General features: G+C 44.3%; 1 protein-coding gene and 1 non-coding gene across 2 annotated transcripts; one reads left to right on the top strand and one right to left on the bottom strand.

Moving 5' to 3' along the window:
* Window positions 1-22373: 22373 nt before the first annotated feature.
* On the bottom strand, window positions 22374-22481 carry LOC134365368 (U6 spliceosomal RNA). The gene has a single exon (XR_010022073.1). It is a non-coding gene; the product is annotated as a U6 spliceosomal RNA (small nuclear RNA).
* Window positions 22482-56140: 33659 nt separating this feature from the next.
* KCNJ6 (potassium inwardly rectifying channel subfamily J member 6) lies at window positions 56141-140979 on the top strand. Its single transcript, XM_063075823.1, has 2 exons — window positions 56141-57053; window positions 140654-140979. Exons 1-2 carry the CDS (start codon window positions 56156-56158, stop codon window positions 140977-140979), a joined length of 1224 nt encoding a protein of 407 aa, XP_062931893.1. The 5' UTR covers window positions 56141-56155.
* The last annotated feature ends 3200 nt before the right edge of the window (window positions 140980-144179 follow it).

Below are 144179 nucleotides of genomic sequence, written 5' to 3'. Positions count from 1 at the left end.
CCATGGTGAGATGGACCTGTGCTAAAACTCCCTTGGTCACCTGACCTCCATAAGCCCCTGCTCTGACTGGTGGGCCACCATAATGTTCTGAGTCTCTTGGAATTAGTGTCAATTCAGAGCAGGTATCTAGTAAGCCCCAAAATGCCTGATTATTTCCCTTTCCCCAATGCATAGTAACCCTGACAAATGGCTGTGGGTTTTTCTGTGAAGACTGTGAGAAAGATTAACAGTATAAAATTTTGGCAATCTAGTGGGGTCCAGGGGACCTAGCCTCCTCTTCATTCAAAGGATCCTCAGTCTACAAACTGGCCAAAGTGTGAGAACTGACAGAGAGGCCATGCCTCTCCGTTTGGTGAGTCAAGTTAGATCTGCTCACTAGACCTAGAACTCTTCCCCTTACACAGATGAAATAAGAATGTGGTAGGCTACTCATCTGTTTCTTTTCTAGGGACATGATGATCAATTAGCCAGTGCCATAGGTCTTTATGAGTCAGACTATAATGATTACTGCTTTGGCTCCACTGTACTTAACAGTTACTATATCCATTTGTATTTTGCAATTAAGTGCCAACTCTTGGCTCCTGCCACCCCAGGATCCAATTATCCTATTTGCATGTAGGGTCCCAGTTCAATGGCCGTAGTTTCCTCTGTAATTTCTGGCCTACAGAGAAAAGCAACCACAGAACACATCAAGGTTGTTGGGGCTTCCCTCCCAAGTCTATTTCTCACACTCATGGTGAGAGATGTGTCCAATGAACCCTCCCAGAGTGGGTGAGCAGGTCTTACATGATAATTCTAGTCTCTCTACCTTTGGATACCCTCCTCTACAACATACGGAGGTGGTTCTGGCATTTCAACTTTAATTGAAATTAAATAAAGTTGAAATGCCACCTTTGGGTTCATGTTTCAACCAAACAAACCTGTAGGGCCCTTTTTATAACCCCCCAAGACAAAATATTGAATCCAGAATTTCTGCCTCATAGGCCGGTATGATTCTACTTCATGTTTCTCCCCTAATGAATCCATGCCCTTAAGATCCATTTCCACACATTCCCTGGATTTCCATCTCTATAAGTTAGAGAAACCACGTAGTCCTTTTGGCACCTCCTCACGGGTTCCGCTTTGCACCTCACCCTTTGGAACCAGCTGTGACTTAGGTCTAGTTACCGGAATCAGAGTGGAGGGGGTGAGCCCTGAGGACAGTCAGCAGTGTCTCCCAAGGCCACTACCACAGGAGGCTGTTGCGGGTTCTTCAGGCAAAGCAGGGTAAAGCTCCACACACAGGGGTGGAAGTGCTGCTTCTACAAGCAAAGACACAGGGGCAGAATTTAGGAGTGCAATATCCCCAGCTTCCTAAGGATCTGTCCAAATGTCCATTCGGGCTGCTGTAACAGAACATAGTCATGAGTTGCTTAATGAGGGAACATGTTCTGAGAAATGTGTGTTGGGCGATTCCATCATTTGGCGAGCCTCTTAGAGAGGACTCGCACAGACCTAGATGGTACAGCCTCCTACACACCGGGGCTGCATGGTATGGCCCGTGGCTCCTAGGCTGCAAACCTGTATGGCCACTGCTGTACTGAATACTGTAGGCAATTGCAACACAATGGTAAATATTTGCCTATCTAAACGCACCTAAACATAGAAAAGGTACAGTCAAAATCCGGTATTATGATCTTACGGGACCACTGTGTATGCGCACTCTGACATTGACTAAAATGTCATTAAGTGGCACATGACTGTACCTGAGACTGGGTAATTTATAAAGAACTGAAATTTATTTTCTCACTGCTTGGAAACTGGGAAGTACAAGATCAAGACACCAGCCGTTTCAGTTTCCTGGTGAGGGGTTCTCTCCACTTCTAAGATGTTTCCTCCGAAGGGGAGGAACACTGTGTCCTCACGTGGCAGAAGGCAGAAGAGCAAGAGAAAAAGGGCCTAACGCTGCAGGAAGCCTCTTTTATAGGGGCCTTAATCCCATACAGGATGGGGAGCCCTTTCAACCTTATAGCACCTCCTAAAGGCCCCACATCTTAATACCATCACATTGGCTACTAAGTTTCAACATCTGAATTTTGGTGAGGACACATTCCAACCATAGCAGTCCCCATTCCAATTTTCAGGATCCCATTTCTTCCCAATCAATTCCCTAACTTGCAGCAATTTCTCAACTCTGTTCTCTGGATGCTGAGATTTCTCAGAGTTGTCTCAGGGGGTAAAAAAAAAAAAAGTAAAATATTAGGCTCTCAGTCCTAGCTGCCATTTCGTCTGGAGCTGCGTGGCTTTTATCTATTGCATATGGTGAGTTTCTGTGTAAAATTGTATTTGAAAAAAATCTTCTGCTACTAAAAAAATTGAAGGCTACAGGACCAGATGAAGTCTTAAGTCATTTTCAACTAGGAAAGTCTATGGTGTGTGAAACTGAAGAGTCAGTATGTCTGAGCAGGGTACACTAATGATCAGAGGCTGGAATTAGCCACCTTTTGCCCATGACCTTACATTTTCAGGAGGAGTAGGGAGTTCAGTTTTCATCTCTAATATCACCTGAGCTCTCAGGGGAAACAGCCTGTCCACTCTGACATAGGCCAATGCAGCTTAACCACAGCCCAGTGCCTGCCTCCAGCCCACATTGCCCCGCACCCTTTGGAACCATATTGCCCGTCTGTGAGTCAGCTAGTCGGCACTGGTCTGACCTTGGGACAACCCAACCGTTGTACACCATGTCTTGGCCTGATGACTCCAGGCTCCCACAGATGAGGTAACTATATTAACTGTGCTAAAAAAGAAAAAAAAGAAACAGTGTCCTGGTGGGCATGAAGAGCTCAACAATATCTCTAACCAGAATGAGGTGGAATCAGTTCCTTGCACACAACCTTTACAATCACTTCCTAGGTTGGGGTTCCTTAGGCTGATTCACCAAGTCTGCTATTTCCTCCTAAACACTACACCTGCATAAAAGTAAACTTTCACCTGAGTTGTGGATCCACCTTCAAATAGGTGAGCTCCCCCAAAACATGTTGCTACCCTAGCTCAAAAGATAAGTTCCCCTTTCCTTTCAGTTTGTTTTGCCATTTCCTCGTGTTATTTCATCTTGCACTAAGGGACAGCTGAAGGACAAAGCACAGAGAAAAGCCCTGTGTGTGAATTTCAGGCCATCTTCAGACTAGAAGCACAGGGACAGTTTCCCTCTGAGCCTGTCACCTCTTGTGCTTATTGGAGATAGCAATACCTACGTCTAAGAGAGTATGAAATAAATCAAGTGTCACAAATTCATAACATAGTGCCTCTGGCACAGAATAAAGGTCTGTTGCCACCTTTTACAAGGTGGAGAACACCAAACAGCAGGGAAAATTGAGAAGGTTCATGAAGCTATGTGTTATGTAGCTCTAATGTCACCCTCCCTCTTATAAGCTCAACAGTTTTATTTTAGTTGCTCAGTTTTTCATTTTTCTTCTTCCCTATTTTTTCCTTTAGCTGGATAATTTGGTAAGAAAAAGGGACTGCCATAAATTTTAGAGATGCACATGCAGTAACCCCTGACCTAGATTGGATGTAATTCTATTGTGTTATTATTTGTGTGAAAATTCAGAAGCCAAAAATAAAAGCACATGCTCCCTCAGAGGGGTCCATGAATGCTCCAGATGTCCCTGACCACTATACTACACAGCAGTGCCCTGACTTCTATGTCATATGGTATGGACTGCCATAACACAGGGACCTGAATGGTACGGCCTCAGAGAACCAACTCTGTCCACCAAGCAGCTCAGGAAGGACAAATGGGCTGACATATGGCAGAGAAGAAAAAGTCAGACAACTCAAGATGACTCACACATACGCTCGAAAATAAAAATCTATACACAGCCACCTACAGTATTTTAATTTAAAAATTTTACCCAAGTCCCTTGGAGATACAATTTGCATGAAAGCCCACATGTCTAAAAAGGTTTTCGGTTCTCACATATGATTTCGCAGACCTCCAGACTTCTGTGTCTGCCTATAAGTACAGATAATTTTCTAAGCTTTGGTGTATAGAATACAAACACCAGTTTAAGCTGAAATCTAATCAATATAGTCTCTTAGTGGAAACATGAAAATTTAAGTTCTCATCTCAGAATGTTTAAGAAGGCAACCTTAGCATTTTGGAGGGAGAAGAAACACAAACCTTTGACCACCATTTCTTTCTCCTGGGTTTCTGACTTTCCTGCCTTCTCCCGTTCCTTCTCATATTGCAGCTGGCGTATAGTGAGAGTTCAGGGTGGGCTGCTGAGACTCCCCAGTGTGGCCCAGGCCCTCTGTGGAACAAGTCACTTAAGTTCTCTGGTTGCTTCCCTCCTTGTGAAGGATGGGATTTGAACTAAGGGGTTCTAAGGTCCCTTGCAGATCTTATATACCACAATTCTACTGTCTTTTGGATGCTCCTATCCCCTTCTGTGTTGTAATTCATAGATTTGAAAGCCAAACTGTGAATACAAATGATGGCATGCCTAAAATTTCTCTGGAGTGGGGACAAGGCAACTGGAATCCCTCCATCTTCCATCTTTCTCACCCGGACAAAGATGTGTGTTCCCCAGTTCTCAAATCTGTCAGATACGAGATTCAGAATGATTCTGATCCCATATACAGTGCCCAGCACTAAGATGTGGTATATTGGGGCCGGAGAGACCCTCAGAATGTCAAAATTGGCTTTTTGAGAGCTGTATACTATTTGTCTAGATTCAGCCTTCATTTCCTTTGGTGCAACTGAAAAGCAGATAAATCTTGCCTCAGAGCCATGTGCTCTTTTGGTGGCTTCTGCTGCCCAGGGTCCCGTCAGAGTGCCCCATACTGACTTACAACACCCAGGGTTTTCCCATTGCATTCCTGCTATCAAAGTGTACTGGTTCTGTTGGCCATTTCTTCTGACTTCAGCTCTACATGGACTATAATGGGGTCTAATAGATTAAATGCATGAACAAAACCCTGCCAAAACTCTCGGCAGTTACTGTGTTACCCACCCTCTCCCCTTCTGTCATTGCACCCATCCCTTTTTAGTCTAGTGACAACCAGCCTATCTCCAAAAGGACCCATGTCAAAACTGAAGACAGGCCTCTAGATATTTAGGGGGTGGATATTTAGAGGGTGGTATATCGCCTTTCAGCGTGTCCAAATCACATCACAGAAGAGGCGTCCCACTCCACCCACCCACGCAGCCTATGCATGCATTCACATTTAGCCCTGCCCCAATTCTTCCCAGAAAACAGTTGCCTGGAACCATACTGTGCTTTCTCTAGATGTAAAATTCAGGAACATATCGTGTAGGTTGCAGAATGAGAGTGTTACATTTAAAATCAGACAACTCTGCAGCTTCTAACTACTCATGTGCTGGTAAATTTATCAACAGGCTCTTCAGGAAAAATAATGCACACACACACACACACTCACACACACACATTCACACACACACATACTTCACTGATCTAAAGGATGTATAATCATGAGCCACAATAACATTTTAGTCAACAATGGACCACATCTATGACAGGGGTCCCTTTACGATTACAATGGCTGTACCATAAAGCCTGGGTGTGTAGTAGGCTCTACCATCTAGGTTTGTGTAAGTGCACTCTGTGATGTTCCCACAATGACGAAGTCGCCTAACTTCATATTTCTCAGAATGTATCCCCATCGTCAAGTGACATATGACTGTATATCACACAATTTACAAATAATCATATACATAATAATGTTATTGTAAATTCCACATAGCCAATTGATTCTTACAGAATGCTTTTGTCCACGTTTGCTGATCTTTTGTTTCTGCAGCCCACCTGCGGTTGCCATTGATGAATGAGCGTAGTTGCATCGTGAATGTTGGTTGACATCTTCACTGAATGCAGCAAAGAGGAGGGTGGGGTGGGGACTTCACTCATCACCAACGACATGAGCAACTTCCTTGCTGAATCAAATAATAGTTCTCAAATACTGGAGGAATACTTCCTAGGTTTTTTTCGTGGTATTCACAATGTAACAGGTATAGCCAATACACACTCTTAAGTTTATTAATAATTCCCTGTCACTTTCTTAAATCTAGACCAGGATTTCTCAGCTTCAGCACCATGGAATTTTGAACCAGAGAATATAAGATAATTATTTGTTTGGGGAGCGGAAGCAGAGGAGTCTGTCCTGCGAATCGTGGGATGTTTAACAGCATCTCTGGCCTCCACCTGCTAGATGCCAATAGCATCCCGGCCCTCCGTTCATGACCATCAAAATTGTCTCCAGATAATGCCACATGTCCCCTGGAGGCAAAATCTCCCCAACTCAGAACCACTGATCTCGACAAAAAGCGAAACAATAAACCAAACCTCGACTGGTTGTGTTTGACAATCCCCCTGGTATACATCCTCCCACCACGGCCAATTTCCAGCTATCAAAGTGATGTCACAAACACAAAATTGTGCCATGTTTCCACCACATGGCTACAGTAGATGAAAATAGCCTCAGGGACACAGACACAGCACAATGTAGTAGAATAAGTAGGAAAGTGATGAGTTTTTTGGATTGATTACCTTTGCTTTTAATATAATTAATTTAATCATAAGTTGGCATCATTTAGTTTTTAACAAGAACTGCATTTAACAACTAGCTCATAAAATTCCTGAATGTTTAACAATCAGCTTTCGTAAGCCAGTCCCGCTAACGCCAGCACGCCACCAAGTCCACCCTATGAGAAGCCTGAGTTTGGAATGCGGCGTTGCTCTTGGCCCACACCTGGGAGCAGAGCTGGTTTGTGTGCATGACTTTCTTCTTCCCCATACCTGTCCCCAACTCTCCCCTCAGTGGAGGTCTGTCCTGAAAGCACTTGCAAAGTACTAGACAATGACCGGAGGCCCAAGCACACATGCACCCTTAGAAATGCAACTGGCTGCAGGCAGCCTGGAAACTCATTTTGGAAAGTACCATCAAGTAACAGATCTGTCTACATTTTCCTTCTGATCGTCCCAGACTAAAGTCTTCTCTTACTCTGTCCCCTCCTCCATCTGTCATGCTTCCCAAATACTCTGCCAGTGGCTCCCACATTTCCATTTTCTCAGCCTGTTACCTTGGGAGGAGAAAGTCCCCTAAAACCAACTGCTTCTCTTCCCCTTTCTGTGACAAGAGACCTCTTGCAATACCAGGCCCTCAACCTCTCTCACCTTAGTCTCAGAAAGGGAGAGTGTCAATTGTCAGTTTCCATGGGTGGCATGTGACCTGTGACGCACCCTCTTTTCAAACACAAGTATGTTATAATAATCCACCTTGTTGATGAGGGACCTGGTTCTGCTTCTAGACAAATATGACCTTTGAGGATGTGGACATATGGCATGAATCAGGAGGTGAAACAAAGGTCATTAAACAAGCAAGACTGGTCACTGACTTAAAACGTGTGGATTAAACCCTTCCCATTGGGGGAGGCATTTCCAGGTACCAGAGGTAAAGTCACAGACACAGTCTCTCCTCCTCCACTGGGAGAGAAAGTTGTCACTCAAATAATCCCTCAAAAATATCACCACAAATAATCAAGAGGGTTATGAGTAAGAGATAGCCTCAGAAAGCACTTGGAAAGACCCCCAGTGTCGTATCTGCTAACAGAGACTTTAAATAAAGCAACTCACAGGAAAAGCATGATTTAGTCGGGAGGTTCTAAGGCTGAATTTAGAGCCTTCCCTATGCTGCCTTGGAGAATCTCAGGGAGGTCTCAGCAACCTGGATTTGACTCTGTGGGCCTTGATTACACCCTACCCATGTAGAAAGGAGGGAGGCCTGGTACTGAGAGAAAATATGTCATGTAAGCTGGTCTGTCCCAGACTACAGGAACAATTTTCTCGCCTCGTGAAGTCAGAGGAGAAATGAAACGCTGGACAGTGGCCACTGTCTCACATGGCACAGGGTAAGCTGGGGCTCTGCTTGGCTCTTGCAGATTTGACTGGTAAAAGGGACACCTCCCCCATGGGTGGAGTTTACTGCCACTTGCCAGTCCCCACTAGGAGGCCAAGTCAAAGGTTCAGCCCTTGGAAAACCCCTCTTCCAGGCAAGGACCCAGAAACCCTTCCCCTTTCAAGATGCAAAGTTGGGCATGGCTCATCTGAGGGGTTTGGTTGTCCCTGTTCACTGTGGGGATGCCTTGTTGACTCTGTGTAGACAGCCTGGCTGGGCAGGACAGGACTCAGCCTGGGAACCAACCTTAATACCTTAGGCCATGAACGGATCTGGGACAGATGGCCCACGGTTGTGAGGTTAGTCCATGACCACCAGGCCTGGGCTCTGTGTGGATTCCAGAGGTCCCTAAATGAAAGCCCGCCTCTCCGTCCAGGAGGTTGTCGGTTCCTGGGGTGGCTTGGGTGTTGGCTCTGAGAAATAGCATCCGCACATGTTAGAATGTTTGCCTGGTGGGGCCCCTTGAGGCTTTCCTGGAAACAGCTCAGTCTGCCTCCATTCCTGCAGAGGTGGTGGTGTAGATGGGTCTAATGTGAAGGTGCCCTGGGATGTTCAAGGATGGGAAGGCGAGCAGTTCCATGAGTCACCTGGCCTCTCTTCACCTGAGGACAGGCATCACAGCTAGGGACATCCTGGAAGATCTTATCAGACATGGGCTTCTAAGAATCTCTATGAGTCAGGCTCAAGTCTGTGAAGGGACCATAGGACAGGGGCATCCCTGGGCAGACACGTCCACTGGGTCCTGCCCTCCCGATGCTTAGTCCCCCCTCCACCTCCGTCTGCCAGGGCCCCTGAATCTCAGCCAGCTGCTCCCATACACAGGCCTCTGCTCACTCCCCTTACCAGTCCTGGGAGCTGCAGGGGCTGGCAGGGGCAGTGGTCATCCTGGGGGCAGACCAATGGCCCACCCTGAGGAATCTGGCTTCTGAGAAAGGGCGGCATGGGCTGGGGCTGTAGCAGAACTCTGCCATAAAAGGAGGAGGGAGGATCTCCTGAAACCCAGGGGGCTGGTGGGCCTCACGCCAGGACTCACCCAAGGTGTGGGCAGCAGTGACAGCTCACACAATGACCCAGCCCCCCCTGGCCCAGAAGTCACTCCTCTCTGCAATGTTCTCCAGGAGAAGGAACCCAGGATGTCAGGGTCAGGGGGCTCGGTGGCCTAGATGTGCTAGGACTTAGTCACAGGGGCTACCCGATACTTCGGGCTCCACCATCCCCCAGTCGGGACCCAGTGTAGTATGGTAGGGAGGAGAGACTTAGTCCTTCCTCTGCCAGTGGACAGAGAAGGTCCCAGGAGTGGGCCCAGCAAGGACCTCATGACACACTGCCCTGCTGGCATGCCCAAGCCGCACAGGGTGCGGGGGCAGGCAAGCTCCATGGCGCTCTGGGATTAGGAAAGGGAAGTGGGACAGGAGAATGGACAAGGCAGCTGTGATATTTTCCCAGCTGGTCAGAGAATCACCTCCTTATCACATGAAAACAGTTAAGTCGCACCCCTCTCCCCAAATCCCACCCTTGCCTTCAAGTCCTGGGGGGCACCAAGAAAGGGTCTGCAAGCCCCTCCTGCAGGCAGGCTGCCCAGCCAGTGCCAGGGCAGGGTGGAAGCAGCAGGGTCGACCCTCGGGAATGGCATGCAACCAGGGATGCTGACCCAGAAACTTCAGAGGATTCCTCTTCTCATGGTTCAGATCCATCACAGGATGCAGCAAATCAGTGGTTTTCCGTGAATCTGGGCTTCTCAGTCTAGGCAGTCACAGGAGGCTGCGCGTCATTTAGAGCAGCCCTGTTTTCATCTGCCCGTGTTTATTCCTCCAGCAGAGTCTGTTTGAAGAAAGAGTCCGCTGCTGAAAGGAGATTGGAATGTCATTATTCTCGGTGGCTGGCTCTCACCCCCGACTGCCATTAGAAACAGCTGGGGAGTTCTGCAGATGGGCCCACGCAGCTCCACCCCCAGAAGCTAGGGGTTTATTGACTTGGATTGGGGCTTGGGCACTAGAATTTTTAAAACCTCCTCTTGTGCAAGCATGGCTGGGAGCCACTGCTGATTGGTACTAGTCATAAAACGCAGCCCAGTGGGTCACTGCGCAGTCAGGCCTTGCCAGGGACCACCCACATCTTTGTGGTGAACCCTGTCAGATGTCACCAGTGGGTGCACACAGCCATGGGCATCAATCTCAAGGGGTCCTTGGGGCCTTTTATTCAGGGCACCCCAGAGAGAAACATCTCTGCTTCCAGCATTGCTGCAGGCAGCCCCCGCGTGGCCAGCGCCTGGAGGACCAGTTCTGGATTCTTCCCTCTTGCTCTGACTCAGCTGGCCCATCAATGCAGGTCCCGAGACTGTGGCCAGCATGTTCTTGGTTGTCAATTTCTAGTCCCCAGAGGGACCTGGCCAGTCTACTGATGGGAAAGGAAGAGGGTATCTGATGTTCTTATCGGGAAAAACCCAGCTTCAGGTACCTCAGACAACAGGTCAAATCCCATACGTGCATTTGAGAAAAATTGGCAAACAACAGACAAGCATCCCTGCCCACACAGAGCCCAAAGGTTCCAGGCCAGCCTGAAACCACCTTAGCTACCCCTCTCTGTTCCTAATGAAACCAGTCAGGTAAGGAAACCACCCCTGTACTTTACTGAGCTACAGGGCAAAATGGGTGAGAAGTTTAGCACAGTGAGCATGTGTACATGTGCACACACACACAGACACCACATATGCACACATATCACACACACCACACCACATATGCACACATATCACACACACCACACCTATGCACACCACATATACAAGAAACAAATGCACACTACACGCATACCACACATCAAACAACATACAACACACACCACACACCACACATGTCACACAACACACAGAGAACACATCACACACACAACACACACTATCACATACATACAACACACATCTCACACATCACACATACTACACACACCACACACCACACAACATACACACACGACACATAAAACACATATCACACACACAATGCATGCATGCACACACAACACACCACATACATCATGCATGTGCATAGCACACACACGCACACCACTCACACCATGCACACACCACACCACACATACACACACTACATACACATACTATGTACCACACACACATGCACACACACAACACATATAGCATACATACCACATGCACACACATCACACAGACACTGCACACATGCACACACCACACACAACACATACACACATATCACACACAGCACATATACCACATTCACACACACAGTACACACACACCACATACGCACACAGCACATACACATACCATGTACCACACACATACACACACAGCATATACATGCATCACACAGACATCATACATACCACACATCCACACCACACACACATGACACACACATCACACACACACCACTGCTCACCCTGCTCTGAGGGGCGTCTGGCTACAACACCCACTTACCCATGCACCTGTCCCACTGGAGGACAGTTAACGAGTCTGGAACCCAGATCCCTAGGACCCCCAAGGTGTGTCTTTCTTCTGGCCCTGACCTGCCTGGCTTTGTCTAAGCCAGGTGTGCCTTGTGCCCAGCACACTCAGCCCATGGCCGTCTGGCCACCCCTTCCTGCTCCAGGCCTGAGACAGGGCCCCTGCCCACCTCCAGAAAGGGACATTGAAGAGAAGGGGAAGGCCATTCCCACACAGGGAAGAGAGAAAAAGGGGGGTGAGCCCCTCTTTTCCATTCTAGGTGAGAGGTGAGGCTGACCGCGCCAAGCCTGGGTTTTCTTACCTCCCAAAAGGCTAGAGACAGGGAAGAAAGGAGAGGGCCAGTGGCTGAGCATGAAGCGCTTGCCCAAAGTTGCAGCCAGACACAGCAGGAGGCGCTGCACGTGACAGCTGGCAGCTGGTAGTCACGAGGCAGGACTCTGAGTCCCTGCCCTGGTGTGCAACGCCAAACTGCTTGCAGGACCTGGACTTGTACCTGGCTGGGGAGGGGAGGGTCCTGTGCCTACCACCACCCAGTCAGTTCCAGTATTTGGGATACACCGTCCACAAGTAAAAAGGGTTTGAGAACAGTGACTTTTTGGAGGGAGATAGTATAGTGTAGTGGTTAGTGGCATGGGCTGCGGAATCAGACTGCCTCTGTCCACATTGTGCTGTGTGACCTTAGGGGAACTATTTAACTTCTCTGTGCCTCAGTTTGCTCACCCATAAGATGAGGATAATAACAGCACTTTAATGTGTATATTAATTATTGCTGTACAACAAATATCCCATACTTAGGGGCTAAGAAAGTCAGGAAACATTACTCTGGCAGTTTCTGTGGTTCAGCAATTTGGGACCAGCTTGGTTGGGCAGGTCAGACTTAGGGTTTCTTTTTTAGATTCCATCTGATGATGACTGGGGCTGCAGTCATCTGAAGGCTCAACTGGGCTGGAGGGTCTGCTTCCAAAGGGGCTCACGCACACGGCTGGCAGGTTGGTGCTGGCCGTGGTGGGAGGCACCGGTTCCTGCTGACATGGGCCTCCCCACTGGGCTGCTAGAGTGTCAACAACATAGCTTTGAACTGTCCCAGAGAGAGCAATCCAAAGGAGAGTGAGCCAGGCTGCAGCCATCCTTTTATGACTCAGCCTAGAGATTCTAACAGCATCCCTCCTGCCACACTCTGTTCATCGACAGAGCATCACTATGTCTGGCCCACATTGGAAAGGAGAAGAATTAGGTTCTGCCTTTGACAGTCAGGGAGGAGTTTCCAAGCATTAAGGAGATATTTAAAAACCATCGCCATGTGGTTGGTAAGGTGAACACACAAATAAAATTGTTCCGGGACGACATAGATGCCAGGAAGGGAAGAAAGGGACACGATCAGGAGAGCTACTTAGATGGGGTGATTTGGGAAGTTTTCTGAAGGACGAGATTTGCAGGACAAGCTGAAGCCAGGGCCGAGCATTGCAGGGAGATGGAACAGCGAGCTCAAGGGCACAGAGAAGAGAAAGCCCTCGGGGAGTTGAGAGCATCTTTGAGGTCAAGGGCACTGGAGTCCAGTGAGCAAGGGTGTTGCTGGAACAGGGATAGAGACGCAGCATTCAACTCTCTTCCTGGTGGCATTCTTCCCTCTGACTTCACTTCCAAGTCCTCAAATACTCAGTTTCAGTGCTTGTTACAGAGTGGCAAGTTCACGAACAATGAGAGGACGGAGACGTCAACCCACTGAGGAGAAGACAGAGGCACCAGCAGCCTCGATTTCCTCACCAGAAAATCTCCCTCACCCCACTAGGTGCTGGAGCCAGCTCCTTGGCTCATGAGAGCCGATAGGTGAATGTTCAGTAATTCGGTAAACTGGTTGTGAAACTGTCGATAAGCTTGAAATCAGCAGTGGTGGGAGCATTTACACCGTGAAATGCGTGATCACTACACATCGGGGATTTTTTCTTCCTGGAGAGTTGATTTACCAGCCTACCACTGTGCATACTCTTGACTGCAGAACTAAAGGAGGAGGAAATTTTTACAGCACCTGGCACATGCGAACCTCTCTCCAAACAGGTGCTATTATTCTACACACAATCTCACCAACACGAACATGATGATCTCAGAACACCTTGTGATTTGAAAGATAATGCAGTTACAGGACCCCAGAGAATGCCCATATCATCAGTCTCACCACAAACGCCTCCATGGTGACTCTGCCTTCTTAATCTCACGCTCTTGGTCTGTCACAGATTCACGCCCAGGAGCACTAAGAGGAAAAACAGTGGGACCAGCCTCCCTCCGCCGCTGCCAAGGGAGGCATGCCCCCAGCAGGCCCAGGGGCCTCTCCCACCCCACCCCCCAACCTGTCCATGGAGACCCTGGCACCTGGAACCTAATACTGGGGAGTCATTAACAGGGGTAAGCAAATGCAGGGATGTTCGATCAAAACCTGCCCTGATTCTAAGATTTGAGATTCTAAGACCTTCCTGTTTTTGTTGGATTGAAGAGGAATCCTTTGCTAAGCAAAGCATTTTGTGGCAATTGGATTTCAAGTCGGACAACCTACGCTCAGCCAGCCAGCTACTAGATGTGTGGCCTCATATAAGTCAAAGTCATTTTTCTCTTTTCTGTAATACGGAATGACTGTGTTGACATAAATGAGGTCACCAGCCCATTAGCACGTGCTCACTCTGGGCCAGATGCTCCACTTGGAGCTTTTGCACTGTGCACAGTGATGTCAGTGCAGCTCTGAGGACTGGACCCCTCCCCTCAGCCCAGACTGTCTCTGTCTCCTCCCAGGGACCCCACATCAGCCCTGATCCCACCACCCATTCTCTGAGTATGGGTCTGTGGCCCGTGACCTCTCAAGGGCTGTTTCTCCAGCTTTATTATAAAACAGTATCCAGGCTTTCACTTCTGACATGGAATGAATAATTATCTATGGAATTGTTTATTTTCCTTGAGTTCCTTTTTCTACTTCTGTTCATTTTTAATGATGGTTCTGCCCAGCTCAGAAGGAAGCCAGCAGACACTGAGCTGAGAACTAGGAGCTAAACAAGCACATCCCACAAAACCCTCCTGTGAGCTCCAGATGGATGCCCCCAGCCCTGGTTCACAACAGGGGAGCTGTGATGGTGTCCATCTGTCCATAGGCCCCAAAAGAGCTTCACTCCAAAAGTGTCTCAATACCCTTTGGGTATTTCTTTTCGCTCTCAAGCTCTACCGGGTGACCATTTAGAGCCACTGAGTAGAGACTTCACACAGTGCACATGTTCAACAGAAGAAACTGCCTGACACGGGGGTCTCCAGAAGTTGAGGCTCCCCCAAGAGCCAAAGTTGCAGTGGGAGGCGAGCTCGGTATAGAGGCAGTCTCTGCTCAGCTGGACACCGCACCCATCGCCTGCACCTACAGCATCTCTTCTCCATCCCTGTCATTCCCAGGCTGGCCCCTTGCTAGCACCCACATCACCCTTCATGATGTCCCATGATATGGCCAGGAACTCCAGGACACAGCTCAGCCACCTTGCTGGCAAACGGCAGGCAGAGGACACTGAACACTAAATGTCTAAATTGTGGAGAGTTCAGGGTCCTTCTTTCCTCTACTTGCCCCTCCTGGCCAAGTGCACACAGCTTTGCTTCCCAAAAGCCAGTCTGCGATCAAGAAAACCCAGCCTCTTCCTCCTTTTTCTGGCGTTAGCTTTATTTTATTTTATTTTATTTTTAAGAATTTCAACTTCAGATGAAAAGCTTTTGGGTAGCATTTGAAGATTTTCAGGACTTAAGATAACACAGAAAAAAGTTTCAGAAAAGAGCCTTCTGTCCCTGGGGCACTGCTTTTTCTTGCCTTCTTTGGAAGCCTTCGCATGTGTGTGTGTTTTCTTTCTTATCCTTCCACTCAGCGTAGATGTCCTAGAAATAGAGAAACAGGGGCTGCAAAAGTCGGCCAACTTCCTTTTGATTCTATCCCTTCTTTATTGTAATTTCTGTTCCATGGCATTAGAAAATTTTGTTCATCTTGACTCTTAATCAACTAAGACCATTACAAACTTCTTTTCTTAGATTTAAAAGTGGTCTCACTTGGGTCCCCGAGGAATGAAGACTTCTTTCTCAGGCCAGCTTTCAGTATGTGTTCTATCATTGAACACATCTTAGAATAGCTAGAGTTTGTCATTTCATTACTGATTGAGAAGTCTCAACCCTTCAGGAAACTTTAGAAACCCTGTGATACCCCAGCTGCTCCCTGTCCAACTGCACTGTTGCTCAGCTCTGCTGATAGGTGCCCAGCCTGGAGTGGCAACTCTGTAAGCCCTAAGCACTGAGACTGTGGTGTAAGTCCTAGGAACGGCCCTCCGAAGGGGATCCAGCCACTCCCAATCCTGAAGGAAGAAATCTAAGCCTTTCCTCCACCATCACAAACATCTTAGGCAGGAAATTTGCAAAAATTAAGGGTAAAACAAACACAGCCAGGACATCTCACCCCACAGCAACATACCACCTCCCATCTGTGCTGGGATTCCTGTTTGCAAAGCTCTCTCGTGTGCGTCGTCATTGGAATCTCACACCACCCATTGCATAGGTAAGTAAACAGAGGCTCGTGATCTGCTACAGCACAGCCTTAAAACAGATAAGCCAGAGCCACAGGGGATAAAGACCTGGTGTGTTTTTTCTTTCATTTTAAACTTTCAGGCATTTATTTAAAGTGACATTCATAGGGTGCCTACTAAGTGTCAAACACTAGCAAGAGAAATCAGTCCCTACCACAGGCTTCAAGCTACTGTGACCAATTCTATGTTCTGCTAACAAACTATGGAGCTAGAAAAATCCTGATAAAATGCCTTTTACTTACTCAGAAACCTTATGGATTCTTAAAAAGCCAGTTGCATTTTGCTCAGGCAAGCAGCACCTGAGAGTTCAAATGTTTTGCCTTCTTGGAGTCCCAGAAGCCCTCTTTCTAGGGAAGATTCACCATTCTTGAAAAAAACAGGAACACAGCCTCAGTAACCGCCTGGCACGGAGTTCCTTCTCTGAGAGATTTCCTTCCTCTAATAATGTCTGTTTCATTTGCAAAACCTGGGGAAGGAGCTTGCATGTGACATCCGTGTTTAATTCTCAGCTGGTTGCAGTATCTTTTATATTACTCAGGCCCCAGAAGTCTCCAAACATTCGTGAAAACTATCCACAGGTGTGGTACCTTGAATCTCAGAGCTCACAGTAGAGCCGCCCTGTGCTCGGAAGAGGCATTCAGCACTTGCTCCAGGTGCTAGCCTTGTTCTCAATGGAATAACACAGACAAGGAAGATGAGAGACCCCAGAGGGAGGGTAGTGGTATCAATTGCCTCAGAGGCCAGGGAGAGTGAGGACTGAGACCAGCCACTGCTTTGACCATCAGGAAGACCCTGGTGATTCCTTGGGGCGTGGTCTCTTACTCTGCAAAGGCTCTCCTGTAAAACAAAACACAGTGACAGTGTTCCCCCATTCTGAAGGTAACAGGTACTGGAAATGATGAAAAGAAAAAGGAGAGCAGGGAAGAAAAGGCCCTCCAAATGTATCCTTCTTTAACCCTGTCCATTCCAAGGAGGACTTGACTTGCTGTCGCTCCAGGTTTCCCCATGAGCAGAGCCTGGCAGAGCTGTGGTTAGCAGGCAGCCCACTGTCTGTCTCTCCTGGCTTGGCCCATCGTTTCTGTTTTGTCTATAAGGCTGGGACATGTCCTCACTGTGCGAACAGAACACTCTGCTGCCCTTTGCAATTTACGCCTGGCTGAAGTTTCTCACATCATGGTCTATCTCCATCAGAGAGCTGTGGTTCCCAGGAAGAAACACAGATGTGCCCTCAAATGCTCTGATCGCAGGGCACTAGGGAACATCCAAGATCACAGCTGTCTCCCAAGCCAGGAAGTACCATCTGGGGCCCTGAATGCTCACTCCAGTGGTTTGAAAAGTTCACAGCGTCCTGCTTCTGGCCACCTCTGCACATCAGGAAGCCCCCACAGATTTGCAGAGGCCCCGGCTGCCTTCTTCTCCCCAGCTACACACAGTGCCTGCATTTGTGCTCACGTGCACATGTTTGCAAGGAACTTACTACTCTGCCATCCAACCCACACTCAGTGCTCAGCCCCCAGCCCAGGGTCACCTCCTCAGAGGCCTCCCTGTGTTCCCTGCGCTGCTTCTGAAACATGGCAGCCCTCATCTTTCCTCCCACGTTGACCACTTAATATATACCACCTTGCACCCCTGAATGTGGATTTTTCTGGAATCCTCAACTCAAGTTTAAATTCCTTCCAGGGCAGGGGCAGAGCCTTAGAGTGCACAGACTCCTACAGTTACAGATCTCAGTGCTGCCTCATCAAGACCAGCTAGCTCTGAGGCCCAGAGAAGGGAAATTCGGGAAGGAGGCCCTTGAAGTTGCAGGAAGCCCTATGGGCTGCCTTGGGTCATGGGGTTTGTTGGAATGTTCCAGTGGCCACATGGCCAGCCTTCTGGGAACTGAAGCCTCACGTGCCATCAGGATTTATCAACACAGTCACGTTATGGTAGCTCTGGTGACCCAATAGTGCTGTGTCACCACGTTTGGGGCCCAGCATCCCCATCTCTACTCCTGCCCTGACCACATCTCTTCTTGCTTTCCTCTCCCCTCCTTCCTTCCCCCTCAGAGCTTCTGTGCATCGCCTTCTCTGTGCATCCTCTCAGCGTCTGCTGCTACTGTGACTTCTCTGTTTAGCTCGCGCTCAGACTTCCAGGAAGAGGGTTTGGCCGGGTGATCCAGCCACATCCGTATGGAAATCTCCTTCTGGACAGAGCTCTATGTCGGGCCACCTCCTGGGATGATGGCCAACCTACTGCAGCTGCCTTTTTGGTTAGTTGTTCATCTCTGGTCCAGCTAGCTGTGATCAAAGCCATCAGGCAACTTGGAATGAATCAGAGCAACTTGTCCTGGGAAATCCCTCTGAAGGGAGCTGCAGGCATGAGGGGCACCAGTGCCCAAGGTCTCGTGAGGACGCAGAGTGGCCTTTCTTACCTCTCCACTTTCCACTGGATGAGCGACACAGATCCTTGAGATTCCTGAAGGGCTCTTCGCTAAGAAACGTAGCCTTCCACAGTCACCAAAGGCTGACTTGAATCTGCAAAGGAACAAGATTTCTGCACACTGTAGGCAGCTTTCCATTGCCTTCCATTCTTTAAGTATCTCTAATGCCCTCTTTGAACTTAATGCATTCTGTTAACACCATGGAAATGTCTTCCTTCCTTCCTCCCTTCCTTCATTGACCAAGAATGCATCAAGGAATGACCATATGTCAAGCATTGTGCTAGGGCCTGAAACACAAACCAAGAAAACCAGTCCCTGTCTTCAAAGACCTTACAATAAATAGGGCGGACGAGTTTATGATGCCTTGGTTTGGTGCCCTGATCATTTTTCCACATCATTCTCCCATCTGGTGAGGATTTGGAAGTGTTTTAAAAGGTGCCACAACCACATTTATAAACTAAGTACTCAATGCCTGAATCACTTTTAGGCAGGACCCTCCCATGACACTAACTGTTACATATAAAGGGAGCCCACGCTCTGCATTGGAGCATCCTAGGACAGCCGGATTCCCTACGACTCCCCCGCAGCTGAGCCTGCTCAGCAAAGAAGCTTCTCGCACTTCTCACAGCACTCCACAAGTGCAAACTCACTCCAGACGTAGGAATATCCAACCTTGCACTGCATTCCCAAGGTGCTCTTATGTGTCAGTGTGAAAACATGCACATAATAATATAACAATAAACATCCCACTTCCCTCCCACTCTCCCTGGGCCCAACATTACCCCGGGGAGAGATGGGAACAAGCCCCAGCTCCTTAGCAGTTCAGCAGGTAGCACTTTCCACATTTTGCTAATAAAATGCCCAGCAGTCCAGGACAGTACACACTACAGCCACATCATAAATTATTTTAAGTGTAAAGAATTGGGCAGTTAGCTAATTCTCATGAGATTGAAGGCAAAGGCTATTGCATTCTCTGTGTGTGTGTGTGTGTGTGTGTGTGTGTGTGTGTGTGTGTGTGTGTGTGTGTGTGTGTGTGTCTCGCTTGCTTTTTCTTGGTCTTGCTTAAGCAATTCCCCTCCAAAAAAAGACTTTTCCTTCAGAACCCTCAAAGATGTTCTCTCCTCCACTGTCTAGTGGTTTCTTCAAAAGGACATCATAAAACCCAAGTACAAGCAGGAGTCTCTTGTTTCAGAGGCTTTCTAGTTAGTTTGGTAAATTTTGTTAACCCTAAACACATAAGGCCTTTTTAAAATTTATTTTTAATTGATACATAATAATTGTACATATTTGTGGGGCACATGTGATATTTGGATACATGTATACAATGTATAATGATCAAATCAGGATAATTGGGATAGACTAAAAAAATTGATCTCATAGAAGTAGAAAATAGAACAGTGCTTACCAGAGGCTGGGAAGAGTAGGGGGGAGGGGAGTAGGGAGAGGTTGGTTAATGGGTACAAAAAACACAGATGGGGGGATAATTCCTAGTGTTCGATAGCAGAGTGGGGTGACTATATAGTTAACAATAACTTATGGTGTATTCCAAAACAGCTAGAAGAGAAGATTTGGAAAATTCCCAACATAAAGATAACAAGAGTGTTTTTGAGTGTTAACAAGATAGTACCTTTAGACAGGCTACCATTCTTACCAAGTTTTAGTTTCTAATAAAAATACTGCATGAATGTAGCTTTATGCTCTGCTACCGAAAAAACAGAAAGTGTTTTTTTAATATGTAAATTCAAATGTTTTATCCAACAGATAAGGTGCAGATCTATGACTTTTTATTCCAGCTCTTATCGTTCCTAAGATAATGTTTTGCTGATGGTCAGTTTGCACTGGTTTGGCACTCTCTTGGCAGCAGTGTGAAGCAGCCTGGATGGGTGTGATTATTGCCTTTGACAAGTGTCACGCACTCAGGCACTTGGCTCCAAAGGCCGCGGCCTGCCCTTCATAGATTACATCCCTGCAGCGAGCTAGAGGACTTGATTGTGACCGTTTTTCAATTTTCAGCATCTTTTTGATTCAATCCTTAAGCTAACAGAGTAGAAGTCGCTTAGGATCATGACCCTCAAACATAACTTTCCTCATTCCTTGCTATAATTCTTAGCCACAGATGGACAATGAGCTCAAATTTGAAGTCCCCATTACACTGGAGCCTAAATCCTCTTGGAAAGTAGCCAGGACAGCCTGACATCTGCACTTTGTCTCCACAGCACAGAGTTACAGCCAGGCTCCAGGCATGAGCGCAATAAAATTCTCACACAGCCTAGTGACAAATCTAGTCCACGTGCATGTGTTCCTGTGGGGTCCCTGGATTGGTGCTGCATTCTGTCCAGTGGCAAGGAATGTTTCTTCAGGCTGTGTTGGAGTTGGCCCAGCCTTACCCACACATACTATTCTCTGCTCAACTACTTTCCAAGCAGAGGTGCTCCCAGCTCCGCTACCTGCACAAACCCAGCTTCCTCAAAGTAATGCCGGTGCCAACACCCTTGTCTCTCTGTGGGCAAAGACTCCCTTGCACCCAGCTAGGAGGAAGTCTACATACCTGCTGCTGTGGCCCCCAACCCACCTCCTACTTCTCACCTGGAACTACCGCTTTCCCCAACCAAAAAATTAGAAATTATAAAGATTAACCAATCATTCCAAAAATTAGTGTCTCTCATCAAAAAGTATGAATGTGCAGGTATGTGTATTATATATAAACAAGCATATATATGCACATACATGTAAATACACATATATACATACATACACATACACATATATATATATGAAATTTGAGGCTTAAACATCCATCGCCTACTCAGGATTGGTTGCCCTTTGCCTATTAAAACAGCACAATGTTATTGAAATATAACTGTGCCCCATAAATATGTATAATCAATACATTTTGATAAAATAAATTAAACAGCACAATACAAAGATCGTCTTGGATACCTCCCATTTGGGTTCCTCCCATAGTTTTATCCTTGCACTTGTCCCTTGTAATTGCAGCTTCATGGGCTCCCAAGTTTCGGGTTGATTCAATCTCAGTGGGGGAGATCAGACCACACTAGGTTTGTCCTTTGTACTATAAAGCCAAGTGTGAATTTGTGCAAAGTGATCAAAAAATCAATTAAACTTCAAGTTCCTGGAGCAGCTGTCAAACCTCAATGTACTAGTCTGTTTCTGTTGTTTATAACAGAATACATGAAACTGAGTAATTTATGAAGAAATAAAATTTATTATTACAGTTTTGGAGGCTGGGAAGTTCAGGGTCCAAGGAGCACATCTGGCGAGGGCCTTCTATGTGGAAACTCTCCACAGCAATGCAGGGTATCACATGGTAAATGGCCTGAGCAAGAAAGAGCTAACCTGCTCACTTGACAAAGCTTCCTGGGAATTAAGAGCAAAGGAGAGGAGCAGGAGACCCAGCTGATACTGTAAGAATCTCGATATTTAAAACTTTCTGCTGAGATCTGGCCCTCTTGATTGTGGACTCTTCTATTTTCTATCACCAGTATACCTAATTCTATCAAGTACCCACCAACACAACTACACTCTGAGTAAATGTAAAACACTGTTGAGATTCTAGAGATGGGTTCCTAACATCTGCTTCTGAAAGTCTTCTCTCCTTCCATCCATGAATCCATTGAGCCAATCCATACCTCCCCACCCACCCACTCCCATCCTGTCCAATACACAACTGAAAACTCTTCTCTTTCATGAACTTGTGCTGACAAGTACAATCTTGCAGCAATTAACATATTCTTTTAGAAAAATCTCGATGAGCACAGCTGCTGTGAACCACTCACCACCTTCAGGTGCAAGATACATTAAAACCATTAGTTTTCCTAGATCCAGTTAAACTGGCTCTGAACTCCTTCTATCCAGGGTTGGAGAGCTGTCCTATATCAGTCGTTATTGAGGGACACCACCTCTCACTGGGTTGTATAGCTGGTCCAAGAGTCTTCCTCCTTGCGCAGGGGCCATGCTAATCTTCTCTGTATCGTTCCAATTTTAGTATATGTGCTGCCAAAGCGAGCACATGGTCCAAGAGTCTTATGCAGTCCCTAAAATGTATGGAGGGGATTCTGGTCTTGGTCTTGGTTCCTAGGTCTGCACAATCCATTCGAAGGCACGAGACTGTGGGTTCATGAAGTTCACTCCTCTACATCCAGGAAAGCCATGGAAACCTTCCCTGTGTCTGCCAAGTTCTCAGCTCTTGTGGCTTAGTCTCCAGGCACCCCCATGTCACCTTGTGCTAGTTTCCTAACGCAGCTGAAACAAACTACCATAAATTTGGTGGTAAACAACACAAATTTATTATCTCACAATTCTGTAGGTTAGAAGTCTAATACAGGTGTCACCAGGCTGAAATCAAGTTTTCAGCAGGATGTTACTTCTGCAGTTCTAGGGGAGAGTTCCTTTCTTACCTTCTCCATCCTCTGGAGGCTGCCCACATTCCTTCTCTCGTGGCCCCCTCGTCCCTCCTCAAAGCCAGCAGTGTGGGGCCGAGTCCCTCTCACACTGCCGTCTCTCTGGTTCTCACTCTTCTGCCTGCCTTCTCCACTTATAAGGAGCCTCATGATGATACTGGGCCTCCCAGATAATCCAGGATCATCTCCTTCTTTGAAAATCAGCTGATTAGTAACCTTAATTCCCCTTTGCATGGCATAACATATTCACAGATTCCAGAGATTTGGACATGGGTATCTTTGGGATTGTTGTGCCTACCACACTAGAGACCCTGCCACTCCCCTGTGTAATGGGAGGAGACTCAGGTCCCCACCACTGCAAACCCAGCTCCCTTCTCCAGGTCTTAGGGATCTCTCCCTTCCCCTAGTAAGTCCTCTGCCAGCTGTTCCTAATCAAATCCCAAAGTTTCACCCCTTTACAACAACCCAGTTCTTTGCCTTCCATAGCCAAGACTTTGGAAAACAAAAGACCTTTGAAGAACCTCCTCTAAGGCAAGACACAAATCCCTTCAGGCCCTCTCCAGAGGGGACAAAGAAAATACCGGCCCCTTTCAGGGAGGAAGAAAGACAAGTTCTCAGTTGTCTTTCCTGCAGTTGTCTTCTTGGTGTCTGAAAAACTCCTGGACTCCCGACAGCGAGCCTCTTCCTCTGCATTCCTCTTCCTCCATGATGTTTGCCTGGGTCTGGGACCACCTGCTTTACTTGTGGAACCTTCCACCAGGGCTTACACCGTGCCCTGCACACATGTTCAAACATTCCACTGATTTCACCCCTTACAAACAAAGCTCCGAAAGTCAACAAAAACATAGAAGAATATAGGGCTTTGCCACCAATTCCAACAGCCAACAAAATCCTACAGCTGGGATGCTTATAACTTTTGTTTGAGATTTATTTGGACATAATGCTAGAACTTTACTTTTGTAAAAAGCCATTCAGCAATCAAAGAGAATAAAGGACAATTTAGGGAGCACCTGAAAGTTGTAGACGACTATTCCAAATGGCTAGTCTTGAAGGAAAGAAAATTACTTACTCATCTACTCAGGAAAGACTTCTTGAGCTCCCGTTACATGCCAGACACTGTTTTAAGCACTGGGTTTGGGGTCACAGGAACAATAAAGTGAGTATCGTAGAGGATACGAGCTTTGGAGTTCAGACACCCTGGGCAAGTTACCAAAATTTCCAGAACCGTTTCTCCCCTATCCCTTGACGATGATGATAAAAATGACATCTGCACATAGCCTTTGGGGAAGACTGAATTACACATATGACATACTCAGTAACACCTCTTTCCTCCTCTCCCCCACCTCAGAGAACACACCCAAAGCAATCCCAGATCCCTGGGTGCTGGAAAGAACAAAGTCTATGCCTTGTTACACTGTTCCCTGCATCTGGAATGTTCCTGGGCCTCTGATTCTCCACCTGAGAACTCCCCCTCCTGCTTTCCTTGACCCCCTCACACCTTACCCCAGACAAGTAGTCCACCATCTCCACTTTCCCATAAACCAGGGACTGAATCATGACCCCTAAAAGTCAAATGTTGAAGCCCTAACCCCCAATGTGATGGTATCAGGAGGTGGGGCCTTTGAGAGGTAATTAGGTCATGGGAGTGGAGCCCTCATGATGGGATCAGTGCCCTTATAAAGAAGATCACAGAGTTCTCTCTGCCCACCCCACAAGAACACAGCGTAAAGGCTACAAGCCAGGGAGACAGACCTCCCCAGGAACAGAACCGTACGATACCTTGATCTCGGACTTCCAGCCTCCAGAACCATGAGAAGTAAATGTCTGTGGTTTGAGCCGCCCAGCCTGTGGTGTTTATTACAGCAGCCTGAGTAGACTACCCATCACAGCACTAGAATCGCCTCTGCTGCCTGGATGGGCCATCTGCACCTACTTCTTCCCCAAGGCCGTGAGCCCTGGGTGATGGGGCTGTGTCTTTACTCACCAGTGTACCACAGCACTGAGCCTGAACCTGGCATGGAGAGGGTGTCCAGTGTTTTCAACTGAGTTCAACTAAATCTGCCTCCTACCCTGGATTGTTTCCTTTTGCTACCATAACAAATTATCACAAACTTATTGGACTAGTAACACAGAAATTCATTGTCTCACAGTTCTGAGGGCCAGAAGTCCAGTACGAGTCTCTCTGGGCTGAAATCAAGGCATAGCAGGGCTGCGTTCCTTTCCGGAAGCTCTCAGGGAGAATGTATTTCCTTTCTTCTCCCACTTCCAAGGCTATCTGCATTCCTTGGTTCATGGCCTCCTTCTGACATTGTCAAGGCCAGCAGTGTTGGGCCGAGTCATTCTTATGCGACTATATTTATGGTTCTCTGTCTTCTGCCTCCTCCTTGCACTTTTAAGGACCCCGGAAAAATCTTCTAGCTGAATAGCAACCTCAATTCTCTCCACAACCTCAATTTCCCTTTGCTGTGTAACATACACATTTGTAGGGTCCAGGCATTAGGTTGTGGACAGGGTTGGGACCATTATTCTGCCTACCACACACCATAAAAAGAGGTTTGAAAAATCCTGGATCCTAATTTGTGATGCCTGCAACTCGGCAAAATCCTGACATACTCTTCCTGCTTCCCCCTTATGACACATTCCCCACATAAGCCTGGTCTCTAATCTTGGGTATCTCAGGAACACCTGGAAAACATTGCATAGGAGATAAATTACCAGCCTGCTAAGCTTCAGTTATTTCTTGCTGATCCTTAGTTCAGCAACCACTTAATCTCCGCTTCTCTCACTTGAATTATTAATGTTAAAGGAGGATAGTCTTTCAGGAGAGGCTTTGGAGTAGGGCTTCTGCCATGCTTTTCTGCCCCTTTCCTCTCCCAAGAGGACATGGCTTGGCAGGTGGGAAATTCTGGACGAGACCCGTACACCACCTGAGCTTTCTCTCTTTGTGCCCCTAATTCGTTCTGTCTGCAGTGTACCCAGATCACCTGCCTTGCTTCCCAGCCACTTCTTAAGTTTTCTCATCTGGAAAAACAAATATTTATGCTATCCATTATTTATACGGTAGTGTGGCTCCCTTATTGATTGGGGGGAAAGGGAATTTTCCTCCAAAAAGTTCAAAGCGTTTTCATGAATATAACATTTTACTCCCCACAAAAATCTTTGTGGATTACAGACAAGAGGAATAAGAATGGCGTCAGGCATTTTGAAGTACTCCTGACATTGAAAAGTAATCACTGAGATTTTTTAAAAACAGTTTAAGTGGCTTCCCCATAGAAGGCAGGTGTTTGCATTTCTGTTCAGTACCCAAAATCAACCTGACGTACAATCAGTCCACCCACAGTTGTGTGTGTGTGTGTGTGTGTGTGTGTGTGTGTGTGTCACGCACATGTATGCATATAATTCCATCCACCCATCAACTTATTCATTCAGGCAGTGTCTTCTGAGCCTCTGCTGTGTTTCAGATACAGTCACAGACACTGAGCTGTGGAGAAAATAAGTCAGACAGAGTCCAGGGCAGAGAGACATGGGAGCCAGCCACTGTCACTGTCACGCTGAGCGCTTCCTTGAGCCAGGCACTGGCAGTAAGGACGGAAGCCACCCACCTCGGGAGCTTCCCAGGAGGGCAGGCTTCCTGGGGAGGGGAAGTTTAAGCTGAGTCCTGAGGATTTTTTGAGGGGGTTGGAGGGTGGGGGAATGTCTGGAAGACAAAAGAAGCAACATGTGAAAAGACACACGCAGGAAAGGCACAGGGCTTAGAAAATCCTCGTTCTCTGACACGTGGCGAGGACAGAAGGTTTGTATGCAGAGAACACCAAGATCACATCACCAGTGGCCTGGGGAGCCCCGCTAAGGATCCCGGGCTTTATCAGGGACGACATAAAGCAGTACATGAGCACTATTGGATCTGAGCTGCAGAGGCCCATGCTGAAGCTCTGTGAAAGAGGACGCAGGGGTTGGCAAGACAAGCAGCGATTTAGACTTGGAGAGGACTGCAGCAATCCAGATGAACACCAATAAGAGGGTGACAAAGTACGTGTTGAGGTTGACCAGTTGTACATGAACGTGTTGATGTGCAGGTAACTATGTGGAAGTTGTTTATTAAAATGTTAATAGTAGTTACCTCTGACAACAAGATTTGGGGTAATTTTCTTTTCTTTATACTTTTCTGTATTGCTTTAAACTTTCTACATGAGGATATATTAACTTTATAATCAAGAACTAAAAAAAGCTTGCTTTGTTTTTGTTCATTAAAAACTGACAGTGACCTTGGGAGATTAAACATACAATACAAATGGACAATGGCCAGACCATATATAAAAATGGAACTTAGACCCACAACCTGCAGCCACTTGTCCAGGAAAGCAACCCCTTATCTACAACAAACAACCCAAGAAGCCGGCCTCCTGTAAGTCAGACATACAAGAAACCAGATCGCTATCTCTAGTGACAATTCAGGAAGCTAAACAGTAACTTCCGTAACAACTGGCCCAAAATAGCCAGGACTTGACTAATTACTGACAGCTTCCTTGATTTTTGTCCCTACTTCCAACTTAGGACCAATCAGAGGAAACCAAATATGCCCCCAACCAATCATATCAGATGCGCACTTCTGGTGAGCTCACCTATAGCTTCTCCATGATGGTGGCCTCCATCAGGGCTCACCTGCAGCTTTACCTGTGCTCCACTCGAGCTTTCCCTCTCTCCTGCCTGCCTTGGGATCTCTGCCAGATGCAAGAGATGGTGGCCGAGCCCTTTGCTGCAGCAAGCTCTGAATAATCAGCCTTTGCTTTTCTCATATGCTTCATCTTCATGGATTTCCACAGCCCAAACAGTTCTGGTGCCATGGGGACAGTGAAGAGGGCCATGAGGAAAAGCTTTTAGGAAGAAGCAGCCACAGGACTTGGTGTCTGTTGGTAGTGGGTGAAGGATGGAAATGCAAGGATGCCCCTAGCTACTGGCTCGGGGTTCTGAGCAGATGCTGGTGCCACCCATGGCACTGTGCAGAGGGAGGGGTCCTGCAGGACGCAGAAGGGTCAGAAAGGGGGCTCTGTGAAGGTGTGGGAAAGGCTAGGGGAAACCAACAAGGAAAGGAGAAGAAGCCCAGGGCTGGCAATACTGGAGCCATCACCACCCTGAGTCTAAAGGGGCATGGAAGGAAACCAGCCAGAGCTAGAGGACAGAGGGCACTGGATGGGGCCGTGGCTGTAGGAAGAGGAGCTCAGCCCATTTCAACTCCAACCCAAATCCTCACAGGAAGGTTCCTTTCTCCTCCTGCCCTTCCATCTCCAGCCAGTGCCTCCTATCAGCCAACCCCAATAGGATGCCAAGTGACATGAGAGGCCAAGTTCATCCATAAAGGTCATTCTCCTGGGCTGCCGAGAGAGTCCAGAAGAGTTCTGGAGAGTCTGCAGGGGCAGGTGGAGAACATCTCATACACACAGCATGGGGATGATGAGCACTGTCTTGAAAATGTTCATTTTGAGGTTCCACAGGAAATCCAGGTGGAGACGTCTTATAAGCGAGTCGATATGATGGTGTAGAAAAGGGCAGAAAGATCTGAGCTAGAGAGCTAGATTTGGAGTCATCTGCATATAAGAAGACTCTCATGCACAGGTGACATCTCCCCAAGGAAGCATCAGGGACGTAGGAAGAGTCAGAAAAGGAGGCTGGGGACACACCCTGGGGGACCCCAACATTTAAGAGGCAGGCAGGAGAGGAAGTCAGGAGAGTCACTGAGAAGGAGAATTGGTCAGAGACCTAGAACCCAAAACCAAAATGTTGATCAGATTTTCAATCATACATTTCAGCAGTGAGGTCTGGAGTAGGTTAGGCAAAGATCTAAACCAAAAGATAAAGACTTAAACCAAACACAAACAATTCTGTAGAAGTTCATGGCCTTTGGGGCCTCCAGGGGTCGGGGAATGGGGGAAGAGCTACTGCTCTGCAGTATGCTGATCACAGTGCTTACTCTTTCCCGAGCACACTTTTTAAAGCAGTCCCAGCCAGCATTCTTGACAAGCCACTCTGGAGTAATTGACTCCGGCAGGAAAGAGCAGCGTGGCAGGTGGTGTCACTGCTGGTGCTTCGAAGCTGAGACATGATTCCTTCCTTCAGCACTGGATTCGGACTCTTCTAATCACTATGACTATTAATAATCAATTATTAATTATTATTATGGCTATTAATAAATAATAAGTAATAAATAATTAATAATTACTATTATTTTTTAATAGACAAAAACTTTTAAATCAATAACTCAACTGACATTCACCCAAGCCAAAAGACACACTGCCCTCTCTCAGTTCATGTTTTCACCCGTGAGTGCCCATTTTTCCACGAGCTTTACTCCTTCCCCCCCGCAACTGTGCCCAGCACCAACATAAGATGCTACCAATGTCTAGCTTTCCCAGCCAGCCACAGTTTGGGCTACTGGTGGTGTGCAGAAAGCTGACACGTGCTTTTGCTTACCACCTTAGAAAATGAAAAAATGAACCAGCTGGCTAAAATGGCCACAGCTTCCAAACTAAGAAGGCAAATGTTTACACACATTTGTCAGCAATCCCCCAACCCTTTTTTAATTAGTTGTGCTCAGTTCCAAACCCTTATTAATTTTTGTCCCCAATTACAAAGCCCTCAGTTAGCTCCTTCCCTGTCGACAGGTAAATCCTCCCAATAGGAGGCCCTTTTCTTCTAACTTAAGTCAGAAGGTTGGCTTTGTGTCAATTCCATTTCCAACATGCTAACAGTAGGCATTATTGACTACCGTAGGATATTCCACAACAGCCCTGCCCAGTGGAAATATAATGCAGTCCACATGTAGAACCTTAAATTCTCTAGCATACATGTAAAAGTAAAAAAGAAACAGGTGAAATGAACGTAATGGTATGTTTTATTTTACCCAACATATCCAGAATATTGTGATTCCAACATATAATCAATGGCCAGTAATGGGATGTTTTACATTATTACTTTCCACATTACATCTGCAAAATCCCATGTGTAGTTTATACTTACCACACATCTCAATTCAAACCAGACTCATTTCAAGTGCTCAATACCCACCTGCGGCTAGAGGCTGCCATACTGGACAGATCAGGAGATACGAGGGAATGTCCCCTCCCTTCCTCTGGTGACTGCCACAGGATTCTCTCCTGCAAAGTCACTGATTTTTTCCAGATAACCTTGCCCTTCAGCCCATCCAAGGAGGAACTTGCAGACTGAAGTGGACTTTTTTGTTTTGTTCATATCGAGAAGTTACTAGAGTGAGTTGGTGCTGGAAGAATTAGCCAACCCATAGTCCATCAAGCTTAACTGTGTTTTCAACAGAATTATCCAAAGCAATGAAGGGTCCTTTAAAAACAAACACACAGTGGTGCTAATAACACCAAGGCCACGGGTTCTGATCCCTGTATAGGGATGGCCGGTTAGCACACTTAGGAGAGCGCGGTGCTGACAACACCAAGTCAAGGGTTAAGATCTCCTGACCAGTCATCTTTTTTTTTAAAAAAAAAAAAAGCCACATAATCTGTCCTGGTCCAGCTGATAATGTGTTTGAAGAGCATTTCTTAGGGCACAGGGAAAAGGTACAAACAGCAATGTTAGAATTAAGATTGGGAGCATCATCATCTCTGAATTTGATACAAGCCAAGAGTTTGCAAAACTGGATAAAACATGACTTTTCAAGGACACATCATTCGTAAATGTTGAGTTCTGCAGGCAAGGCTCTTTGGAAGAAGAGCACAGATTTCTGTTTTTCTTCAAAAAAGAGCAGATTTAATTACTTCAGTGTATGTAATTGTGTTGAGAATTCAATCAAGTGACTTTAAAGAAATCAAATAAACCTTTGCTGAGAACCAAAAGGCAAGAATGATTTGGTAGGAGACTGAGCAATGCACACAGTCATTGCCGACAGGCCCCAGGGGAGGAGCACGGGAGCAGGAGAAAATGTGAAACCCAAACAGGATCGCAGCCGACAAGCCATAGGGGCAGGGACGCACAAGGCCATTTGTAATCCACGGGCTATTAATAAGTCAGCCCCAGGAGACGGGACACCAAACGGGGCATCGCAGTTACCCCCAGGGCTGCCTGTCTCCACGGCCTATGCCGACTGTCTGTGTGAGCAGAGACTCAGACTCACAGTCTCACTGTTAAAAAAAAGAGCATGATGTGCACACTGAACAAGCAGAGCCCTAGAAAGCCCCAGAAGCCACTGTCCTGGAACCCAGCTTTCCACCCAGGCTTCCTCAAGAGCTCACCAGGTATAGAGTGTGGTTTGGCCCCCGGAGAACTTCCTCTCACTGAAGCCCAGAGTTTCCTTGCTTTCAGCAACAGATCCTTCCATCCCCACCCATGTTCACTCACTGTGGCGTTAAAATGTAGACTCTACAAACCCAGGCTCAAAATGGCTTTTGGTCGCCAGATGGGGCCACTGTAGGGCTATATGACACCTCTATGCAGAAACAGTCCTGAGAAGGGCTAGGCAGGCATAGAACCAGCCAGGAGCATTTGCAACGTGCTCGGACCTTGTTTCCAGAACCCCTGTCCCCACAGACCACTCTGGCATCACCGTCAATGGACTGTGAATGGAGAAGAAGAAAGTCCCCTTTCCCACCCTCTTTCTCTTCCAGGACGAAGACTCAATTAGAGATCAATTGTGATCAGAGTTGCCTAAAGATGTTGCCAAATGCAAGGTTATTGCTAGGAAAACAGTCTCTTCCTTTTAGCAAGATGATCCCAGGAAAAAAAACAAACAGAAGCTGGCAAAGAACTATAGCCACGTTGTCCTCTTGATTTTCCTTTTACCTCACTTTACAAATGCACTCAGTTTTGTAAGAGAAACACCACTACCTAAGCTGGGAGAAGAAGAGAATGCAAATATGTCCACTGTCTGATGAGAATTCACTGAGGATTCTGGGTGAAAGTAGGAATCACCTCAAGGAGTCAATGAACAATAGGCGTGAATCTGGTTTACTTCTGGCAATTCTAATCCCAAGTGAGACATTCTCCTCTAGCAAACATCCCCAGAGAGAGGCAACATGAAACAGGTCTCCTCTGGCATCGGGCACTGATGCACAGTAAGGACCTTGGGGAGAAACAAGCGGTGCTTCCTAAGGAAACTCTGCCGTCCCCCCATGACATATCAATCCAATGCAGGAAAAGCACATGGAGCAGTGAAAGGGCAGGTCCAATCTTGCAAAACGAAAGACATGACGTGGTGCTCCCAAAGTCGTTTGTTAGGAAACAGGCCTCAGAAGAAAAGCACCATGTCACCCAGTCAACTGCGGCAGCCCAGTGGGGTAACTCGAGTCCAATTAGCATAAGAATATTATGAAGGATGGCGCCTCTAGTCCGGCGACCATGAAATGCCAAAGTCGGTTGAAACTCATAGGCATTCATCACCACCTCCGGTTATTAGTGGCTTGCCAGATGTTCCAGCCTGGCTTCCAGCTCCGTTGTTGGTGCTGCAGACTGCCGAGGTGAATAGCACAGTAACGAGGCCAGGGTGCAGACCTCTCCAGGCTGGTGGGGGGGGGGGTCCACCTGCCTCGTGCCCACCTCTCTCCATCTCCTCATGGGAGCAGTGGCCCTGAGCAGATGTCCCAACATTCATTATCCTCAGCTGCCCATGTCACCCAGTCCTGGTGCTCAGGCTTCCACAGCGGTTGGACTTCTAGATTTTTGTGATCCAAAGCAACATTTTTTTTAGGTGAAATTCACACACCGTAAAATTAACCATTTTAAAGTGTACATTTCTGTGGGATTTAGTACATTGACTATGTGACATAACCACCACCTCTGTCAAGTTCCGAAAAAAATCTCATCACCCCAAAAGGAATCCCCATGCCCATGAAGTAGTCACTCCTTATTTCAAAACACCTTTTAAAACAATTTCTTATTTAATTGCAAAAAATGTCTTTTACCCCCACCCCACTCCTCCCCTGGCCTTAGGCCAGTTTCCAGCCACAAAAAAACTTTTCTTCTGGAAGGGATTTGTGTTGTATTAGTCTTTGTATCCCCCAAGGGATAGCACAGGGCTTGCTTGGCACGTGGTGGGCGCCCAGTAGAAGTTGGGACCAAAACAGTAGCAACAGGGCACCGAGCCTGCACTTAAAGCATCAGGTATGCAAATTTCAACTCTGGGGTGAGCCTTCATGCTGCTCTTTACTATAGACTGCACAGGAAATTCACCCAAGATCTGTGCTACCAAGGAAGCCAGTGAGAGGCAGGAGGAGAGAAGTCTCTTCCCTTTACAGAGTTCTGACCCAAGTGATTCCCAGCTGGCTCATCCCGGAGACGGAGCTCCATAACACCTTCCCTCTCCACGTGGCAAACCCAACCATGGGAGGCCCATGGAACATTGTAATGGATGATGTCTTAGCCTGTTTGTGCTGCTGTAACAAAATTCCTGAGACTGGGTGATTAATAAAGCACAGAAATTTTTCTCACAGTTCTGGAGGCTGGCAGCCCAAGATCAAGGTGCCAGCAGGTTCCATGCCTGTTGAGAGCCTGGTCTCTGCTTCCACGATGGCCCCTAGTTGCTGCATCCTCTGGAGGGGGGCAACACTGTGTCCTCACGTGGTGGAAGGGACAGGAGGGGTGGAAGAGGAGAGAAGAGAACTCTTCCATCAAGCCCTTCTATAGTGGCATTAATCCATCCATGAGGGTGGAGCCCTCATGATCTAAACACCTCCCAAAAGGCCCCTCTCCCAGCACTGCTGCATTGAGGATTAAGTTCCAACACAGGAATCTGGGGGGACACATTCACACCAGAGCAGACGGTAACATCACAGCAGGGAATACCAAGCACCTTTCAGGGAAGGCCATTTGGTTGTGTTTGCTTCTCCCCTGGCCATTCTGTCCAGCACTGTCCCAGAAGCTGCCACATGGCTGCTGCAGAGGCGGGGGCTTTGCCCTCTGCCGTCCTCATTCAGAGCAGCTGTCCCCGTCAAAGTCACAGGTTCTAAGCACCCATTCCTCCCCACGGCCCGCACACGCTGCTCTCTGGGGAGGGTCAGGTGGCTTGCATTGTGCCTTGACGGGGGACCCAGTCTGGACACCGCACTGGCCCTGGCACCTGCATCCCGTGTTGCTGAATCACATTCACCCAAGCAGAGAGCTTCAGGGACAAGAACTGGAGGAGGGACAAATGCATAAAATGTTCAAAACCTGGTGTGCCGAGGTCTGGGGGCTTCCTGCCATCCTGAGGGGCAGCATCGCACTCAAATATAGATTTCTCTTTCAAGCCCACAAAAAAAAAAATGGAGTGTGAGCAGGTGAAAGCATCCTGAGTAGTCTGTAGGTAATCCCAGCCTTGGGCTGTCCCCGTTCCTAGTTAAATGATCCTATTTTAGAATCTTTACTTTCATCCTTGCATCTGAGTCTAGCAACAGAGTCTCAGCTAACCTCCCATTTGTGGTAGAGAATCTGCCTCTGTTTGGCTGATATGTCACTCTTGCTTTTGCTGGCTGCTGGTTGACTGAGTCACGTCTCTCTTTACTAAGCATTGAGGAGCGGGGAGGGGGAGTCGGTGTGCACTGAGGACAACAGGAAACGCTGACAGGGAATGTTCAGGCTGGCAGCTTTGGGTTATGTCGGGGGGAGCAGAGAGCAAGCTGGCCTGGCCTGGAGCAAATTGTGAAAAAGGCAAAGTGGGGACATGACCAGCTCCAACGTCCCCATCGTTCATTCCAGGAACCATCAAACCACATACCTTTCAAATGCATGATCCCCAGAACCAAGATGTGTATAGGTTGTCCTAAGCTCAAACGAGCTGGAGGAAGGCTGGGGGTGGGGGGATTTAAGCAATTATCTATATTATAGGATTTCTCAGATGTTTTAATATGCTAACTTGTTCTAGAACTCTCCAAGAGGGAAACAGAGTAGGCAACATTTCCTAAACCTATTACCCCTTTTATCCCTTCTTCACCTCCTACACCCCACCACCTCCCAGCAAAACAGGATCTCTTCACCCCACCCCTAGGATGTAGGATTTGGTCCAGGGGGATGCTGGAGTGAGCTCATACCAGCTCGTGACTGCGGATTGTTAAATATCAGAAATTTTGAGAGCTGGCCAACAGTTGACGGATTGAAATCAGCCATGGTAGGAGTTTTTACACCACAGAAATTGGCAAATGCTGCAAATTGAGGCTTTCCCCCCCTAGAGAGCCAGTTTACCTGTACAACACTGGCTTTACACTGTCTTTAGCCCAATGTATAGAGTCTTCCTGGAATTGGAGGAGCCTGGTGGGGCCTAAGGATTTCTCATATCTTTCTCTCTTCTGTATATGGCCTGGGCCAGGCTGCCCTTTGTAGAACCTTTTGAGGCCTCAGCAAATTCCTGTCTACACAGACTGGAAGAGTACAGGTAATGCAAGGCCACGTTCCACTCAGCTACCCCCAGCGGGAACACCAGCAAACCATCCCCAATAGGGAAAATCTGCCTCACACTGTTCATAAAGCATCCCCCAGCCAGCAAAGTCATTTTGAGAAGAAAAATGCTATTCCTGGAACCTGGCCAAACAGAAAGTCATCATCCCCAGCCCAGCCTGAAGACTCAGATGTCTGTCTGTCAGCGCCTCTGAGCCTGAAGGTGCACACCCTGATGGCTCCAGCAAATGAGAAAAACTCTTAAGATGCAAGAGATTGCTGAAAAAGAAGCCAGAGAGACTGGATCCCCTGCCAGTCTGCTGGATCCAAACGTAACCTGACGGCCTGCTTCAATCCAGTGACGTTTTAAAGAACACATGTGCGTGGTACAGAAAACCCATTTGTCCAGGAAGTCGAGGCCAAGGTGAGAGAAGAACCTCACTTATATGTTATAGGACCAGTCATATATGTGAGTAGATGGGGACACATTGCTCCTCAGCAGCCAAAACTTGCTGAAGCCTTGTGAAAACTTACGACTAAAATGATTCCATTTGCTTTCTGGAGAAAATAAGATGCAATTTATTCACTGGAAGAGACCATTCAAAAACACATTGAGCTTCCTTTTGAACAAGATTTCTTATTTTATACTAAAAAAATAAAAATGCATATAGTGAATATTTTTCAGGGTGGAAGATGGTAGGATAAGCTGTCTACCAATAGCTATTAGAAGGACACCAAGAAGCAGAGAAGTTAGGCCACTGGCACAGTCAAGTACCAGGTGATTATCTGAGGACTTGAGTCTTTGGACCCTAAATCCAGTACGCACATTTTCCCTCTGCTAATCCCGGGCTAAGGAAATGCACAGTTCTGAGAGCTACAGCAAATGCTCCTGTGATTGTAGACAGCAAACTTATCATCTGAAGACCCTGAATACCGACTGCAGATTTCTCCAGAACAACACAGATTTAATGAAGTGCAAAATGTAGGGCTTTTGCATTCCAATCCAGTATTGCTAGGAATTTAAACCACATTTAAGTAAAAGTAATTCTGTTTTATTGATGTAGGAATTAGTATAATCACTGAAATACATTCAGAGGACAAAGCCTTCATAGGAAAAGAGGAAGTCAGCATTAATCTGTTTAAAACGCTAACACTTAAACTGTGAGTGCCACGCTAAACAACATGACGTCTATAGACTGGGCATTAAAGGCAAAGTCAAGAGGTGGCAATGATGGGTGGAAATAACAGTTTTCTTGTAAAATGAAACATACCTGTTAAAGCACAGAAAATACCCCCCTTGTGTTTGCTGGTAACAGGTGGAGCCCCAGCACATGTTTAGTTGGGGGATCATTTTATCCTTAACCCTCAATTATGTGGTCGCTGCTCTGAGTGACTTACTAGGGTTCTTCTCCTTCTGAAGCCATTGGTGTTGTCCCCAGGAGAGGGACAGCAGAGGAAATGAAATTCAATTTTCCACTTGCCAGAATTCTTAACAGAAAGGGGTTTGTGGGAAGCAAATTGGAACATTTATCTGGAATTGGGACTCTGGCTAATGTATTTGGAATGACTCTTCTTTTCTCTGTCATGAGAACGTGTGACGAGGTGAACTCTGAGCAAGTCCAGATCAGTCTTGCCAATCAGCCATGGAGAGACTGGTTATTCTGAAACAGCTTCCCCATTCCTCACTCTAGAGCTCACAGAACCCTTTTTAGCAGATGCCTTCCCATGACTCTAGAACCTGAGGGGGTCTTCTGCACAGCCCCACCAGGAAAGCCAGGAAATCACTTCCTCACCTCCCCTCACCCTCCTTTCTCCTCCTCAACACTGGAATATCCAATCTAATCTGGGGGGTCTCCAGGATGGATGGCCACAGTCCACTGATAGAAAAAAGAAAGGACCGGAACTGGAGTGGCTATCACCACTCTGAGCAGGGGCCCAGGACCAGCCTGGCCAGCCTGTCCAGCCCGCTGTGCCTTGCACTGCGCCCTCTGCAGGCAGGGATGTGCTCCTCTTCTCTCCGAGGGCAACACTGTGACCTGCCGTCCATTTCTCCTGCAGCCCCGGGGGATCATGTGCACCCCCATGCCCTTGCTTCTGCTCCAGAGCACCCCATCGTTCCATTTCCACTGGTTGCTTCCCTTCCTATTTTGGAAAACCAGGTCTCAGGCTCACTGTCCCCGGCCACTCTGCCATGTCCCTCCTTCACCTGCAGATAAAATGTCTCTTGAGGCATCAGCCCATCCCCACTGCTTGCCCTGCAGTCTGACGTTCATCCTGTCCACCCTCTTCAGAGTCGCCAGTGGTTTCCTGGCTGCCAAATACAAGGGCCCCTCCACTGCTGCTGAATGCGCCACTTTGGCCTCGCTGTCCTGGGCCTTTCCTGCCAGCGGAGCCTCCTCATCGCCACTGACTCCTCCTGCCTCCCACTTCCTGCGGTCTCTGCTCTTTCTGAGCTCTGTCTGTGGATGCTTCCCTGGGTATCTGGTGGTCTTTATGCTTCCATCATCCCTCTATACTCTCACTCTCTAGGACAGAGTATCCATCCCGCTCAGCACCCTGCGGTGTTCACATTTCTGTGCTGTCTGGTTACTGGGAAGTGCCCTAGCCTTGGATCCAGGTGCCCTGGACCAAACACAATTGTACCTGTGTAATCTTGGGCACAGTAGTCAGCCTCTTGCCAATCAATGATGTTACCTACCGTACAGATTTATTAAGGGTGAGAATAAACTAAAATAACTTGTGAAGCTACACAGCTCAATGCAGGCACACAGTAGATATTCAATAAAATTTCATCCTCTCCCCCAGCTGCTAGTTCCCCTCCCAACCTACAATATTATTAGACACCAGGATTTTCCCCCTTACCATATTTTAATCTGACTTTAAGTCCTAGAAGGTCTTTTTTAACCTGTCCCTTCTCCACCATCTCCACCATCTTCACTCTATCATTTCCACCACTTCTTCTCCACTGGGGTAATTCACTCCACTGGCACATGAATGAGAAAAGATTCTCATTGCCGCTCATGTTGTACGCATGCGCACGCGCGCGCGCGCACGCACACACGCGCACACACACACTTCCTTTCATCTGTCTGCAATGGCAGAAGGGGAAGAATAGGAGATTCACAACGGGGCCAGCCTCACAGAGAGGACCACCTCCTGTCTCCACCACATACTGGATGTGTAAGCTTCGGCAGGTGACGGAGCCCTTTGCACCTCCACAGCCTCATCTGTGAGGTGAGTCCACACTTCCCCTGTGGGCAGTTGTGCCCTGCCCAGTACTTGGCACGTAGCAGATGTTCCAGAAGGGCTGCCTTTCTTCCTTGCACACTGCAGGACCACAGTCACTTTCCACCTCCTTCATGATGCCTTTGCCAGTTAGTCCAATTACTGCTGAACTCTGCCTCTGATGTGCTAGAACATTCTTGGTCTTTTGTCCACACTGCAAAATGCAACTGCACATTGGGACGGTATGCATATTCTCTGCAACCAGGCAGGCTGTTAGCTTCCAGGTGGGCCCATCCATCTATGTCTTAGATTGTTTCTGGATGTCCTGCAGTTTCCAGGACAATGTTGAGCTTATAGAAATAGTGATTATTATAGTTACAAATCATGTACTTCCTTTGACTCAGACACTATCACAATTGCTACCATTTGTTTAATGTCCCTGAGTATGAGGTGACACACTTGCGTGACTTATTTCCTTCACAGAGTAACTCTGCAAGTTTGGTCTAATTATTCTCATCTTGCCCTTGAGGTGCCCTGAAGAAATGCACACAACTGGAGTTGGGAGAACAGATTCCAATCCAGGCCTGCCTGGTGCAACAGCCCAACACCTTGTCACCAGGCTCTACCTCCCAACATGTGTTATATCATTTAGTTTTCCCAACAACCCAGCAAAGTAGGCATTTCACCCCATTTTGACAATGAAGGACCTAAGGCTGCAGGTCCCATGGCTAGTGGGCAGCAGAGCTGGAGATCCCCAAGTATGGCTATATCCAGGCTCCACACTGGAATAATCAGGAGCAGTAGAGTAGTTCTTGCTCACAGAAGGGAGCCACCAAGTCCAGGGTCTCTGGGGGAGAGAAAAGCGTGAAGCAGTCACCACTTCAGAGAACACAGAAAGTGAAGTGCACAGACTGGAATCCCAAGGCCTTGGAGCATGCTCCAGTTCTGCCTCCTGGCATGTCAGTCAGCTTCCTTGGGCCCCACTTTCTTCATGTGTAATAAAAAAAGGAAGGTGAAATAGATGTCAACAGTTCCAGGCCTGCTCCTAGCTCATACCATACCTTTACACAAATTACAAAAGGTGCCCTTTCTTCTGCGTAGACTCAGGCCTATGGAAGGGCATGTGGCTTGGCAGGTAAAGCACAGACTAGATTTCAGCCCTCTTGCTCCCCTTACCTGGGCACCCTTGTGTAGTGGACAACCTACACTACTGTACATGGTGGTCTTGCAAGGTTCCTAATGGTTCTAATGGTTGAAGCTTCTGATTCTTGAAATCCCTTTAAAAGAGGAATCAGGATATTGAATGTCCAACTCCTTTCCCAGCCCATAGCAACCTGTCATTTTATTTCTTGTAAGTAATGAAATTGCACATTTTACAAGGCCATATCCCATGAGCAGCCAACATCAGTGTTGTGACCTTGAAGTAGATACTAGACATTCTAAATTTAAATTCTCATTGTGGGGCCCCCAAGCTAAAATTTTAACAGGACCTTTTGTCCTTTAGTAGCTGTCACAAGTTCCCAGTGGAATGTAGGAGCTGTTTTACCACAGGCACCTATGACTTTAAACTTTCTGCTCTGCCTGGACTTCTGATTGTAATAGTCTCCTGTAGGCACAATAGCTCAAGGTGAAGAACAGATAAAAAACCAGCTCACCTTCACTTGACACACCAGACATAAATAACAAGCGTTATCACCTGTCCCTGACAGGGGAAAGACCAGATAAGGACCTAGGGAGACGATAAGCATCAGGGCAAGGGGCCAGAAGGAAACTATTGATGTTGAACTTCAGGCACCACTTGAAACTACAACTTTGAACTATCTCCTGAAGGTATCTGGTCATAAAATGAGAGCATCTCTTCCTATGCTCTTCTCTGCATCTACTTTACAGTTTAAACGTTTATAAATACTCTCAGAGGCATCAGTAACTAGTAATTGATTATAAACTGCAAAACACAGGAATGAATATAATGGTAAAATCCCATCCCTCCTCAGTCCAGCATCATAGCTCTTTGTAAACCTTTTCCTAACATTAAGACAGAAGTGAGTTTCACAAGTTCATCTCTCATTTTAAAAATGTATATGCTTTTTTCATTTTTAAACACAATTTCCTATTTATTGTGGCAAAAATATATATAACATAAAATTTACCACTTTAACCATTTTTAAGTGTAGAGTTCAGTGGCATTAAGTACATTCACATTGTTTACAACCATCACCATCAACCATCTCCAGAACTCTTTCATCTTTCAAAACAGAAACTCTGACCCCTTTAAACATTAAGTCCTCAGTCCTCCTCCCCTAGCCCCTGGCAACCACCACCCTACTTTCTGTCTCTATGAATTTGACTACTCAAGTGACCTCACACGAGTGTAATCATACAGTATGTGTCCTTTTGTGGTTGCCTTATTTCACCCAGCACTATGTTCTCAAAGCACATCCATGTTGAAACATGTGTCAACATTTCCTTCCTTTTAAAAGCTGAGTAATATTCCATTGTATGAATGTACACACTTTATTTATCCATCCATCGGTGGATGGACCCTGGGGTTGCTCCAACCTTCTGGCTTCCATGACTAATGCTGTGAATATGGGTGACAAATAGCCGGGTTGTTTTGTTTGTTTGTTTGTTTATTAAAGCACAATTGATTATACATGTTTTTGGGTGAACAGTGTTAACTATCATTATTTGTGTACAATAAGTGATGATCAAATCAATATTATTAGCATATTGATTATTACAAATCGTAATTATTCTTGTGTCCCTTACCCAATTTCTCCCTAACCCCCCTCTCCCTCCCCCTTTCCAACCTCTAGTAACCACAAATTTATTCTCTCCTTCTGAAAGTTCAATGTATTATTGTGGTCTTTCTTTCTTCCTTTCTTCCTTCCTTTCTTTCTTTCTTTTCTTCTTTCTTAGCATCCACTTATGAGTGAGGACATGCAGTATTTCTCTTTCTGGGCCTGGCTTATCTTACTTAAGAGAATTTTCTCCAAGCTCACCCATGTTGCTGCAAATGGCAGAATTTCATTCTTTTTTATGGCTGAGTAGTACTCTATTTTGTACATACACCACATTTTACTTATCTGGTCATCCATCGATGGACTCTTAGGTTGGTTCCATATCTTGGCTATTGTAAATAGAGCTGCAATAAACATAGGAGTGCAGGTATCCCTTCAACATGATGATTTCCATTGCTTTGGGTATACACCCAGAAGTGGGATTGCTGGACCGTATAGTAGTTCTATCTGAAGTTCTTTGAGAAACCTCCATATTGTTCTCCATAGTGGCTGTACTATTTTACAGTCCCACCATTAGCGTAGAATAGCTCCCCTTTCTCCACATCCTTACCAACATTTGTTATCCTCAGTCTTTTTAATAATAGCCAGTCTAACTGGCGTGAGGTGATAGCTCATCGTGGTTTTGATTTGCATTTCTCTGATAATTAGTGATGTTGAACATGTTTTCATGTAGCTGTTGGCCATTTGTATGTCTTCTATTGAAAAATGTCTATTCAGCTCCTCTGCCTTTTTTAAATTGGATTATTAGGGTTTTTACTGTGAAGTTGTTTGAGTTCTTTGTATATTCTTGATATTAATCCCTTGTTAGATGAGAGCATTTATCATGAAGAGATATTGAATTTTGTCAAATGCTTTTTTCTCCATTTATTGAGATTATCATATGGTTTTTGTCCTTGATTTTGTTAATGTGGTGTTTGCTGACTTGCATATATTGAACCATCCTTGCATCCCTGGGATGAATTCCACTTGATCATGGTATATAATTTTTTTTTATGTGATGCTGTCTTCTGATTGCTAATATTTTGTTGCAGATTTTTGCATCCATGTGCATCAGAGATATTAGTCTGTAGTTTTCTTCTTTTGTTGCATCTTTGTCTGGTTTTGGTATCAGGGTGATGCTGACCTCATAGAATGAGTTTGGGAGAGTGGCCTCTTTCAATTCTTTGAAATAGTTTGAAGAGAATTGGTACTAATTCCTCTTTAAAGGTTTGGTAGAATTCAGCAGTAAAGCCATCTGGTCCTGGGCTTTTCTTTGTGTTGGGAGACTTGATTACTGCTTCAGTCTCGTTGCTTGTTATTGGTCTGTTGAGGTTTTCTATTTCTTCTTGGTTCAGTCTTGGTAGTATGTGTCCAGAAATTTATCCATTTCCTCCAGGTTTTCATATTTGTTGGCCTATAGTTGTTTATAATAGTCTCTAATGATTCTTTGTATTTTTGTGGTATTAGTTGTAATGTTTACTTTTTCATTTCTGATTTGTTATTTGTGCCTTCTCTCTCTTTTTTTTTTTTTTGTTGTTGTTAACCTAGCTAATGGTTTGTCTATTTTATTTATCTTCTCAAAAGATCAACTTTTTGCTTCATTGATCTTTTGTATCATTTTTTGGGTCTCTATTTCATTTAGCTCTGCTCTAACATTAATTATTTCTTTCTGTATACTACTTTTAGGATTTGATTGTTCTTGTTTTTCTAGTTCTTTGAAGTCTTTCTGTTATTTTGACATAAGGATTTATTGCAATAAACTTTCCTCTTATTACTGGTTTTGCAGTATTCCACCGATTTTGGTATAATGTGTCTTTATTTTCATTTTTAGTTTCAAGAAATTTTTGATTTCCTGTTTAATTTCTTCTTGGTCTCATAGGTCATTCAGGAGCCTGTTGTTTAATGTCTATGTATTTGTATAGTTTCTAGAATTTCACTTATAATCAATTTCCAGTTTTAATCTATTGTGGTCTGAAAAGATACTTGAAATGATTTTTATTTTTTAAAATTTGCTGAGACTTGATTTGTGACCTAACATGTGGTCTATCCTGGGGAATGTTCCATGTGCTGATGAGAAGAATGTATAGTCTGTAGTTGTTGGACAAAATATTCTGTAGATATCTGCCAGGTCCTGTTGGTCTAAGGTGTAGTTTAAATCTTGTGTTTCTCTGTTGATTTATTGCCGAGGTGATCTGTCCAATGCTGAGAAAGGGGTGTTCAGGTCCCCTACAATTATCATATTGGGGTCCATTTCTTTCTTTAGGTCTAATGGTATTTGCTCTATAAATCTGGGTGCTCCAGTGTTGGGTACACATGTATTTATGGTTGTTATGTCTTCTTGCTGGATAGATCTCTTTTTCATTATATAGTGGCATTCTTTGTCTCTTTTTATGGTTTTTCGTTTAAAGTCTATTTTATGCAATATAAGAATAGCTACTCCTTCCCGTTTTTGGTTTCCATTTGTGTCGTATATCTTTTTCCATCCTTTCAATGTTAGTCTGTGTTTCTTTACAGATGTGCTGAGTCTCAAAGACAGCATATAGTTAGGTCTAGCTTTTTAATCCAATCAGTCAGTCTGTGTCTTTTGAATGGAGAATTTAATCCATTTATATTTAGGGTTGTCATTGACAGGTATTGTCTTACTCCTGGCATTTCATTGCCTTTTGTTTAAATATTTTAAATGTCTTTTGTTCCTTTCTTCCCCTTTCATTATTTGTCTTCAATGTTTGTTGGATTTTTTAAATGGTAAGATTTAGTTTCTTTCTCTTTCTCATTTGCATTTTTGTTTTACCAGTGGATCTTTTTCTTTTTTGTGTATTTGTGACATTCATTATCATTTTTTAGATTCCAAATACAGAACTCTCTTGATAATTTCTGCCAGGACTAGTCATGTGGTGGTGAACTTCTGCAGTTTTTATTTGGGAAATACACTATTTTCTCCCTCATTTCTGAAGGATAGCCTTGCTGGGCATAGTATTCTGGCTGGCAACATTTTTTCTTTTAGTGTCTTGAATATATCATCCCATTTTCTTCTGTCCTGAAGAATTTCAGTTGATAAGTCTGCTGTTAGTCTGATGGGGGCTCCTTTTTAGGGTGTCTTGATGCTCTTCTCTTGCTGCTTTTAGAATTCTCTCTTTGTCTTTGAGCTTTGCCAGTTTAACCACAATGTGTCTTGAAGAGGATCTTTTTGGATTGAATCTGTTTAGGGATCTTTGACCTTCCTAGATCTGAAGGTCTGTGTCTCTCCCTGTACCTGGGAAGCTTTCCATTATTTCACTGAGTAGGTTTTCAATGCCGTCTCCTTTTTCCTCCTTTCTGTAGTACCCATGATTTGGATGTTTGCATGCTTAAGGTTGTCTGCTACCTCCGTTAGATTTTTCTTCATTTTTTAAATTCTTTTTTCCTTTTTTTTTTTTTTTATGTCCTCCTGGGTTATTTCAAAAAGATCATCTTTGAGATCTGAAATTCTTTCTTTTGCTTGCTCAAACCTGCTGCTTAAGCTCTCAGTTGTGTTTTTTATTTCACTGAATGAATCCTTCAGTTCCAGGAGTTCTGCTACATTCTTTTTTAAGGTATAGATCTCTTTGTAAACTTTCTCCTTCATATCTTGGATATTTTTTCTCATTTTATTATGTTCTCTAGTTGAGTCTTCTCTTATCTATTTGAGTTTTCTTAAGATCATTGCACAGAATTCGTTTTCAGTCATTTCAAGAGTTTCCAGCTTTAAATGGTCTGGAACTTGAGAATTACTGTGTTCCTTTAGTGGTGTCATATTTTCTTGTTTATTCATTTTTTCTAATATCTCTATGTTGATGTCTGGTCATCTGGTAGGGCAGTTGTTTCGTCTGTTACTCTGGAGTGTGCTTTGAGGAGAAAGACTTCCTCCTCTATTTGCAGGCTCCACTGATGATTCTCCTTGTGTCAATGCACTCGAGTGTGTGATGGGCTGCCTGCAGGGGGGTACAGGCTGCTACTGTGGTGGTGAGTCATACTTATGGCAGCAGTAGCTGTGGCAGTGGCTGTGGTGGACAACCTGCATGGAAGCAATGTTTGTGGCATGTTCTTTTCCTCTGTTTGGGTTGGGGGGAGGCTGCCTAGGGCTTCCGCCTGGGTCCCCAGTTGCAGGACACTCTCTTGCCTTCCATTTAGGCAGCAGGAGGGCTGCCCGGGGCTTCCACCTGGGACCTGATCACAGGATGGTCTCTTGCCTTCTGTTCTGGTGGGTCAGGGGAGGTTTTCCTGGGCTTCTGCCTGAGTTCCCAGTCACAGGATGCTACCTTGCCTTCTGTTTGGGCAGGGAGAGGGCTGCCTCAATAGCCATTTTTATGTGCTTTTCTTGACCCATAAAGATGGGAAAGCTTTGCCTGGTCTGCAATTATGCTGAGTTCGATTGTTTGCATTGCTAGATGCAGTTTGAATTCAGTGAATCTGCTGAAATAGGGTTTTCCTGAAATTTGCATTCAAAAATGAGCTAGTTTGAGGCTCCAACAGTCTACCTTTCCTTCCTCTCCAGGAGGACATTTTTCCCTTTTTCTGTACCTATCCTCCTACCTTTGCTCTTAGCAGAATTTTGCATTGACTTTCATTCCATCAAACACCTGACTTCACTAACTGTTCCCCTTCCTTAAGAGGTCAGCTTCCCCACTTTGCTCAGCATGTAACTGCACTCAGAACTCCCCCAGTTCACATACACAGGTCTCCTCAAGCTCTCTCTGTCTTTAAAAACATCATCTGCACTTACTGTTCCTCATTCGCCCACAAGACTCATCACTCCTTAAGCCACTGCAATCTGGCTGCAGACCCCACCACTCAACTGACACCACCCTTGCCCAAGCCACCTTGTTCTCCTTTCCTGAGCTGCCAGAACAAACTACCATGAACTGAGTAGCTTAAAACAACCAAAATTTATTCTCTCACAATTCTGGAGGTCAGAGTCCAAAATCAAGGTGTCAGCAGGGCCACACTCCCTCTAAAAGCTCTAAAGGAGAATTCTTTCATGCCTCTTCCAGCTTCTTGTGGCTCCAGACATTTCTCAGTTTGTGCTGCATGACTTCAGTTACCACCTCTTTGATCATGCAGCTTTCTTCTCTGCATCTCTGTCTGTCCTGCTCTGTCTCTTATGAGGATGTCTAACTGGATTTAGGGCACACCCAAATCCAATATGATCTCTCATCTTAATCTTTTCCTTAATTACATCTGCAAAGATCCTATTTCTGAATCTGAGGTTTGGGGTAGACATGAACTTTGGGGAAATGCCCTAGAGACTCACAACAGCCCAGTCAATGGACATCTCTCAGTAGCTCTGTGAAGCATTTTTTAGGTTATTCAAAACAGAAATAGTTTTATGTTTCCTATTGATTTTTTTAGATGATAGAAGCATACTAAGGAAAAATTTAAATATTGAACAATTGAAAGAGAAAACACCCACACAAACTTACAACTCAGAAATTGATCAAAATTCACATTCTGAAGAACATTCATTTCTATACACACATATACACACACATTCACAAACATACACACTTTATTGTAAGAAGGCAATATATACAAAGTAGAACACATGTTTCTTATTCTGCTTTTTTCATTAACACTATGGCATGGAAAATTTGCCATGTCAATAAACACACACCCACCTACTCAATTAATCAGTGCTAGGGGCCTACGACATATACAGCTGTTTTTCCAAAGCCTGAACTCTATTCATGAATAACACAGAGGAACCTATCTTCTGAAAGAGGCTAACAGACAATATAAAATGAACATAATACATTACATCTACCATGATGGAAGGTGTAAGTGCTGTGGAAAAAACCAATAGTAGGAAAAGGAAGGGGGACTGTGAGCACTGGGAGGTAATGGATGCAATTTTAAAGGTGAGTTCCTTGAGAAGATGATCTTTGCAGATGAAGACCCCAAAATTTTGAAAAATCATTTAAATGACTGCATAGTATTCCACTGGTTATGTGTGCAATGGTATGTTTAACCTGCTCTCTGTTGATAGACATTTAGGTTGATTCTAATTTTTCACTTCTATAAAAAAGGCTGCAGTACATCCCCTGTATACAATTTGAGTGTTTGTGAAATTGATTCCTCAGAATCAATGTCTAGACCCCAAGTTGTTAATCCAAGGTGTAAACTCACTTCTAAATTGTGGTATCCACTGCTGTCCTGCCCTCCAGAAAGACTATTCTATTTTACATGTCTGATAACATGTATGAGTTTGAAATTCCACTCTCCCTCCCAGCACACCTTCCACATACTGCATTTGTCATTTATGTTTAGTTTTGCCAATCTTAGAAGGAAAAGCATTATTTTATTTGCATTCCTTTATGGTTAGACAGTCTTTTCATATGCTTTTTAGCTATGCCTATTTTTTCTCTCAGAAATTCCTTATGCACTTATTTTGACAATTTTTTTCTAGTGGGGTATTTACTGCTTTTGTAAATTGGGAATATATCTATTATGTGTTGCAGGCATGTTTCCCAGTTTGTCTTCTTACATTTTTAAATAGACATTTAAAAAATTTACAGAGTCCAAAATATCAGTCTTTTAAAATAGTTTCAGGATTCCTATCATAGGCCTTCTCAACTCTTACAATTATAATTTTAAAATATGTCTTCTACTTCTGCAGTTTTATTATTTGCATGTAAATCTTTGATCTATCTGGAATTTATTCAAGAAATAAGAAAGAGACTCATGATTCTGCCTCCAAGTAAACAACCAGTTGTCCCCAGTAAGTGCCAAATAATGCCCTGAACACTGCTCCCTTTAAATCTGCCCCCTGTAGCGTTGTCCCCACGTGACTTCCTGCCAGTGCTCTCTGCCTCACAACTCTCTCGTCCCTTTCTCAGCCCCTCGTCCAGCTTCTCCTTTGCCTCCGGCTTCTACATGTAATTGTTGTCCAGGATCCTGTCTCCTACAATCTCTTCTCACTTTGCACAGTCTACCCAGGAACTTTCCTCCACACCCCTAATTACAACATCCACTCAAGTCCTATGAACTGACAACTTCCAAATCTAGAGTCCATTCCAGGTTGCCCCTCAGCTCTGGCCACACGTACCTGCTTTCCCACATGTGAGCTCACCTGGATGTCTGCAGATACTTGAAACAGAACCAGCCTAACCCGGCACCATCCTCTGCTCTCCAGATCCATCCATTCTTCCTTGTCCCAACCATCCTAGCATCCCCCAACATCCTCCTCCCCACTCCCCCCCACTCGCAGTCTCCAGGTTATTTGAGTTCCGCTTCTTATTCAGCCCAAGTCATTGCCACTTCTCACTCTCACGGCTGCTCCCTTCATTCAGCACCCAGACATTTCTCCTTCTCTCTGGCATCCCTTTAATCCAGGGTCCGGCTGCCTACAGCCCAATGAGCCAAAAGCCAACCTACAGACTCTTTTTGTACTACCCACGAGCTAAAAGCTAAGAATAGCTTTATATTTTGTAGGGGTTGTAAAAAGTTTTTTAAGAAAAGAAAAATATATGACAGAGACCTGTGTTCCCTGAAAAGCCTAAAATATTTACTATTTGGCCCTTTACAAAAAAAGTTTGCCAATCCTTGCATCTAATCTGTACACCACACCACTACCCTCCAGAGGGGTCTTTCTAAAAGACATCAAATATTTACTTGTTGCTTACTTCCATCCAGAGGAGATTCCTTCCCAGTGGGGTCCTTTCAGAATTTAGTAATAGACCTCACATGGCAAGATGCCCTACATTTTAAATTGCCCCTCTAGTGAAGAGTGCTAGAATAGAGTTACCACATTCTTTTAATTCAGAGTGTAGCAGGAGGAGAAAAGAAAAAAGGAAAAAAAGTACAGGAAAAGAAAAGTGAGCCATACCTGACAGACCATCTAGGGACTCTCAATAGCACAAGAACTATTCCGGTAGATCATTTTTTTAAATGGTAATAAAATATACATAACATAAAATATGCCATTTTAACTATTTATAAGTGCACAATTCAGTGGCATTCAGTACATTCACAATGTTGTGGAACCATCAGCACTATCCATTTCCAGAACTTTTTTATTATCCCAAACAAACAACCCTCCATCTCCCCCTCTCCCAGCTCCTGGTAACTTCTGTTCTACTTCCTGTTCTATGAATTTGTCTATTCTAGGTTTTTCATGTAAGTGGAATCATATGTTTGTCCTTTTTTGTCTGGCTTATTTCATTTAGTGTAATGTCCTCAGAATTCATCAGAATTTCCTTCTTTTTTAAGTCTGAATAATATTCAGTTATATGTACACACGACATTCTGCTCATTCACTCATCTCTTGCTGGACATTACGGTTGTTTCCACCTCTTCACTATTGTGAGCAGTGCTGCTGTGAGCATTGGTGTGCAGTATCTGTTTTGAGTCCCTGCTCTCAATTCTTTGGGACTGCTGGATCACATGGTAATTTTATGTTTCACTTTTTGGGGAAACAACATACTGTTTTCCACAGCAGCTGCACCAGTTCACATTCCCGCCAGCAAAGCACTAGGGTTCCAATTTCTCCATATCTTGCCAACACTTATTTTCCTTTTTTATATATATAATAATCACCCTAGCAGATGTGAAGTGGTATCTCATTATGGTTTTGATTTGCATTTTCCTAATGACTAGAGTGATGAAGAGCATCTTTTCATGCGTTTATTGGTCATTTGTATATCTTCTTTGCAGAAATGTCTGCTTAAGTCCTTTGCCCATTTCTGGATGGGTCGTTTGTTTTTTGTTGTTAAGTCGTAGGAGTTCTTTTTATATTCTGGATATTAAGCCCTTATCAGATATGTGATTGGAAAACATTTTCTCCCATTCCGTGGGTTGTCTCTCATTGAGTAGGTAATTCTTAATGGGGAAGAAATCATGCTTCTGTGTCACAAAGGCCATTGCCTGAACAACTGAAACTGGATTAAACCCAACAGGAAGATTGCATCTGTCCCTTTTTCCCCCCCGCAGCTCACAGTAACAGCTCCTCAAGGCCCCCAGGCATCCCAGACTCCCTCCTCTTGCAGAGGTCCTGGGCTGGTCACAGAGACGGCTGACTCCATTTGTCCTACGGGCCCTGCGCCTCAGGTGGACTCACGCTAGCACACATTTTGTATTCCCACTGCTACTTCCTATTCATACCCCAACAAAGATGCTGTGGAGTTTAGTTATGGTTTTCTTGGATTCAAGTCAAGCAAATGTCTCAGTTCCTAAATTGCCAGATAGATGGCACCTTCATATCAAGTGCTTTATAAATATTTAGTTCTTTGTGTGATAAATTTCTTAAATCAAACCTCAGAAGAGTGTCTCAATGTGTTGTTTCAAAATCCCTGGGTTTTCTGATAATAAAAATTATATAAACTCATTCTAGAAAACTTGGAAAAATCAGAATGTTTAACAGGAAAATTTAAAGCACCCATGAGCTCCCCCACTCAGAACTGCCCTACTAATATCTGGGCATTTCCTTCCAATCTTTGATTTTGCACGAGCATTTGAGATCTACCCTGTTTTCCTCAGTTAGGTTTTCCCTAAGACATTAAAAAGTCTTAAACTACTTTTGAATGTTTTCTTAGACACTGAAAGTTGCACCCATAAAATCCATATATAATTTGAAGTTTAATAAAATTTCACCAGGAGAACATCTTCTACAGACCAGGGCCACCACGGCAGCCTTTCCTGAAACAAGAGCTGCACCTGCGACAACACAGTTCCATTGATTTGGGGACCAGGCTCCTTCCAGCTTATGTCTCTGCATTTATTATTATTTCCTTCAGGGTGAATTTTAACACTGGGCTTTTTCATCTTATCTAGTTCTATGTATATTGACCATCTTTCTAAAACAGAGAGAGGAAGAAACAATGGGGTGGGGATAGACCTGGCCTTCACAAAGACCCACACTCACTCTAAGCCAAAATCCAGAAAAGTAATCTCGAGTCAGGTAAATCATCAAAATCCTCGGGGCTATTCCTCCTGTACTCTTGCACATTTGTACGGCACTTCACAGTTAGCAGAGGGTGTCCTGTCCTCTACATTATCTCTTCTCAAACCATCTGCATGAGGTTGCAGGAGCCATGAACCCTGCTGGGGCTGGCCACGTGGCTGATAGTGTAGAGAGGGAAGACTTCCCCCTACCCTCTGAGCATTCCACAATTAATATCTATGAAATACACTGACAGTAGACAGATTAACAGGAGAAAAAACATTTTAATTGCACACATACACATGGAGTTCCACAAAATAGGAGTCTCGAGGAAAGGCCAGATGATTTAAGCTTATAAAGCATCTTAAGCTACAGAAAGGAATAGAGCCTGGGGGCTTTGGGGGAGGTGGCTACAAGTTGTAGGAGGGTGAGTGAGGACATGTGCAGTGAACAAAGGTTATCTTGTTATGCAAATAGAAATTCTCTCAGGTAGTAAAAGATGTCTCAAAGAGCCTATAGAAAAATAGGTAATAGTATATGAGACAAATTCTGTCTGGGTGTGGTGTCTCCTCTCCTGCCAGTTAATTTTCCCTGGTTGATGAGATTCTGGGTCAGAATGAGGGGTGAGGGAAAGGAGGGCAGGAGAAGGTCAGAGAGAACTTGGTTCTTCTCCAGTTCAAAGCAGTTAGCATGCAAAGCACCATATTGTTATCTGAGACCCAACACCAGGATTCCAAGAAAGAAAAAACGTTAAGAAAGCATTAACATTCTCTTCCATGTTTCCCCTGCAAACATCCACATGCATGCTGGTGGGGTACTGAGGCTCAGACCTTGAAGGCCCTTTCTCCCTCATCCAGAGTTCCCTGTGTGTATTAGTCTACTTCTGTTGCTTATAACAGAATACCTAAAACTGGGTAATATATAGAGAAATGCAATTTGTTTCTTTCCATTTTGGAGGGTAGGAACTCTATGGTTGGGGGGCGCATCTGCTGAGGGTCTTGTCCTTGGTGGTGACTCTCTACACCACAGGGTGTCACATGGAAAGAGAAATGGGCTGAGCAAGAGAGAGGTGACCCCCTCACTTGCTCTCCTTATAAAGCCATCAGAACCACTCATCACTCCATGAGTGGATCATTCCATTCACAAGGGCACAGTCCTCAGAATCCAATCAAATCTTAAACACCATGATTGGATTTTCTACCCTCTCAGCACTGTTACAATGGGGGTCAAGTTTCCAATACATGAACTTTTGGGGGACACATTTAACCCATAGCTCTGCAACTATTCTAGACACAGCCATGAGGTCTGGCCCCTTGTTTTGCCCACACCACAAACTGTCCACCCCACACCCTCTCCTCCTTGCTGACTTTGCCCTTCCCACCCCGTGGGGCTCCTACTTCAGTCTCTTCTACTCTCCCATTATTCTCCCATTCCCCCATTCCCCTGGCTTTTTTTTTTTTTTTTTTTACTTTACTTCTCTCTTCGCCTCCCCATCTTCCCAGGATGTACCTGGATGTACCTGCCTGTACCCACTGCCCCACCTGCAGGAGCCCCCCCCTCCAAGGCCACCTTCCAACCATACTCTCTGGGAGGGTCAGCTTTCTTTATCTTTAAATTTTAGGTTGCTCTTAAGGCACTGCAGTAGCATATGCATTTACATTTTCTCCCTAATACCAAACACAAGCATTTAATTAACCACATGCTAATTTATTATAAACACCAAACTCAAAACACTCCATCTTCAACTTTCTTTTATCTCTCTTTGCTCTTTCCTATAGCCAGTCCCCTGGTAACTCTTATATCTACTTATAGGTATTAAATATTTCTGCCCATAAAACTAGAGATGAGGCTCAATTTGATAACAGACACAAAATATGTAATGGGTCACACAATCATTTCTTTCTTGTTTCTAGACAGATGGTGGCTCTCCACCACTGACTCCAGACCCAAGCTCCTCACCTCTTGACTTTATTACCCCCTGGTAGAAGGGACAAAGGAATAGGTGGGGACTCATCTGCTATTTAAGACCCCACTACAGACTCAGGACTCAGTCACCATGGCCAAGCCTCAATGCCAGAAGGATGGGAAATGTGGTCCAGCCCTGAAGAGGAACCACATTTGGGGGATCAGCAGTCTCCTCAGACATCTGTTAAATTTTCAAACAGGTTCCTCCAGTTCAGGACAAATGCCTGGAGCTTGAAGTTTGCAGTTAAGCCAGAAAAAGGGAAAAATGGCTTCAAGTTGGGGGTGATGGGGAGACAGGGACAGATTTCCTCTATAACATTCTTCAGGTATGAAATATCACTGAAGGCTGTTGAGAATCAGCTAATCTGACAAACCCTCTTCCACCACTTAAGGACTCAGGGAGACAAGGGCTCAGGGTGGCTTTGCATAGTCAGCCTTAGCAGAGCTCTGCAGACAAGGCCTCCCCCGCCTGGCAGAATTTGAGCCCAGGGGTCATCCTGCATGAAGTCCTATTTAAAGACTCTCCCCAGGGCAAACTTGACAGTGAGCACTCAGAGATAACCATCCAGGGCCAAAAACATCCAGCCCGTAGGGGTGAGCAGGGACATGGCCTTTGCCCTCCATCCACATATCCCACCCCACACCCCACCCCGCCTCCAGCCGTCCCAACCTCACCTGCCTCTCTTCAATCCCTGTCCAGGTTTCTGTTCTAAGAAGGGGAAAAATGCAAATTTTCTCACTTACAAATGAAGGGCTATTGAGAGCCATGATCTAAAAGTCAAAGTTGTCAAACCGAAGTGCAGGCTCTGCAGACCAGATGCTATCACTTCCTTGGGCTGAAACATAAAAAACGATCTGTGGGACAAATTTTTAAGGCAACTAACCAACCCTGAGCAAGGTTAGTCCATACGTTAAGCTGGTACGACTCAAGTCTATCCCTCACTATTTTCTTATTCAGATAAATGATGTTTTCTCTGCAGACTGTGTTTCTCTTTTATCCAAGAGGAAAACATAGTTACCACAGGAGAAATGCATGGTGGAGGAAAAGGACACAAAATAAAAGCCTAGGGGAAGACACTGCTCATGGAACTTTTAGAAAGCTTTCAAATTATTACATGAACAACACTTTCACACAGTGGTTTATACACATTTAACCGCAGAATCCATTCCAAAATCCCCTTTGCACTCAGAATCGAGGAGAGCTTTCTCCTAAGGCTTCATTAACTAATGACTATGCCAATGCATTAATCATGAAATGCATCAGAAAGAAGATAACCAAAGGACTACACTGCAATGTTGAGGCAGAAACCAAATCAAAGGTGTAAACGCACAAAAAGAAAGAGAACATTTCTCCACTCTTTTTTTTAACCATGGCATTGAATCTGCCATTAAAGTAAAATGCATGCATACTTATCAACAAAAGCCAGAAATTTTTTCTAAATCATGATATTGAACCGACAATTTAAAGAGCTTGCTCAAAATTCTAGCCCTAGATAAGAGGAGAGTAACAAGGAAACAATTTATTACAAAAGGATGTTCATTACATGTCTGTTTTGTGCAGACACATATCACATATGTGGTTTCATTTAACCTTGCAACAACACTGTAAGTTGGGTGTCAAGATCATCATTTTGTGTTGCTTTGTGTTGATTTGCCCCCCACGAATTTGTCACCCCACTTCCCCTGGGTGATGGAGATGCAAAGGATTACTCAAAGCCCATCTCTTCTGAGCAGTGAGAAGCCCCAAAGCGGTTAACTTTCCCAGGACTCTCCAGCAAGAGGCATCCCTTCCTTGGGAAAATTAACACCAAATTGGGATTCTCTTCCCGCATTTATTTTCCAGGCCAGGAAGTTACAGGAAGAGACATAGGTGGGGTTATAGTTTAACAGTATAGGCTGGTAACTTTCATTCCAGTAAGGCAATTAACAAAAGCTTGATCTTAGCAAACATTCCTTCCCATAGCAATCTCTCAATCTTTACATAACAATCAGTAACTGGTCTGTCCTTGAGCCGGCAACCTTGCTGTGCCACAAATCTTTATCTTACACCAGAGACTTATGGCCTGAGGAAAATTTCCAGTCCTCCACAAGGTCAATATTTGAAACTGCAAGACTTTGGAAAACCAGGCCCTGTGAGGTACATATGCTTTATAATATATTCCACAATTTTGTAAATGAGAAAACTGAGGATCGGCCAATTTGGATAGCATATTAATTGGTTCAGGCAGCCATAACAGACTATCATAGACTGGGTGACTATAATAATAGACATTTATTTTCTCACATTTCTATTCTGGAGGCTGGAAGTCCAAGATCAAGGTGTTGGCAGGGTTGGTTTCTGGTGAGGCTTCTCTCCTTGGCTTGCAGATGGGACCTTCTCCCTGTGTCCTCACATAGCCATTCCTCTGTATGCACACCCACCCACACACACACACCTATGTCTCTTTCTCTTCTTATAAGGACACCAGTCCTATTAGATTAGGGCCATACCCTTATGTCCTCATTTAACCTTTAAATATCTCCTTAAAAGTCCTGTCTCCAAATATGGTCTCATTAGGGGTTGGGGCTCCAACACATGGATTTAAGGGGGGATACGGTTCAGTCCACAGCAGATAGCATATCTAAAAGCCTGCAGTTGCTAAGCGGTAGTGCCAAGATGGTGTGAATCCAGAGATGTCTTCCTTTTTCAGAACTCACTGCCTCTCCCATGCTGCAGCATCTCAGATAGAGTGGGGAGGCATCTCTCTGTAAGAGCCGACCCAGTGGAACCTGCTGGCAGGGAGACAATTTTGCAGCAACAATCTCCATTCTGGTGGGCAGAGTGGTGAAGTGCTCACACAAGGTAGATCACAGAAATCCAAGTCAACTAGAGACCTCCTAGATGGCACCAAACAAAAATGGTTTTGTCTGCTTTGTTCATAGCTACACAAATGGTGTTTGGTTTCACTACCGTAGACAATGTGAGCGGTTCCACTATCCTCCAAGAGCCAGCATTTCATTCAGTTTTTCTTTTCTTTTCTCCAAACCACCAGCTAACGTCCTGGAGGGTGACTCCATGGACCAGGATGTGGAAAGCCCTGTGGCCATTCACCAGCCAAAGTTGCCTAAGCAGGCCAGGGATGACCTGCCAAGACACATCAGCCGGGACCGGACCAAAAGGAAAATCCAGAGGTACGTGAGGAAAGACGGGAAGTGCAACGTCCACCACGGCAACGTGAGGGAGACCTACCGCTACCTGACTGACATCTTCACCACCCTGGTGGACTTGAAGTGGAGGTTCAACCTGCTGATATTCGTCATGGTTTACACGGTGACCTGGCTCTTTTTTGGAATGATCTGGTGGCTAATCGCATACATCCGAGGAGACATGGACCACATAGAGGACCCCTCATGGACTCCCTGTGTTACCAACCTCAATGGGTTCGTCTCTGCTTTTTTATTCTCAATAGAGACAGAAACCACCATTGGTTATGGCTACCGGGTCATCACGGATAAGTGCCCAGAGGGAATTATTCTCCTCTTAATCCAGTCCGTGTTGGGGTCCATTGTCAATGCATTCATGGTGGGATGCATGTTTGTAAAAATATCTCAACCCAAGAAGAGGGCAGAGACCCTGGTGTTCTCCACCCATGCGGTGATCTCCATGCGGGATGGGAAGCTGTGCCTGATGTTCCGGGTGGGGGACCTTAGGAATTCCCACATCGTGGAGGCTTCCATCAGAGCCAAGTTGATCAAATCCAAGCAGACCTCAGAAGGGGAGTTCATCCCCCTGAACCAGACAGATATCAACGTAGGGTACTACACAGGGGATGATCGTCTGTTTCTGGTGTCACCACTGATCATTAGCCACGAAATCAACCAACAGAGTCCTTTCTGGGAGATCTCCAAAGCCCAGCTGCCCAAAGAGGAACTGGAAATTGTGGTCATCCTAGAAGGAATGGTGGAAGCCACAGGTAAGATGTCTCCCATCCTGGGGTATCTGTGGAATTGATGCTCATTTTAAACTGGACCTGATGTTCTTATTTATTGCAAGATATATAATACTGAACCTCACTCACTACCAACACCATCCCTTGCTTCATGAAAGAGTACACTTATGTGTCCTGTAACCTTAACCATATCCACCAAGAAGTCTAAATAGCTTCTTAAAAGCCCTTTGGAGCATAAATGAATGAACAATTTTTAAAATCCACTTAAATATATTTTAAATTTCCAAATACTTACATTAAAGTGCAGTGTCTCCAAAGTAGTTTCTAAATGGCTTTAAAACATTGCTAATTTAAACACTTAAGGTTATTTATTACCAAGCCAAGAGAGAAAAGTTAAGCTTTTCAAAGGAAGCCTAACAAACTGCTTTAATAAAAATGCAGTTTCACTATATGCAAGACCCATAGCATTGGTTTTTCTTTTGTATCAAGTGAGCATCTACTTTCTCTCCACACTATACCTGCCCAGCCCCCTGTAGACATAGTACTGTAGACCCAGTAAATAACTCTAGCAGAAAAGAAAACACTGAAGACCCATTCATCACAATCCCATTGACCCTTCTGGTGTTAATGGCTAATCACTGGTGTGCTTTAGGGAAGATGACAGGTTCTCAAAATAGAGAACATGGTCTGTTTTGAAGTCTTCACTCATATCTGAACTTTACAGCTTACACAACAGTAAAGCAGATTCTGATCATATTTATCTGTAACATCCCACAAAATACAGCCATGAACTCTGACTCAAGCTAACAATAGCACCTCACAAAAGTATAAAATAGAACCCTAATTCATTAATTTCTTTACTGTTCTTGTATATTAGCCTTGGAATACACTTTAGTTATACAATCTGCCCTTCTGTGCTTTTAAGTCTTCAATCTAGGCTCAGGGCTGGATTATACACCCTGAAAATGCATATCAACAGGCTGGCCCCAGATTCTTCCTCAACCTGTGACAACTTAAGCCCAGTCATCTCTTTCAAAGAATTTATTTGTCCCATGTTTCTGCCTCCCTGTACTCAAAAGCAAAGTCACAACTTCTAACAAATTTCTCCTACGGTGGTGTAAACTTTTGTAATAAGTTCTTTAAACGAAGCAAACAAGGAAAATCTGAGTCTAGGGCTTTGCATGGAACTCAATGATATGAGTGCTCTCCTTTACATAGAACAAAAGGAACACAGACCTAATGCAAAAATAGCTTTAAAGAATAACAAAATAACTATTGCAAAATACTAAGATAAAGTGCTACAGGTGTTAACAGTGCTCTCTGTACCTTGAGCTTGATTTTTGGTTATTCTCTTAAGGCAATAGTTGGATGGGGGTTATGGGAGAGAGAAGAGAGTTAGCACCTCAAACAGGGAGCTGTCTCCCCCAGACCAGAAAATACACCCACCTCAGCTGAGCACAGGAACTCTGGATCCTCCTAGTGGTGGCCACAGGTACAGCCTCTGACAGCATGAACTAACCACTCACACTGCAGTTTTTATATCAGATTCTCACTACAAATTTCCTCAATTGGACATGAGAAAGGGCAGTGGACGAACCTTCTTATCCTTGTGTCTCTGAGCTCAAGAAGTAAAACTGGTTACCAATGTTAATCTGAGCTCCAAATTGCAGGAGCTGAGCTTTGCGTCCCCATAAACCAAAACCCAATCTCAAAAAATAAATGACTCTGGAATAAGCAAATTATCTTTGTGATGTCCCTGAGTCAGAATTCTCCCTGAGGCAGACCCTGTCCTTCTGATGACAGCTTGTAATACGTGAGCCTTTCCAAAGGGAGGAATATCATTTTCCTGTTAATTAACAGTGATATTTGCCTTTGAGCATTCGGCAGCCTTTCCATGGCTTTCTTAAGAGAAAACTGCGTAGTTGCCAGAAAAAAGAGTCAAAACTCTCACCCCTGTCCCTGAGAAAAGACAAACACTACAATTTACTTTATTTTTTAAAAAAAGTTTTCTAATTTCTGGAAAGCAAGGTAGGGTGTTCTAGAAAGTCCTGGAGGTATCTGGAAGCTGGACATGTCTTGGTCCTTTCCTCATTGGGTTCATACAATTCAGTACCTCCAGCACAACTGAAATCTTAAGCTTCAGCCAGACACTTTCTTCGCGAATGAAAAGCACAGTTGGAAATTATGGGCATTAAACAGGCCTTTAAGAGGGGAAAATGCTTCAATGTATCACAACCACAAAAAAAAAAAAAAAAAAAAAAATTGTGGGCCAAATACACACTGGAAGAAAACAAAGTCACAAGGATCTAATTATTTACTATAGTGCTGGAAACCAGCAACCATGAAAACAGCAAACTGACACAAAACGGCTTCTGCTAGACTGATTACTTCTTTCAAAAATGTCTTAGTTGATCCTACACTACTATGCTCAATGGTCTCAATTAGCAGGCCTCTTTCAAGGGTGAGTCCTATGCAGCAACAAGGACACAGGGCCCTCTTCCTACTATGCACATTGTGGGCACACAGTAATCCTTCATGCTATTTTCTGGAGACCTGAGCTGTCCTGCAGAAGGCTGACCCCCTGGGTCCTTGGGTTTGCTGGGAGCTCAAGCCCAGCACAGACTAGTAGGAGCTCGGAGATGTCTTGTACTCCAGTGCCAGCTGTTTTGCAGAGTCAGTTTCCAGCTTTAGAAAATGCAAGGAAGCTCCTTGAAGGCAGAAAGCGAGCCTTGCCCATCTCCAATGCCTTGAAGGGATCTCCTAAAAGACAGACTCAAAGCCATAAAGGACAGATCCACATCCTTCGTGGATAGCTGTAGCCCAGTCAGGCCTGAAGTCAGAGGGATGTGTGAGGTGACCTCTCAAGAACCTTCCAGTCATGTGATTCTATTTTTGAAAATGAACCAAACCTTGGAAAATTCTGACACCAGCCACCCAGACATCTAGGAGTGGGCTGTGTCTCATCTGCAAATGTATTTTTAAAGGAGGCCCTTTATGTTCCTGACACGTGGGCAATTTGGAGATAGTGATGTTTACAGAAGGTTTCATGGCTACGTAAACAAACACATTCAGCAGCTGTGGCGAATGTGCATTAAAATAGTAAAGCATTCATATACACTGTTATTTATAGAGGGCAAACGGGCCTCGAGGCTGAATGACAGCTACATGGGGCTGGGCCTGCTGCCAGCCAACTCCTCGCTGTAGCCTTTCTGATTGATGAACTTCCAGATTTACCCCCAACGATTATGCAACCATGACAAGCAGTCCTTTCCAACACCTCGGCAAAGGGGCCTCGTTAGGATGAATCCCATTAAGCCTTTTGGTTGTTTTATGCTTTTTATTATAGAAACTATAAGACTTAGACAAAAATAGGACAAATAATGCTGTATGATTAACCCCTGTGCACCCTCCATTCATTTCCAATAATTATCAATTCATGGCCAAACTTGTCTCATCTGTATGCGCACTTTCTAACAGCCCCCAGCACCATGTCACTTCATCTGCAAATACTTCAGTATGTGTCTGCAAAACATAGGGACTCTTTTAAAAGCATAACTATGATACCGTATGACACCTAAAATGACTACCAATCATTTCCTAAGACTCAATATCTACTAAGTGTTCAAACTTCCAACTGTCTCATAAATGTCATAATTTTTTTTTTCTTTTTTTACCATCTGCTTGTTTGAATCAGGAATCAAATAAGGTGAACACGGTGTGATTAGTTGAGATCTTTTTTAAGCCTCTTCACCTATGAGTTCCCCTTCCATCTCTGGTTTTTTTCCTTCCTGATAAGTTTTTCTTGGAAAAAAAAAAAAAGACAGCTTTTGAAAGATTTAAATGCTGCATAGAAAACTGGGGAAAGTGGAGGATGGGGGGAAGCCAACTAATGAAATGTACTGGAAAACACTTTATAGACAAGGAAGCAGCACTGACCAAGAAGGGGGACCAGCATACACTGAAAGCTGTGACAGCAGCCCATCCCTCACCACGGGAAAGCTCTGTTCCACGCCGGCATAGCATTATTCACATGCAGAGAATTCAGCCACATAAATCACATCTCAGATCACAGGGTTTTTGAGTTGGAAGGAATCTTCGCCCAACTCTTATTTTACAGATGAGGAAATGGAAGCCCAATAAGACTATTGATTTGCCTAAGGTCAAATAGCCACTAGTAGAGCAGGAGCTTGAAAACCAAAACCAATGACTGGGTCGTCCAGCGCCCTGTGTTCAATGTTCTTTACATCATGAGTGCTGTTGGTTCATGAAGACTTTGTAGAGAAGGACACCCAAGAAAGACACTGGTATTTCATGTGCCAACAACTGCTACTCACGTGCTCTCTTCTCTGCTTTTCCCACCATTGGTTCCTCTTTTTCTTTCAGACTCCTCTGTTGGTCTTCAAATATTATCAATTCCCTTTAAAATTCTTTGGGCATTGTTTTAGTCCGTTTTGTGTTGCTATAACAGAAATACCTGAGACTGGGTAATTTTTAAGGAAAAGAGGTTTATTTGGCTTATGATTCTGGGACAGCTGCATCTGGCACAGGCCTCAGGCTGCTTCTACTCATGGCAGAAAGTGGCAGGCAGCCAGTGGGTACAAGCAGATCACATGGGAAGAGGAAGCAAGAAAAAGAGAGAGGAGAGGAGGTGCCAGGGTCCTATAAACAACAAGCTCTCGCAGGAACTAATAGAGCGACAACTCACTCATTAATCCCCCTCCCCCAGGGAGAGCATTAATCCATTCATGAGGGATCCGCCCCCATGACTCAATCAGTTTCCAACATTGCCACATTGGGGATCAAATTTCCACATGAGTTTTGGAGGGGACAACACATCCAAACTTCATCATTCCACCCCTGGCACCCCAAAACTCATGTTCCTCTCACATACAAAATACAATCATTCTATCCCAACAGTCCCAAAAGTCTTAGCTTGCTCCAGCACCAACTTAAAAGTCCAAAGTCCAAAGTCTCATCTGAGACCAAAAGCAAAAGTCCTTCCAGCTGTGAACCTAAAAAATAAAACCAAATTTATCTACTGCCAAGATACAATGGTGAAACAGGCATTGGGTACACATTCCCATTCCAAAAGGGAGGAATAGGCCAGAATAAAGGAAAAACAGGCCCCAAACAAGTCTGAAACCCAGCAGGGCAGACATTATGTCTTAAACCTCCAAAATAAGTCCTGCATCCTGGGCACAATGGGGCATCTGGGCCCCCAAAGCATCAGGCAGCCTCACATCCACAGCTCTGCCAGGCACAGTCCACTGTGCTGTGCTGGTGCCTGTGGCTTTTCCAGGCTGGTGTTGTATGTTGCCAGTGATCCTATAGTTCTGGGGTCCTGGCAGCTGCCCCAATGCCTTGGCTCTACTAGGCATTTCCATGGTGGGGGGCTCTGACTCCACTTTTCTGCTAGGAATTGCTCTAGTAGATGGCCTCTGCGGTGGCTCTGCCCCTGTGGCAGGTCTCTGCCTGAGTCCCCAGGCTTTTCCATACATCCTCTGGAATCTGGGAGGAGGCTGCCATGCCTCCACTACTCTCATGTCCTGCCAGCCTGCAGACATAACACAACGTGGATGCCACTGAGGTTTCGGGCCTCTACTCTCCAGGGCTACTGCATGAACCACACTTGGGGCTGCTCCAGCCACAGCAGCTGGGATGCAGGGAGCAGGTTCCCAAGGGCAGCTGCACCCCAGGCCTACCCTTGGGGACAACTCAGTCCTTCTAGGCCTCAGGGTCTGTGATGGGTTGGGCACCCTTCCAGACTTCTGAAATGCTTTCAGGAATTTTTTCTCATTGTCTTGGCTCTTAGCATCTGGCTGCTTCACCATCAAGACAATGTCTTTAGCAACCAGTTTATCTGCTTCACCCTTGCGTTTTTCTCTGTCTCTCTGCTCCTCTACCACATGGCCAGGCTGCAATCTTTATGCTCTGCTTCCCTTTTAAATTCTGGCTTTACATCATGCCTTTGCAGCCATAACTCAGAGTAGGCTGTTAAAAGTAACCACACAGCTTCCTTAACGCTTTACTGCTTGGAAATTTCTTCTGCCAAGCTTTCTAGTTCACAACTCTTAAGTCCCACCTTCCACAAGGGTTATCTTTTGTCCAATTCCCAATAAGTTCCTCATTTCTATCTGAGACTTCATCATCCGCATGGTCTTTACTGTCCACGTTTCTATCAACATTCTGGTCACAACCATTTAACCAATTTTCTGTTTTAGTCCATTTTGTGTTGCTATAACAGAAATACCTGAGACTGGGTAATTTATAAAGGAAAGAGATTTATTTGACTTACGATTATGGGATGGTTACATCTGGCATGGGCCTCAGGCTGCTTCTTCTCATGGCAGAAAGTAACAGGCTGCCAGTGGGTATGAGCAGATCACATGGTGAGAGGAAGCAAGAGAGAGAGAAAGGAGGTGCCAGGGTCCTATAAACAACAAGCTCTCACAGGAACTAATAGAGCGAGAACTCACTCATTAATCCCCCCTCACCCAGGGAGAGCATTTATCCATTCATAAGGGATCCACCCCCATGACTCAGTTTCCAACACTGCCACATTGGGGATCAAAATTCCACATGGGTTTTGGAGGGGACAACACATCCAGACTCCATCAGGCATTCACACGAATTTTTAACAACCATATATTAAATGAGATAGACTGCAAAACAGTTCTGAAGTCAAAATTAAGAAAATATTTTTCACAAAAATACCCCTGGGAGAATAGGGTGTTCTGTCAGTTCCAATTTCCAAGTAATGCTTTTCTTTGCTGTAATCAAAACGCCATTCTACTATAATAGAGGAGAATGTTAGATTACAGAGCTTGAAAAGATGATTGAGGGTTAACATTCCAGTGCTCTTAAGTTGTTTCTAGTAATGATATTTCACAGCCATTACATCTTTCAAATCTAATTTTTTTTTCCTTTTGGTAAATTTCTGCTAGTCCCGCCATTAGCAAGCCATTATCTCCAGACTGACCATTTTTCTCTTAAGAGCTATAACCCCAACTACCTGGCCTAGGAAGAAAAGTTAATTGATGAGATGTGAAATGCTAAGAACTTGGGTGAAAATCTCCATAGAGGTATCCTCTTGGTAAATCTCTACAAGGAGTGATTTTTTAAAAATTCAAAGACATGTGAATATCTTTTTTCTAGGTTGAAATCTACCACAATTAACATCAAGAAACCCAACTATCCTTTCTTCTTTGAGCATTAGGTTCAAGGCATTTATTTGGGGCTTCTTTCTAAAATGTCTACCTCTATGTAATATATCCCAGTGGTGTCATTAGTGTTCCCAGACTCACTGCATCTGTTTCTCCGTGAATGCAATCAATGAATGCAACCGAGAACAGAAGTCTGGATAGGAAGGTTTTATTACATGTTACAAGCAAGGAAACAGTGGGGATTGTTCTCAAAGCAGAGTCTCCTCAAAAGGAGGGTTACAGCTTCTCTTACTGAGGCTAAGCATGGACACGCAGAAGCGTTATTGAAGGCGTCACATGTAGATGTGGGTTCATCACCAACTCTTGCTCATACATCCATGTTATGCTGATGGGGGGGAGAGTTTAGTATTATAATGAGCAAAGTTCACTCTAGGTTCAGAATGTTAGTCTGGAAACCTGGTGCATCTGGTCTCAGCTGGTTTTTGCTGGATCTGTGGTCACCAGCTTCTCTTCTCATCTCCCTGCCACTGGCTCTTCTTATGATTAACTCTTATTCGTCCCCTCCTACTTTGCTCCTTTCTGCTAACATTAGCTGGGTAAAAACGGATGACAACCACTCCCCAAATATCGTAAACTCTTTGTAATCCTCAGCAGACTGGGGACACTATGTTCTGTCACCGAATGTCCTATCAATCTGAGGTTAGATGCTGTAGAGCACACAGAGAGTCTTAAACTTTTCCACCACCCGCTCCAAAAGGAAGACCACTGGAAGAGACCTACCATTATAATTCTACTAAACATTTCCCATCATTTAGAAGGCAGGGCATCAAGGTCACCCTATATTATTGTGGTTGAAAAGACCAAAATGCTGAATAAATTTTTTTATTATCAAAACACCAGTATCAGAAAATCCATTGTTCTTCCTTCTCCAAATGGGCCACGAGGAACTACAAAAGTAGATGCTGAGTAGAAGTCAGTGATGGTCACACGCTCCCTACAACACAGAATTCAAACCCAGGATGAAACTGGACAAGCATCTTAAAGTGAACTCCAACCCAAACTCTACAGTCAGTGCTCATGTTGGGAAGAGACAGCACCATTCAAATTAGGAGATAGTGTCAAATAGTGTGAAGGCTCTAATTAGCATATCCTTAAATAAACAGAGTCTTATTATTTCCTAGGGCATTTAGTAAAGGAGTACTGACAGTGTTTTGCCAGTGAAGCAGTTATACTCGACAGTTTCTAATGACCAAAAGAGGATCACTGGGGAAAACCAGCGAATTATACACACACAGACACACACATACACACACACACACACACACACAAACACACACACACACACACACACACACACACACACACACACACACACTGGCTAAAAGCTGAACTGCCAGAGGTGTTTCTCCAGTTAATCATGCCCTGGCTCCTCTGTCCCACACCCACCCACTTACAATCTTGTTTGTTATATTAACTACTCAGTAAGCTTCTTTTTAAAAAGTAGCCTCTGTCAGCTACAGTTCAGCTCATCTGTGCTTCTTTGTGTCATTTATAGCATCAGGCTGTCCTGCGTCAGACCACCATTGCTCCATTCACTGGCTTACTTACCCTCTCTATGCCACGGTGTCTTCAACTCAAAAATGGGAACGATAATGATACCAGCCACACAGGTGACCTTTCAACTCCCCAAATTCCATTAGAGCACATCGTTTCTCCCCCCATGGACTCCACAGGTGAAAAACAATAAGGAGCAAACCCTTGAGTGATGGGAAGCCAGGCAGTGGGGAGGGCCCGTCCCGGTGAGTAGCTCCATTGCTCCCAGGGTCCTTGCAGCTGGTGCCAGGACATCATGACCAGTGACTCCCCTCTGAAGGCATTCCAGCTAGTCAAGGCAGCAAGTGTTAACCTGTGAGTGCCAATGCACACAAGGCACAGTCGCAACACAAGGGTGAAAGCCAGCCCAGCTTCTGCCCCGTTACCTACCGTGCATCACACATCAGTGGGATCTGTATGAATGAGGGTCACTAGCCTCAGTCAGAAAGGAATGTGCATTTCTACTGAGTGTAGCATTTCATTGTGACAATTTCTGCCCAAAGTGGACATGAATGCAGATTACTCTCAGGTCTTCTGAGGCAACTGCTTGGTGAGGCAAAGACCAACAGTTTGCATTTGAAAACAATATTTATGTGTTCCAAGTTCTCCTCCTAGATTTTTCATCAGAATTCTGAGATATCAGCCGAATAAACTTCTGCTTAAAGTATAGATAGACTTCAACAAAGTAGACAGAGTGAATTTCTGTTGCCAATTTCATCATTCTCTGTTTACAAAGAAAGAAAGATAAAGATACTGTATCAGTCTGCTTTGGCTAAGTTATGCTATGGTAACAAACAACCCCAAGGGCTTAAAACAGCAAAGGCTCGTTTCTCATTCACATTACATGTCAGCTGCAGCCCTGTTCACATCCTGCTTGCTCCAGGATGCAGACTGAAGGAGCAGCCCCTTTTTAGGACATGCCATTCTCATGTCAGGGGAAAAAAGAAATGGCAAGCACCTCACACTGCTAACAATTTATTAGTCATAGCAAGTCATATGGAAGTGCCTGATGTCAATGGAATAGTGAATATAATTTTCTCACAGGGATGTGGAATAAATAATTGAGAACAATAATTCAGTCTGCCACAGATTTCCTAATGGTTTTGAAAACCAGCAGATTGAGTTGAAAGCCTTTTGTGAGTTAGGATTTTAAAAGTGTGGTGGCCATTAGTGTGTTCACCAGAAATGTTCAGCTTCTATCTTTCCAGACACATGTTAGGATTACATGTTCCTGTTGCACATGGCCATGGGACTCAAGAGTCCCATCCATACAAGCATAAGTGGTGAATATCACTCTGGTGGAAACTCTACAAGCCAGTGCATGATGTTCCCTTCCCACTTGTAGGATTCTCATGGAAACACATGTGACAATGACGCCTCTGTCATCCTGGCCCCTTGACTGGCTTTGAAGAGTAGACTCCTGCTAAGTCATGTGGCATGACAGAGAAATAACCTTATGTTGGGTGAAGCCACTGTTTGTCACCACATTAAAATCTAGTCTATTTTGCCTGATATAAAATGTCATGTTAACATTTTGGTAAGTTGGCCATTGTGTACTACAAGCACAGTAGACTTGCCAGCAAGTGAATTTGTACCTACTTTGCTGAACTTCTCCTCCCTTTTTAAAATTCTCTCTTCACTGGCTAAGACTTTGAGGTCAGACCGTCTGAATTCAAAATCTGTCTCCAGAATTAACTGTCCCTGTGATTGGGCACATCCCACTCCTTAACTTCACCAAACCTTTTTTCCATTCTGAAAAATGGGAATTATACTTGCACCTACAAAAAGATTTCATGAGATAATACATACAAATCCCTCATCATGGGGCCTGTGTGTTGTAAGTGCTGGGTAAATTGAGAGAGTGAATCTATGATGCTGTGAACCATACTGTTCTTATAGCTATCATTCATTTGGTGCCTACTGAATGCCAATTAATTTATTAGATGCTTTTCTTGGATTATTTTCAATTCTCAAAACCATTCTGAAAGGTAGACACCATCCTGATTTAACAAATGAGGAAGTTGGTTCTTGGGTGGGGGGCTGGGAAAGAGAGTAACTTGCCCAAGGTCACCCAGCTGGTGAAGCGGCAAAGCCGGCATGCCATCTCACGGCTGCCCACCTCCCCAGTTCATGTGCCCCAGGACCTCTCCAGAGGAGCGTAGTATACAAAGGATCTCCAAAGTGGTGACTATTGATTAGAGTTCATTAATGCCCTGACACCTATGGCTCGATGATAGATTATCTCTTGATTACCAGTCTTGGCTTCCCCACCAGGCTCCCCTTGCCTGACTGCTGGTATTGAGTCTCTTCAAAGGGCAGCCTACTGGCCTGCACTCTCCAATTCTACCCAATTCAATGTTATCAGGTGACTGTACCAGCTGAAGCTCTGGCCCAACCCCACCTAAAATGGCCTGGCACCATGCCAAGTATAACCCAAAGTGCAACCAAGCAGCCAGCTTACAAACCCTTAGGGAAGGAAAAAATAAAGTTTAGCATTGAAAGGGAAGGATCAATTTTGACTCTGAACTCCCTGCCAGAAAGCACTATAATAAAAAGCTATAGGCTTTGATCAGCCTAATTAAATCCTGCTGGGGTTTCCATCTCCCTGTAAAATGTTCCATGAGACCCTTTTGGGGAGATGATGATGATAACGATGCTCTAGTCACTGAGGCCATCCTTGAAGATTTCAATTAAGCCACTGCTAAGTAAATACATTTCCTTTTACATTTTCTCGAGCATGTTTGGTATAGGGTGAATGTTAACAGAGATCTGTGAAAGCTGATGGATAATGGAGGAGCTGGTTAGAGAACATACACCAGGGAGCACCAAAGACAAGACTGTAAAGACTGAGTCTAAAATAGACTAATATGACATTCACATGTAACATTACATTACTTTAATACAACTCAGAGAGCTAAAGTGATAATAGAGAGTAGGCCTTTATTTGCCTAAGGTATTTGATGATTTGTACTGTTTGCCTCCCCAAAGTTGGAAAAGGTGTCCAGTGTAAAGGGAACAAAAATGTTGCTGGTCTGTGATTCTCGCAGAAGTTCTTAAGAATCCACAAGGCCCAACATGGGGCAAGAAACATTTCCCAACACCTCCCTGGCTCCTTCCAGCAAGATTCCTTTGTATTCACCAAAGGGAACTCAGCACATGCAGCCTGGCCTGTGAACCCTATGTCATCCCATGCCCCCAAGGCTAGGGGAAGAAAGAGGTCACATTCGTTAAGCCAGCAACAGAGGGTTCATGACTACTGGTGAGCAGACAGCTTGACCAGCCATGAACAAACTAGGCCATGAGCAGGAAAGGCAGGGACAGCTCCCAGTACAGCTGCACAGCCTCCACCACTGTGCGTCTGGCACAGAGCTGCACCCTGGGTTTGGTGGATGAATTAGCAAGAGCCTCCCCTGTGGCTGGAAGGGGCTGACATTAAAGGGGCTCCCTGTGGGCACTTTGAGTTCCCATGTCCACAATGCAAGGTGTCCTGTACTGCCGCACTGAAAGGTAGAAAGACAGTGGCTTTCTTTCCTTGAGTGCCGTCTGATACATGCTCCATCAGGTACAAGGGGGCACCTCCTGAGCAGTGAGCAACCATCACCAGGAAAGTGGTGGCTCCATGGAGAGGGGCACAGAGGGTGTCATACATTTTGGGCACTTGCCTTTGGGGTATTCGTCACCTGTCCCATTCTAGGGCCTCTTCTTAGGATGAAATGAAATCCACAGATGATCCAAGGAGGATTCATTTAAATTTAAATGCTCAGTCTGTTTATCGTGCCACCCACCAAACCCATGATTTCCACTTTCTTTTCTCTCTTCAGTCCTCCGCCACCACCTCCCCCTTGGATGACAAGCTGGTCTCACACTTAGCTGAGGAAACAGAAGCACCCAGCCTGGAACACTTGCACCTTCACATGGCCACAGCCACCACCCACCTGGGCCTTTCCCCAGTTCCTCCATCCCGCTGCTGTACAGCCTGTTCCACCAAGGGCCACCTCTGCGCCCCACCCCCTCAGCCTCCTCAAAGACTTTCTATTGCAGCCACCCTCTTTCTTTCCTCTATCGCCAATGTCTTCCTAATTGTTTATTTCCACCATCATCAAAACATTCCCTAATATCTACGATCTTAAAGAGAAACAAGCAAACACACAACCTACTCCTCTTGGTATGATGTTTCTTTCTAGTACTGTCCCATTTCTCAGCTTTTCTTCCCACATGACTTCTAGAAAGAATTGTCTATTGTTCTCCATTACCACTTTATTAATTCCCATCCCAAATGGACTTTATTCCTACCACACCGCCGATACCCACCGACAATGTCTACCTGCAGGTCCAAAGGCCACTCCTCTGTCCCCGTTGACCACCGGCTCCCTCCCCCACACCTTCTTCCCTGACATTCACGACCCCACACCTCTGCTCCCCTCCTCACCGAGAGCGCCTTTCCACTCTTGTCCCCAAGCTGTTTCTCCTCTTCCCAAAATGCCTCAGAGCCCATTCCATCCAAAGTCCTAGTCTCTGTTTTCCCTCTCAGTGATTTCAGCTCTGTCCTTGGCTTTAGTTACCATCTTTTCGCATATGACCCAAATTACTAGCTCCAGTCCTAACCTCTCCTCTGAGCTCTGCACTCAGAGATCCGACTGCACACTGGCGTCCCTATTTAGATGCTTCACAAGCTTGTACAGCTAATGTGGCCAAAGCAGAAACTAGAGATTTCCCCACTCCCCCAGCGTCTGTTCTTTTTTCCATCTTCCCCTCGTTCATAAATGTCATCATCAACCACACAGTGACTCAAGTCACAAACTGCACCATTGTCTCAGATTCATCTGATCCCCTTGCCGTGGAGGTCCTATGGGTACTTCCAAAATATACCTCTCTCTATGGCTAACATCCCAGATTAAGTTGTCATAATGTGGAGGTAGTGGCATTCAACATGCTAATGACCATCATACAAAAATCCATTTGGCACATAACAGCCAGAGCACTCTTAGTAAAATATAAGTCAGAGCGAGTCACTTCCCTTCCTAAAACCCTCCAGTGGATTCCCACCACACTTGCAAATTCCAGACTCTTTGCCATGGCCCCCAAGGCCCTTCTGGCCCGGCCCCCACCTGCTTGTCTCCTTCCCCACCTGACTCATGCTGAGCCATGTGGGTTTTCAATCCTGAGCATAGAGATCTTGCTCAGGGAGGGTTCCCCTCACCACCCACTAGAAACCAGCTTCCTGATCACTGCACATCATACCACGCTGTGTGGTGCTCATCACCTGCTGACCTTACCTCGCTAATCAATCATTAGCAGTTACAATGTACGCTCTGTGAGAGCACTACCTCATTTTGCTCACTGCTATGCTCCCAGTACCCAGAACAGTTCCTGGACCATAGCAGGCACTGGAGAAATACGTAGGTTCAGAAGAAATGAATGGAGGAATGAATGCCTGAAATATCCTATATGGTCACAAACCAAATTGGTCCCTTAAGCACACAGAAAGTCTGGAGTCATTTAAAATTGAAAAAAAAAAAAATCAACCCGGTCTTGGTCAACCTGAAGCCTCTACCTTCTGACAATGAGAGTAACTCCGGGTAACCAGCTCCAACTACTTCTTCTGGGTCTTCTTCAAGACCCCCTTTCTCTACTGTCATTTAAAATCTTGGTGACTTCCCAGGGCTCTGTCCTGGACCCTCATTGCTTCCCTTCTGCATATCCTCCCAGAGCAACCCATCCCTGCCTCTGGGCATCAATTCCATCAGTCCACAGGTGGTTCCTACAGGTACAGCCCCACACCTCTCTCCTGAGCTACAGACCCACCAGCTAACTGTGTCCTGGACATCTGCATCTGGGTAGCTCTTGAGTCCCTTAAATATAACTTGCCCTAAACTCAGATCTGCTCCCTCTCCTGTATCCCACACCTTGATGAATGGAACTTCTCCTCTCCCAGTTGCTCAAGTCAGAAACCTGGCTGTCATCTCCCCTGGGCTGTACAGTCCAACTATTCCCAAGCCATGGGCTGCCGTTAGACCGTAGGGCTCCTTTGTTCAAATCAGAAGGCATGGTCCTCGAGACACTCTACTGCCATCTGCTGGGAAATTCATGTAATAAATATACAAATCTGCACTCCTTAGGTGTAGTGAGTTGTGCAGTGTTCAACCTACACATCCATATGTGGCAGCCCTGGCTAAGTTTGTCTTTTCCATCTCCTGCCTGCCTCTAGTATGCAGACATCCTCTCCTCTCCAGCACCGTGGCCACTGCACTGCTTCACGCCACCATGCTCTCCCCAGGGACTATTACGATGCTTCCGTCCTAGTCTCCCTAACTGTAGTCTCTCATTTTCACAAACCCTCTCCTTACATTGTCAGAATAAACTTTGTAACACACAAATCCTGTCCCCTTACTCCCCAGCTCAAACGTTCTCAGTTGCTTCTGAAGAGCTAAAGGAAAGAGACTGATTGCCTTTGCGTGCCACAGACCCTTGCTCCATTACATCCACATGCTGCTGACATTCCTGAGCACCCCACAGGTTATTTCACCTCTGGCCTGCACACCTGCCATGACATTGTTTCTGCCTCAAGTCCCCTCCTCCGTTTACCTTCCCCGTAACTCCTACCCACCCATCACACCTCCCTGCAAATGCTGGCCCTGGGGAAGCTTCCCGGCTGCTTGGAGTCCTCCCTCTCTGCTTCCACTGCATTTCTGCAAATCTCCAGGGTGTCTTGTGGGTGACTCACCACATGTGGTGTCCCCAACAGACTCTACATTTTTGAGGATAAAGATTATGCCTTTTTTTTCCTATTCCCAACGAGTAGCACAATCTGGCACATGGTTGGTGCTCGATAAAAGGGATGGAAAAATGGTTTTTTTAAAAACTGAGGTCCAGCTTTCTAAATACATCTCAGACCCTCTGAAGAGTTTCCTTTTTACCTGGTGCCGAGTTACCTGGGCTCTACCAGGAGCCAGGGCAACATCTGGGTTCCCTGTGAAGGCTGTCATGTCACACATTTTACTAAAAGAGTCTGTTTATTCTACAGGATCCCTTCCCCACCCAATATTCACCATGCATCTTATAAGTTCACCCAACAAAAATAGTTTAAAGCAAAAATCCAAAAGGCAAACTTGCCCCAGAATTCAGTCTCAAAGTCGCACAAAAGGCTTTGCCAAGTAGCAATGTCTCTGTGCCCCTTTTCAGAGTGGGTCTAGTCCAGTGGAGACTCTCGGGCCAGCACACAGGACTCCAGGAGCAGCAGTCCCTCCCTCAAGTCTGTCATTCTGCCTGATCAGGAGCACAGAGATGCCCTCTGATGTTACTGGTTTCCCTCACAAATCGCCTCCCCTCTGCAGAAGAACAAGCAAGGCTCTGGGAAGAGCGAAGCCTGGGACAGGGTGATGCAGGTACTTCAGTTTCTAATCCACACATACAGAATGTGTTGGTCACTGTGTGACCCTCCCTGCCACAGTCACGAAGTGGCCAGAGCGAAGGGTGCACATGGAGCCAGGACATGGCATGGTGCCTCCTAGGCCTTCTAAAGGTAGAAACTCAGCAGGCACAGCATATCAGCCTGCAGTGGACTCACTCTGTAGGCAAGGATTTTCCAGAGGCTTCCATGGGCCTGGCATTGTGAAAAGAGAACAAAGACATAGGCCAGCCCTTAAGGAACTGGCATTTTAGAGCAGGGATTGGCAAAATGCTTTCTGTAAAGGGCCAGATAGTAAATAATTTAGGTTTCATGGACGGTCTCTGTCACAACTGCTCAACTCCACCACATGGCATGAACACAGCCACAGGTAATAAGTAAAAAAATGAATGTGGCTGAGTCCCAGCAACATGTTATTTATGGACACGTAGCCTTTTAAGGTGTCATAAAATATTACTCTTCTGTGGGTTTTTTTTTAAGTGTTTAAAAGTGGCAACACCATTTTTAGCTCTCCCCTGTTCTAGACGATGAGTCTAACATAAAAACAAATTACAATACAGTGCTGAAGGGAATCATGCATGTGAGGGGAACAGTGTGAACGGGGAGGTGGGCCACAGAAAGACCGTGAGCTCTCCTCCTGCACTCTCACTCACAGCTGCACTCACACATGCTGCCCGCACTCACTGCCACCCCTTGCTACAGAAACAGAAGCAGCCACATGCCACATGCTGCAGGAGCTGAAACCGCCCCGCATTTGCATGCTCCCTGCATGGGAACATAATGGGGAGCAGAGGTGTCCTGACCTTGGGGAGAGAGCAAAATTGCACTTCTGTTCAAAAGCAGAGATCCGTCAGCAAATGGTGCTATTATTATTATTAATATCATGTTTTCAAAGAAAAAGGTAAAAGAGCATAAGTGTTCTTGTTTAACCAGCATTTGCCCTGACTCTCCCATTTCCTTTTTCACTCGCTCTGTCTTTCTCTGGGAAAAAAGTACTCCCACTACTTAAAATTTCCCAACTCTGCTCCCAGAAACATTTATTCTTAACATCAATTCATTTGAGGGGTCGAAGGTCCTAAATTCCACCCCAGAAGTGCTTTCTTTGTCCAAGGTCCCCTCTGCTTCCACCTCCCATTTGCTTAGGAGGCTGAATGTAACGTACAGTCATTAGCCATCAACAAAGGCACTCTGCCTTGGCTATAAATTACACATCCACACAACACAACCTGGCCCTCTATCAGGTGATTACAGGGCACTGTCTATGCAGAAAGGCATCCTTAACAAACTCATTGGAAATGATTCCATGGTGCATAGCAGCTCATTATCAGCACAGCCCCCAAGCAGTAGTGTCTAATCTTTCTAGTACCAACCCAACCAAATATGATAGGTTAGAAGACCTCACAGAAACCTGAGGATGTGCTCAGCTATAATCCTGTCTAATGGTGCATTGATTCAAGACATCAGGCCAGCAGGTGTCCAATCACGTCCCCACATTCCCATCATTTTCCAGATTTTTGTACTACAGTGGGGCTCAGGGACAGGGGCATTATTCTTATAGCCGATGAGTGTGGGAATTGGGATTGGTACAGCTGAAGAGATTATACTCATTCTTTTGTCTACTTTAAAGCAACAAGCTTTAGACACGGTTCACACCCTTTATGCTGCTCTTTGGAAATTATTCCAAAAGAAAAAAATACATTGTATTTATTTCTCAAAAATCAAGGGAAAGGCAGATGAAACACAAACATTAAATGGGAACGTAGGTGCCACTCAGTGCTTTTCAATGTATGGGAGTGGACTGTGTCAAATGCCATTGCAGCAAACCCCAAGGGGACTATCAAAGTGAGCTAGAATTCAACTACATCAAAAACTGCTTGAAATAAATGAGTAATCAGCTGAGGTTAGAGAATATTTTTTTAATTAGACAGTACAACATCTCAAAAAAGGTATTTAATCCAGAGTGGTGGATCATAGCAAAAGTGCACTGAATGAATATATTCAGGCCATCGCCACTGATTAACTTAACAGCCTGTGGGGTGGTGGAGTTATAAAGGCTGTGTTTTTCCTGTAAGCACAGGTGTGCTATTACAACACAGATTCCACCTCTGCCAAGTGGCCTCCAGACGTGTCTCACTCCATCCCACTGACATTATTGGATTTCAACTCGTGCCATAAACTCTGCAAAGCTAGAGCAGAGACCATAATCACTGAGCAGTGGGCTGAAGTTGCTCCCGGGGGCATTCCAGCCAGAAGCCAAATTGTGAATCAGGAGGAACAGGATGCCCACGGGGAACTCTTCAGAAGACAGCCTCAGCTGCTGGTTCCGTGTAATAGGTGTCAGTGCCTCCCACCTTCCAACAAGAGCTGCCAGGGCTCCCCACAGGCCATGCAAAGCCTGGTCAGAATCCAGTTTGGTGGCCCACCTCCTCACCCACATGGAAGGTAAAGCATCAGCAAGCTCAGATTACAGAGAGTGGTTTGAGTTCATCATCGCCCCCCACAGCGGGGGAGGGAGGTGTCTCTCACTTTTAATTTCAAGCCCAGTGAATGAAGCCCACGTGGGCATCCTTGGAGGTCCTGATAGCTGGCTTCATGGGCTAAGAAGCCTGCACTCTCACTGACATGTGCTTCTCTGTCTCCATCCTTCCTCCTCCAAGCTCTGACTGGAGTTTGCTTGACTTGAAATTGAAAAGTAACCTGAAATTTCACCCATTAATGTATGTTACTTTGACCTATGCATGCGTATGTCCATTTTTGGTTTGGAAAAGGAGGGCCTCCATAGACTTCTTAAAATTCATGCTTGTGCCCCAAATGCAGCTATAGCCTGTTAACTGGGCCAGGTGCCATTATTGATAACTGTGATATTGTCCTCAAACGTCAGAAAAATGCATTTAGGCCTTTGGTAAACTCAAAAATCTTGAGCTTTCCTAAGACTCTCACAGCGAAGGCCTTTTATCCTAACAATGCCCATTATATATGCAAAGATGTACAGCTCCACTGGAGATAGTTACCGAAGATGAAAGCTTACCCCACAGAGTGCCCAGTTATTTCAATGCAAACTGACAGTTTATTGAAAGTCTTGTGGCAGGTAGTCCTTGAACTTTCATAAACTTAAACACAGATTCAAGGCGAAATAGTTATTGTCAGGCTCACACTATGGAGTAGAAAGCCTTGAATGTAAAAAAAAAAAAATTAAATGGAAAATGATAAACGTTTGAACACTGAATAGTTCATAATGATGACATAAAGAATCATAATAGTTGGTGATTTATCATATACATGGGTATGTTTAAATAATTATATCATGTGTTGATTAAACTCAATTTTAATTACATGATACTTAAAAGGAAAAGGATTTTATAAGGACTCTACAATCTATAATCTCTAATTGACTGCAGTGGGATTCTTCCATTTTTCAAAATCATTAGTATAAAATTAAGTTCCCTTTAGAAGTAGAGAGTAGAACGCTGGTTACTAAAAGAGGGAAAGGGGAGGGGGGATAGTGTGAGGTTGGTTAATGAACACAGAATTACGGTTGGATAGAAAGAATAAGTTCTAGTGGTGTGCAGTAGTGCCAGTGCCAGGCATCTTAATTAACGGTAATTTACTGTATATTGTCAAATGAATAAAAGATAGGAGCTCAAATGTTCTCATCACAAAGAACTGATAATTTTTTGCAATAATGAATTTGCTATATCTACCCTAATTTGAATCCTACACAATGTATACATGTGTTGAAATATAAATCTGCACCCCATAAATATATACAACCAATATGTTCCAATTAAATAAAAAAAATAAAAATAAATGCATACAATTAAGTTCCCTAAGGACATAGCAGCATAGGCCAGTCATGGAGAATCAATGAAGTTGGTGGCTTGGCCATCTGAGACCCAACTTTTGACTACTGGCCTGAGACCTAAGCCAGCCTTGTTGATGGGAGAAGCAGCCGCTTACCAAGTAAGAAGCAAGTGGTGTCAGGCAAGGAGTCTCAGCCCAGCAAACACCTCCTACCCCACTCCTGATACCTGACTTGGTTAAGTGAGAGACTAAGACTTCTCTTCCTCAATGAGGTTCAACATACAAATAGCCTAGTACGACATGTCATTTGTTTGACACTCACTGGTAACTTTTCTTCTTGCCACCAATAGATTGTTAATTCTTGTTAAAAAGGAAAAGGGGAGGGAGGGAGTGCAGGAACTACTAAGTGCCTACTCTATACTAAGAATTAGGGATTGTGGTTGCATAGATGGACAGATGAGTCATACCTAAAAAATTCAACGTGAGCTATAAATGCTCCCTTATCAGGAGGCTTTGATAACAGAGAAACGGGATGAGAACACTGAGTCCCTTAAGAGGAAAGAGGAAAACAAGGTGGAACCTGTTGAAAGAAGAAAGTGAGAAGAAAAGGAAAACACTTCACTTACCAGTTTGTCTCACATGACGTTTCCCCTTGTAACCCATCAGACTTTTTCACATGTGTGATTTTGACATGACCCCAGAGCAGATACTTAGTCAAGATTTCATCTCACTAAGGGTGGTGCAGGGTCAGAGAGCACCAATTTCTTCATTACTAGGGCTCTGTTCACTAGGAAATGATCATTTTTGAAAAGCTGTAGACCCTGAAAGCTTTCCTGCAGTGGGACTTCCCGTTCCTGCACTTGAACAGACAGATAAGCAGATGGATAGAGATATATTATACATAGTGTATGTACGTCTTATATACCTACATATAAGAGGACACCTCAAAAAGTTTGCGGAAAAATAAAATTAAAATACACTACGAATCTTTCCGTGAACTTTTAAAAGTACCTTCTGTGTACACAAATATACATATATACATATTTATGTGTATCTATAATACATACACTTAATTGTATCTTCACTATAATTAATTATATGAATGCAATATATATTCAAAGACTTCTCCATCTGACCTTCGTCATGCTGTCTTTGGATGTGATACTTCAGCCAATACTTCCACCCATAATGTCACTGAGTCTATTAGATAAATTTTCCAAAATAGTTGGACTAAGAGAAAATACTTACTAAGCAACCAAGTCTGGATTCCAGCCAAGCATCTCCTCCGCTCATGGGTCTCATTCATAAACCATCTCAGGTACGTCATCTGACACGTGCACCACACTTACCCACCCCTCAGGCTATTAGAGTCCAGAATCACAGGATGGGCCAGGCCAGCAGTGGGTCATGTTGCATGTGCCATGGGCTGAGAAATGAGGGCAGACTGATTAGGGGAAGCCCTGGATATGTGACTAGAACACTCAGGCTCACGTCTTCATCCCACTGCTCATTAGCTTTGACTGAGTCATCAGATGTCCCTGGACCTCAGGTCCTTTGCCTGGTGAGATATCTGCCTGGCTTGGTTTCAATGGTTATTTAATGAGGTGATATAAAAGAGTCTAGCATAGAGTTTGAAATGTAGTAGACAATTTTTTTTAAGTTGCTTTAAAAATACCGGTATATTTCTAGTACTCAGAGGTTCCACTCACCTGTGAAATGACAGATGGTTCAAACATCTAAAAATGTCAAGTTAGAAAAAGTGCTTATGCTCCTCATTAGCTGGTAATTCTTTCTTAGGTTGAATCTGAACAAGATGAGTTGGGAACCCATCACATGTTATTACTCAAGTATGTTAGAACACTTTAGCTCTAAAATTTTCCTTATAAGAGGGGGGAAAAAACACCTGTCTGCAAAGCCCTTAAAAAAGTCATCTGAAGACTGCCAAGGTCTCTGTTTCTCATTCATGTATTTTATACTTAAAAACATGTCAGACAAGAGAGACGCTTTCCATCTTTGATGGTAGGACTCAGTGAACCAAAAAAAAAAAAAAAAGACCTTACAGCATCCAGAATTTACTGAATATAGTACATAAATAGAACGAAGAAACTTTTCAATCACATGGCACTTGCTTAGCAACTTGATTCATCTAAACTCTGAACTACAACTAAGAACCCAAGTTGAGGGAGAAAGGCAGCCACAAGAGGTGCCCAACGCATCACACACCAGCACATCTAGCGCAGCATTTGAAGTTGATAGAGGATAAACAGAGCCTGTGTCTTTTTGTTTTTCTAATAAGAAATCCTAACCAGTTCAGTTGTCTAGATTCCCAGACCAGAGTAGACTGGAAGCAGCAAATAAAGAGGAGATGGGTTTGCTAAGACTGGACATCGAAAGAAGCAAAAAGCAGGTCTGACAGTGAATGAAAAAAAACCAGAACTATAACTCAAAGAAAAAAAGCCCCGACATGTAGCTGTCTGGAACCATTTATTAGAGAAGCTAAGGTTCCTACCCACTTAAAATCTCCTGAAGCCAGGTCTGTGTTGAAAGACGGAACAGTGTTTGAGGTTTCAGCAAGATGGCACAGAGACATGAAGAAAAAGCTTAAATTATACTTGAAGAAAGGGAAGTGTCCACCACAATTCAGGAAGATTTCTGGCCTCAGTTGGGAAGTGTTTCCTTATTTGTCCTGCAACTTAAAGGGACAAACCTCAGGCATCTGGAACATTCATCCTGTGGCATATAATTCCATTTGCTGAGATATTGGCTGGGCCCAACTCACTTCCAGCAGCCAATTTTCCCAGCCCAGGCGTCCCAAGTTAGGAAGCTCCTGTCATGCTGCTCTAACACAAGCCAGCCACAGAAGCACCTCTAAGGGCCTGGAGCTATTGAATAGGTGCTGGGAATAACCAGCACCCTCAGCCTAATGGGCCTCCCTGATGCTCCTGGCCACGCTGCCCTTCTGGGAGCCTTGTGTGCAGGCTCCCTGGAGAGCAGCTCTACCAGCCACCATGCATCCTGCTTCTCAGGGCCAGGGCATCTATGCAGTGAGAAGAAATGCTCATGGGTGGGAAGAGGGAGCTCCTGCTGGCAGCCCTGGCACTAACCAGCTGCAGCACCTTCATGAGTCACTTCACTGTGGGCCTCACTTCCTCAGAAACAAGCTTCATTTGAGAGAGTATTTCTCAGGAATTTGAATCTGCATGCCTTCAGGAAGGGCATGCATCTGGTTTTGCTGCAGGCCACTCACCCTGCTCAGCACCCAGTGCATACAAGTTGAAGCCATGAACAAGCGCACAGGTCCCTGTCTGCACTCATGCCCTGATGAGCACCTCACAGGGCAGAGTGAGCGTGTGGAGTCGAAAGTGGGAAACACCAGGCTCAAAGCATACCTTTAAAATCACAGGGGTTCTTTCCTTCCCAGACGATAGCCAGACTCTGCCAACTCCACAGCCAGTTTGAGTGGGTGATGACTCTCCCTTCATTTGCTTCAGCCTAACACAATTAAATCGTGCCCATCATTGTTTGCAACTACGTATTAAGGCAGAACCTGTAAGAGTAGCCCATAGCAAAACCTCTCTCAACAGAGTAGGATTAAGTTCTTGTTCCTCACTTTTTAAATTTTAATTTTGATGTTTTTACATTAAAAGAAATATACATGATAAGACATTTAAATAGCATAAAAGAATATATAATGAAAAATACATTTCCCTCCCTCCTTCTGCTCTCCAGTCCCTCTACCTGGACAGAACCCACTGCTCATTTTGAATGCCTTTCCAGAAACGTTCCATATTTCTTCAAGCATCCACACACGGGCATGAATACATATTCATATCTTGTTATGCAAATGGTAGCATATATTTTTGCCCATGGTTAATCTCTTTCTTAATTGTAATATATACTGTAAATCTTTATTACACATTAACACGTTCTTTTTAAACTGCAAAATAATATTTTGTTTTATGGGCTTATGATTATTTACATAACTCGTACTCTAGTGAAGAATATTTTAAATAGCTTCCTACTTTTTTCTATTGCAAATAATGCTGCAATGAACCTCTTTGATTTCCCTGGGAGAGATTCTTAGAAGGGAATTGATGGGATCAAAGAGAATATGCATATTTTGCTTTTAAAGATATTGCCGAGTTGCCCTACATAGGGTTCTGTGGATTTACAATCCTACTTCCAGAGGCGAGCATGCCTGTGTGTGCAAATATTTCTGTCCACACTGGATGTGAAAAACTCATTGATCTTTGCTGATAGGATAATTGAAAACTAGATGTCATTTACTTTTTTTAGAGTGTAGTTGGGCATCTTGTAATATATTTATTGGGTTTCTTTTTCTGCCTTTTGTCCATTTTTCCAATGGATTTTCCTTTTCTTATCATTGATTCATAAAGGCTTGCTTTATATAAAAGAAATTAGCCCTTTGTCAGTTACGCATTTTACAAATACCATGCACAGTCTGTCCTTTGTCTCATGGATTTCTTTATTGACAGAAGTTCTTTTTTCCCTTTTGCCTGAAGAATATTTTTATTTTATGTAGAGAAACTTATGTTTTCCTTTATGAGATCTCCATTTTATGTTATACTTGGAAGGACCTTCCATATTCCTATATTATTAACATAAAATAATTCTCCCTTGTTTTCTTGTAGTGCTCTGAACAGTTTAATTTTTAGACTGAGATCTTTGATCAAGCTGACTCAGCTGGGCAGCCAGCTGGCAGTTTGCTCTAAATTACCAGCTGATGGTCCTAACGTTATTCACTGAATAATCTGAGCATTCATCCCAATTTTTCCCAACCTCCTTCAGCGAGAGAAAACAAAAGTTTTCAAATAATATTTCTAATCTTTGGGCCATGGGGACTGTTTCAAATACCAGTATAAGATTCCCTAACCTCCCTATGCCTACATAACATTACACAATTATTATTGAATTATGTCCCCCAAAATTCATATGGTGAAGTCCTAACCCCCAGTATCTAAGAATGTGAACTTATTTGGAAATAGAACCATGTAATTAGTTAAGATGAGGTCACACTGGAGTAGGGTGGGTCCTACTCCAATATGACTGATATCCTTATAAATAAGAGAAATATAGACTTAGACATGCACAGGGAGGGCTCCATGTGAGGATAAAGGCAGAGGACAGATGACACAGCAGAAGGCAGGGACCACAGCAAAGCACCAGGAGCTGGGGGAGGCCTGGACCACACCCTTCCCTCACAGCCTCAGAAGGAACCCACCCTGCTGACACCCTGATCTTGGACCTCCAGCCTCCAGAACTGCGAGACCATAAGTTTATGCTGTTTAAGCTGCCCAGTCTGCGGTACTCTGTATGGCAGCCCCAGGAAACTAACACAACAATTGTAGAAAAAGGTTTTTTATTTCTTATTGATCCCTGGAGACCCATTGGTTTGCTGCTGGAGAAGGATGATGTGGGACATCCTCCTCTGTGTAGGTCAGCCTCACACAACACAGTCACAGTGCATCTCAGGCCACCAGGGAATCCACTGCCGGCCTCACGCCCACCCACTGCAAGCAGCCAGCTCACTACACTGCAGAATCCATCCTCACTCCCTCTGCCCACTCAAGTAATAGTTCCTTCCTCATGACACACCAGGAAGCAGTCCTGGCCCAAGGTCAAGACCACCAACAGCTGTGGGCTGGGGCAGGATCCCTCCCTCTGGGCCCCCCAGGCTCCCCACACCAGAATTCCACTGTTCATCTCCCTTCTGTGGAGCTGGCTTTCTTCCTATCTGCCTTTCTGCCACCCTGCCTGGCTTTGATCCCTCCTTTGCTTTTCCTGCGAACAAACAAACATGCTGAGCAGGGGGAAAAGACCCTTTAAGAGACAGTGCACCTGGAGTTCCTCAGCTGAGAAGCGCTATCAGCAACATGCAGATAGAAACTGTAAAGAAGCCAATGGCTTGGAGGAGGGAGAGGAGGTCGAGGAGAGAAGAGAGGAAGGAGGGGAGGAAGCCAACGATCATCTCAGGGAACCCTGAGGAAGGATGTATTCAAGGCTGCTCTCTTTAAACACTGTTTTTAAAAAGCAAAAAAGCTCTAGAATCCCTCCAGGAAAGGGAGCTTCTCCCCTGCCACATCAAGCTGGTATCCATGGCCACTTCTGTCACTGGGGAAGCCACATTTGCAACATTGGCTCCTTCTCTTTCTGCAAATATGATTTTTCTTTCAGGCTTGCTTTGTGCTTATGGCTGAATTTTTGTTGGTGTCTTATAGCCAATTTCCTGCCTCTGGGAATACATAGCTGAAGAAATTATATGTACATCCGGATGGTGATATGATTCAGAGAACACATTTTTCCAGGAATACTTCCCTTGCTTGACGCCAGAGACAGAAACAGTGGGTGGAAACACACTGGATTTACTTGGGAAAACAAAGGCGGGCTTGAATGTTTGAGCTCTAATGTGGCCAGACCCATTCCCCATGATTTGTAGGGCCAAGCCTGCTGCTCACTGCAGCAGTGCTGCCTGCCTTCTGCATCACTCCAGACTGCTAGGAAACCGCTGGGTTTGCAGCTCCTTCCTGACAGCTGCAGGGACAAATGGCCCAAGGACTGGGCATTGGCTCCACCCCAAAAAGCACCCTTCAGTAGTTCTTGGGTGGATAGAGGACTGCACTGGTCATTGCTTAGGCACCGACCCATCTGTAGTAGATTGACTGGTGACCACCAAAAAGATATGTCCACATACTAGGCCCCAGTACCTATGAATGTGACTGCTACAGGTTGAATATTTGCCCCCTCCAAAGCTCATGTTGGAACTTAATCCCCAATATGGTATTTGAAAGATGGGGCCTTTAAGAGGTGATTGAGTCATGAGGGCTCTGCCCTCACAAATGGATTAATCCATTAATGGATTAATAGTTTAACACGTTATCATGGGTATAGAGTGGTGCCTTATAAGAAGAGTGAGTGAGCACGTGCACACACTCTTACTCAGCCTCCTGCCATGTGATACCATGGGACTGGGGACTCTGCTCAAAGTCCCCACCAAGAGGAAAGGTACCAAATGTATCCCTCAGCCTGGGACTCTCCAGCTTCCAAAACTGTAAGAAATAAATTTTATTTCTTTATAAATTACCCAGTTTCAGGTATTCTGTTGCAAGCAACAGAAAAGGACTAATATAGGGACTTTATTGGAAAAAGGGTCTTTGCAGATGTAATTAGGTTAAAGATCTCAAGATAAGATCTCGGATTATCCAGGTGGCTCTTAGATCCAATGACAAGTGTCCTTATAAGAGTTACCAGCATAATTCAACAACCACATGTGCAGAAATAAACAGAAAGATTTTTAAAGTCACTCACTTTTTGCCTTTTGGTGTGAAAAAACATTATGAAGAATCCAACTTGGTGTAGAAATTCTAAGGAAGCAACCCTCTCAAAGACAGATCAGAGTAAAAGCAACAGGCATGTGCACACACCTGTCAGAAGCTTCTGATCAAATTACAGGTTTATATTCAGCTCAGGGCAATGCGAGATCCAGTGTTAAACTCACCAGTAGGCACCTGTCACTCTCTTCTTAGACCGAAAACATAAGCATTATCCACAGAAGATGGAGAGATGGGCCCAATCAGAGGAGCTCGGCAAGTTATCAGGTTATCATCTGGCTATTTCTATATCATCTTTTGTTATCCCTGCCTATACCTTGGGAATTTCCTCCCCTAATTTGAGTTTCAAGTTGTCAGCATCAAGAGGCAAATGCCAGGAAAGGCAAAGCATAGGAACACTCGACCCTGAAGAGAATTAGATAGACAAGAGAAACCTTGCACCTCAGCATTGTTACTTCTGACCAGGGTCATGGGAACCTAAGATTTCTACTCCTCAAAATCTGATAGGCGAGTCATGTCATCAGGATGGCAGAATAGATGATTCCCAGCATCTTGCTCTCCCACAAGTAACCAATTCACAACTCTTAAAAAACAAGGATTGCCAACCTGGAACCACTGGAGCTAGGGGAATAGGAGAAGAGACCCATGGAGACCGTGAAGGCGTGAGAGGCATGTAAGGATGGTGCCTGTTGTTCTAGTATGGAGGTGGGGACCAGCTGTTACACAAATTGGAGCCAGGAAAAAGCCCAGCAGCACCCTTTGTGTAAACTGCTTGGAATCTGCAGGGGAGAGGAGAGCTTCAGAGCAGACCATACATCCCACAGGCCATAAAGACCACTGGCCAGATTCCCCCAGGCCCGCATAGGAGCAAGCAGCCACAACCCCACAACCAACTGTAGAAAAGAGCTGCCCAGAAGCCAGTGAGTTATCATGAGGGGATACACAGCCTGCCCCACAGGAAGTGGGGGGAGTACAAGAGAAAGGCTGCCCGCCAGGGCAATATTGGGCATAGCATGGGCAGTTGGTCTCAGTGGAAATCAGTCAGGGCAATAGAACTGGAGGGGGATCAATCTGCAGGAAAGACTCTGTCCCGGGCTAGAATTTCCGCACAGCCTGGACACAGAAGTGATTAACAATTCACACAAAAAGCCTTGCCCAGAGAATCAGCAGCAAACATCTCTCAGCAGATTTCTCAGTAGAAACCCTACAGGCCAGAAGAGAATGGGATGATATATTCAGAGTGCTGAAGGAAAAAGACTGCCAGCCAAGAATTCTGTATCTGGCAAAACTAACCTTCAAATATGAAGGAGAAATAAAGTCTTTCCAGACAAATGAAAACTAAGGGACTTCATCAACACTAGACCCACTTTACAAGAAATACTAAAGGGAGTTCCAATCTGAAAGAAGGTGACACTAAGAAGCAGCAAGAAAACATTCAAAGGCACATACTCCTTAGTAAAGCAAGTTCACAGATAACCTCATAATACTCCAATGTCATAAGGGTGATGAATAAACTACTTACATCCTTAGTATAAAGACTAAAGGATAAACCTAACAAGATAGTAACATATACAACGACCATAAAAAGATGGGAAATATTAAAAGATGTAACTTGAAATAACAAATCGTCAAAAAGTGGAGGGATGACACCAAAGCATAGAGTTCACTTTGGCTTTTTTCTTTTTTCTTAGATATCAAAGCTAAGTTGTTATTAGTCTAAAATAATTTATAACTATAGCATGTTTTTTGTGAGCCCTATGGAAACCATAACACAAAAACTTAGAAGAAACATACTAAAAATAAATAGCAAGAAAGCAAAACGTAAAATAGAGAAAACCACTCAACCACAAAGGAAGACAGTAAGACCAGAAAAAAAAGAAGAAAAAAGAAGGATCAACAAAACAACCAAGAAATAAATAGCAAAATGGCAGCAACAAGTCCTACAAATCAAAAATAACCCTAAGTAATAACCCTAAATGTAAATGAATTAAATGTTCCAATTACAAGACACAGAGTGGCTGAATGGACCATAAAACAAGAACCAACAATATGCCGTCTACAAAAAACTCATTTAACTGATAAAGACACACACTGGCTAAAAGTGAAGGGATGGAAAAAGATATTTCATACAAATGAAAACCAAAAGAGAACAGGAGTAGTTGTAATTATATCAGGTAAAATAGACTTCAAGCCAAGGAAAGCAAAAAAAGATAAGATCATTATATAATGATAAAGGGATCAACTCAGCAAGAGGATATAACAATTCTAAATATATATGCCCCCAACTCTGGAGCACTCAGTTATATAAAATAATTACTACTGGACCTAACAGGAGAGATTGACTCCAACACAATAATAGCTGGGGCTTTAATACTCTACTTTTGGCAAAGGACAGATCATCCAAGCAGAAAATTAACCAGGAAACATCAGAATTAATCTCTACTATAGGCCTAATGGACTTCATTTAATGAACATTTATAGAACATTTCATCCAACAGCTGCAGAATACATATTCTTCTAAACAGCCCATGAAACACTCTCTAGAATACACAGTATGTTAGGATACAAAACAAGTCTCAAGAAATTTTTAAAAGTTGAAATCATATCAACAACCTTATCCAACCACAATGGAATAAAACTAGAAATCAACAACAGGGACACTAGAAACCATACAAATACATAGAAATTAAACAATATGCTCCTAAACAATGAATGGGTCAAAGAAGAAATTAAAAAGGAAATTTAAAAATTCCTGGAGACAAATGAAAATTAAAACACAATTTACCAGAACCTATGGGATACAGTGAAAGCAGTTCTAAGAGGGAAGTTTATAGCAATAAATGCCTATATCAGAAAAGAAGGAAGACTTCAAATAAACACCTAACATTACATCTCAAGGAGGTGGAAAAACAACAACATACCAAAACTCAAATCAGTAGAAGGAGAGAAATAACAAAGATCAGAGCAGAAATAAATTAATTTTAGTTTTTCAAAAATACAAAAGATCAATGAAACAAAGAGTTATTTTTTGAAAAGACAAACAAAACCAATAAGACTTTAGCTAGACTAATGAAGAAAAAGAGAGAGAAGACTCAAATAAATAAAATCAGAAATAAAAAAGGGGAGATTGCAACTGATACCACAGAAATACAAAAGATCATAAGAGCCTGCTGTGAACAACTATATATGAACAAACTGGAAACCTAAAAGAAATGGATAAATTCATGGACACGTACAACTCACCAAAGTTAAATCATGAAGAACTAGAAAACTTAAACATGCCAATAATGAGTAATGAGATTGAAGCAATAATAAAGTCTTCCAACAAATCCAGATGGCTTCACTTCTGAATTGTACCATTTAAAGAAGAACAAATACCAATTCTTCTCAAACTCTTCCAAAAAATTGAAGTGTACTTCCAAATTCATTCTATGCAGCCAGCATTACCCCCATACCAAAACTGGAAAAATACACAACAGAAAAAGAAAATTACAGACCAATATTCCTAATGGACACAGAGTGAAGATCTTCAACAAAATACTAGCAAACAGAATCCAGCAACACATTAAAAAGATCATACAATGTGATCAAGTGGGATTCATCCCAGGAATGCAAGGATGGCTCAACATATATAAATCTTTAAACATGATATATAACATTAGCAGAATGAAGGGAAAAAAAATATATGATCATTTCAGTAGATGCAGAAAAGCATTTGCTAAAATCCAACACCCTTCATTAAAAAAACACTCACCAAATTAGGAATGGAAGAAATGTACCTCAACATAATAAAGGCCATATTCTACAAAAATTAGAGGCTCTTCCTTTCAGAGCTCGATCAGGACAAAGATGCCCACTTTCTTCACATAGTGCTAGAAGTTCTAACCTGTGCAAAAAGGCAAGAGAAAGCAATAAAGGGCATTTGAATTGGAAAAGAGGAAGTCAAACTATACCTATTTGCGGATGATATGATCCTATACGTATAAAACCCTAATGATTCCCTGAAAAAAATTACCAAAACTAATAAACAAATTCAGTAAAGTGGAAGGATACAACACACAAAAATCAATAGCCTTCCTACACACCAACAAAAAAATAGTCAAAGAAGAAATCAAGAAAGTAATCCCATTCACAATAGCTACCAAAAAAATGAATTACCTAGGAGTAAATTTAATGGAAGAGAAAGACACCTACAATGAAAACTATAAAACACCGGTTAAAAAAATTGAAGAGGACACAAGTAAATGGAAAGATAGATATCCCATGTTGATGGGTCGGAAGAATTAACATCATCAAAATGTTCATATTATCCAAAGCAATCTACACATTCAGTGCAATCCCCATCAAAATAGCAATCACATTCTTCACAGAAATAGAAAAAAACTCTCTTAAAATTTGTATGGAAACACAAAAGACCCCATATAGCTAAAGCAATCTAGAACAGAAAGAACAGTTGGAGGCATCACACTTCCTGACTTCAAAATATACTATGAAGCTATAGGAACCAAAACAGCATGGTACGGGCATGAAAACAGACAAATTGACCAACGGAATAGAATAGAGAGCCCTGAAACAAACCCATGCACTTACAGCCAACTGATTTTTGACAAAGCTGCCAAAAATATACAGTGGGGAACAGACAGCTTCTTCAGTGAATGATGCTGGGAAAACTAGATATCCACATGCAGAAGACTGAAATTAGGCCCCTATCATCATAAACAAAAATTAACTCAAAATGGATCAAAGACCTAAATTTAAGACCTGAAACTATGAGACTACTAGAAGAAAACATAAGGAATATACTACATGAAATGGGAGTGGGCAGCATTTTCTTGAGCAAGACTGCAAAGGCACAGGCAACTAAAGCAAAAATACACAAATACATCAAACTGAAAAGCTTCTGCACAGCAAGGGACACAATCAACAAAGTGAAGAGACAGCCCACAGAATGGGAGAAAGTGCTTGCCAACTGCACATCAGACAAGGGGATGATATCCAGAATACACAAGAAACTTACATTACTCAGCAGCAAAAAAATAATAATAATAATAAGTCAACTAAAAAATAGGCAAAGGACCTGAAGACATCTCTCAAAAGAAGACATGCAAATGTTTAATAAGCACATGAAAAAATTCTCAACATCACTAATCAGGGAAATGCAAATGAAAACCACAATGAGAAATCATTTCACTCTGGTTGGAATGGCTATTATCAAAAAGAGAGAAAATAAACACTGGTGAGGAAGCTAAGAAAAAGGAACTCTCCTATGTTGCTGAAGGGACTGTAAATTGGTACAGCCACTGTGGAAAACACTAGGGAGGTTCCTCAGAGAACTAAAAGTAGATCTACCTTATGACCCAGCTTTCTCACTAATGGGTATATACCCAAAGAAAATGGAATTAATTTATCAAAAAGACACCTGCACTCCCATGTTTATCACAGCACTATTCACAGTAGCCAAGAAATGGTATCAACCTAAATGCCATCGATGGATAAACGGATTAAAAAAAAAACTGGTATATATACACAATGAAATAGTACTCAGCTATTTAAAAAAATAAAAAATGATATCCTATCATTTGCAGCAACATGGATGGATCCGGAAACCATCATGTTAAGTGAAGTAAGCCAGGCACAAAAAGACAAATAACACACGATATCACTCATATGTGGAATCTTAAAAAAAAAAAAAAAAAAAAAAAAGCAGTTCCTATAGCAGTAGAGAGTAGAATAACAGCTACCAGAGGCAAGGTGGAGGAAGAGAGAGAAGGAAAAGTGGTGGACTAATGGATACAAAACTATGCTATAGTCTTGCAGTATATGCATGTATTGAAACGACACACTGTACACCACAAATATGTACAAGTAAATGTTAAAATATTTTGAATAAATTTTTCTAAAAAATCTAATGGACACATTCCTTAAGATTAGTTATAAATCTTGCAGTCAGCTCTAACAATCATAACTATGTCCACAACCAATGTGATCACCAGGCCAACTGGCATTCAAGCAAACCTCTGCAGAAATACTTTGGCTGGAAGCAGCGAGTGCTGCCCTTTAGGAGCACAGACTCTCCTGTGAGCGGTGAGGCCCTGGAGGCACAGGTCAAAGAAACTTCACAAAGAGGTCATGGTGATCGTGGCTGCAGTGTTCTGCACAGTATGTACATAGTCTGGGTTCTCCAGAGAAATGTAACCAATAGGATATAAATATACACACACATACATATATCTATGATTTATTATAAGGATTGGTTCGTGCAATTATGGAAACTGAGAAGTCCCAAGATCTGCAGTCAGCTAACTGGAGACCCAGAAAAGCCAGGAAAGTCATTGTGTATATATACCAGTTTTTTTTCAATCTGTTTATCCATTGATGGCATTTAGGTTGATACCATCTCTTGGCTACTGTGAATAGTGCTGCAATAAACATGGGAATGCAGGTGTCTTTTTGACAAATTGATTCCATTTTCTTTGGGTATATACTCATTAGTGAGATAGCTGGGTCATAAGTTAAATCTACTTTTAGTTCTCTGAGGAACCTCCATATTGTTTTCCAGTTCAAGTCCAAGTCCAAAGGCAGGAAAGACCAGCATCCCAGCTCAAATATAGTCAGGCATAGAGAGCAAATTCTCTTTTACTCTATTTAGACCTTCAGTGGATTGGATGAGGACCACCCACATTGGGCAATAAGCTTTATTCAGCCTATGGATTCAAATGTTAATCTCATCCAGAATCATTCTCATGGAAGTACCCAGAATAATGTTTAACCAATATCTGGACACCCTGTACCCAGTCAGGTTGATATATAAAATCAACCATCATGGTAAGGACACCCAGGGATTTGATGGCAGCTACATTCAGCCCAGAGTCAGCTGGCCAACTGCTCTTGAGCACAGGCAGTGAGCATCCTTAGATACAGGCTCAATATCAGAAGTTTTGGTGGTGGGTGAGGGAATGGTTGAAACTGAGTAGAGGGGCAGGGGAAGCCCAAGTCTGAGAAAAGGCTCTATAACAAGCGTTGAAATGGCCATGCCTTTGACAGCAGCTAATTGCCTCGGAAGCCAGCACAGCACTGCCATGCGTGCTGGTTTTGCCTTTCTTGCAGATGCCCTTAGAAATTTAAGGAGCAATCAGTGGCTCACCTGGGCCCTGAGCAATCAGATCAGGGTCAGGGTCTGCGGGGAGGAGAGCTCCATCACTATCCCACACCTCCGTCCTGGCCACACCTGTCACTCTGAACTGTCTTGAGAGGGCTTGCTTCCTCAGGAATTTCTGCACTGAGTTGGAACTTCATAACCATTTTTCACTTCAAAAGGGGGAAAAATTGGTTAAATGACTAAACAAAAGCTGGAAATGAGCTCTTGTTTACATATACTCCTGGCCAGCACAGGGGAAAACAGCTGAGAGAGGATGGACGGGATCTATGAATCTAATTTTTGCATCAGAGAGCAGGGTAAAACACGATTTGCTCAATGCCATTTACACACACACACACACACACACACACACACACACACACATATCTGGCTGCAGTCAAATAAGAATTTTAATAAAAGTGGTCACAGTGGTAACCAGTACTACTGCCGATTCAGGGCTTCTCTGAGCACCAATGTCCACATATGCTGTCAGTTGTTTCAAAAAGGAGTTATGAAGATGTCGGGTGAAACTCTTCCAGGTCCATGTATAGGGTTCCTTTAACCACATCTAGAGAGGTGAGTGTATGTGATACACTGAATCGCTGCTGCAAAAAGCAGCCATGAGAATTGAGTAAGATAAACGGGGTGGTGGGCTTAGCACAACCCCTCCCTACAGAAGGTCCCCCTAAGTGGAGGTCAGTTCCCTGGAACCTCGTTCACCAGAGAACATCCTGATGTTTCTTCATGCTGAGTTTGAATTTGCAGCTCTTGCCAAACGGTTAAGACGAGTATTGATCTTTATCTTCTGTTCATTCAGCGAGATCTCTACTTCTTCCCCATTCCTTCTACCTTTGCCTGAGATCATGCAATTACCAACAACAATAGTTATAACTAACATTTATTGAGCACTTACTGCATGCCAGGCACTGTTCTAAGTGCCTCCCATGTATTAACTCACAAAACCCTTACTGCCCTCTATGATGTAGATTCCATTATTATCACCCTAACTGTGTGGGTGACTAAACAGAGGCACAGGAGAGTTAATGAACTTGTCCAAGGGTGCATAGCTTTTGTATTAGTTATCTCTTGCTGCACAACAACTTACCACAAAACTTAGTGACTGAAAACAATCAACATTTATTGTCCCACAGTTTCTGTATATCAAGAGTTCAGGAGATGTTTGGCTGGGTAGTTCTGGCTCAGGGTTTTTCATGAGGTTGCAGTCAAGGTGCTGCTGGGGCTCTGTCATCTGAAGGCTCAACTGAGACTGGAGAATCCACTTCCAAGATGGTGCCCTCATGTGCCTGGTGGTTGGAGGCCTCAGTCCCTTGCCACATGGGCCTCTCCATAGGCTGCTTGAGTGTCTCACAACATGGAAGCGAAGTTTCCTCCAAGCAAGCAATTCAAGGAGAAAGGGAGAAAACCATGTACTTTCTACTACTTATGTCTCTGAAGTTGCACACCATCCCTTCTACTTTATTTACTAGAAATGAGTTACTAAGTGCAGCTCACACATAAGGGGAGGCCAACTAGGTTCCCACTTCTGAAGGGGCAGCATCACAGAATTGTGGACATGTTTCAAACCACCACAGCATATAAGTGGGAGAGCTGGGATTTGGCACACTCCATCTGGCTCCAAAAGCCACATGCCTCACCAAACAATACTTGCTCCCTGAGTTTACTGGGTAACATTGGTCCCTCAACCACATGGTGAGTACCCCCTCCAGGTTCCTTCCCCGAGAGCTACAGGGCAGGCACTTGGAATCATGGAGGTTTCCTGGGTGTTTCTGGGAACTGTTCAACAAGCCTATGTGGCTCCCAACCTACAATCCCTGCTCCCAGGTGTACCCATCTAAACACAGCATTGACCATAGCATTCAGGTAGAAATAGCTCCCCATTTCTACCAGATTACATGCAAATTCTTCAGATGTCACTGAAGGCCTTTCATGTAGGCCTGATTTATGTGTCCAGCATCATCTCCTGCCCCATCTTCATTTCGGCAGCCCTCACCTCAGTCCCAATGTACTACTCACCAGCTGTGCCCTCTAGATAAATCCTGGCTCCACTGACTTGCACTTAACCCCCAAGGTTCTCCTGATAAGCGTCCTCCTCTTTGAGATCTTCCCTGACTCTTCCCCGCCCCCCCAGGCTGGCCAGTTCCTTCTCTCTGGTCCCATAAGACTTTTTACATACCACTGAAATTGCATTTAATGCTTTGTGTTGTGAATGTCTAGCCTCGACTAGAAAGATATCTTTGTAAGAGTAAGATCTTCTGTACAGCTGGGTAGACAGCAGGCACTCCAAATGTATGCCCATGAATGGATGAATAGGTGGATGGATGAATTGTTGGCTGGCCGGAAGAATGAGTGAAAGGATGGGTGAGTGAATGAATGGGTGGATTAATAGGTGGATGGGTGGATTGATGGACAAGCAGATGAATGCATGGATGGATGAATGAGTGGACGGACAGGTGGATGGATAGATGGATGGGTAGTTGGATGGATGGATAGGTAAATGAATAGATGGATGGTTGGGTGGGTGGATGGATGAATGAATGGATGAATGGTTGAGTGGGTGGGTATATGGGTAAGTAGGTGGGTGGGTACATGGATGGAGAGAGATAATTTCTGATCTCATGCAGCTTAAAATAGTCGAATAAAAATAATATTAGCTATATTCTGGAGAAATTTCCTAAAGAAAAACAGTATGGAAACAGCCTAATCAGGATAAACATATGGAAGACAAAGCATAAAGCTTAAATACAAACAACAAAAGAAGAGAAGGAAGAAAGGAAGGGGAAGGAAAAGAAAGGACAGGACAAATAAAAGCATAAGTATTTTGCAAACCCAAGAATTGTTTCTCTTGAGCAAAGTAGGACTATTTGGGGTTGTTTTTATTGCTTTTCCCCAAAGAATTGAAAATAAATCCTTTTGGCCAACTTGCCCTCTGGGTGGGCCACAGCAGGCTGCATATGCCCGGTGTGCAGGAGCATCAGCGTGGGTGGTGGCTGCATACCCAGAACTCAGCTGTTGCCGTGGAAACGCTGGGTCTCCAGGCTGTGTTTACCAGAGTCCTCTCCCTCCCCCACCCCCAGGCTGTACACTGCAGCAGGCTAGCTGGAGCTCCTCTTAAGCCACAGAAGGGACAAGTTGTGCAGTAAGAGGCAAGAGTCCAAGGCCAGCAGGTGGTGGGCTCTGCAGGGATCCTGGCATTTGGAGAGAGGATCTTGAACCAATTATCGATTTCTGCCACTGGACAGTTAGATTCCTGAGCGCAGCATCAGCCTGGCCAGGAGCCCTGTTCCTACAGTCATCTGGGACCAGAATTACAGTCACTCCCAGTAAGGTTTCAGGTCCCTGTGTTGGGGACTGGTCAAGGTGTGAAAGGGATGTAGAAGCTACTGGGAGAGAAATCTACAACCACCCGGCAGAAGCTGCTGCTTTCTCTCAAGGTTCCTTGACCTCAGCACTGCTGACTCTTGCAGCCAGATCATTCTTTGTTATAGGGGGCCGTCCTGTGCATTGTAGGGTGTTTGCAGCATCTCTGAATGCCAGTAGCACCAGCTGTGACAATCAAAAATGGCTGATTATCCCCAAGTGAGCTAAGTCACCACCACTGAGAACCACTGCTCTGGCTGGAATGTTGTCCCCTGGTTTGGCTCATTCTCTTGCCACCTCCCTGATGGGCCAGCCCTGAGCCTGGAAGCAGATGAAGTTTATGTTTGAGCCCAGCCCCTTTGCCAAGGTGCCAGTGCCCTCAGACCCACCCCAGCTGCACAGCACCAGGTACACATGCCCTCAGCCTCAGCGCTCTCCCTGAAGCCCTCACACTGGCACTGGGCTGTATGTCCACATTCATGCTTCGTTCGACATAGATGTACCAGATGCCTAGTATTGGCTAGTGCAGGGCCTCCCTCCTGAGCTTGGAGCTCACCTTGCCTACTCGACCATGTGCTTCTGAGGTCACAGGACACATGCCTGGCCCATGCCAGGACCATCTCCTGGAGGAAGGACCCCTGCACCCTCCCTCTCAGACTATGACCCAGAGGTCAGTTCCTCAGGCCATGGTCCTGCCACCCCTTCCTCACTGACCTTGGACCCGTCCTCTGCCAGCGCTTCTCCAGTTTTGCAGTGCCCACGAGTCACCTATGGATCATGTTAAAATGCAGGCTCTGACTCAGCGGGTCTGGGTTCTGCATTTCCAACCAGCAGGCAGGGACACAGACGCTGCTGGTCCGGGGACCTCAGTGAGGGGCAGAGCAGCCAAGCTATGGTTAGAAAACCTGACAGACGCTGCAGCAGGGTTAGTGCCCTACCTCCTACAGATACGGGATTACACGGGCCTTGTCTGCCCTAAAGATGACTCCAGCAGTAGGAATTTGTGCGTCAGGGTAATAGAATGACCAACTAGTCAGGGGCAGACCTCCAAATTCTTCCTCCCTCAGCACAAAGAAGTCGTGTAAGAGTAGGCTTGCTGGTTTGATATTGCTTCCAGGAGAAGCAAAAGCCCACTGATGACAATCTCCAGGGTCAGAACCCAGAAGTCAACCCTCTTTAGCTACACATCCTCTCCTGGAGTTCCAAAATTCTGTTCAGGTTAGGGCAGAGCAGCGGCACCCAGGGATTGGTTTGTCAGCGCACCCCTAGAGCCAGCGTCATCACGGCGGCCCCTCCCAGAGATTCTGGGGACCCGAGCAGAGGCACAGGCCAAGGCGCTGGGGCGGTGACCGTCGTGCTCTTCCCGGCACTGTGAGCGAGACCCCAAAGCCACCGGGCTCTTGGGACCAGCCCGGGAAGACGCACGCGAGCGCCTGCGCCACCTAGTGGTGCAGCGGCCACACAGCCACCCAGAGCCGGTCGCCGACTCCGAGGGCCTCAGGGTGACAGTTTCTTAAGCCAAATGCAGTCACTCACTGAAGAACACCCCCTAACTTTATTCCTTCCTTTCTGAAGTTTAATCTGTGTGGCATTTATATCTCTGAGATGTAGCCATAATCTCTGAAACTCCGAATAACAAAAGGAAAGACTCGGTTTTTTACTGACCATTAATTCAAACTGAGCACCTGTTATCGCCAGACACCGGGAATACCACGAGAAGCAAACTACAGTTCATGGCCCAAGGGCTCAGTCCAAGGGAGACACTTAGAAGGAAACTAGTGAGAAGGGTGTCGATTGAGTCCAGCCTCAGCACTGTGGGAGCTCAGAGTCGGCTCCCCAAGACCACCTGGAAGGCTGGGGGATGGGACAGAGTGGAGTGGGGGAGCTGCCAGAAGAACTGCCCTTGCCTCTCCTTAGCCACCCTAACTGAGTAAGTTGTCCATATTTCTTCCATTCATTCATTCATTCGTCATTAAGTGCCCACATACTAAGTGCAATACAGTGTCCTAGGGAGTAAAGATACAGCAGTGAGTAAACCAGGCTTACAGCCAAGTTAGCAGAGAGAGACTAAACAAGAGAGTAAACATGCCAGGTGGGATGTGCACAAAGGAAAGGAATCAGGGCTCTGGAGGGAGTGACATATGTGGGGAAGGAGGGAGTCAGGGAAAGTCTCCCTGAGGAGGTAATGTTAGAGTGTACCTGGGTGAGAGAAGCTGTGAGCCATGTGGATATCAGGCAGAGAGTGTTCTGAGCAGAGAGGACATGAGTGCACTCATGGAAGTGCAGCTTTGAGAAACATCAAGGAGGCCCGTGTGGCTGGAGCGCAGTGGGTAAGAAGGGGAGTGGGCAGAGGGTGGGGAGTAGGTCACAGGGCAGCAGACCAGGGAGGACCTCGTGGGCCACTGTAAGGACCGTGGCTTTTGTCTGAGAGGCGAGCCAGGGAGGGAGTCGAGCAAGGAGCGGTGTGAAGTTACACACATTTTTTTTTTTAATTTTGACTTCTCAGTATACATCGTAGTGGATTTTCATGACCCTTTGCCTGTTACGTTTTGAAAGGATCACTGTGGCTGGCGTGTGGGCTATGGCTAACTAATCTTGTTTGCTTGGGACTGAGGAGTTTCCAGGACATGGGACATTCAGTGCTAAATTTGGGTAAGTTCTTCACAATCCAGGATAAGTTGGTCACCTTGTGTGTGAATAAGCAGTGGCCGGGAGCTGGAGGAAGGTTTGCTGCAGTCATTCAGTTGAGAGGTGATATTGGAGGAGGTTAGGTTGAAAGTGAGAGAGAGGCCAATGAGCTACAAAGCCCACGCCTGGGGCATATAGCAGGGAGCAGTAGGTTCTGTCCGCTGGCCCCACACTCCAGAATAGCCTGTTTTCACTGGCTAGAGGGGACACAGACTTCACATGGGTGGAATACGCTGTAGTCACGATGGGAAACCACAGGGCTGAAAGTCACACCATGAAAGCAGACAGGTGAACCTTAAGTGAAAAGCTGCAGCTCTCGCTGCTCTACAGCATCTCCTCTTCCAAGACTCCTCCAGGTGTCTCCAGTGAGCAGCTGGGATGAGCCCCAGTGAGAGACTCTTTCCCTTCTTTCCTCCGCTGGTCCACCTGATAAACTCCTATTCATCCCTCAACGCCCAGCCCACCTTTTGTTACCACTTCTCTGCATCACTCCCACCTAGAGAACCCCTCCCTTCTCTGTGCCCCTGTAACTCTGAACATGCCCCTAAAATTAAATGCACCCATCTGCCTGGTTATTGTGCATGACAGTGTCTGTGTCCTCATGTGTGACTCACCCCTGTGTCCCAGTGCCCAGCTCTGAGACACACCCTCAATTCTGAGGCTCGGAGACGAAGCCTGTGCCTGAGAAAACGAAGGCCATAGCTCCAGGAGAGAGAAGATGAGATGAATGAGCTCCAGGCAGCCAGTCCCTGGAAAGAAACAGGATTGGAATAGGAGCAGGGGCCATCTCAGCAGCCCCTGCTGACCTCAGGAGGCCCAGGGAGAGGCACAGCCTGGCAGGGAAGGTGATGGGCTGTCCATCTGAGGACACTGGGAGCTCCCAGTCCTGGGACTGCTTGGGAAAGTAGTGGAGCAACTACACTCTTCCCAAGCCCCAGTGAGTGGCCCCTGAGCCTGGAGTCAGCCACAGCCCTAGGGAGCAGACATTAGGGGCTGTTCCAGCCCCCTTCTCTCTTCCTCCTGCCCTCACCCCATCTCCACCACTTTCTCCCTCTCATTGTCTCACCTGTCCCCTTCCCTCAATTCTTTTTTCTCCTTCCCAGTTTCCTTTCTCTAACCTCACATTCGGTAATAAACACAAGTCCACCTGGAGTTAGCATCAGATCCCACAGGTTCAGGGCTCAATCCCCAAGACTTCCCCCACTTCAGATGCCAATCACAAGCACAGGTTGTGGCCTGGGCTTCTGACTGAGCAGCTGTAAATCAGAGGACACAGATGAACAGCCAGATGGAAGAGATGTATAGGGCAAAGTACGGACAAGCCGTGTGGAGCTTCCATGCCCTTTCAGGGCATGCCACTCTCCAGGAACCTCCACGTGTTCGACTACCCAGAAGCCCCCAGAACTCAGTCCTTTTGAGTTTTATGGAAGTTTCATTACTTAGGCTTGATTTATTACGTCATTGGCCATTCGTGATCAAGTTAACCTTTAGCTTCTCTCCCTTCCCTGGAGGCTCGGGTGTGGGGTGGAAAGTCCACCCCTCTAATCTTGCCATGGTCTTTCAGGTAGGCCCCCATCCTGAAGCTTTCTAGGGGTCAACAGCCACCAGTCATCTCACTGGCCTACAAAAGACACCCTTATCATTCTAGTGATTCCAGGAATTTTAGGAGCTGAATGTCGGGAAAGGGAATGAAGACCAAATATATATTTCACAGTATAGCAATACACTAGCAAAGAACAGTCCAAAAAGGAAATTAAGAAAGCAGTTCCATTCAACTTGTTTACCCAACACGTATTAGTTCATTTCTGTTGCTTATAACGAAATACACGGAATCGGGTGATTTATAAGAAAATGAAATTTATTGCTTACAGCTTCAGAGGCTAAGAAGTCCAAAGTCCAGGGAACACATTTGGTGAAGGCTTTATTAGGTGGTGACTTCAGCAAAGGCAGGGTATCACAGTGAGAAAATGGCAGAGCAGAGAGAGCAAGAGAAAGAGAAACACAGACTCTCCTCTTCTTTTAAAGCCCTCAGAACCACGCCCCTGACCACCATTTTTAATCCATTCACTACTGCACGGTCCTACAGTCCAATCACCTCTTCAAGGCCCCACCTTTCAGTTACCATAATAGGATTTCCCACCCTCTTATCAGTCACAGTGGGGGATAAGCTTCTAATACATAAAACTTGGGGGACACAATTCAAGCTTCAGTGAGTTTGGGGGGGAACATAATTCAACCCACTAAACTACATATTTGCTACTTTGTATCCTGTGACATACATCTCCCCATTTCCTCTCCCCCCGCAATCCTGTCACTACTGTTTTATTCTCTATCTCTACGTATTTGACCTTTTTTTTCTTTCAACATTCCACATATAAGTGAGATCATGCAATAGTTTCCTTTCTGTGTCTGGCTTATTGAACTTAGCATAATGTCCTCCAGGTCCATCCATGTTGTACAACACGAGGACTATAGTTAATAACAGTGTATCATATTCAGGATTTTTGCTAAACGAGTAGATTAGAGACGCTCTTGCCACAGGGAGGAAAAAAATGGATAACTATGTGAGATGATGGATATGTTAATTTGTTTCTCTATAGTAACCATTTTACTATATATATGTATCTTACAAGTTTTGTTCCTCCCCCCTTGTCCACTGAGAGCAGCTGGAAGGGTTCGCACACCTAGACAGAGCTGCATGAATCCCACTTCCGCCTCTTCCTAGCTGTGAAACTCACCCACTAAGGTGCCAATCTCCCCCCTCCCCGAAATTAGGCCGAGTAATTAAAAATTACCTTCCCACCCAGTCTTGCTGTTTGCCTCACAATTCAGCACTACTTCTGATTCCCACGAGGTTTGTCCACATCCTGCCTATTGCTAAAGGTTTACTGTAAAACTAGAGTGAGCAATGACTACCTCATCCCTGGAGAAATGACTCTTGCGATGATTGCAGACAGACTTCCCACACCGTGGGACTGCCTTGCCAGCCAGGCTCCCTCAGGAACAGCCGCCCACCATGAACACTCTGCTGTACTGTTGCATGCTTCAGAATAATAACAATAGCCACTGTCCACTTAGTGCATACTGCATGCCAGCTGCTCCCCTAAGAAACTGCCTTTCATTATCTCCTTTAACCTTCACAAGGATCCCGTGAAGTTTGCACCTCTGTTGTCCCATTCCACAGATGACTAAACCAAGGCTTAAAAGGAGTGTTCCTTTTTTTCCCAAGCTCTGTAAAATTCCAATTATCTATTCCTTAAATGTTGGGAAGAACTTATAGTAAAATCATCTGGGTTTTCCCATCAAGTGTTTTCTTTCTACAAAGTCTTTTAACTACTGATTTAGTTTCTTTAAGAGGACTGCTTAAGTTTTTCTATTTCTAATTGAGTCAGTTTCTGTAAGTAACACATTTCTAGGCGTTTGTCTGTTTCATTTAAATTTTCAAATTTACTGGTATAAATTTATAATATTTCTTATATTTTTGTATCTCTACACATCTTTAGTTATGTACACTTTACTGTTTTCTTTCTTTCAGCTGTATTAATCTCATTATGGGTTGGTCAATTTCATTAGCCTTCAAAGAATTAACTTTAATCTTTTCCATTATATTTCTGTTTTCTATTTCATTACTTTCTGCTGCCATCTTTATTGTCTCCTTACCTCTTTTTCTTTGGGTTAATTCTATTACTTTTTCCCCCTTAATTTCTTAAGTGCATGTTTCACTCATTAATTTTCTGTCTTCTTTTTAATATAATTTAGGTTTCATTTTCTAACAGTCACCGTAGTTTCATCCTACAAGTTTTGATATGTAGGTTTTTTAATTATTATTGTTGAATTCTAAGAATTACATAGTTTCTATGATCTTGGATTATTAACCAATAAATTATTTAGAAACACTTTATTGCCAAAAGTATGGTATTTTATTAGTCTTCTTTGTTATTGACTTCTGATTTCATTTTATGTGGTTGGGGAATGTGAGCTGAATGATAGTTTCTCTGGGATTTATCGAGACTTGTTTGCTGACTTTGTATATGGTGAATTTCATAAACATTCTGTATGTGCTTAAAAGGAATGCCTCCTCGGCTGTTGGATGCAGTGTTAGACATGTTTTCATGATGTCAAACTGGTTAATTATGTTCTTCACATATATACATATATTCTTACCGATTTCTTCTTTGTTTAAACTACCAATTACTGATCAAGCTCTCATTATGATGGTAAATGTGCCCATTTCTTCTTTTGACAATTTTTCTCTCTTTAGAACCTGTTATCAGAAGTACACAAATTTAGCATTTTTCTATCTTCTGATGAGTAGAATCTTTAATCATTACATAGTGACACTTCCATCTCTTGCAATACTTTTTGCCTTAATCCGTCTTGTCCCATATTACTTTAGCTACACAATTATTCCTTTGGTTATTATTTGCCTGATATATCTCTTCCTATTATTTTATCTTTAACCCTTCTGTGTCCTTTCTGTTTTAGGAGTAACTCTTGTAAACAGCATGTAGCTGGGTTTTTTAAAAATTCCATGGGACCATCTTTGTTTCTTTACTAGAGAATTAGTTAAGTGCTCTAGGTCAGTGGTCTTAAAAATTTTGGCAAACTATTAGGACTCTCTCATATTTTTAATTGGACATCAGAATTTTTATCATAAGTGTAAATCATTGCAAAAGATGATTTTTATGATATGCCAGAATTTGACATTAAATATAAAATGATTACACAATTCATTTAAATAGATCCCATGCACTGTAAATACATGGCAATTCAATACCCATCACCATCTATTTAAACACAAAACTAGCTTTTCTTCGAACATCTGAAGCTTTACAGCGTCCTTTTTTTCCTCCATGAACTTATATTTCCATTTCAACTCCCCCACAGAATTTTATCCTAACGTATTATATTTTTATGCTTCAACATCTTTTTTTGATCACCTTATCAGACTTCTTTGCAACAAGAACATGTATATAAATTTTAAATATTTCAAATCTCATCAGATCATGAGACCACAAGGATTAAATTGCTTTCTTCTAGATAGTTATTACTACGTAACTAGAACACAAATGATCAAAACATAAATATATTAAGTTTTGGTAAATAATAAGTACAAATGGTAAAATTTTATTAGGAATCAATCTGTTAAGGATATGGTGGAGCCTTTTATTTTTTACACATAGCTATAGATTAGTATAACTTCTTGGTAGTCTGTGACAGGGTTCTGCATTACTTCTATTTCAATCTTTTATTAGTTTAGATGTAAGCACTGATAAACATTATTCCCATAAATACATAAAATGGAATAGAATGAGTATTGATATAGCACATCACTCTGTTCTTTCAACTCCTTTGGAGTCATTTGTTTTAAAAAATCGCATACTGGTTAACTCCGAAAATTATTTTAAATGATACATACGCTGATAAATGAGTCAGGTCCTATTTCAGTTTTGTTGAAAACAAATAATTAGAACCCACCTGACTTACAAAAGGATTTGTTACTAGTCATCACAGTCAATTACCCAAGTCTCCATATCCCACCTGCTTACCTGCATTAGAAACATTTGAGACTGGGAGAAGGCATGCTGGGAAACACCACTGGCGTCAGAGCAAGCCCTGGCTCTCACTCACCGTCCACAGTAGCAGAAAGAGCGTGTTGGTGAGAAGCTTACCAAGCACCAGGTGCTGGCACTGGGGGTGACTCTTTCTGCCTTAATTAACCCCATAATCTCAGTGAGTCCTGTCTTTCACTGGTGTCCCAGTCTGTGTCTCCACTGAATCATTTACATGACTTTAAAGATAAGAAGATGAAAATGTTGCATCTAGCGGATCAATGTAATATCTCAGAGAAAGGTGACACGGGCCAGAGGTGAGATAGTGCATTAGTTTCTGCAACATTTATTTGCACTAATAGGGGAAATATTTTCATGATCTTTTGCCAAAACTATTTTGAATCTTGTAAATCCATATTCAGCTTTTCCTTGGCAAAGCTCTACTGAAATTAGTAATATTTCTATTTTTCTGAACTTTTGGGAAAATATCAGGCTAAAAAAGGTGCCTCTAAGATATATATAGTAAATTGATCAACCTTGATAAAGGCCCCTCTCGCCCCTATTTTATGGTCTAAATTTTCAAGTTCTCCTTGAAACTGAGAATGCAGTTGACTATGATGACTAGTAACAAATCCTTTTGTAAGTCAGGTGGGTTCTAATTATTTATTTTCAACAAAACTGAAACAGAGCCTCTGTGCAGGATGCTTTGTTTTGTCCTCCTAGGAACAATACAATCTGTGACCATAGTAGAGGATGGAAGGGGCAAGGTCAGTAAAGGAGAATCAGCATCCCTTCTGCAAGCCCACTCTTCCACCCCGATGAATTCAGAACATCACAGCTGGGCCAGAATACCCCACATCTAGTGCTTCCTGTTCAGGGTAAAGTATGAAAGACAAAGAAAGTCTCGAAGCCAGCTAGGGCACATGGCAGCCCAAAAAAGGGTGTCTGCCGGCACTGATATTTCTCATCTCTCGCCTCTTTGTCTGGGGCCTGTAGGGCACTGATCCTGGTGAAATGTGGCCTTTCTTGGTCAAATGGAAGGGGACCAATTGTGAAAGAAAGAGAAAAGAGAAACTACAGGTGTGGGCCCAGGCAGGTTCATCTCAGGAAAGCTACCTGGACCGTGTGCTCTGCCCACCAGTCCCGCCTAAACCGCTGTGCCCAGCCACGGGGTAGTGGACGCGCATGGCCGCCTGAGGTCCTAGGGCTGGCAACTGCCCCAGTGTGCCTCACTTTAGCGCTCCTGCAGCTCCCTGGACTTCAGTTCCCATGTCCTCTTGTGGCCTCCGAGGACTCCCCTTCCTTCCCAGCTTTGTTGTGTACACTTTCATTATACAGCCAGCATTTCAAGTATTTCCAAGGGGGACAGTTTTTCAAGTTATCTAGACAGCCATTTTTCCAGAAATGAAAGTGCTGGGTAGTTTTCTAAAAGCACTGCCCATCGATGAGGATGGGCCAGAGTGGACAAGATTGAATGTTGAGTAGCAATGGCAGCTCCCATGTACTGAGTGTGACTGTGGCCATAAGACACCCTCTCCTTTGAGTCCCACACAGATGAGGAAACTGAGGCTGTAGCCCTATCCCTACCCAGACTCCTCAAGTCCCCAGGGGCAGGGTCCCGAGCCCGTGGTCAGAGCAAGTTCACTTCCCGTCTTTCTCTGCTCTTCCTCCCTCATCCTTTCTCCCTCTTCTGTCTCCCTCTTTCCATTCTCATGCCTCTTCTTCTCGGCCGCATCTCAGACCTGCCAGTACACCCCAGGGAGTACCTCTGCAGCACTCGGGGTCACTAAGGATCTGCCATGTGTGAGGGGTGGCCCCTGTCCCCCACCCCACTCAGAACAAGGGCTCTGCAGCCAGGGAGGGCTCCCGAGGGTCAGGCTCTCTGGGCTCCCTCAGGTCCCACCTTTTGGCTCACATCTGTGACTTATTCGGTGCTCAGTTCACGGCAGGGAACGCAACCTCGCAGTTACACATTGTTCTCACAGAACAACATGATCCTATCTGTGATGCAGTTTTCAGGAGGGCCTAGAAAACCAAAAATCCAGGGACTGCATGTCACTCTTCTGCCGCTCCACTGAGGACTCCAAGAACACCATTTTGATGTAGGTGAAGTAAGTTCTCAGCCCTTACAAAGCAGCAAAGCATTCAATGCTGCAAAAATTTAAAAATCTCTTCTGAAAAATGAGTGAGCAGTATCCTGAAGTTGGTTTCCAGCTAATGTAAACTCTGAAGATAAGCTAATCATTTGGAAAGAGAGAACAAGGAGTTGTATATTTCGAAGTGTGGGAGCCAACATTTCCAGAAAGATGCTTCATGTTTTGGGGGCAAAATGGAAAGAGGACCGGGCTGGGCATTGGTAGACGTGGACAAGCTCTGCTACTAGCCAGCCGGGTGGCCTGGGGCAAGCGTTTACTACCTCCATTTTCCCATCTGCCCAAGAGGAGCGAGGAACTGCTTCTGAAGCCCCATCACCCGCAGTGAACCAGGACTCTGCTGCAGAGGATTCTTCGGCCTCAGCTTCCGTTCCCTCTCATCAGTCCCACCTCTGGCGCTTGCGTTGTCCAGCATGCCCTTGGGAATGAGCACAATATTGGGTATATTTTCTTTTTCCATCTGTTGTGCAGACAAGCCAAAAAAAAAAAAAAAAAAAAGAAGGAGAAAGAAAACAGAAAAAAAAATCTCCATCACCACCGCCCACTTCTGCAGAGCTTTTTAAATCCATCAGAAAGTCGCATGCAAACATCACTCCTGCCTGCTTGCTGCAACATTTTAGCAAATGAAAAGCTCTTCTCAAATGTTCTGCACTGCAGATATTTTAGGGCCAATTTAAAATGGCTGTAGAAGAGCAGAAACTCGACAGAGAACTTCGCACACGTGGGTAGGCACTTCCTAGAGACCTCGGTTTTCTCATGCAAACTAGATTGCAATGTCTTGTTTGTCTTCGGGGACCAAATGCCTCCATATCACCATTTAACTCGCTGTGCAGTCCTGCCGTATGCTGTATGCTTGAGATGCTCTGATCTCGCTTTTATTTTCCACTTAATCTCTAAAATGAATGTCTCAGTCAGGCTGTGGCCACTACGAAATTAGTTAATCAAGCCCTCACTGCAGACAGCTATGTTCCCTGCCCCCAGCACGTTGGAAGCAATTCTGTTCCATGTGTAATAAAGTAATCTATAAATATATACAGGAATAGGAGTTTGTTGTAAGAGAGAGCACCCAAATTACAAAAATGAGTCTTGTAGCTTATGCCCAGCCCTGCAAGGCACAGCAAGGTGCATTTGGGGGACCAACAGCTCTGGGTGCAAATCTCTGCTCATCACTTCAGCAGTTTGCAAAACAATCATGGGAAAGACACTGTCATAAAATGCAGATTTGAAAGATGCCGTTTCCCCCAGGAAAGTCATTTCATGTGACAGGGACTTTTCCAAACCAGGGAGTGGCCTAGACGAAGAATCGCCACTTCATTTAACAGCCAGTTTACTGCCACCTCATTTAACCCACTTTTTACCCAGAACAATACAGCAAAATTAGAGTGTGAATTTCACCAAGTCTGGAAAGTTAGGGGTGTCCTCTGGTTCATTAGTCACCCAACAGATCCCTAGCCTCAAGTTCCCTTCAAAGGAGGGACAAGAAAAATGCGAGATAGGGCCTTAATTTTCCCCCACAAGCTTGGAGCAAGGGACCTTGGCTCTCCTGCTACTAACAGAGAGGTGAGGCTACTTCCTGGGGATGGTGAGGCAGATCCCCACCCAGCTCCAAGCCATCCATCCCCCATGCCAGAGAAGCTTCCTCAGGGACTCCACTGGCTGGGCCTTGTCCCCAGCCCACACCTAAAGTTTGCAGGGCCAGCACGAGAGCACAGATGGGCCCCCGACACATGCCTCTTCTCTCTCATCTCATCCAGTGAGGGTCTGGGGGTCATGTGTGGGTTCCCCCGAGTCCCATCCACAGCCCCTACAGCCCTGAGCCACCTCTCCATCCCAACATTGCCCACACAGTCAACTCTGTGCCACTCCAGCCAGTGCAGCCTTGGGTCAGGTCCATCTGGGGAGGGCGTTCCCAGGTCCCAGATACCTGGGGATTGGTCAGGGTGGGGCCTGGGCTCTGGATGGACAGGTCCCCTTGGCTCCTCGGACTCCTCACCCCATGGAGAAAGGCCAGTATGGGTACCAGGGCTGGGGCACCATGTCCCCCACCTCAACCCCAAGGAGCAGCCTCTCTTCCTCTGTGTGGACCTTCGAAGCCGAGCAGAGCAGAGCCATCATTGATGCTCCGGGAACTTCTCTTTGAGGCAGGAAGGAAACACAGGCCAGGACGGGGGAGCCAACTTCTCGGACCGAGGAGGAGAAAACATGCCCCACTCTTTCCAGTCTCTTCCAGCAGTGAGAAGAAAGCACGAAACAACACCTCTCACCTCCCCAGAGAGCAGAGCCAGAGGCCTGTGGGCCGCACAGGACATGAGCATATCTTCCATCCCCGAGTTCTGGGGACAGCGCCCCAGTCTGGAGCCAGGCCAAGGGTCTCATCTCCAGGCTGTCGTCCAGTGCCAGAAGGACAGAGACGAGACCTGCTCTTGGGGCTGGTGCAGCTCCCAGCTGCTGGGACTCCTGCTGCATCACCCCCTACAGGGTTGCAGGGGCCCAGGGGTACAGGGCCAGGGAGCTGCCAGGCCATCCACCTCAGAGGTCAGAGCACTTGGGGCCAGATGTCAGCCTGGGCGGAGGGCCACCAAGCCAAAGCACATCTACACCACGAACTACCCATTTCAACTCAGCCCAGGTCTACAGCAGCTCCCTCCATATGATCCAGCAGAGAGAGAGGAGCCGCTGGGGAGGTCGAGGCAGGCCCTTTAGCAATCATGAGAGGTCTGAAGCTAGTGGGCAAACACCAGGCATATGTCTTCCAGATGAGGAGTTCTTCAAGATCCCTAGACCCTGAACACAGCACAGAAGAACCCCTGACAATCAGCCAGTGTCATGTGGGGCAGGGAGTGGGGGCACTGGGCAGAGGATGCCAGTGTACGGAGCAGGGTATGTCATTTGTGGGGCACAGCCACAGCCCGCTGAGTGCACGTGTCATTGGTGTAATGTGCGCATGCCGTGCCTGCCCCACACCCACCAGCCGTGCCTAGATGGCGCAAAATCCCTGAATCCATGAGCGTCCAGGAGGTCCCCCACATGCCCTGGGAATTCGAAGAGAAAACCGAGGTGATGTGGCACGCTTTCCTATGCCATCCTCCTGGGGCTGGGGGCGTGTGTGTGGCAGAGAGAGAGACAGACCCACACTGGAGTCCATGTACTCGTGCCACCAACGGCAGACCCGGGAGCTGAAAGCTTTGGCCAGTCTGTTCCTCCTCTGCCTCGAGGCTGGGCTCTAGCTCGTGATCACTGAGGGGGAAATGCTGCCGCTGTGGAGGAGGCATCACTGATACCCTTGCAACTCCTTGGTCACTGCTAAGAATCAGCGAAGGCCCCTGAGCTAAACGCTGGATTTTCAGAGACCATGAATCAACAGAACGGTAACTGAAGATCCCTTTCTATTTAAACATGATTTTTCACGTCATTCCTCTGTCCATCCCATCCCTCTTATATTCCACCTTCTCTAACACACACGCGTGCACACACACACACACACGCACGCACACTGGCTGGAGCTCAAAGGCAACAGTCTGCAGACCTGCAGAGGAGGGCTAAAGTAGACAGAGTTGACTCGAGAGCTGAGACGGTGTCTCCAGCCCCACCTCCCCTGCGTCGCCTCTGCCTAGTCAGCCTCTCTCTCCTACCCTCTGAGGTTCAAGTTCATCAGGGAAGGGCTAACGTCCTGTCCCGCAGCACCCACGAGTTCCGACGGTCTCTGAGCTTGGCTTGGGTCCCCTGCCTGTCCGTGTGGCCTTGGGAATGTCCGTGCTGATTCCTTAGGCCTGGCCATGTACTGCTCACTCAGAGCCTGCGGGAGAGGGAGCTGCACCCCAAGCAAAGCTAGGGCTGCGAGAGGGAGGCGCTGCGGAGGCAAACCATGAACGCCCACTGCCCGCGGGCTCTTCCATGAATTCACTCCGTCTCCTGGGCAAGCCACTTAATCTCGTAAGGATGCTCATCAGGAGAACAGGAGTAGCAAGAACTACCCAGCCTGCTGCTTCACCAGTGATCGAGATCAAAGGAGACAAATTGAAATGGGTGGGAGAGGTGAGGGCAGACCCTGGCTGTTCACCAGAGACCCCCTGTGCCCCACCCAAGGACACACTGAGTTAGGGCTCCGACACCAGCCCGTGCTCTTTCTCCTACAACTGAGGTGTCTGGGGGCTGTGGGACAGGGGATCTGTAATTACCCAGAAAGTAGTCTGGGAAGAGTCACTAGGAGATGGCTTTTTCCTGACTGTCAATACAGCAGAGAAAAGTTTGGTCAGGAAGGGAGAAGACCAGTGAGAAAGTAACATAAGAGCTAACAGGAGCTCCCATTTGCTGGGTGCACAGAGAGAGGGGCTCGACTTGTGTTCATTTTTCATATTCCCAGCACCTTCGCAGTGCCTAAAACACAGGAGGACTGCAGAGTCCATGAATGGATCCAGGAAAAAGCAACAGTGTGGATGAACTAACAGTCCAAGCACTGTGCCCGGTGCTATTATACATCCATGATCTCTAACACTCACCAAAAATTCCACGAGGTGGAAATTTTTCCTGGGTTCTGAAAGGTGGTGAAGGTCTCCCAAGGGCACCCTTGCTAGAATTCCCACCTGAGGATCCCCCCAGCCTGACTCCCGACCTTTCTGGGGTCCTCACACTGCTTCCTGAGCCACCTTAGAGTCCTGGTGGCCCTGCTGGGATGGGATGACTCCACACTTTGAGGACCATCTCTCATATTACAGAGTCATTTCACTCCATTTTTCTAGAGGTTGTTATAACTACACACGTTATCTTTAACTTTCTGTGGAAAGTGGTTTGGTGTCTAAGACAGATCATATATTCTCGACTAGTGTAGCCTGATAAGAATAAAAAATATTACTCAGAGAATAAAAAAAGTCAAGAAAATTAAATGAATGCTTTTGCTCAGAATACCAAACTAGAATTACACCAGGGGTGGAGTTGGGATGGGGAGAGACTGTGAAAGGAGGAAATATATCAAATATTGACCAAAGTCCTATAATACCATTCTTCCTAGAACCAAAGACCAGCTGATAATGGCAATTTCCGTAAAGCATTTAAATGCATTTGCTTTATTTCTAAAGCACATTTAGAAACTTGCCTCCACCATCAATCCTTCTCCCAATGTCCCTTCCCTCCTTAGTCATAACGCCCACAGGGGGAATGCATGTTATAGGACCCAGCGTGCTGGTCCAGCCTGGCCAACACCCTCCCCACACCCATGCCCACCGGCATGGATGGAGGCTCGTTCACACAGGCTTCATCCTACAGCTCATAGCCTTAGCTTTGACCTACCAATCGACTGACTTTACTCCAGATCCATCATTATTCCCTTTCTTTTTTCCTTATCCAGCTTAAGGTCCATGGTCCACCAGTTCAATTAAATTCTTGCCAGTACCTTAAATTCCCTTTTCACTCTATTCGTTTTGTTGTTTTGTTGTTGCTGTTGCACCACCTGGAAAAACGTCAGTCCCAGAAGAAGGCAACTGTTGACCTTCTCTGACCAGCCCTTGAGCAGCTGATCTCTGCTGGGTCATCGCACATACACAGAACCCAATCTCACACGGACCTTCAGCACCACCCAGTGACACTACTGCATTTCTCTGTGCAAGCTGCTCTCTCAGCCTCCACAGAAGCGTTTCAAACTTCCTTCATTCACTCCTTCTCAGCAAATGGCCTTACTTCTTCTCAAAGGACATTGAAAGTATCAGACAGAAACCCCTCAACTTCCCCAAACAAGCCTACAAACCTTCCTATATCTGAGTCCATCCTTTTCTTCTCTCCCTTTGCAAAAGAGACAGTGGCCCTCCTTCTGTAGAAATCAATTCCTGCTCCTGGCCTATGGACCTGATCCCCTCTTACTGTATCTATAAACTAGGGTGACCAACCATCCCAGTCTGTCCAAGGCTGTCCCAGTTCTAGCACTAAAAAGCTCCTGTGTCCCAGGAAACTTTTTGGTCCTGGGTAATCTAGAATAACCAGTCATCCTAAAACTCTATAAATAATCCTCTTTCTCTTGAATATTCAACCCCTCTCTTGCCAATGAATCCTTTGCATTATACATAATTGTGCTCAAGTCTCTCCCATTAAAGTAAAACAAAGCAAACCAAAAGCCTTCCTTAGCTTCCACAGTTCCCCACCAACCATGTCTCTCCTCTCTCCTCCCCTCATCAAGCAAATTCGTCACACGAGGCGACTGTATTTCCTTCCTCCCGCTTCTCTTTGCCATTCACCTCTCAACACATGGCACTGGTTCTGAAACCCCCACTCCACTGAAGCATGTCTCACCCAGCTCACCAATAACCTCCAGTCTTCAAATCCTACAAACGACCTCCAGTCTTCAGTACGTTTGTCCTTCCAGCTGTTTTGATGTTGACCATGCTGTCCTTCTGGAACCACTCTCTTCCTGGGCTCTATGACATCGAAACTTCCTATTTTTCTTCTGCCTCTGCCCACTTCTCAGGCTCTTGCCTGTAACCAGCCATGAGACATCAGGGCTTCTCAAGGCCCAGTCTAGGCCCTTTCCTCCCTCACTCTATTCTATCTCTGATTCTTGTTTCTCCCACAACTTCAGGTACCACACACCAGTGACTCCCAGATTCACCTCTAACCCAGACCTGTCCTTGAAGTTTCAGAATGCTTCATCCAACAGCACATTTGACAGCTCCTCTTAGAGCTTGGGTGTCAAGGCACTGCAACTCAACATGTCCAAAGTAAACTCACAAACACCTCCCTTAATCCAGTCCTCCCCCAGGCGTCCACGTGCTGGTGCACAGCCCCACTATCCACCCAGTTGCTCAATCCAGAAACCCAGGAGCTGCCTGCTTCCTCCCCACCCCATGTCCAATCCCGCATCAAGCTCAGCCCATTTTACCTCCCAGCTACGTCTGATTCTATCCACTCCCTCCCTCTCTGTAACCACTCTAATCCACCTGCTGTCCTCCCTTGCTCGGACCATTAGGAAGGCCTCTAACTGCTCTCCCTCATCCACTCTTACTCCAGTTCATGCACAGTCCAATGCTGCAGCTCAAGAGCTTTTTGCAAAACACAGATAGAATCCTGTCTGTGCCCTCCTCAAACTCTCCAGTGGCTTCTTACTGCTTCTAGGGGAAAGGCTGAGTTATTGACATGACCACAGCCCGCATGTGTGTTCTGCCCACCTCTTTAGCCTCATCTCACATCATTATTGCCTCACGTCATGGCCGTCCCCCCAACCCCTTACCACAGGGCCTTGGCTCCCCATCCAATAATGTCTTTCCCTCCCCATCTTTCTTCACCTGGATAATAGTCTGAACATCACTGTAGCATCAAGAAAGTCTCCCTACTCACCAAGTTATACCATGTCCCTGCCCTTATATGTTCTCATATGCCTATACCTTTCTATCATAAAACTCATTACAATTTTTATACATGATCAATGTGTGTCATCCTTCCCCTGTAATCCCAACTACAAATTTCAAGAGGAGAGGATCTACTTCTAGTTTTATTCATTCCTACGTTCCATAATGAACATAATGCCTGACTTATACAGTAAATGTTAATACCTGCTGAATTACTGAATGCTTTTGCACATTCTCTGAGAAAGAGATATATATATCTCATAAATCAGGTGATATATGAACATACACAATACACTTCAAAATAACAAAAGACTCATATAGTGCCAATAGAACTGTTTGAATACCCCATTTTTGTGTTTATGTTTAGGTACTATCATCAAGCATTTATTGAGCTTATGACATGCAAAAGATACAAAATCCTATTGAGGTGATCTTATTAGGAAATGCTATAGATTGGATGACCCCCCACCTCCACCCCCCACCAACCTCACTGAAGCTTAAATCCCCATGGTAACTGTTGAGGGTGGGAAATCCTATATGGTAATTGAAAGGTGGGGCCTTGAAGAGGTGATTAGATTCTGAGGACCATGTCCTAATGAATGGATTAATAATGGTGGCCATGGGCATGGTTCTGAGGGCTTTAAAATGAGAGCATTTGAGAGTCTCTCTCTCTCTCTCTGCTCCACCATTTTCTGCCATGTGAGACCTTACATTGCTGTAAAGCCACCATCAAAGAAGACCCTTATTGGATGTGTTCCCTGGACTTTGGGCTTCTCAGCCTCCAAAACTATAAGCAATAAATTTTGTTTTCTTACAAGTCACCCAGTTCCAGGTATTTTGTTATAAGCAACAGAAATGAACTAATATAGGAGATGGTTGTTGGGGCATAAAAATATACAAAAACATACACATTGACCAAATCCAGGGACTTACAGGCTATTTGGGGAAGGAAGACTTCACACCAAAATTCTTTTGATAACAGTAATGAATAAAACCTAATAAAACGGTCACATGAAAAGTAATAGGCAGAATATGGAAAGTTCTTGGTGAGTGGTACAGACAATAAATGAATCCGTATTTCAAAGAAGAAAGCTGGCTAGGATGCCCAGAAAGACTACCGAAGACATTGCATAGAATTCTGGCAGACAGAGGAAGAGAAAGCGTGTTCCAGGTGGGAGGAATGGCAAGCACAGAAGTACAGAGGCCACCACCATTCAGCTGCTGTCTTCACTGGGAGCCCACCATGGGGCAGGCAAAATGCACTACATGTCTTGTCTAGTGTACCTCAAGACACCCTGGGAGGTGTTATCCTTCCTGTTTTACAGATGAGGGAACTGAGGTTCAGAGAGATGAAGTAACCCACCACAAGTCACCAGCAAGTGAGAAGCAGAAGTAGAATTCAGCCCACGGGTAGTTAACTGCCCAAGCCCATGCTCACACCAACGACTCCATCCCACCCAGACCCACCTTGCTGGGGCTGACAGCTCAAGCAAAGAGGCAGAGCAAACTGGCACCAACAGTCCATGGGGCCCAGAGTACGACCAGACTTATCTGAGGACCAGGCAGGATCAAAGCCACATTGTTGTGCACTACTTTTCTACAATGCAGACCCACCACATAGATTATTTTTAAAAGCTGAAATGAGAGTTCTTGATTATTTCCACAGGTGAGGACATCCTTTCATTTGCCAAGTCCAGAAGGAGACCAAATAGAAAAAGTATGTCTCCCTTTCATACTATGCCACAAATGTTGACAACATTTTTGTGCGTCATCCCATGGCTTGAGGATATTCAGTCCTTGCAGTATCCAGGGCTAAACTAGTCTCCAGGGACACAGAGAGAGAGAATGGAAACCAAGCAAGCCACTGGCTTTTCTTCCTGACCCAGCAGGCGTTCCTCCCATTTCTTCAGTGTTAGAGTAACACTGCCACTTTTATGAAATACAAACTTCTTATAAGATCATTAAATTAGCAAGCTATGGAGAGCTCCCAAGTCAGACTGTTAATAAAAATCTTTAAATTACATTCAAAAGACGGCCAGCTGAAATGTGAATTCTCCCTCCACGATGGAAGAGTGCACGTCACGGCTCAGAGTCAATTAAATATTTAAGCAAAAAAAAGCTAAAAAATCTAGCCAAGGAAAGATGCTAGAGCAGTCAAGCGAAAAGCAATGCATCCAAAAATCTATTCTGCCTCTTCATTAAGAACACAGGTGGAAACAAGCAGGTGAGGGCAAAGCAAACACTCAAAACCCTGGAGAATCTCTGTGGACCACACCCATCCCACAAGGAGTTGAGGAAGCCTTTGCAAAAGCAGCTGCACCTAATGAGATCTTGGAGAGGACTTGGTGCGCCCTGCAGGTCGGAGGGTTCCCTAGAGCCTAGAGAGGGTGGAGCCTACCTGGGCACCATTTCTGAGAGCCGGGCTTAGGATTCCTACTTGCAGCCTCTATGGACTTCTATCCCACACCCTCTTCTATCCCACACCCTCTGCCTGGAGCCCACCAACCCCTGTGCGGCCCAATGCCAAACTTTCCCCCCACTCCAGACCCTTCCTTGATTATCTGTCATCATTCCATCCATCTATCCATTGATTTATTGATTTATTGAGCACCTGCTATTTGCAAGTCATCAGGTATATACTGTGGGGGGTATAAAGCTTTCTGTTAAATAGGGAAGTAAAAAATAAGACAGATGAACAAATAACTGTGAGAAAAAAAACGAGGGTCTGATCTAAAAACTCTTTAAGTAGGTATTTCCTCAGCCTTCCTTCTCGGCGAGCTGCAGTTCCCGTTTGCTACCTCCAGGCAGCTCAGGGCTTCCTGCGTGTGGTCGGCTGTCTGTCCCTCAATGCTGCTCCTTTTACCCAGAGGGGAGGACCTCTCTGCTGGCTGACTCCTTCAGGGCTGATGAAGAATGGGGTGCCCCGCGATGACGGGACAGGTCTGAGCCTCGTTCTGCTCCCTAGGCAGAGAAGCAGAGAGGCAGGTGATCCCTGCAGAATCCCCACGGGGCAGAGCTGGCGGAGGTACGTGTGAACGTGAAGTGACAGCCGAGCTATGAGAATCTCCTCCTTCTGCTCTCTGCGTCCCCACCTTGCCTGGCATTAATCACTCCAGATGCTCTTCCCCTTGGCATTACCTCCACACTTCCCCAGGCTTAACACCTTCTGTGCAAACATGTTAGCCTTTTCCAAAGCTGGCCTTCCACTATACATTTTCTGATTAATGAAAATTACATCATAATTTCCTACTTTCATACACATTGATTCACACTCATTATCAGCAGTTTCACAGCGAGGGAGTCCTTACGACATGTTGTAAATTGTAAAGTGGAATAGAGAGCCTCCAATGAACTAAGCAGCATCACCAAACCTGTCCCCACCACGAGGGCCACCAGGGATACACAAAGCCACGAAGGCCGTCGGGAGAACATGTTGCTCATGAAGGTCTTATTTCCTCAGCTCTGGGTAGGGGTACATCCCTAACACAGAAAAGGCTCACTGAACTGAGTTCATGCCACATTGTCACATACCTGTTTAGGGACGTGGAATAAACATACAGGAAGTAAGTGACAAAATTCAGCTTCTCCCAGTTTTTTGCTTCAGTATCAAAAAGGAACATTTATCATAAATATGGTTAAATCAGAACCCCGGCTGGTTCATTTGGAAAGAACCCCTTCAGAAACATCAGCAAGGCACAGCCCAGTCCAGGGGACAAGGTGTCACGACTGCATCTCTGTGGGTGCTGCAGACAGCCTCCGGCAAAGGACTGCTCCCACTATCCCATTTCTCATGGGGTTCATTCTGGGATTGCTGTGGAGGGCATTTCCGACTTACAGAAATACACCCCCCCGCTTCCTTCTCCACCAATTTCTCATTCTATGTTCCTTAATAACTTCTATTGAAAAGTATTACAGTTATAATGAGTTCTGAGTCTGTGCAACCATACTGAACAATTAGTGGAAACTGGAGGTGGTAACCAGAGGAAAAAGCATCATATCCTCCTCTAAATCTAAATACTAAGATTCCTTGGCTCAAAACTTCTCGGGTCTCTTCCACAACAGGTCATGATTACCCTGCAAAAATTAAATATAAGTGGGAAAGGAGAAACAGTGATTTATAAACTGTGATTTATAAAACAAGGTGACTTTTACTCATAAATTCCTTTCTGTAGATATCCTGACTTAAATATTTCCAGTTTAAACTGAAAACAAAAACTTTAAGAACCCAAACAAATAATTCAGTGTGATGTTGCCTCTACAAATGACCACCCCTGAGAAATAGCAGGAAATAGGGAAGGAGGTTGACTTTCATCACTGTGTCTGACTGAGAAAGGTCCAGTGACACCCGTGGTCCCAGAAGCAGCACAATAAAATTGAGACCCTCTATTCCAAGAGAAGTCATTCTAGCGTGCACCTATTAACAATTTGGTTAGGAGAAAGTGCTATGAGTGAAATCCAGTTATCCAGAAAGGGAAATAATCTATTCTGGTTTTTGTCTCCCAATCTGAATATTAGCAAGGTGGCATCCCAGTGAGACCCTGGGTCAGTTCTGCAGGGTTAGCAACTAAAATGTTGACACCTGTTATGTGTTGAGCATTTCCCAGTGGAAAGATTGAGCCTCAAAGGCCAGCAGTTTCTCCCATCACCCCTCTGAGGAGCATTCCACGAGCACGTCAAGCAGGTCATTGAGATTTGAGTGACAAAGTCCTGCTACCAGCAAGATGTCTTCTCTGTCCATGGCCCAAAGCTCTGCAGAGAGAGCTGCCTGGCCTCAGAATTCCAGCCTCTACCCTCAGGGGCTCAGACCCTCACCAGTGGCCCCCTCCCAGCCTTGAACCCCAATTGCTCAGTAATGCCATCCCCACAAGCTCCACTTCAGCCCACCATTTCCTAGGGCTCTCTGACAAGAGCCCGAGGTAGCAGCAGCCCAGCTCACTCCCAGCTAACCCAGGCTGGAAGAGCCTCCTGCAGCCTCACAGTCACAGATCATATGCATGACACTGACACATTGTGCTGGCTCACAAAGACTGCATGTCCCGTTTGAGGTTCAGGAAACACAATCAGTGTTAGCAGCATGATGATTTCCTTGTGCTCTATCAACATAAACCAAGCTACAGACACTGCCCTCTGTTTCCACCAAGTTCTGCTGAGGTGTTTACTGTTTTAAAATATAGTGCATTAATAGAAAATTTGAGATACAGTTAGGCCAACAGATCAGGAGATGACTGCCACTGAAAAAATAGTTTGTCACTCACAGTTCCCAAGACCAGGGGGCACACCATGCCACAGGGGCCACACAAGGAAGCACCAGGGTCAGCCAGGAAGCAGAGAGAGGGGGAAACTGTGGGCAAGAGCCTTTATTATGGTTCCATGGGAAGGAATGGATGAGGCTGGGTAAGCAGATTTAGGAATATTTACTTTGAATATTTACTTTGAATAATTTCAACAGGCTCTGGGACATAGGCATTGTCTCCAGTTAGCTGTCTGGTACCTGACCCTGGGGTGATCAGGGCAAGTGGATAGCAGCCCAAAGTGGGAGAGCCTAATTAAAAAGTGGTTGGGGATGTAGGCTCTGGATTGGTTGGTTTGCTTTTGAAAAGTAACCACATGGGTGAGTTGTTTGTTATCACTAGCAAGTGGGTCATCAAGTCTCCAGATGTCCAAGGATCAGAATATAGAAAATAAGAGATACGTTTAATATCTTAACCCAGAACCAAGCTGTTTCTGAAATAGACATGAAATATGGCTCCCTCATCCCACCCCAGCCCTACTGACACACACACCCCTTATTCCCAGAAAGATCAAAAACCTTGTGGAATTCAATGAAATGAGCTAAAAAATAAGAACGGAAGCAGCCCCTTCAAGTCATAATAAGGATAACAACAATAGTCTGTGCTTAATAAATGATGTCATTAAGAACATGTTTCAGGCACGTCACTGTGCTGGATACTCATGTATTATTTCGCCTGACGTATGACTTCTGGGACATACGTCAAAGGGCTCCATCCCTCCCCTTCAATCTGATCCACACACAATCTATTCCACTACTGAGGAAGTGCTGTTATTAAAACTAAACTGAGAATATGCTGTGACCTGGAATCCTGGCACTTGCTGTTCCTGCTCTCTCAGGAACTCTGTTGAACATCTCCCGGCACACTGGCTACCAGAGCTGGAACATGCCGGTCCTCTCTCAAGGAGGAGTGGTGCATTGAGATGACAGAGATTAGCCCAAGGAGGAACACAGTGTCATTATTTGATTCCTCGTCATCTCTAGAAGTCAGAGCCAAACAAATGATTAAGCTACAGGATGTCGCATCACCCCAGGATGATAATAAACTGGAGAAGTGAATATAAATTGATGAGACTCCCCTATTATTACTAGAACTTGGACACCTGGTGGCGACTCGTGAGCCAGCAGGTGAAGCGTGGTGGGGGTTATTTTGCCACACCGAGTCTTCTTTTCCTCCTGAAAATGTTTAATTCTCATTAAATATCAAAAACCTGTATTTGAAACATGACATTCTCCTGGGTTACATTTTTTCACCATAAATGGTTTGGAATGAGGAGAGTAGAGATTAGTTGATATACGTGCTTTGAATCAATACTTCAAAACTGGAGTTGGACTAAAGGAGGCTTGCGTTTCTAACAGTATTACACATACGTTTACGAGGATGAACTCACTCGGAAGGTTTGCCTCACACTCTATAAACCAAACCAAATTTTCAACAAGTCAGGAAAGATTCCAAATGGGAAGAAAGGCCGTGGTTTCTTTAACAGAATCATAAATAGATTTTACCCCAATTTCATTACCTGTTCACTGTTGGTTGGAGAATAAGGGACTTCCAGCTTAATCTTTATTTCTTGAGACATTTCTGACAGTAAGAAAGGATCAGACTAGTGAGGAAGTTCTAGAAAAGGCTGCTAAGTGACTCTACACATAATGTTTTCTAGTCTAGTAGCTGCCACCAAAGGACCAGCAGTGCCTTGAGGTATAGCTGGGTGCCCACCTGCTCTGGGGTCACTGCAGTCACAAGGCAGCCTAGGCAGAATGCCTTGGCACTTTTCGGACAAAAGCTCACTTATTGAACATGGTTCAACCAGTTCACTGTCACTGTCATCCAGAGACCTTTACAAACATGCGGGATGCAAACTACATTTTTCCAAAATTTGCCCAATATGACAAGTTAAGGTTGCAATTATTAGACAGTCCATAAAAAGATGCCCTTGCTTTTACAAATACATCTCTATTATACTACCTTCCTGGCACTGGCTTTGTGAGTTATTCTGTAAAGGTCTTGTTTTTTGCTTTTTGTTAAAAATCCTTTGAATCTGTTCCCCACCCCCCTTCAAAAGAAAAACACCTGTTTTCTTGCAGTTAATTGTTCTCCCACTCGCTTCTCTTTCCCTTGTCCATAATCCTTCCTCCCCTGTGGGAAGGGTACCTTTAAATCTTTCTGAAAATGGTTTTGAGGTGAGGGGCAGGCAGGAAGTTCAGCTATTGTTTTGCCAGTGTGCCTTTAACTTTTAAGAAAAATTTAAAACTTGCTCAAGGCATTGCCTTTCCAGGGGCTGTTAACAAGGCAGAGTATGAACGTCTTCAGAAAACTGGGAAATTTTCTCACTGTAACTTGATCAAAAGTGGCTCCCAAGGTACAAAATTAATGAAAACATGAACAATTATGAAAAGACAGTAAAAGTGAACTATGGCTAGGCCAGGTATAAGCTCTGCTCAATTTTCAGTTAAAGTTCTCCAGTTTCTCTCTGTTTCTGAAGTATCAGACAGGTTCCTAGACCTGCAGGAAAGTCAGGGGGAGGGGTTTACATGGTCTGTTCCCTCCCAATAAGTAAATTATCCAATTACTAAATCAAGCATTGACACATCCATCTTACAGGGCAGATAAAGCTCAGTTGGGGGAACTAAAAGTTGTCTTAATAGTTTTTAATGGCTTTATATTCTTTGGCAAATCAAACGAAAATCAGTAAAAGTCCTTCCCCTCTAGTTACTGTCCTTTCTTCTCTGGAAACCTTCCTAGCTGGAGCAAAAACTCTCACTGGGCTGCTCCTTTTAGCCCAGCTCATGTACAGCCTCTCACTATCCATTATATTTTTCACGTGTGAAGACATTATCTCTCCAACTGGGTTTGTGTCACTGTAAGTGTTATCAGTGTATGAAATGCTGGGTATACTCTGAAATGTCCCACTCTGGGCACGGTTCCAGAAACACGAGCGATGCAGTCCCTGCTGTCACGCATTTATGTTCTCAGGGAATTCTGGCATTTTATAAAGAATCACAAATGCAGCGAGAGTGTTGGGAAAGTGGAGTGGTTTGGTCAGGGCCCCTGCCTTGGGTCCAGTTGGGTGTGGTTTTAGCACATCCATTGTAAGCAAATGTGGGGGGGGAGTGGAGTTAGTGGGCCTGTGCAGTACCGCCACTTTGGCTGGTGTTTACTACCTGGGGCAGCTGCCGCCAGCACAGCCATGCTTTTCCAAAACTTATGGCTTCCAAGGGCCTTTTGGCTGGTTACCCAGCTCACAGACCTGCGTGAAGGGGTCTGGTGACCCAGCCTGGCATGTGAAGGGTTTGTGGCCCAGCCTGTGAACAGGCTTGAGGGGTCTGTGAGCTCCAGACCCAGACTTAGCTCAACAATCGGCCCAGTCGGTACAGGATTACTGGCAGGTAAAAGAGCCCGACGACTGGGTGGTCACCTAGCTTTACAACTGGCATCACAAACAGGAGTAAGAGCTAGACAATTGGCGCTATGATTCCAGGCCTTAGCCTAGTCCGATGGAGAGCCACGAAGGGGACAGAAAAAAGAGAGGAGAATGGAAAGGCAGAAAATAGGAGTTGCTGCCGTCGAGGCTGGAAATGGGGGCGGCATGGGCCAGGGTGACAACGACGAGGGATAGAAGCAGAGACTCCAGAAGTATTTCAGACGCCGAATCAGCCACGTGTGTTAAGGGAGTGGATGCTGGGGCGAGGGAGAACTCCGCCCAAGTGGTGGTGCTGTTGGCTGAAATCAGGAGGCCGGGCAAGGAGCAGGTTTGGAAGGAAAAGTGTTGAGCGTGTTCAGGGAGGGGCATTTAATGAGCCATCTGAGGGAAGACACCCAGTGGGCAGGTGAATATGTGGGTCCAGAGACAGGAGTGAGGTTGGGTCTTCAGACATGGGTTTGAGAGTCAGCAACATGTGAAATCGTGCGAGTGATTAAGATCTTCCAAGGAAAGAGTGCAGACAGACGACTGAGGCCTGGGAGGAGAGAATCCTGATGGCCAGTGGCACCTAGGAGGAGACAGCCTGCAGGGCAGATGCAGAGCCAGTCCCATGAGCTTCCACTAGCAGGAGTCCCAAAACAACTTAACTGATTCTTACCAGGCACCTTCGCTTCGAGTGTTTGCTGTGGTTACCCGCCTGCTGCCGGTCCACAACAGTGGCTCCTCCTGAGTTACTGGTTTCATGAAGAGCTAGCAAGTAGATTGAGATAATCAGAGCTTGCCTCTGCCATTTTTAACCCTTGATTGCCACAGAAACAATGTAGCCGGTGTTTCATATGAGCTGCAGTCTTCTCAAAAGCACAATACCTGCTTTTAACACCAAGGAATCAATGTCCTGAGACAAGAGCCCATGGGTCCATAGAGATGGCCTTTTATGTCCTTTACCCTAAGTCTCCTGCTAAAGCTGCCCTCATGTCTGTATACTGTTCAAATTATCAAACTCAAACCATGGAGATCTGTTTGGGTTTTTTGCTGGAATCTCAAAGTCAGTTGAAATAAGATGTTTATGTTCAACTACACATAGAGCAATAGCATCACAGAAGCTTTGTGAACTCACCAGAGGACATTCTGGGCATCACGGACTCAGCTTCTTTCCTTCAACATGAGAGCATTTTAGTTATAAAATTCTTTTTTGTTTTATTTGAGAAGGAAGAGTTGTAAGAATTTTAAGCCAAATTTTAAAAATATGTTCAAGGAGCGTTTATAATTTATAGACACAACAACCAGATAAGTAGAGATGAAATTGACTTTATTTCTCTGCAACTGACATTAACTCTGCTCTTAAAGTTTCCTTTCTGTTTCCTAGTAGAAAAAACTTAAACTTGCCAATTAGAGATAGTTCAGACCCTTCCACTTTCAAATGTGGTTAATTCAGATCGAAACTGCCGTTCAGAAGGTTCCCCTTCTCACCCTAAGGGTGATCTGAATTGGGGTGGCATGTCATCACTTTGCAGTGGGGGGTCTGGCCCAAGTACATCCTGTATCCTTGTTGCTCCCCCGGAGCACTAGGGTGGAGCCCTAGGGAGATGCACAGCGACACGGCTTAGACTGCAGGTGCACACCACCTGCTGGGATAGAGGTTGCTCAGTGTGGTGCACGTGGAGGGATCTGGGAACTCCTGGCCTCCGCAGGTGCGTTCCAAGAGCATGTACACACTTGCGCGCACACTAGCACACAGGCGCACGCAGGCACAAGCACTCGAGCCACCCAGGCTGCAGGCCCGCCTTGGGCACTCTGGCAGCGGTGCTGCTCTGTGTTGCCTGAAGTCTTCCAGAGCTCCTCAGAAATGGGCTCCAGTCCCTGAAGTTCTCTGCTTCCCGCTCAAACTCTGGGGTTTTTCCATCTTGGCCGCCTTCCCACACCAAGGTCAGGCCCAGGGCAGAGAGTTCTGAACCCCTTCTTAGAAACCTGGTTAGTATCTAAACCCTGGTCATATGCCCTCCAACACCCTTCTGTCTGTCTCCTCAGCTGGTCCCACCTTTAGCAGCTCTCCAGTGGGCCAGGAATTCTTCAATTCTCACCTCTGTGGCTTCTGCAGCTCCCAAATCCTTTTTATTTTCTCTCAACAGAGCTTTCCTCATAAATGAAAGCCCTGCTTTCCAGGCCACTGCCACAGCTATAGACTCAAAGTGTGTGGTTTACAGTGTGTCAGAGCTGAGCAATGGCCTCTTTGTTCCAGCCTCTCTCCGCCCACCCCATGAAACATTGATCAGAGGGCGGGAAGCTGGGAACAACCGAATCATCAGGAGTAAAAATACATCTGTTAACATTCCAAACTTTTTTCTTCCACTTGTTTATTTCTCCTTCCAAGAAAATCCAGACTCCAGGAACATTCTCAAAAGTGATGTTCCCTTGACCAACAGCCAGGGCAGTGAAAACCTAAAAGTTTTCTCCAGGCTTTGAACATCAATGTCAGGACAGGTGTATCCTTAATGTGTTTGATGTCATCTCTAGGTAGGACAAAACAAGAGGAAAATTCTCACTATCTCCTTCCCATCCCCCTCAAAATCAGTATAAATAAGAGAAAGAATGAAATAAATGAACATCCAGAACAACTTTGAAGGGGAATTGAAGGCTCTTTTGTTTGTTTTTGTTTTTTAATGTAATATGCCATTCAGGAGAATATGAGTCAATCACTTGGATTGGATTAGTGATAATGGGAAGCCTATTCATTCATTCATTAGAATTTAGTGAGAGTTTTCTGTTGTGGTGTTGGGTCCTTAGACTTCTTGTATCCCTCCCTTGCATGTGGACTCTATGAGGTCAAGGCTCACCACTCAGTCTCATCAACAAGCACAGAATCTGGCACCTTGAAGGTATCCAATAAATTCTTGCTGAATAAATGAATCTATTGATCTCCATTTAGTTTTGGTCCAGTTGGCAGGTCAGCAGACCCACGCCTTAACTGCAGCAGGCATGTGTGCCCAGAGAAAGTAACACATAAGGGAAAACTGGTGCCTAGGTCAGACAGATTGTTTTAAGATGGTGACAACCTGTCCTAAAGACTTGAACAATCATGGAGGTTGTCACTTCTCTTAAGTATAAAGTCCATGGAAGGAAGATATCTCCTCCGAGTCAGTTTCCTCTGGCTCTCTGATCTCACAGTCCCAATATGGCCACCAATGGCCATCAGGGATATATGCGCCCTTGTTCACAACCATGAGGGAGAGCTCACTTCTGCCAGTCACTCTATGCAATGGTCTTTAAATTCATCCTGAATGAACCACTGGAGTTTCATGTGTCTTCTGGAACCAATGTCTGTGGCCAAGGAAATGAAATGTGTCAGTAAGCTTAAGCCAAGTGGGACCCCAAAGTTCACGGGCTAAGGTGAGGGGTACCCAGTAAAACTCTGGGTACTATTAGGAAGGGGGAAAGGAAATGGATTACCACATCAGACCAAGTGTGGTCCTTTTTTTATTGTCTTATAGAAGAATCTTTTTCTTCATTGCATTTATCACAGTTGTAATTTTACATTTATTTGGATGTTTATTTCTTTCTCAGTAGATTATAAATTCAGTGAAGCTAGGGACTGTGTCATCATTCTACCACCAGAACCCATCAAAGTGCCTGGCACATAATAGATACTCAATATATGTCTGATGAACAACTAAATGAATTATTACCACCTAGGTTTTTTTAAATTCATGTAGCCATTAACAAATATTTGTTGGACATCTTGACAGACACTGTACTAGGGGACAGAAATAAAGTGGTAGCCAGGACAGAGTTCCTGCCCACAGGAACCCCATCCCCAGACTTGGGAAAGATACAAATATTGACAATTGCAATTTGGTGAGAAAGATTCTGATGGGGTGAGTACCACACTGTGAATGCACGTGAGGGTGCTATAACCCAGCCGCAGATTAAGCGAATCCTCTCTTCCTGTTCTCCCCTATTTTTCCTTAAATCTCCTCTCCCTTACAGGCACACACGTACTTTCCCCTAAAACAGAGCTGTTTCATTCCTCCATTTTTGCTTTTTTTTTGCTTTGTTTGAACCTGACATCCCATGGGCTTTAGTAAGTCCATGAACTCATGACCATTTGCAAACGTCTGTGTGTATGTACATTTTAAGAGGAGAGGATCCAAGAATCTTATCAGGTTCCTGAAAGGGTCTTTGACTTTAAAAAGTTAAGAACCTCTGCCTGAGAAATGCAAAATGATGAGTCACAATGAAGAAAAGAGTGACTTTTTAAATATCAAGCATCAAAAAGAATTTTGAAATGTTCAAAGAGTAACTCTGCATAAAGTAAACCCTGACATCAATAGGAAAGCAAGACATGGTGTCACCAGATCTTTCCCTGTAGGGTTTTTATTCCATTTGAAAGAGTCAACAAACAGCAAAACACCTGATGTAAGAGGCAAATGCTATTGATCAGTGCTGTTAGTTCTACAAGAAAGGTCAGCTGTTGCTGTAGACTTCACCAAGGATAGGAAGGGAATTAGAAGTATCGCTAGTGGCATCTTCAGGCAGATCCCTGTATCCACGTGTGAAACTTCACGTGGATGCCACACACCACCTTTACTCTGGTCATTATTTTCCCCATTATGACAGAGAGCAAGTCAGGGACATTAAGTAGCCCACCCAGGCTGCCCTGCCCTCCGTGCAGCTGGGATTCCAGCCCAGCTGCCACAGGCTGGCTCCACATGCCACTGAGGAGACTGTTTTCTGTTAAAGGAAATGAGCACGTCAAGCAATTTCAAACCACTTTAGCAGACGGAAACCATTATTTAGTTTCCTGTCCTGAGCATTCTCTCCATGGGGAAAGAATGGGAAATAAGAACATATATGTATGCATGTTTGCTTATTTGTACAAAAGGAAACATGGGAAGGATAAAGCAGAAACTGATGACAATGGCCACATATAGGAGGAGGGCGAAGTAGGCTAAAAAGGGTTGTAGGGTTGGGAAGGAGACTTTTCTGAATATAGTTATGCACCCCATAATGATGCTTCAGTCAATGGCAGACCACATATACGAGGGTGGTCCCATAAGACTGTGCTGCAGCTGAAAAATTCCTATCACCTAGTGACGTAGTAGCTGTCTTAACACGACAGCGCAAGACATTACCTTTTCTATGTGATCTGTGCTTAGATACACAAGCACTTACCACTGTGTTCCAATTGCCTAGAGTGTTCAGGACAGTAGCAGCTGTGCAGGTTTGTAGCCCAGGAGCCATAGACTGTACCGTATAGTACAGGTGAGTGGTGAGCTGTACCATCCAGGTTCCTATAAGTACACTCTATGATGTTCGCACAAAATTGCCTAATGACACATTTCTCAGAATGGTCCTTGTTGTTATGTGACACATGACAGTGTATCTTTCTACGCTAATTAAATTTTTGAGCCATTTAAATGGTTTAGAAACTTAAAAAATGACGAAAGCAAATCCTAAAGTAGAAGCAAATGAGCCTAACTGGTTACACAATGGATAACGTAACCAGGTATTAGAAAGAATGAGTTCAAGGAACTTTTGAACATGGTAGCTTGATTGTACTGCCCCAGTGGGAATATTCTAAGGTTAAAAAGAACTGAAAAGAAATTTTTTACTTTGCCTCATAGTGTTGTGCTTGATAGTGTCAAAAAGACGAAGAGCACGTGTAGCGTTAAGAGCAGGCTGTATTCAGGTCATGCAAGGAAGTCCACTGTCCTCACCTTCCTTTCAGGAGAAACTCAAGGGACTCAGAAAGGAGAGTGGGTTTTATAGAGTAAAAGGAGGAGGGTGGGGGTGCTATCAGGGTAGAATTTTTGGAAGCAGGGAAGCTTTCTGATTGGCTTTCAAGTGCACTTGGAAGTCACTGATTGGTCTACTATTTGCTGGCACGTAACTGCTTTCCAGGCTGGGTAAGGTCACATGGGTTTTCTTGTTTCAGCTGGAAGAATATCTGGTCCTCGGCCTTGAGGTCTGAATCTTGCCTAAACCATTCCTCAGGAGAATTATTGGTGTGGTAACTCCAAAACTGTTTTCTATGTTTTGTAGGATAAACCCAATAATAAATATATAGATTGTTGGAGAGATACAAATATAGAATGGGAGAAACTGAAAAAGAATCCTGCAGTTTGAGATTTGATTTGAGGATAACTCATAATTTTCTAAATAATAAATGTAGTTTGCTTCATGTACCCAAGTAATTTTCAGAAGATGGTAGCCAGTGCCACAGGATTTGGTAGTGAGTAGATGGCAGGTGTGTGGAGGGCAAGGTAAGAGGGGCAGGCATAGAAGATGAGCTGGTAGGAAAAAGTGGGGGGTGGGAGGGAAGGGACACGTGGGTTAGACAAATATTGGACAGCAAAGCTACACCACCTGTCAGCAGCATCCCATCAGCTATGAGAATTCACCCACATCCCATTTTATTTCATATGATAAATGCTATTTCAGTTGGTATATGTTATCAACCCTTAAGTGTAAATCACTGTAAAAATTATAAAGATTACAATTAACACATGGTCCCTGTCTTCAAAAATAGAAATACACACATGGCAGTTGAGAACAGGGGCTCTGGAGCCTGAGAAAGCTGCTGCAAGGACTAGATGGTTGATGCACATAAAGTGTCCAGTGCCTGGCACACAACAAACACCCGATAATAACAGTTACTACTTAATGCAATACTTAATTTATCAATTTATCAATTACTGTGCTGAGAGTAGAATTAGGAGTACACATATAGAGTGTCTTTTTTTGTAAGACATTTAAAAATGTACATTTCAGTTTGCTTTTGCATAGTTTGGAGGTGAGACTCACTCGCTCTCCAAATGCTGAGTAACAGAAGAAACACAACTGTGTATGGAAGGGATTTTTAACCTGAGCATAAGGCAGGGCTCATTGTTATTTAAATGACCAGCAGTTGGAGGAAACTATTAAATTAAAATCACTATTATAGTAGAAGTCATACTACTCTGCTTTTTTGACACTGGGCTTGGTAAGTCACTAACATTCTCCCACATGGCGCAACCGAGTGCTGAGACTTATAAACATAAGTGTACAACACATTATAACTGTGCTAATTCAGTGCATTTCTTAATGAGAATGGGCACAAGGGATAAATGAAAAGGAAGAAATCACATCATGTAGCCTGGTATTTGAAATAAAATGCCCAGTTCTATAATCAATTCTTTTTGTTCTGAATATTGGCAATATAGATTAATTTTATATCAATTTTATGTTGTTGGGATCTTATTCTCCAGGCGATTTTGATGTATTATCTATCTACTGTTTATATCTCTGGCTTTACCTGGGGGGGGGGGGCTCTTTCTTGAGGATGGCTTTCATGGTATTGTATTCTGCAAACAAACTTCTCCCCTCATGATTTGTCACTGAATCTAAAAAGAGGGCTTTGCCTGTTACATCCCCATCTTGCAGGGCCTGCCCCTGCGTTTGCTCAGTGCCTATTACAGATTCCTTAGCTGTGCCTCAGTTTGTTTTCCTGTCTGCCAGGTGGAGTGGGCTTTGCAGTCCCCACCAACAACAGCTACTCCCTTTCCCTCCGCTGCTTACTTCTCACATGGTCTTATCAAGAAGTGAAATGGCCACCAAAGGTAGCCCGTCTAAGTGTTTTCATGCACCTGCCTGTGAGTTAAATTCTTAGAAGATCAACTAGGGAACCAGAGAAGCACTCAGTAGAAAAATTGGGAAATAACATAATTTTAAAAATACACACACACACACACACACACACACACACATACACACACCTTTGGGGAAAAAACTAAAATTAGTAGACTAATTTTTTAATAATTTGTAAAGATCACCCTAACCAATGTGACCAGGAGTCATCCAGTCCACTGAGGGCCCAGATAGAACAAAAAGGGAGAGAAAACATGAATTCACTCTTTCTTCATGCATCTTCTCCCACCCTTGGACATCAGAGCTCCAGGTTCTCAGAACTTTGGACCCCAGGACTTAGACCAGCAGCCCCCACCCACAAGTAAAAGAATGGTTAACAGTCCTGAAAACACAAAACAAGAAGGGCATTTGCACAAATGTTAATAGCAGGCTAATGAAAATGGAATTTGGTGACTTTTTTAAAATATAGTACTTAAATAATGTATATCACATATTATGTTACAAAGTATAATAATAAAACACTTGTAATTTGATCACTTAAGAGCAAGAACATTACTATTATATCTACTTCTGTATTTCTTCCCCACCCCAATATAACTATTTGTTTTTAACATTCCCTTGCTTTCTTAAAAAATTTTTTGTATTTATCCCTAAATATATTAGTCACTTGTTTAACTTTATAAAAATGGTATCACATTTTATGTATTCTCTACAGCTTGTTTTTTTACCCAATATTAAGTTTCTAAGATTCATCCACATTGTATCTTATATGTGTAGCTTATTTTTGCTTCTTAAAATTCCATTGTGTGAACATACAACATTGTCTGTCAATGGACAGTTGCATTGTTTCCAATTTGTTTTTATAAATGATACTGCTATGAACATAATCGTACCTGTTTCCCGTTGCATGCGCGCATGGTCACTAAATAAGTTCTGCGATGAGTTCATGGGGTGAGTCTCCACAGTTTATTCTTCTCCAGGAGTGTTTTGGCTCTTGAGTCTTTGCACTTTCTTAGTTTGTTAACCAGTTTATCAAATCTATTTTTTAGAAAACTTTAATAATTATTTCGTTGGAATTGCATTGCATCTACTAAGCAATTTTGGAAAAACTGATATCTTAGGATGTCTAATCATCTATCCATGAACATCATACATCTCTCCATTTATTTCAATCTTTTTTACTATCTCTCAATAAATTTTACAATTCATAAACCTCCATAAAGGTTTTGTACTTGTATTATTAAGATTTATCTCTAGATACTGTTGCTAGAGGAAATGGTGAGGCGTTGTTGTTGTTATGTCTTTTGTTTTTTGTTTTTTACTGGTATATAGAAATGTAAATGAGTTTTCTGAATAGATTTTATAATCCATCCACCTTCCTAAACACTCTTAGCAATTCTAATAGTTGGACTATTCTTGTAGCTTTTCTATGTATACAATTACATTAGGTGCAAATAACGAAAGTTTCATTTCTTTCTTTCTGATTCAAATTATTTATTTTGTTTCTTTGTTTTATCTTATTTGCACTTTGGTACACCATTGAACAGAAAAAGTGATAGCAAGCATTTACTGTATATATTGGCTCTGACAATAAATGAAATAATCTGAACTTTTGGTCATCATCACTAAGAATAATGTTTGCTTAAGTTTTTGGTAGATACAATTAGTCTTTTACTCCAAGTTCATTAAGAAGTTTTATCATGAATGTGGTGCTGAATTTTATCAAATGGATTTTCTGCATATATTAAAACAATCTTTCAGTCTGTTAATATGATAAATTATGTGATCGGCTTTTTAATGTTAAACCCCCCTTGCATTCCTTGAGATGAACCCAGCTTGATCATTATGTCTAACTTTTTTATAAACTGTTGGATTTGGATTGCTAATATTTTCTCTATGATTTTTGTACCTACACATGTGAATGATATTGGCTTGTCATTTTTCTTTTTTTCTTTTTTCTTTTTTTTTCTTATATTATATTTATGACTTTATTTTCAAAATTATTTGCCTTATAGAATGAGTTAGGAAATTATCCTTCTCCTGTTTCCTGGGAGAGTTGGGGTAAAATTATCATGATCTCTTCCTAGAATATTTCCTTGAACTGATACTTAAAACTGTCTGGGCTTTGTTATTTCTTTATTAGAAGTTTTTACTCACTGGCTCAGTTTTTATGATTGGTTACAGGACTTCTCAACTTTTTATTTTTTCTTAAATAAGCATTGGTAAGTTATATGATTTCAGAAAAATAACCATTTCATGGACATTTTTTAAATTACCTGTAATATACTTTTGGTTTTAGTCTCTGCTGTCTCTATGGTTACACATCACTTTGCATTCCCAATACCACTTATTTTTGCCTTCTGTATCTTTTACTTGACCAATCTCAGCAGTGTTATCTACTTTATCAGATTTCTCAAAAAAAAAAAAAAAGACTTTTGCCTTTATTGATTCTCTCTATTGTTCATTTGCTTTCTATTTTATTAATTTTGTACACTGACCTTTATTGCCAATTTCTCATGGATTAATCCTGTGGCTCTTTTTCTAATTTCTTAAGTTGGATATTCTGCACATTAATATTCAGAGTTTCCTTTTTTTCTGATATAAGTATTTAGGCCTAGATACATTGTTCTTACTTTCTGTGTATCTCATAATTTGACATTTAGAATTTCAATATCATTCAGTTCTAAGTATCACTGAATTTCCATTACAGTTTCTTCTTCAGCTGCCGAGCAGTGACTGAAGTTTAAAAGTGTGATTATACGTTATCAAACACGTGGTAGCTTTTTAAATTCATCTTTTCTTATTGTTTTCTGTTCTGTGCATGCAAAGCTCAGGAGTATAGCCATTCATGCATAGAATCTGGGGATCCTCTTCTCCAGGTCTCTCCTCTGTGGGATTTTCCCCACCTTTTTCAGCTTCCAAGCCCCCTTTCCTCAGCTTGCTGTCTACAGAGATAAGATTTCCCTCAGCATTTTAGCCACCTGCGTTGCTGCATGGATTCACACAATTGAGGCTGCTCTCTGGGTAAAGCAGTGGAAGGAAACAGAAAAACAGAGCCACAAACTCTTGGGTCCACAGAACCCCCTTGTCCCCATCCTCTGGCCAGAAAGAGACTTTCTGCCAGGGCTTTCAGTGCCTGTGCTGCCACTACTGCAGAGCAGCTGATGACAGGGGCCGCACTCAGAACTGGGGATGAAGTCCTCACACCCATTCTCTGGTCATAGTGGCACCTCTTCCTGGTGCTCTGATCAGCAAGGCTAGGTTTCTCTCTGAGATTTTCTTGTCAGCACCTCCTGCACAGTTCTGCATTAGGGCCACTCTTGGGTTAAAGCCAGATGATAGATGAGGAAGGAAATTTTGAAAGGAAGGAAAAAAGAAAGGGAGGGAGGAAGGAAGGAAGGAATTTACCTACAAACAAACAAAAAAATCTTTTTTTTAACCTACAAAAAAAAATTTTACCTAAAAACTTGAAGCCATTCTTAAGTTTTGGCTCCGCACTCCAGTCTTTCTGCTATTATGAACTTTCCAGAGTCTTGCAGTGGTTGCTTTCTATACTTTGTCCAGAGGTCTCCGTCGTGATCAGTGGGAGAGAAAGGCTGTATTTACTCTACCTTTACCAGCACGAGAATTTCCCTCCCTTACTCTTGATTGAACAGAGGTTTGGTAAAAATTATAGATTTTGTAATTTTCCAGAATCTCATTGTATTTTAGCTGAGCGTCCTTCACATGTAGGTTGGCATAATGCTGGAAGCAAAAATCTCTCACTTACTTTTCTTTTTTTTTTTTTTAATTTTTATTGAATCAAAATTGATTATACATATTTTGGGGTTTCAACATTGAGATATGTTGATTAATATTACTAGCATATATATTTTTACAAATTGTAATTATTCTTTTCTTTTTTTTTTTTTTAAAGATGACTGGTAAGGGGATCTTAACCCTTGACTTGGTGTTGTCAGCACCATGCTCAGCCAGTGAGCAAACTAGCCATCCCTATATAGGATCCAAACCCATGGCCTTGGTGTTATCAGCACCGCACTCTCCCATGTGAGCCATGGGCTGGCCCTTCAAATTGTAATTATTCTTTATGTCCCTTGTCCAATTCTGCCCCATCCCTCCTCCTCTCCCCCTCCCCCCTCTAATCACCGTAGATTTCTTCTCTCCCTCTGAAAGAATAATGGTTACTGTGTTGATTTGCTGCACAAATGATCTGTCCAATGCTGAGAGGCATGATCAGGTCCCCCAATATTATCATAGAGCAGATGTCTCTTCCGTCACTATGAAATGAGCTCTGTGGAGACAGACATCCTCCTCCTTTCTTTATCTCTGCTGGTGACTCTCCTTGTGTCAACTCACTCCAGTGGCTGGTAGACCATCTGCATGGTGGTTGTGGCATCTAGCCGCCTTCACGGCAGCCATGATTATCATGGTGGCTGTGGTGGGCCACCCACATGTGGGAGATGTTTTTGGCCTGCTCCATGGTGCTGGCAGTGTGCCTGGTTTTGGAGAGTATCTGATCCCTAGTTCCATGCCCTGGGTCCCCGATTGGCTCCCGAGATGCTGGCATGGTGTGCCTGGTTGTGGGAGGGGGATCCAGTCCCCAGCTCCTTACCCTGGGTCCCTAGGCATGCCCTGAGGTGCTGGCACAGTGTGCCTGGTGGTAGGAGGGGAATCCGGTCCCCTTCTCCATGCCGCATGTCCCAGTGCAGGCCCCGAGGTGCTGGTGTGGTGTGCCTGGTTGTGGGAGGGGAGTCTGGTCCCCGGCTCCATACCCTGGGTCCCTGGATGGGCCCCAGGGCACTGGCATGGGGTGCCTGGTTGTGGGAGGGTGGGTCCGGTCCCCTTCTCCATACCTCAGGCCCCTGGGCGGGCCCTGATGCACTGTCCCAGCATGCCTCATTGTGGGAGGGTGGGTCCAGTCCCAACTCCTTACCCTGGATCCCTGAGCAGGCCCCAAGGCACTGGCATGGTGAGCCTGGTTGTGGGAGGGGGTTCTGGTCCCCTTCTCCATGCCCCGGGTCCCCTGGAGGGCCATGAGGCACTGGCATGTTGAGCCTGGTTGTGGGAAGGGATCCGGTCCCATTCTCCATGCCTCGGGTCCCTGGGTGGGCCCCAAGGTGCTGGTGCTGTGTGCCTGGTTGTGGGAGTGGGGTCTGGTCCTTGGCTCCAAGCTCGGGTTCCTGGGTGGGGCCCCAAGGTACTGGTGGTATGAGTGGTTGTGGGCAGGGGTCCTACCCCTGGCTCCATGCCTCATGTTCCATGGTGGGCCCCAAGGCATTCGTGGTGTGCCTGGGCCGGAACTAAGTTTTTGTCCTTTTCTTGCTTCTAAAATGGGGGAACTTCCTCTGGGAACCACTACTTGAGCTATGTGGTTGAGGTAAATTGCTGCTTTGCTGCTGTTTCCCTAGGGAAGGCTTTTTGTGCAGCTCAGGGTTTAACAGTTGACCTTACAGGTACTTCTGGCTCTCCAGAGACTCAGTGCACCTGGGTTTTGTAGAAACTCTGATTTGGGCCTGAGTTTTTTCATCAAACTGCACCACATGCAATTCTGCATTCCCAACCAGTCTCCTCTGAATGGTCCTGTGCTGATTGGGGAGCAGATTGGCTGTCCTTGCTGTGTCCCAGTGTTCTCCCAGTGGGCACGTCTCCCTACTGCCCGTGCTCCAAACACTTCCCATGGGACTGGCCATGCACCAGTCCTTTGCGATGACTCACCGGCCTCTGAATGGCTCCCCTTTTTCAGTTGTACCAGCTCCTCGCTCCTGCAAGCGTCCACGGGAAACTTGCTAGTGGTCTTGCTGTCCTGGAGGCCAACAAAGTCCTCTTCTCCCCTTCCGCTTCCAAGTAATTCCATCTAGAGGGCACAGCTGTGGCTTCTGCCAGCTCCTGCTCCATGTGCTCCAGCATTAAAGCAACTGCAGCCCAAAACACTGAGAGCAGTTTTTTTCTTTCTCTTCGTGGTTTCTCCACCTTCATGAGTTCCATAGGTCTCTCCTCCTCTTCACCTGAGCTCCAGCAGCCCCACCTTGGCTGATGTTACATTTTTATATTTGTAAATTCATTGATTTGTGGGAGAGAGTGATGCTGGGGACCGTCTATTCTGCCATCTTGACTGGAAGTCTCTCACTTGGTTTTCTAAGGACTCACAAGCCATCTTTTTATTTAAAATATATTTTAGACATTGCCAATGAGTAATATCAAGCTGTTTATGTACAGTTTCCTAAGCCCACTCTTTTCACCTAACAACAAATATTTATTGGGATCCTCCAATGCTGAAGCACTGTGCTAAATGCTGGAAATATGGAAATAATACAAATGAATCCTAAGGCATTCACAATTCAACAAGAAAACCAGACCACACTGTGATAGGGTGTCATCGAAGTGTTAGGTGGCCCTGGGCTCAGTAGCTCCTGCAAGTGACTATGTAGGCACAGAGTGCTTTAGAAAGGAAATCATTAATTAGTTAGCTGTTTAAAGATGAGCAGGATTCCACTGGGGGAAGGGCATTCAAGGTAAAGCAAATAGGATGAGCATAGGCATAAAAGTATAGTGCAAATGGTTACTATATTTAATAACAATGTATTTATGAGGCTACTTCAAAAAGTTCATGGAAAAATAGAATTAAAAGATAATACAAATCTTTCCATGAATTTTTTGAAGTACCCATGTACACCTGAAAATTGCTAACAGTAGATTTTGAATGTTCTCATTACAAAAAAAATAAGTACGTGAGGTAATGGATATGTTCATTGGCTTGATTTAGCCTTTTCACAATTTACACATATATCAAAACACCATGTCATGCACCATAACTATGTACAACTTTTATTTGTCAGATAAATAAATAAATACTTAAGAAAAACAAAACAAAAGATAAGAGAGCCAGTGTGTTCAGAGAATAGGGTGTGGCCAGAATTTCAACATCAAGATCAGATTTTTCACCTCTTGCCCCTCACCAAACAAAGCAACTCTACTTCTAGAGAATACTTTACTCACTAAAAAAAAATTTGCTCAAGAGGACTTTATGATGATTTTTCTGATGTAGAAAGCAAACACCACATACATACCACTGATATTATCTTATCAGATCTGCCTTTTTTATGAGGCTAACCCAGTTGGTTTTTACTTTGCTACTTTTTCAAATTCAATTAAAAATCACATTTTTAAAGATTGGACTAGGATCAAGGTCAATATGTAAGACAGGAATCTTTCTGAAGAAAATGAAAATTATCAACTTACCCTAGGAATACTTTTTCATATTTTACCGATAGGCAAACACATTAATATTCTTTCTTTATCCCTTTTAAAATGAACTTAGATACCAAAAACTGAATATAAATTGGAAAAGCATCCATGAGCATTTATTTAAATCTTGTTTATTTTCATAACATAAAGTAAACACTCCTATTACAATGGCACTATGGAAAGGTATTTTATTATCCCTACAAAACTCAGTAAATGTATTAGTTTGATAGGCTTGCCGTACAAGGTATTACAGGCTGGGTAGCTTCAACATTAGAAATTTATTTTCTCACAGTTCTGGAAGCTAGAAGCCTGAGGTCAGGTGTCAGCAGGGTTGGCTTCTTCGGAGGCCTCTCTCCTTGGCTTGTAGATGGTTGTCTTTGCCCTGTGTCTTCACATGATTTTTCCTGTGTGTGTGTGTGTGTGTGTGTGTGTGTGTGTGTGTGTGTGTGTGTGTGTGTGTGTGTGTGTGTGTGTGTGTGTGTGTGTGTGTGTGTGTCCGTCCTAATTCCCTCTTCTTATAAGGATACAGTCATATTGGATTAGGGCTCACCCATATGATCTCACTTTAATTTAATTACCTCTTTAAAGATCCCATCTCAAAATAATTATATTCTGAAATACTTGATGTTAGGACTACACCATATGAGTTAGAGGGTGGGGAGGGGACACAATTCAGCTCATGACAGTAAACTTAGTACAACTTCCACAAACCAAGTCAATAGTATTAACATTTCCCTCAACAAAAAGTCCCACCACATACTCTCTGTCAACTGATATGAAATAAAACCAAGCTTCAGAGCAGTAAGCAAAGGCATTTAATGGGGGTCTTAGAAACTGCAATTCAGGAGACACAGTGAAGGGAGCAATCTGAAATGGGTTCCAAAGTTGGACGCATAGCAAGGGGCTTTTATGGGTAAAGAAGAGAAGAGTATATGAGGTGTTAGTCAAGAATAATGATTGGTTAGGGCATAGTCCAGGACAAGAGTCCAACCGCAGTTAGCTGCAGAAGTGTTGGTTGGCTAAGTTTAGTGATGTTTCAAGATATTGCGGTTTCTGCAGTTTGGCCAGTTCAAAGTTCAAGGCAAGTTCCAGGTACATCTGCCTGAGGAGGTTTAGGACCCCTTTACTGAATGGCTCCCCAACTCCAGTTTAGATGTTCTGAACCATAGCGTAGCCATTTTGTACGTGATTTCACATTTTGAATCACTGTTTTATGATTTTTTAAAATGTGGTATATCCATATAATGGAGGAGTATAATTGCCATAAAAATGAAGTAGCCATGAAATTAAGTTGGAGAAAAACATTTCTATTTACCTATGTAGTTATCTTTACAAATGCTCTTTATTTCTTCATGAGTATTTGAGTTACTCTCTAGTGCCCTTTCATTTCAGCCTGAAGAAGTCCCTTTATTATTTCCTGCAGTTCAGGTCTGCTAGCAAAAAATTCTCTCCATTTTTGTTCACAGAATGTCTTAATTCCTCCTTCATTTGTGAAGGATAATTTTGCGGATATAGAATTCTTGGTTAATAGTCTTTTTCTTTCAGTGCTTTGAAAAATGTCTTCTCACTGCTTCCATGATTTCTGATGAGAAATCAGCTGTTAATATTATTGAGGATTACTTATGTGTGATGAGTTGCTTATCTCTTGCTGTTTTCAAGATTCTCTCTCTGTTGTTGTGTTTTAACAGTTTGAGTATGATGTGTCTATGTGTGGACCTCTTTGACTTTATCTTACTTGACATTTGTTAAGCTTCTTGGATGCGTAGATTAACAATTTTTATTAAATTTTTTAAAAAATTATTATGTCTTTAAATATTCTACTTTCTCTGTATACTTTCCTTCTGGAACTCTCATAATGCATATGTTGGTATGCTTGATGGTGTCCCACATGTCTCTGAGACTCTGTTCATTTTTCTTCATTTTTTAAAATTTCTGTTTCTCAATAATTTCAACTGAGCTGTTTTCAAGCTCGCTGATATTTTTTTCCTGCCAGCTCAAATCTACTAAGTCTCTCTAGTGAATTTTTCTTTCATTTATTGTGGTTTTCACCTCAGAATTTATATTTGATTTTTTGGTATATAATTTATTTCTCTTTATTGATATTCTCTATTTGGTGAGACATCATTCTCCTAATTTCCTTTAGTCCTTTAAATGTGGCTTTCTTCAGTTCTTTAAACATATTTAAAATAGCTGATTTAAAGTTTTTGTCAAATGAGTCCAATGTCTGGGCTTCCTCAAAGACAGTTTCCATTGACTGCTTTTCTTCCTGTGTATAGTTCTTATATTCTAGTTTCTTTGCATACTTCATAAAGTTTTGCTGAAAACTGGAATTTTAAAAAATGTAAAAATGTGGCAATTCTGAAAACCAAATTCTTCCTCCTTCCCAGTTTTTTGTTGTTGTTCCTGTTTGTTTTTTAGTTACTTTCCAAGCTAATTCTTTAAGGTCTGTACTCTTTTTGCGTATGGCCACTAAAATCTCTGCTCAGTTAACTTAGTGATGAGCTAAGTTGATGCTAAGATGAGTTGATGGCTGGACAAAGACTTCCCTAGAAGCCTGGAACCAATAAATCTCCCAGTCATTGCCAAGGAGCTCTGTAAGCATGGTGGGACATGCCTTCAACACTCAACCTGGCACTTTCTGCCTTAGCCTTCATTTCCTGCTTTCACTGAGCCTCAAAGACAAGTGGAGGTAAGAGCTCAGGTCCTTCTCAGGTCTTTCTTGGGCATGAGCACAGCCCTACATATGCATATGTTCTTCTAGATTCTCAAGAATGTGTTGGAATTTTTCAAAGCCCCCATGGGCATCTTTCCCCAGATTTTTCTATTTTTTTTTTTTTTTTGTATTGGCTTGCTGTTTTCCCCAACTGTTATCACTGCCCCAGGAAGCTACAATATTAAACAATTGCCACTGGTTGTTTTCAACAAATGACCCCCTGGAAAAAACTATTTGGGCAAGCTCTGTGCCAGATCAAACAAAGACAAGCCTTGCAAGTGGGTTTTTCCAGGAAACTAACAGGTGTGTCAAATAATGACAATTATGAGAATGGGGCTTTGAAAGAGCTCCAATCATGTTCTGACCCCACCAGTAGTTGTTGCTGGTTTTAATCATGATTGCAGGTTGTTGGTTTTCAAAGCTACCATGGAACTGAGCTCAGGGTTCTTACTGAGGTTCAGACATTCTTCTTAAGTAAACACTTTCTCTAATTAACTTACAGAGTTCTAAAAGAGTTCATTTGTCAATTTTTGCCAGTATTCTCATGGAGGAGAGGGTTTTCCATTGTTCTTATTTCATCATTCCAGATGACATCCTCTTGGCTGCATCCTGTGTAGTTTCTTTAGACCTGTATACCAAGTATCTAATTCTCTCTTCAGCCAATTCCAATATGCTGTAAAACCTCCCTTTAGATTTTAATTATCATAATTGTGTTTATTTATAGTTTTATTTGTTTAATTACATAGCCAGAAGTGAAAGCCTGGGTGGATTTTATTTTATGTAATTTGATTGCCAAAAACAACCAGTGGCAATTGTTTAATATTACACCTGCCTGGGGGGCAGTGACAACTCTTGAGGAAAACAGCAAGCTAATCAAAAAACAAAAGAAAAATCTGGGGAAAGATGTCCATGGGGGCTTTGAAAACTGACACATTCCCAAGAATCTAGAAGACCACAAGCATGTATAGAGCTGTGAACTTGCCCTCTCCATTTTCTATTCACTTTACAATAAACATGTACTTCTTTACATAATAAAAAAAGTTATTTTATCACCTTTCCCCCTTGACTTCCTGTTTGTGCCTCATTCTGACCCCACATAGTCTTGCCATCACCTGTCTTCCCCCATCACTACCAAGCACAGATAAAGAGAGTAACTCATAAAAGAAACATCATTTGAGAAATAATAGCAAGGCAGTGTTGATCTGTTCTTTTTAATACCTAGAAGCCTTGCATTTTTGTTTTAAAGGGATAATGTGGAACTTTTGTGGGTCAGCCAGTGAAACAGTGAAAAAGGATAGCACTCAGTTTTGATATTAAGAGGAAGAAATTAAGAGGAACAAGGGCTGGTGCTGGCTCAGGGTCTGACCGTTGCAGGTGAGTCAGTCACTTAAATCCTTGGCACCTCAGTCTCTTCTTTTAGATACAAGGAGCAAGTGCAATGCTGCAGGAACATTTTGTAGTTCTTAACCCTTCTACGTAAAAGCTGTATGTATTCTCTTCTCCCTACCCTACCCACATTCAGCACAAAGCAGTTGCCTAACACATATTATTGGCTGTCTTAACAGATGACATACTGACTGACTGCCTGACTAGCCAGCTGGTTGCTTTCCTGAATGAATGAACACAGGGCCACAGTATGACTCTCGTGAATCCTTGCCTTTGTGGGCCTCTTACTCCATTAAAAAAAATTTTTTTTTAATTATATTTTTCAACTGTGTTGGTACAAAGATGAACATATTAACATTTTCTTCTAAAGCCTCCATTCTCCTCTCTGCAGGGATGACATGCCAAGCTCGAAGCTCCTATATCACCAGTGAGATCCTGTGGGGTTACCGGTTCACACCCGTCCTGACACTGGAGGATGGGTTCTATGAAGTCGACTACAACAGCTTCCATGAGACCTATGAGACCAGCACCCCCTCCCTCAGTGCCAAAGAGCTGGCTGAGTTAGCCAGCAGGGCGGAGCTGCCCCTGAGTTGGTCTGTATCCAGCAAACTCAACCAACATGCAGAACTGGAGACTGAAGAGGAAGAAAAGAACCTCGAAGAGCAAACAGAAAGGAATGGTGATGTGGCAAACCTAGAGAATGAATCCAAAGTTTAGTTCCCTCGCTGGGCAACCCTTTCTCTTCCCCCTCCCCGCCATACACACAACCTTTCCTTGTCTCTCATCCTCTTTCTTTTCTGTCTCTCTTACTTTGTTACTTATTTATTTATATTTAATTTTGACATAACCAGAAAACAAATCTTCAAGGTGTAAAATATCTACCTGCCCTTTCTCAGTTATTTAGATTGACAAGGTAGACATGGATTTGGTCAAAGTGTAATGTGCCCTCATTTGTGGCCCCAGCCTGGTCTCCTACCAAAATACCATACATCCAACTCTTTAAAGATTTAAGCTACTTACCTGCATGTATTGTACAATACCAGATTACTCAAAAGAGTGAATCCAAGATTTTACCTGGGTTATGACAGGGACAGTCTCCAGTGCCTATTGACTCATGCAGTGAGACGGAGAGCATAGCCCTCAATTTTATAGGTCCCAATAAATTTCATCTACTACAGAGTGAGGTGCTTGCCCTATGTGGGCATTGCAGGGATAGGACCCAGGTGAGCTAAAGACAAAAAACTGTAAATACGTACATCTGCCTTATGTTTGTTTTTGGTTTTGGTTTTTGGTTTGATTTTTTTTTTTTTTTCCAGTTAGTAATAAAACCCAGCATGTACAAAAGTACTGTAGACCAGAACTTCTGAATAATGTACATAGATGTATCATTAATGTAGGCTTAGATATATAACTTTAGAAATAAGAAGAAAAAAAAAAAGATTCCCAACATACAAGAAATAGGCATTTTTGTTTTGATGTCTATGTTTTCCAGATTATTTTGATCACATCGACTGCTGGCCCTTATTGCATGGCCTTGTCCCAGACTGGCAGCTGTTAGGGTACCTCACTGTTCTCTTGCTGATCTTTTCATTGACTCTAATAAGCCATAAGTCTGGGGGAAATTAGGAGGTCCAGTAGATGGCAAAATCCACCACCAAGATGCTGACATACTATGAGATGTTTACAAAACTGATGGTTTTGTGTTTTCTTTCAAAGATAACAAAGGCCTCACTGACTAGCCTGAGGAGAATACCAGGAAGAAGACATTCTCTAGCATGCCACCAAGGTCGTGTCTATGCTTTTCATGCAAGCTCTCGCCCCTTGTAGTACAATAGTTTAGGAAACCTTTCTTCTGCAAAAGCATTGATTCTCCAGCTGTTCCACTCTATAATCATGAGAAACTACAGACTGTTAAAATGAGACATAGTGAGTTAGCAGAAGATGGTTTGGGTCTAAAGCCATGAAATTCATGAAGGCATGTAGTGGCTGACATATACTATAATCACTGACCTCTCACACTTTGACTCCATCTAGCACTCTGAGAACAATATCTTGCCTGTCCCTGGGGATTTATCCATCAGTATTTCTTACATTGGGATTTATTATTATTATCCCTTTATTATTATGAAATAACCAGAATTCAATATCTAAAGATTAGACCATCAATCTTGGTGACTGAGTAAGAAATGTCTCTGGAGTGTGCCACAGGTTAGAAATCAAATCCAAAGTGTCTCTCAATCAAAAGAAAACAAACAAAAAGAACTACAATTTTAATTCATTTTAATCTGCAAAGATGAAGGAAGAAAGGAAGGGTATTTTGTACTGAAAAATTTAAATTTCAAAATTAAAAAAAATAAGAAAAGGAAGAGAATCTTAGACAAAACCTCAGGGGCAGGTGGAGATTTTGCACTGTAACAGATCTTTCACATTAATTTCACATTTATAAACTGTTTGTTCCTTAACACAGTTGCCCATCATAAATATTCATTGAATGGATGCAAGTTTATTTTCAGCTCCTACAGCTGTGCTCAGTTTGAGGCTCTGCACCACAGAGGTCAAAGAGATCAAACTAGCTGTCCCTCTCTGTTTCCCTTGCCTTCCCTGACCATATTTATTGCACAGACTTTTGCTGTAGTTTGGGGACTTTGCCTATTGAAAAAGATGTGCCAGAGACAGGGAAAGTGGCTCCTAAATTTAACATTAGGGTCTCTCTTCTCCCACTTCAGAGGCTTTGCATCAGACAACCACGTCTTGGCACTGACTTTGTGGAAAACAAAACTGTTGGCCATAGCCCTTTCCTGTTTGACAGCATTTCATTTTTTGCATTGAGTATCTGTTGAATCGTTTATTCATCTTCACACTCGAAGGAGGAGGTGGTAGTCGAGGAGAGGGGAACCCTATATACTCCCCACAAGTCTGTAGGGAGGTACTATGACTTGACCTTGCTGTGGCCTTACGAAGGTTGCCCTCGGCTTGGGGCACTAACCCTGCCACATTGCCAGGGTTGCAGGGCAGGGCCTGGGTAGCACAAAGCAAAACTTAGTAGGAGCCGTGAAACGTCTGCTAATTTAGCTCTTGAAGACTCATTGGGCCTTTTAAATCCATTACTAAGGTTTCAAGGACAACACACCCCCCATTGTCTGGTTGGAAGAGCAGCTCGGGCCTGATCACCTCTTGCCTGCTCTTTTAGCACAACTGAACAAACAGCCCTGATGACACAAGTCACGTGCACATGTCAGTTCTGTGTGTGCAACAGGCACCCACATGTGGGGTCTCCCCTGCTTCTCACTGTCTTTGGTGTCAATGTAGATGGAGACAGAACTTGAACCAAATCTCGTTTTTGTAATGTGAGCCTCGGAGTCTTTAACGGAGGAGCTCCTGAAGAATCTTTTACTAGAATGTCTCTATCAAACATGTCTATTTTTCTATGGTTATTGATGACACAGTTTAACAGTGTATTTTGTGTCAACTGTTAAAATTTGAAACTGAAAGAAGTTCATGAAGACTGAATTTTCTAAGCAGCAAGTAGTAAATGGTATTTTTTCGTAAGACCATTAACTACATCGACCCCATGATTGCTACCCATTCTACTCCACGATGCCCAGTCCTCATTCACTCATTCACTCCATTAGCAAATCAAGGACTATGAAAATAAATAAGGCCATTATAATGCAACAGTACCCGTAACTCATGAAGATCACTCTCGACTTGGTATTTGGGTCTGTTTGGTTGGTGTATTTGAGTCACTTTTCCATAAAGCATAGTGGGATCTATGAGCCAAGTGAGAACTTTGAACTAACTGTTTGCCGCAGTGACCCCCATCTGCCAGAACAAAGTGCTCCTGGAGAAAAGGGCAGGTTCGGCTGGAAGCAGGAACTCCCAGGGGCTGCTGACTCCCTCAGCTTTTCAATTCCACA

The sequence above is a fragment of the Cynocephalus volans genome, chromosome 1 (assembly GCF_027409185.1).
Source record: "Cynocephalus volans isolate mCynVol1 chromosome 1, mCynVol1.pri, whole genome shotgun sequence".
In the NCBI taxonomy this organism is placed as follows: Eukaryota; Metazoa; Chordata; class Mammalia; order Dermoptera; family Cynocephalidae; genus Cynocephalus; species Cynocephalus volans.
This window is presented reverse-complemented; position numbering and strand designations above follow the sequence as displayed.

Excerpts from the sequence above, each read along its gene's own strand:
- KCNJ6 (XM_063075823.1), top strand. The coding sequence starts at position 56,156 with ATGGACCAGGATGTGGAAAGCCCTGTGGCCATTCACCAGCCAAAGTTG. Across the intron at positions 57,054-140,653 it reads AGGAATGGTGGAAGCCACAG|GGATGACATGCCAAGCTCGA; the intron begins GTAAGATGTCTC and ends TCCTCTCTGCAG.